A 144,179-nucleotide genomic window follows, 5' to 3' on the forward strand; every position below is an offset into this window, starting at 1 on the left:
CTTCAGGTAGGATGAGATTTCCACTGCAGCCTATATACACGCCCATATGTGTGATGTCAATATCATGTGACCTGGCTAGCTCTGAGAACAAGTAAATGTTCTCTCCAGCATAAAAGACACAACTGAGCATGTGCAGGTCGGCTACCCTGCCTGTGTTAGCTGGCCTTCCCCAGATAGACAGTGAAGGAGGGGGAGGATCTCTGCATACAGGATAAAAGAGCCTTTTTACACAAAGTAGAGGATTAACCCCTTAAGTTCCACAGTGAGTATAAAAAGCATGCTATGCTGCATATACAGATACTGATTTTACTGTTGTGGATTTAGTAACACTTTAAAAGGATACGTTCTCCTTTTGTAACATGTTACACACATATTCAGGGTGTAACATGTAAGAAGTTACAAATGCATCGGCTCCCGCATCTGGCCATGCAGTTTTGACAGCGATCGGTGGTTCTCCTCTCCACGCTCCTTGCCACAATCCATTTTTATTTGACATTTTTTTAATTACCACTGAAAGGCCCCTTTTACACGGGACGGATCAGTAATGATCCGCCCCGTGATGATCCGCTCGCTCAGCGGGGATCGCTCCGTTGTCCCCGCTGAGCCGGCGGCGGACAGGGCGGTCTCCGCACACTGTGCAGGGACCGCCCTGTCAGCTCTCCGCTCTCCTCTATGGGGATCGGATGAGCACGGACCGTCTGCCCGTGTTCATCCGATCCACTCTGCAGACGGATAGAAAAATAGGATTTTCCTCCGTCTGCAGAATCGGACAGTAGCGGAGGCGGACGATATCGGGTGTCTGCGGATGTTCCTCTGCAGACACCCGCTATCCCATAGGGATGAATGTATGGGCTTCAGGGGGCCCACTGGCAGCCCACTGGCAGCCCGCCCGCCGCCCGCCTGCCCGAGGGGCCCACCTGACTGTCCGGCCGGGGGTGTGCTTGTGTGGTGTTATTCGTTGTCGCTTGTCATGCCGTGGTGAGGGGGGGGGGGGGGGCTTCCTTCACCAGCGTGAGAGAAGTGCTCGGTTGGCTCCGCCCCGCCTATCCAGAGCGACTGTAAGGGAGGCGGGGCGGACACAAAAAAAAACAGCCAATTCAGTGAAGGCGGGGGAGGAGCTCTCTGAAGCAAGGCTTTCCTGGAGGAGCGGAGGCACGCTTCGTGGAGGAACTTTGCATCACTCTGCAGTCTGCAGGATTCTAAGGAGGGGGATTCGATCATCATCGATTGATTGGCGGTAAGTCGCCATCCCCCCTCCAGATTGTGCCAGCCCGCCACCCCCCTCCAGTGCCACCACCTGCCCTCCAGTGCCACCAGCCCACCATCGCCCCTCCAGTGCCACCACCACCCCTCTAGACTGTGCCACCCCCTGCCCTCCAGTGCCAGCAGCCCACCACCCCCCCTCCAGTGCCACCACCACCCCCCCTCCAGACTGTTCCACCCCATCCCCCCCCAGACTGTTCCACCCCATCCCCCTCCAGACTGTTCCACCCCACCCCCCCAGGCTGTTCCACCCCACCCCCCCCCCCAGACTGCTCCACCCTATCCCCCCCCAGACTGTTCCACCCCATCCCCCTCCAGACTGTTCCACCCCATCCCCCTCCAGACTGTGCCACCACCTCCCTCCAGTGCCACCACCACCCCTCCAGTGCCACCACCCCCTCTCCAGTGCCACCACCCCACCACCCCCTCCAGTGCCACCACCACCCCTCCAGACTGTGCCACCCGTCCTCCAGTGCCATCACCACCCCTCCAGACTGTTCCACCACCCCCCTCCAGACTGTTCCACCACCCCCCTCCGGACTGTTCCACCACTTCCCCTCCAGACTGCCACCACCGCCCCTCCAGTGCCACCCCTCCCTCCAATGCCACCACCACCCCTCCAGTGCCACCATAGTGCCACCAGCCCACCACCCCCCTCCTGTGCCACCACCACCCCTCCAGACTGTGCAACCCCCCCTCCAGTGCCCCCACCACCCCCTCCTCCAGTGCCACCACCATCTCCCTCTAGTGCCGCTACCCCCACCTCCCTCCAGTGCCACCACCCCTCCTCCAGACTGTGCCACCACCATCCCTCGAGTGCTACTAGCCCACCACCCCCCTCCAGTGCCACCGCCACCTCCCTCCAGTGCCACCACCCCTCCAATGCCACCACCTGCCCTCCACTGCCACCAGCCCACCACCACTCCTCCAGACTGTGCCACCACCACCACCCCTCCAGACTGTGCCACCACCACCACCCCTCCAGACTGTGCCACCACCACCACCCCTCCAGACTGTGCCACCACCACCACCCCTCCAGACTGTTCCACCACCACCTCTCCAGACTGCCACCACCTCCCTCCAGTGCCACCCCTCCCTCCAATGCCACCATCCCCCCTCCAGTGCCACCACCCCCCCCTCCAGTACCACCAGCCCACCACCACCCCTCCAGACTGTGCCACCACCCCCCGGACTGTGCCATCACCCCTCCAGTGCCACCACCACCCCCCCTCTAGTGCCTCACCACCCCTCCAGACTGTGCCACCAGCCCCCTCTAGTGCCACCACCACCCCTCGAGTGCCACTAGCATACCACCCCCCCTCCAGTGCCACCACCACCCCTCCAGTCTGTGCCCCCACCCCTCCAGACTGTGCCACCACCACCCCTCCAAACTGTGCCACCACCACCCCCCCTCCAGACTGCCACCACCCGCCCTCCATTGCCACCCCTCCCTCCAATGCCACCATCCCCCCTCCAGTGCCACCACCCCCCCTCCAAACTGTGCCACCACCACCCCCCCTCCAGACTGTGCCACCACCACCCCCCCTCCAGACTGCCACCACCACCCCCCTCCAGACTGCCACCACCGCCCTCCAGTGCCACCCCTCCCTCCAATGCCACCATCCCCTCTCCAGTGCCACCACCCCCCCTCCAGTACCACCAGCCCACCACCACCCCTCCAGACTGTGCCACCACCCCCCCGGACTGTGCCAGTGCCACCACCACCCCCCCTCTAGTGCCTTCACCACCCCTCCAGACTGTGCCACCAGCCCCCTCTAGTGCCACCACCACCCCTCGAGTGCCACTAGCCCACCACCCCCCCTCCAGTGCCACCACCACCCCTCCAGACTGTGCCACCACCCCCCTCCAGTGCCACCACCACCCCTCCAGACTGTGCCACCACCCCTCCAGTGCCACCACCCGCCCTCCAGTGCCACCAGCCCTCCACCCCCCCTCCAGACTGTGCCACCACCACCACCCCTCCAGACTGTGCCACCACCACCACCCCTCCAGACTGTGCCACCACCACCACCCCTCCAGACTGTGCCATCACCACCACCCCTCCAGCCTGTGCCACCACCACCACCCCTCCAGACTGCCACCACCCGCCCTCCAGTGCCACCCCTCCCTCCAATGCCACCATCCCCCCTCCAGTGCCACCACCCCCCCTCCAGTACCACCAGCCCACCACCCCCCTCCAGACTGCCACCACCACACCTCCAGACTGTGCCACCACCCCCCCGGACTGTGCCATCACCCCTCCAGTGCCACCACCACCCCTTCTCTAATGCCTCCACCACCCCTCCAGACTGTGCCACCACCCCCCCTCTAGTGCCACCACCACCCCCCCTCTAGTGCCACCACCACCCCCCCTCTAGTGCCACCACTACCCCCCCTCCAGTGCCGCTACCACCACCCCCCCTCCAGACTGTGCCACCACCCCCCTCCAGTACCACCACTGCATTGGGGACACAGGCTGAACTGGGGACACAGCTTGAATTGGTGACACAGGCTGCACTGGGGAAACAGGCTGCATTGGGGACACAGCTTGAATTGGTGACACCGGCCTCACTGGGGACACCGGCCGCACTGGGGACACAGCTTGCAGTGGTGAGACTGGCTGCACTGGGGACACAGGCCTCACTGGGGTCACAGCTTGCACTGGGGACACTGGCCGCACTGGGGACACTGGCCGCACTGGGGACACTGGCCGCACTGGGGACACAGCTTGCAGTGCTCAGACCGGCTGCATTGGTGAGACCGGCTGCATTGGTGAGACCGGCTGCACTGGGGACATAGGCCTCACTGGGGACATAGGCCTCACTGGGGACATAGGCCTCACTGGGGACACTGGCCGCACTGGGGACACTGGCCGCACTGGTCAAAATCATGCTTTTTTTTTGGGGGGGGGGGGCCCTTCCTGATTTCTTGCACCGGGGCCCTGAGGTTTCTAGTTACGCCACTGATTTTAGGGTTAACCAGGAGTTAATGCGTTAAATAGAACAAATTGTATTTAAAAATAAAACAACTCCTCAGGCTGCTTTAACTGACATACTGTGGAGATTGTAGCTCATCCCTTTTACAGTGACTTGAAAAAGTATTCATACCCTTTTCACATTTTCCACATTTTGTCATGTTACAACCAAAAACATAAATGTATTTAATTGGGATTTTAAGTGATAGACCAACACAAAGTGGCACAAAATTATGAAGTGAAAGAAATATGATAAATGGTTTTTGAAATTTATTACAAATAATAATGTAAAAAGTGTGGGGGGCATTTGTATGGCACCCCCTGAGTCAATACTTTGTAGAACCGCCTTTCACTTCAAGTCTTTTTGGGGATGTCTCTACCAGCTTTGCACATCTAGAGAGTGACATTTTTGCCCATTCTTCTTTGCAAAATATCTCAAGCTCTGTCAGATTGGATGGAGAGCGTTTGTGAACAGCAATTTGCAAGTCTTGCCACAGATTCTCATTTGGATTTAGGTCTGGACATTCACTGGGCCATTCTAACACATGAATATGCTTTGATCTAAACCATTCCATTGTACTGTAGCTCTGGCTGTATGTTTCGGGTCGTTGTCCTTCTAGAAGGTGAATTTCCGTCTCAGTCTCAAGTCTTTTACAGACTCTAACAGGTTTTTTTATAAGATTGCGCTGTATTTGGCTCCATCCATCTTCCCATCAACTCCGACCAGCACTGACCAGCTTCCCTGTCCCTGTGGAAGAAAAGCATCCCACAAGATTATGCTGCCACCGCCATGTTTCACGGTGTGGATGGTATGTTTAGGGTGATGTGCAGTGTTAGTTTTTTGCCAAACATAGTGTTTTGCTTTTAGGCCAAAAGTTCAATTGGGGTCTCATCTGACCAGAGTACCTTCTTCCATGTTTGCTGTGTCCCCCACATGGCTTCTTGCAAACTGCAAACTGGACTTCTTATGGATTTCTTTCAACAATGGCTTTCTTCTTGTCCCTCTTCCATAAAGGCCAGATTTGTGGAGAGCACAACTAATAGTTGTCCTGTGGACAGAAGAATAAATATCGGCCTAAACCAGTGTTTCTCAAATCCAGTCCTCAGGCCCCCCCAACAGGTCATGCTTTCAGGATTTCCCTCAGATGAAACGGCTGTGGTAATTGCTTAGGCAGTGAAACTGATCAAATCACCTGTGAAAAATAATGGAAAACCTGAAAACATGACCTGTTGGGGGGGCCTGAGGACTGGATTTGAGAAACACTGGCCTAAACTGAGAAAAAAATTAGCTTTTTAAAAAAAAAAAAAACGGGGATATTTATTATAGCAAAAAGTACAAAATATTGTGTTTTGTTTTTTTTCAAAATTGTCGCTCTTTTTTTGTTTATAGCGCAAAAAAATAAAAACTGCGGAGGCGATCAAATCAAAGAAAACTGTAATTTTGTTTGGATACAGCGTCGCACGACCACGCAATTGTCAGTTAAAGCAACGCAGTGTTGAATCGCAAAAAAAAATGGCCTGGTCATTCAGCAGCCAAATCTTCTGGGGCTGAAGTGGTTAATATACCGGACTGACAGTATGCTTCCAGGCTCAGCAATAGGCACAGTGAAACAAGGATTGATGAGACCAGTCTAATTCTGGGTAATTTTCCTGTGGATTATGATGGCAATTATAGAAATGACATCACCGTAATCAGAATAATGTCAATGGCTTCACTTGATATTTGGCAATGAAACCAAAATATTAGACGGCATATAAGCTAACAACAGATGAGAGCTCTAAGTGAAGCTCAGTGGTAAAGTTGATGGCGTCTGAACCAGATGACTATCCCTCTTAAGTAAACCTAATACAAAGTGACAATTATTGTGGGCCCCATGGACACTCAAGTAAAAGTTGATAAAAATCATCTGAAAATGAACGTTGTCTATGTGTAAAATGATTGGATGTGGTACGTTATATTGTGGCATTTTTTGATTTGACAAAACTGAAAAACCTTTGGTTCGCTCATTCATAACTAACTATCAGTTTTTTGGGCTTTTTTTCATATAGTATTGTTTTCATAATTCTTAGTGCTGCTTTTCTCCTCCTGCCATTTTCAGCCACTTGCTGTCTACATGCACTGGCCAGTTGCACATCATTGCTCTGGACCAGATTCCTGATGGTCGCAGTGATGGACCAGGCCTGTACAATTGTATTGGCATGACCACTTATAGGCTTTAGAATGGGCAGGGTGGCAATGCTGTAGCACAGCTGGGAGACAGAGTTGTTACCCCATTTCTTTCATAATAAAGTTGTCATTTCATACCACTTGCCGACCGGGCACTTATGCCCCCCTCCTGCCTAGGCCATTTTTCAGCTTTCAGCGCTGTTGCACTTTGAATGACAATTGCGCGGCCATGCTACACTGTACTGTACGGGGTCGCAGTGTGTCCTAGAAATACGCTGTGCCCCCCGGGTGCGCGAGACCGGCCATTCTGGGACGCCGTCATATGACATTGTTCCAGAATAAGAGCCGCACCGGCCCACCATAATTTGGCAACTAGTTAAGGTGGTATTAAACCCAAAACCAAAAATTTAATATATTGTAGCTTACCAATTGTTAGGCCGCGTACACACGGGCGGATTGTCTGCCCAACTAAGTTCGGCAGACAATCCGACAGACAGTCCGCTGAAAGCGTGCGTGATGATGTGCACAGCACGTACGACGGGACTAGAAAAACAACGTCCTATACACTGCAATGCAACCTTCGGCCGTGTAAATCCTTTCTGAGCATGCGCCATACTTAGTCCGTCCAACTTGCCTACACACGAGCGGACTGTCCGCTGAAACCAAGTTTGGACGGACAAAACCAAGTTTGAACGGACTGTCTTACGGAAATTCCGTAAGACTTTGTTCGTCAGATTGTCCGCTGAAAAAGTCCGCTGAAGCCCACACACGAGCGGAAGTTGATTCGCCTGTGTGTACGCGGCCTTAGACATGGTGGTTGCATCAGTTTTCTTTTCTTAGGCCTTTCCCCCTCTGTTTTCACCTGGTGATCTGACCAGTAACACATCTCCTGTATTATTGGGACACAACTCAGGAGGAATGAACACAGGAGGCACAACAGGCAGCAGCATTGTCAGTCTAGAGGGAGGGGAGATGAAGATGCACTAACAAACTAAAGCCAAACTCCAGCTAATACTTTATAATCAGTTACAACAAATGTTTTTTTTTCCTTTTAAGATAAAGGTTTCGCATGAATTAATAAAAGCAGATAATTGTATGCACTCCTGCCAATGTTAAGTGGTTTGTCTCATCTCTTGTGCAAGCTGATACATTCTACTGAAGAGCTTGTGCTTTGTAAAAACAACAGACTTGCTGGCCTACAAAAAGGAAACGAATGCAGCCACCACATCTAATGCCGAGTGCACACGATCGGAATTCCGTCCAGAAAAAGACCAATGAGAGCTTTTCATTGGAAAATGCGACCGTGTGTATGCTCCATCGGAATTTAGCTGTCCGAATTTCCACCATCCAAAAATTGATAGCACGTTCTCAATTTTTCAGACGGAAATACTTTCTATCGGAAATTCCGATCGTGTGTATGCAATTCCGACACGCCAAAAATCAGGCATGCTCAGATTCAACTAAGAGACAGAAGCTACTGGCTATTGAACTTTCTTTTTCTAGTCCCATCGTACGTGTTGTACGTCACCGCGTTATAAACAATCGGAATGTGGTGTGACCGTGTGTAGGTAAGACAGCTTGGGCCGAATTCCATTGGGAAAACCATCACAGCTTTTTCCGACGAGAATTACAATCGTGTGTACGCGGCATTAGAATTGGAAAGCTGCAATGTAATAAATGTTTGCTTTTGGGTTTAATACTACTTTAAGAGGATTGAAAACCACCTTTGGAATTATAATAATACGATAAAGCTTTTTTTGTTCAGGTAAGTAAATCATGGTGCCTCATCATTGGTGTCAGTGGGCCAAGGGTGAGCTGTAATAGTTGCAAAGGGTGGGCCAATGCAATATTGAACCCTACGGACTGAGATGCCATTAAAGTTCATGTGCGTGTAAAAGGCAGGCGTCCCAATACTTTTGGTAATATCATGTACCTTGCGCTTGACCATATAACATACAGTAGGCATGAATACACTTGGGCTTTGTTTGGGACAGAAGCTAAAGCTGTAGAATACATCCCTGCGGCTTTCTATGTGGTGATTTAAATGAATTAAACAACAAGAGAAGCTGTTGCCTTTCTAAATAATCCTGACCTTTCGAGCTGTCAGTGGGGACATTCCTTGCTGAAGAGCTATTCCTGTGTGCTGCACTGCTGTTGGGAAGCAGTTACCAGTTACTGATTGTTAACTAATTCGCTGACCGAGGTCTAGAACTGGGTGACAGATGTATTTTAAGCATGCAGGTGCAAGAGCCCAGTACCGTATACAAGAGTAAAAGTCATTTTAAAAACTAGAAAATAGAAGAAAAAATAATAATAAATAAAAAATAATACATATTATTATTATTATTATCATACAGGATTTATATAGCGCCAACAGTTTACTTAGCGCTTTACAATATAAAAAGGCAGAAAATACAATTATAATCATAGGTGTCGCCAGGGTGTGGTTATCGAGGCTGGACCCCCAAATGTGGAGCCCATAGCTCCGAGTCTTAGCGGGTTTGCAGCTGCGGTGGGCGGCATTGGAGGTGGGCGGGCAGACGAGCAGAGATGACATCATCTCTCTCCATCCATCACCACTCTTCCGCCCTCACAGCCGGGCAACTTCAACGTGGAAGTGATGTGCGGCGGGGAGCAGAGAGATGACATCATCTCTCACTGCCCGCCACACATCTGCGATCTTCTGCCCTCACTGCATGGGCCTCAGGGGCGGACTGACCATTCGGCCACTCGAGCACTGCACAAGGGCCCCCCGGGCCACTAGGGGTCCCCATCAGGGTTGCCACAGCAAAACCAGGGACAGTATGTAAAAATCTGTGTTTTATTTACATCTGTCTCTGAAATGTCCCTTACCGACATCCTTTTGGTCTAAAAATCCAGAGATTATAGCTGCCCCACCTCTCCAGTACCTACTGAGCCAATATAAACATGTCGGTGTATACTGTGAGATTGTATACTATGTATACTATGTGTGTGTGTTTGTGTATACTGTGTGGCTCCATAATCTCTGATTGCCCGGGGGACCCATGAGTTGTCAGTCCGCCCCTGGTGGGCCTTTTAAATGTCGGAGGTGCAGCGGGGAGCAGAGAGATTACATCATCTCTCACTGCCTGCCCCGCATTTCTACTCTCCTGCCCTCACTAAATGGACCAGTGCTACCAGCCTGCCACCAATGCAGCGACAATACACATTTGGTGACACTGGCTGGCATGGCAAGTGACAATCTGCAAATGGTTTTAGGTGACGTGGCAAGTGACAATCTGCAAATGGTGGCAAGTGGCAATCTGCAAATGGTGGCAGGTGACGTGGCAAGTGACAATCTGCAAATGGTGGCAAGTGATGTGGCAAGTGACAATCTGCAAATGGTGGCAGGTGACATGCCAAGTGACAATCTGAAAATGGTGGCAAGTGACAATCCACCTCTAGTGGCAAGTAAAAAGCTGCATCTGATGACAGGCGATGGTGGCAAGTGACACGCCCATGGCTCCGATTGATTCTGCATTATGATGAGTTGAACCACTTAATTATATATTACAATGTAACAATAGAAACAATGCACTTTGATCACCCTGACACCGTATCAGTCATGGTACCATGTTGATTGAAACGCCAACACCAGCCTTCCTTTGCCCTCAAAAAATTGCTTACCACCGGCGTGCCCCCCCCAACCCCCCCCCCCCCAGGTTGGTGACCGCTGCTATGGGCTCTAGCCCCAGATCTTTTGCAGACCTAGCAACGCCCCTGGTTATAATACAATAATACAATACAATATAATAAAATAAAATACAAGAGGATTAAGCGGGCCCTGCTCAGAAGAGCTTACAAGCTAATAGGGTAGAGCAGGTGGTACAAATGGTTGTAACTGTGGGGAATGAGCTGATGGAAATGGTAGAAGATTAATTGGAGACGTGATAGGCTTTCCTGAAGAGATGAGTTTTCAGGGATCGCCTGCAGGCAGCAAGAGTAGGGGATAGCCGGACAGGTGGAGGGAGCGAGTTCCAGAGGATGGGAGAGGCTCTGGAGAAATCCCGGAGATGAGCATGGGAGGAGGAGGTGAGATAATTTGAGAGTAGGAGGTCTTGAGAAGAGCGGGGAGGACGTTTTGGGTGATATTTTGGAGACAAGATTGGCGATGGAGCTCGGGGCAGAGTTGTGAATGGCTTTGTATGTTGTGGTTAGTATTTTGAATTTAATTTGCTGGGTGATTGGGAGCCAGTGTAGGGATTGGAGGAGAGGGTTGGCAGACACTGAGCGGTTGATAAGGTGGATAAGTCTGGCAGCAGCATTCATGATAGACTGAAGAGGGGGACGAGCCTATGGAGAAGCAGGCCAATGAGAAAGGAGTTGCAGTCAAGGCGAGAGATTACAAGGAGTGAATGAGGAGCTTGGAGGTTTCATTTGTTAAAAAGGGGTGAATTTTAGAGATGTTACGGAGGTAAATTCTATAAAAATATAGCATGAAAGGCTGCCATTGTATGGCCTCTATCACTTGCACCTGCTATGGATCTCTTGTAAAATAGAATACAAAATAATAAATATAAAAATAATAAAAATAACAGGCTACCCCGTATAGTCTCCTTCACCACATACACCATGGATGTCTTGTAAAATAGAGAAAATAAAAATAATAAATATAGTATGAAAGGCTGCTGTTGTATGGCTTCCTTCATCGCATACACTAGGGATCTCTTGTAAAATAGAAAAAAATGTATCAATATAAAAATAATAAATATAGCACGAAAGGCTGCTTTTGTATGGCCTCCCTTATCACATATGCTATGGATCACTTGTAAAATAGAATAGAATATTGTTCCTGTGCATGTTGAGGCTTTTGATGACCTAAAATCAACAGAGAGCTCTATATGTACAGGATCAATATACTGTATGGATCCCATTCAGCAGAATGGAGTTGCAGATTGGGCCCAGCCCAGTTTATGGGAACTTAAGTGGCTACTTTACATTCATTCTATGATTGCCTTCTTTAGCTTCTTGCTGTCTCTTGGTACTCAACAAACCAGTTAGCCTAGCATCAATAGTATGTAAACTCTTGGAGGGGATGATAGGGGACTATATACAAGATTTTAGTAATGAAAACAGTACCATTAGCAGTAATCAGCATGGATTCATGAAGAATCGTTCTTACCAAACCAATCTACTAACCTTCTATGAGGAGGGGAGTTGCTAGATAAAGGAAGGCCCGTAGACGTGGTGTATCTGGATTTTGCAAAAGCATTTGACACAGTTCCCCATAAATGTTTACTGTACAAAATAAGGTCTGTTGGCATGGACCATAGGGTGAGTACATGGATTGAAAACTGGCTACAAGTGCAAGTTCAGAGGGTGGTGATAAATGGGGAATACTCGGAATGGTCAGGGGTGGGTAGTGGGGTCCCCCAGGATTCTGTGCTGGGACCAATACTGTTTAATTTGTTCATAAACGACCTGGAGGATGGGGTAAACAGTTCAATCTCTGCATTTGCGGAGGATACTAAGCTAAGCAGGGAAATAACTTCTCCGCAGGATGTGGAAACCTTGAAAAAAGATCTGAACAATTTAATGGGGTGGGCAACTACATGGCAAATGAGGTTTAATGTACAAAAATGTTAAATAATGCATTTGGGGGGAAAAAATCTGAATGCAATCTATACACTGGGGGGAGAACCTCTGCGGGGATCTAGGATGGAAAAGGACCTGGGGGTCCTAGTAGATGATACGCTCAGCAATGGCATGCAATGCCAATCTGCTGCTAACAAAGCAAACAGAATATTGGCATACATAAAAAAGGGGATCAACTCCAGAGATAAAACGATAATTCTCCCGCTCTACAAGACTCTGGTCCGGCCACACCTGGCGTATGCTGTCCAGTTCTGGGCACCAGTCCTCAGGAAGGATGTACTGGAAATGGAGCGAGTACAAAGAAGGGCAATAAAACTAATAAAGGGTCTGGAGGATATTAGTTATGAGGAAAGGTTGCGAGCACTGAACTTATTCTCTCTGGAGAAGAGACGCTTGAGAGGGGATATGATTTCAATATACAAATACCGTACTGGTGACCCCACAATAGGGATAAAACTTTTTCCCAAAAGGGAGTTTAACAAGACACGTGGCCACTCATTCAAATTAGAAGAAAAGAGGTTTAACTGTAAACTACGTAGAGGGTTCTTTACTGTAAGAGCGGCAAGAATGTGGAATTCCCTTCCACAGGTGGTGGTCTCAGTGGGGGGGCATTGATATTTTCAAGAAACATACAGGCTGACATATATACTGACATATAACCACACACATAGGTTGGACTTGATGGACTTTTGTCTTTTTTTGGCCTCTCCTACTACGTAACTATTTAACATTCACAAGCAATTTGCCACTCAAAATCAAGAAAAAGAACAAAGAGGAACATTTTTATCAACTTTTATTGCTGGCAAAAAGTGCAAACAAGTACATAATGTCACAGGAAGAAACCAGTAAAAGGCTGCATAATGACTTATATAAAACTACATTACTCAATATGAAATGCGACAAGCTGTAAAACCATTCACATTACAAAAATAAATCTAATTTCGCTATAAAGTATTCCTCTCTTCCCATATAAAATATCGGACCCGATTGAAAAAGCAGCAATAGCTCTTAAGGTGGGCCAATACCACTTTAGTGGTCACTTTAGTCTGCCTTGATTTCAACTGCTGTTTGATGAACTGGGACCATTGAACACTCAAAAAAAAAAAATGTCATCAGTCCAATTCTTTATATTCTTATATCGGATAGCTTTTGGCATTAGCAACTAATGGCTTCCTCACCACCAAGCATAGTGCACATAGGTGTACTTCTGTCATAAGTGATACGTGTAGTCACTCAAAGTAACCAATCAGATGTCAGTTTATTGTAATGCTATGAGAGGAAGATGAACTTTGATTGGCTGCTTACACTTTGTATATTGCTTGTTGTCCTATAAAATATGGCATTTTGTGCTTGCATTAAAAAAATAAAGTAAAAGGTAAATTATAAAAGACCTAATGCAGAAAAATTGGAGGAAAGGATTATAGGGGCGTTGCCTTCAGTAACCAATCAGATTTTAGGTGTAACTATTCCGACATTCATAAAACGAAAGCTATCAAAGAGTTGTTCTCTTTAGGTAACACTGCCAACTTACTGTTTCTCATTCTTTTATATTTGAGAATGATGGGAGCCAGAGGCATAACTAGAATCTTCAGGGCTCCAGTGCAAGAAACCATGAAGGGCCCCCCTCACCTCCCCTATTAATCCCTGGGCCTTTTCCATTGGTCCCGCACCCCTTTCCTTTGGTTTGGGGCCCTTCCTTCTAATCTTGGGATCAAGGGCTCCCTTTACGGGGCCCTTGATTATGGGCCCACAGTGGAACTCTTTCACATGTTCTGCAGTGGGCCCCCTTGCTGCCATCTTGGGGGCTCCCCAATGTGATGGAATGCCAGGGCCCGGTCGCAAGTGTGACCTTTGCGACCCTGGTAGTATTGCCACTGATGGGAGTTTTGATGGAAGATATAGGTCTGATATAGGTATGTGCACATTCTCTTGCTGCTAGAATTGGAATTAAAGCACACCTGTCATTGTGGTGTTTTAATAATAGCATTCATTTATATTAACATTTTACAAGCTGTTATCAGCCTATGGGCACCTTCCTCCTTAAGGTGTATGCCACCCAACTAAAAATCAATAATAAAAATGCCAAAATAATCAAGCTATGTGCTATGTATATTCTTGTGCCCCATTTCCACCATTGTCTCTAAAAGCAGTTGTTCAGTAATAAATCTCAGCGTACTTCAACAGCTGCATAGTGTAGTTCCAAAAATATGCAAAGCCACAAGTTGCTTTGGCAGGATCAAAGACCAGGACGGCTTCGCTGACAAGCTTGGCTTTGTTATCATGGCAGTAAAACAGTATTTACCTTTCTTGTTCTCTTGCAAAGGGTCTGTTAATGTCTACATCAGTGATTCTCAACCAGGGTTCCGTGAAACCCTAGGGTTCCTCCAGAGGTTGCTAGGGGTTCCTTCAGCATTGGGCCATTTTTGCCTCTTGGATAAGTTCCCACTGACACATTGATCTTTTTAGCTCTCTGTAAGGAGATAATTCTTCCCAATGACCACAAGGGTAATGACCATTCTTCCCACTGACCATCACACTAATGTATCATGAGTTGTAGATTTCTCATTTTTAGAAGGGGTTCCCCGAGACTGGAGAACTATTTCAAAGGTTCCTCTGTGTTGAAAAGGCTGAGAAAGGCTGCTCTACATGGTCAACATAAAAAATAGAGACTGGAGACAAGTCTCCTACTAGTCTCAAAAAAACAAGGAAATGGACTATCTCCGCACCGATTGGACAAAATACATATAAAATAAAATAAAATGACATTTTTATTTATACAAAAGAATAAAAGCAGGATATCCAAATACAGAGATAGTTAGATAGTGGGTAAGGGCACTTTCCCACTGGCAGCACCCGGGCGTCGGCGGTAAAGTATTGCTCTTTACTGTTGTTTTTGCGGCGATTTCCACCCGATTGAGCTTTTAACCTCCGCTAATGGCTAAAAAAGGACTGAGACAGTCCATCTCCTTGTATTTTGGAGACTAGTAGGGGACTTGTCCCCATTCCCTTTTTTCAGTATTACTTGATGATGGTACCCCCATTTAGCTCTATTAGGCCCCTTTCACACGGGCGGATAGAATTCAGCTTTTAGCTGCGGACAGATGACGTTATCTACCGCAGCTAAATGCACACAATGCTTTCCTATGGCCCCATTCACACACTGCGTTTAGTGACGATTTTGTTACATGCAGTTTTGTGCAGATAGAAAAAATAAAGTTGACTGCGTCCAGGAACGATTTACTGCAGCTATCTGCACATAACTGCAGGTAATCACAGTGTACTATTTCTCCTGCAGATAGCAAGGAACAAGGAAAGAAAAACAATAGGAAGCACATCAGAAATGGCAAGAATTTTCCAAACGCAGCTAAACGCAGCCGCATGTAAACGCAGCTAAACGCAGCTAATCACAATGTACAACTGCAAGTGAACGCTGTGCCAGGATTCTCTGAATTTCAGAATAACAAAACATGCTTTTAACAGCGGCAGAACAGCCACCCATGTGAAAGGGACGTTAGAGGCCGTCTTTTGTTATACATGGTCAACATGTTGAATTATATTTGTTACCATATGGCAGAGGTTCCCAACCTCCTTCCTCAAGTACTCCAATAGGTCATGTTTTCAGGATTTCCTGCCTAAAGCCTAATAATTTAAGTTACCCCCAGCAAAACTGACAAGCAGAATATTAGGTATTGGCATTTATATTACGGCTTCCATCTGGGAAAATGAGTTATGTGTTATTTTAGCACCCTAGAATTCATAGGACATGGTTTTAATATATACCCGCTGTATGCACGGAGCCATCTAGTGTCAATGGAAGGAAGATTTACATTTTTAGGGAAACAATGGATGCCAAGTTTTATCTAATTTTTTACAGCCGCTTGCAGTGATGCGTAGAAGAGCAGGGGGAGCCGCACATAAAGAGAAAGGATTATTTCACTAAATTCTCTTAGCAGGACTTTGTTAAGGATGCGGTTTAGATATAAAAACCTGATTTCTGAAGCTTTTCATGCCATATAAAATAAAAACAAGATTAGTAAATGTGCTTTAAAGCATTAATTTTTACATTGCCCTGCCTTTTAAAATCAACATTCTAAGCAAAGTAAAACAGAGAGCAAAACATAGAACATGTGCAATTCTGAGTATGTTAATTAAAGCGATATTAAAACCTTGTTTTTTTTGTTTTTTTTAAATAAAAAAACATGGCCTACTTACCTGCTCTGTGCAGTTTGTTTTGAACAGAGCAGCCCGGATCCTCCTCTTCTTCTTGGGTCCCATTCTGGAGCTCCTGGCTCCTCCCTCCTGCTAGATGCCCCCACAGCACGCAGCTTGCTATAGGGGCACCTGAGTTGAGCAGCAGCTCTGTGTGTCCATTCATACACAGACCAGTGACTTGACCCCGTCCCCTTTGTCACCTGATTGGCTCACTGGCTGTGATCGACAGTCAATGTCTCCCACTGCTGCCAAAAGCAGTGCCAGTCACTGTAGAGGCAAAGCTCTCATGGACATCGCTGAATCAAGAGGGGGCTCAGGTAAGTATTGGGGGGGGGGGGCTGCTGCACACAGAAGTTTTTTTTTAACCTTCATGCATATAAAATAAAAATAAAACATCTGCCTTTACAACTCCTTTATTACTACATTTAATAAAACAAGCAAACAAAACACTTTTTATTAACTCTTGTGCATTAAGCTCCCAAATTACTATCAAGTTGGTTATATTTCCGGCATAGTAGAATATCTAGCCATGCCTGTCCTTTTCCGATCCACGTCTTTCACTTGACAATAAATTAAAAATGTTTTCCTCATTACCCAAAGTAATGCCAAAGTGTGGAATACATTTTTAATAACTTACATTGCAGCAGGTTGTTCAAATGTCAGATGTTTTTAGAGTAACTCTTCCTCTATAGTAACTTTTCTTCTTTTTCATTGCAAGTAAATTTTGGAATCCAAATAGAAGCAACGTGCCACCATTGCATACATTTTTGATGAAGGATGGGTGCAGGCTGTCCAACATCTACAGAAGGCTACAGAATGATTATGGAGATTACACCATTGACAAGAGTCACCAATGAGAAGACATTGCTCTAGCCAATAGCATCATCTTCATAAACTATCTGTAGCCTTCTATGGATGTTGAACAGCCCTCACCACTCCTTCATCAAGGACTCAATGACGGCACATTGCTTCTGCTTGGAATCCATTCTTTACCTGCAAGGAAGAACAAGAAGAGTTACTAGACAAGAGTCAACAGGGATAAGACATTGCTCTTGTCATTGCTGATAGGTAAATATACTGTGGCCTTCTGTAGATGTCAGACAGCCTGCACCCATAAGAGGAATATACCCTATAGGCTATCGTTGCCTTGGAGTTACTCTACCAACATGTAAAATTAGGACAACCTATGTTAATAAAAATGTTATGATTCCTTTTGCATCACTTTCGGTACAGTCCTCATATATGAAATCTATTATTGGTAAATAGTTATTTACATGTGGGCATTAGAAGGGAGAGACTAAAAGGCCTCATCCAGACAATACACAAAAAGAAATAGGTATGAACTGAAGCCTAGCTCCAAACCCCTAGAAAAGTGGACTATAGCGCCCAAGCATGGGAGACAAGATCAAAATAATAGATAAAATATCATCTTTATTGTACATTGTTAAAAAAAAAACATATTCATGGACCCCCATACATAACAATAGTGCCTTTGAATTAGCTATAGATTGCCCCAACAAGTAGGTACAATCACATATACCAACAAAGGTGGATACAGTCCAGTATAGATGATAATAAATATAATCTATAACCTATTTTTCAGGATGGGAAGTTTATCACCTCTGAAATGAGTCTCCCGAATGAATGCCACATCCACATGTGAGTGTCATAGATCATTTAACAGCATCTGTCTCTTTTCGGAGATATTGAGCCTCTTGGCATTTAGCGAAACTATCTCAACAGAATCCATCCCTATGAAGGGTGGGGGGGGGGGGTTTAGGGGGGAGGGGAGGGTGGAGGAGAAGGAGGTATAGGGATGGAAGGGATAGAGTAGAGATAGAAGTGGTGAGATAGAGAAATGAAAGGGAGGGGGGAGAAAATACGGAGAGGTGTAAGAACTAATAGGTAGGCCCAGCGGGGGGTGTACACAGGTGCAGTGTCCCTTGACCTACCGCTGCAAAATATTGCCAACATTGCACATCCACTGAAGAAGCACCCGTGGAGGTGCACTAGCCTAAGTGGGGGAAGGGGTAGACAGAAGCTCAACGGGGTTGGTCTCTGCCTCCCCCACTCACCCCAGTGTAAAACCAAGAAAACGGCACCCAAACATTCTTAACAATAACAATGGTACCGTAAACAGTATTAACACAATCCCCTATCTCCCACCTATCACAGACAAACATGACTGTCAGGACAGCAGGTGCACCCAGTATTACCCTGTCAGAGCGCATATAATGCTCCCATGGTAGTTAAAGCACTAGATCGACTCTCCAGTGGTATTCAGTAGTACAGTTAGTCCCACGAAGGACACCTGCACCAGCTTGACTCCAGTGACGCCAGGGCTGGGAAGCAGCCCCAGGATTTCCCACTTGTCCCCGAGAGTCATCATCTATCGGGTTCCATAAGACCTCTCCCATGATCAACGCCATGGGTGCCCCATCCTGGGCCGCCCCCCCATGACATAGGGTAAGTACCTTGTAGGAGAAGGGAAAGCCAAGAGGGGGGTCCCTCATCATCCATCATGGCCACTCGAGCAGGGAAGAACTATGTCTCGTGCGTAATCCCCCATCCCCAACACAAAAAATTACCCATCAGATTCTATAGCCACCAGGCACACTAGGTAGCATATTTCCTCCATCCCGATTGACAGTGGTTGTAGTGCTAATCACGTATAGCCAGCAGCAGAACAGCAATTATAAGACCAGCTCCATACATCTATATAATAACATTCATTACTATAGATCAGCTATGTGAAGTGTTAAACATTGAGGCACTAAGACTAGGGAGGTGGTACATGGAGGGATATAATACATAAGGGGTGGGAGTTGGTCCAGGAAGTTCAGTCTGCACCAGTAGGGAAGCCAGACAAAATCCAGGGATGCAATAAGCCCGGTAAGTGAGGTTGTCAGACCACTGTAAATACCTCCAGGATGGGGGGGGGGAAGCTAGAAGTAAAAGTAACAGTAAGGCACATCTTAAAACGTTTCACAGGGCAGCAGGTATGGGTATAATCCCGTATAGTAGGAGCAATGGGTCAGAAGCAGGTATATGTCAGTTGCATGACAATAGTGGGTGAGAGCTGCTGTCATCCGTATCACCATGGGAGCACAGCATTGTATCAGGGTGTCATCAATGCCCGTAAACTACAGAGTGGCACCAGGATATGCACAGAGAGGGGATCCATCAAGGAGCCATCAAACTCCAGGTCTCCATATTCCCATGCTTTACGCAGTACTGTTTCCATCTGGGTGTAACAATGGAGTCGGCAGATCACGTCTCTCGGTCTGGTCGGGTCAGTAGTTCGGGGACCCAGTGCTCTGTGTATCTGATCAAATTCCATCTGCTCAGGGATGGCTGACCTCGCGACCTTCTGAAATATCGTCGCTGTGGACTCTGCCAGGTCTTTTGAATCAGTTGCCTCTGGTAAGCCCCGGAGTCGTACGTTGTTGCGTCTGCTCCTGTCATCCATTTCCTCCATATGGAGTTGCAACGTTACCGTGGCATCCACGTCGGCTTCTTGGAGGGATTCCAGGGCCATCAATCTCTGAGTTAGGTACTCTGTAGAGGACTCCTCTGCCATCAGCCTGGTGGAGGGGGATTGAATCTCCTGTTTGATCTCCTGGATGTCCCTGCAGTGCTGTTCCTTGTGGCAGGTAATTAGAGCCTCTATGTCCGTCCTTGTCGGTAGGGCTTGAAGGAGGGTCCGTAGCTCCAGGATCATTTGAAGAGAGAAGGGGTGTAGTGGGGAACCCTGCAGGTCTGCCCGCAGATCAGGCGGAGTGTCTGAGTAAGCGTTGGAGGCTGAGGAAACAGTAGGAGAGACAGGCTGGGGGTGCTGGCCTGAGCCCTCGTGGGAGAAGCTCCGCAGTTCCGCCATCTTGGGATCTGGGGCGGCCGTTGGGAGTGTTCTGGAGAAAGTGGTCTAAAGTTCCACCCACTGCCTTGGATTTAGAAGTCTGCTTCCCTTTGTCTTTTGCTTCTTGGCTGAGGGCCCTTCGGGGTGAGTGGCGAAAGGGCCAGAAGCTCAAGCTACATGTGACTACCTGCAGCCATGTCCAAACCACACCCTATAGTCCACTTTTCTAGGGGATCAGAGCTAGACTCCGGTTCGTACCTATTTATTTTTATATGTGTGGGCAATATTTTGAGTGTACTCATTATAGAGAATGAAAGCACATTATCAACTGGCTGAGTTAATAACTGAGTCTTTCAGCAGCTACTAGCACTAATTTTCCTAAATGATCCCATGTGAGTTAGCATGTTTATGTCTGGAAGTCTCTCTTGACCTTTGCATTTATATCATACATGCGATGCTAAGTAGAGAGTCTTCTCATTTTACCTTAAATGTCACAGACAAGCGGTCTTTAGGATCTGCATTGTTGGTATGCTTTATGACCTGGCAGCAGCAATAACTTCATACCTCAGGCTCATTTATTTATAGAAATATGCACTGCGTTGTTCAAGCAAGTCCATTAACATGACTTGGCTGTGCTCAGGAAACAGCAACTGCCTACAGAACATAATGGGTACTTAAAGATGCCCGCATGTTGCAGTAATTAGGCTCCAGAGTACCCTGGGAACTCCAAAACTTATCACGAAGAGGTAAATATTGACTATAGGCGATGCTGCTCAATTTTGATTCCTTAAAGCCCAACTCCACTCTGGCGGCAGTGGATAGATTCATGCTATGCATGAATCTATCCATTGCATATAGGGGGATGGACATGCCCATTGAAAATGTTTAACCTTCACGCATAGAAGGTAAAAAAAACCTTCAATATGTAAAAAACCTTCAACCTTCAGAACCACTTTAGCTTCTGGAACATGAAGGCAGCTCTAAGTGCGTACTCTCACAGTTTTAGTGTTTCTTCTAAGCGCAAGTTTAGATTATGAGTTGTTTAATAGATGACCTTAACCACTTCAGCCCCGGATGATTTTACCCCCTTCCTGTGCTGAAGTTGTTAAAGGGACACAGAAAGCATGTTTACCCTCTGTACATGATTCAGTTACACAATTCTCTTCTCCATACCAGAGCAACTCGGATCGCTGCTAAAAACTTTAAATGTAAAATTAATTGACAACAGAGGCTTCCGTATGAGACACAAAAATACTTTATTTTCCAATCTGCTGTTTTTAGCAAAAACTCGAATTCTACTGCGTACATCTGCGACTAGTGTCAATCTAAAAAACTATTGTCATTGTACCATACGCACTCACACCGCATACCAACTGTGTTTTTAGAAGTTTGAAGGTAATGACAGTGGGGACATAATGATGAGTCTTCCTAATCACACTTTGTTACATTAGATTAATTTTGTTTTTAAAAGCCGCTTGGGGCATTTTGTGAGATAAAAGGTGCCTCATTGGAATCACAGGTGGGCATCTGCTGAAAACTGTTTTTTTCAAAGTTGAAAACCCAATGTTCCAAAAACACTTTTCCAACAGTAGCCTAACATTTGGGAAATTGGCTGTCACTTTTCATTGACAGTGACGGTGGGATCTGTTTACTTTACTTCCCGACTGATTGTATGTGCTAGCTAAGCTTGGCAAGATCATTCTACTGCTAAGCCACTCTTTCACACAAACAGAAACCTTATGGTGTTCATCTACTGAATGACTCTATTACTCATCAAAGCTAGGTGAACACATTACTGCAGCACAGAAAAAAAAGCAATAGGTATACAATAAGTATACAGCACATCAGGTACAGGCTTTCAGATACACAGGATGATGCTGGGCGCATATAAACCTACTATAAACAATAATAACGTGAACAGCAACCATAATACACACATGGAAAAAGTGTTATTAAAAAAAAAAGTCTGATATATTAAGACACCTCCACACACACCCCAACACTTCACTATGACCAGAGTTTAAAGGGGGTAGCTTAAAATGTATCTAAGCCCAAAACCAAAAATTTAATATGAGGGCTGTACCAAAAGTAATGCAAATTTGGGGCATAACTTTTTTATTAACTTGCAGAGGTTCGTTTGGAGACACTTTAATTATGATCAAATTGTGACCTCGGCCAACTGGTTCAGCAGAAATTACAGCATTTTGGTACAAGGAAAATGTGTTACTAGTGAGGTGGTTTTATGATACATGGAAATTAGTTTGGTACATAAAACCACTATCACCACTAACTGACAGATGTACTTTAACTGACAAGTGATTATAAGTTTAGTATTGCCCGAAACAGATAATGAATGCTGTTGCAGGAACAAGATGGGTTAGGTCAGCTCTTAAGAGTAGATTGTTGCAAAAGGTGTGAGATAGGTGCAGTACTCAATTAAATTCTTTAGCAAATAAAATTTCAGTGCATTACGGCAATTTCTAATTTATACAGATACTTAAAAATTCATGCCATTGGGCCACGCCTTGTGTGGTTGTGCTATCATGCTAGTAAAAGTTTTTTTGTATATACACTTTTTTTGTTTGGTTAAATATTATAATGGATTTCAGAACGAGCGCCTAAGATAATCTTGATCTGCTTCCTCTTCCTCTTCTTCCACTTCCTCTTCTTCATCAAGATAAACAATGGCCACTCTTTTCTCACCAGAGACCATATGACTCTGATGTATCATTCTTTGCATTTGAACAGTTTTTTCAAGCTGTGATGTTTCAGTGATGTTCTGGCTCTGGGGCAGGATTTCGTAAGCAAACTGAGAGACGCCAGCAACTTCTTCCTCACCATATCCACTTTCTGCCACCTCTGGGTCATCCATTAATTCAGTACTTGACTGACTATATCTTGGCTGACCTTCAGACTTACTGGAAGTAATCACCACTCCACTATCTTCAGCTTCTTTTCCTTCTGAATGCTTTGTGGCAAATTTGGTTATGTCCATCTGAAAAGTGAATGTCTTCTCTTTTGGACCCAGTTTGATATGCTTGATCGATCTTTCACTCTCAGTAGAATCTCCAGATGGTGAAGAAACAAAAAAATCAGAAGATTCATAAGATTCTGTAGTTGGTCCTTCAGAGATTACAAATTCTGACATAGGTGCTTCTGGGGAGCCAAGTCGAATGTGTCTAATAGGTCTGTTTGTATCTTCCACATATGTTTTGTCTTCTCCACTAATGTGGAAATTTGCAGAGATGGGGCCTCCAAAAACAATATGTTCTTTGCTTGGACTCAGTTTTATGTGGTGGATAGAAGTATTGACATTGGTTTGGTCATTTCTCTCTGTGATGTCGCCATGATCTTCCGAAGTATGTTGTTCAGAAACATAACCTTGATACTTAACTTGTTTTGACAGATGAATTTTCTGAGTAGCGGAACTATGTTCGATTGGTTTTATGTCATCTTTTGAAGTATCAGTTTCTAGTCTGCTAGGTCTGCTGAAGTCATCAGTTGTGGGAATTCTGCCCTCAAACATAACTTGTGTACTGAGAGATTCACTTGGGTTCACCTTAAAATGTGATGTTGCCTTACTGGATCCTGCAGTAAACTCAGTGCTATGACTTGTAGTTTCCTGACTACCAACTTGAAAGCTCTCAAAGAATGAGCTTTTAGTTGCCCGACTAACACGTTCTACATATTTTTCTTGAGCTGCTAGTTCTCCTGCAGCTCCTACGCCAAAAGTTTTGAATAGAGGTCCCTGAAATATGATCTGCTCTGTGGGAACATTTTCAGTTGGACTTATTTTTATATGTTTTATAGATCTGTTCTGTTCGGATGTTTCTTCTGTGTTTTTCACAATATCCAGTTTAAGGTTTTCAGAGATAGGGCCCTCAAAGATGATTTGTTTGTTGTACAATGGTTCCTTGGATGCAAGCTTAATATGATGCTCAGATCTGTTTGTTTCTGTTGGGGAAGGGGAGGCAGCTGAACTCTGAGAACTTGCAGGCTCCACTTGAAATATCTGCTCAAGGTCATCCAACTCTATACGTTTTATGAATCTGCTAGCATCAGTGGAGCTTTGCCCATAGGAGACTTCCTGTGTAGGACTAAAATGGACACTTGCAGTTGTTGGGCTTTTCAGAACATTTTCTTCAAATATGTAACGCTGTTCTCTATTATTCATTCCCAGTGTAACAAAATTGTACGAGTCTTCACTTCTATTCATTTTGTTTCCAGCAGTGCTCTCTTCTTTTTGCGGTACATCTTCAGAGGACATTGTCTGAGATTTGTGAATAGTCCTCTCTTCGCTTTCAATGATTTTATTTAAATCAAGATCATTTACATCATCTGCGTCTAAGGTTTTTGATAAGTTTATTTCTGCCACAATGGTCACAAGGCCACTTTTATCTGCTTGGTCAAGCTTTTTAATATCCACCGCCAAGCTGCTGGTTTGTGTTTGCTCTTCCCCAGCAAGTGTTGACAGCTCTTCAACTAGCTCCTTAGGAAGGCTTCCTTGCAAACATTCTAGCGTCCCTTTTAATTTTTCATGGGAATCTTTGAGGTCTTTTGAAAGAAAGTCAATTAATGATAACTGCATTTCAGGAGAAGCTTTAATTGTTTTCTCGATTACAACAGTTTCAACAGGGGACTCTCCTCCATGTTCCTCAGTGTCAAAACTTCTGCTGCTGTACATTGAGGACCCATAGCTGTCTGCTTTCTCAATACCAATAGTTTTTACATGTAATTGTCTGTCTTCTTTTGTCATGTCAGAGCTATCACCACTATCCACTGATGACCCATAGGTGGCTGCTTTCGCAATCCAGATAGCCTCAACAGGTGCGTCTTCATTTTGTTGTTGTGTTTGCAGTTCATTATCTCTATCCACTGAGGACTCATAGGTGTTTGCTTTCTCAATCACAACAGTTTTCACATGAGATGTTTCCTTTTGTTCTTCTTCGCCTAGTGTATCACTGTAATCCACTGTGGTTCTGTAGTTTGTGGAGCTTTGTTCAGTTATCGCAGCTTGTTTTAACATCTCACTCAAACTTTTACGACCTTGGGAGCCCTGTAAGAATTCATCCTGCCAAGAATATGTACCATGGGACTCTTCCTCTGTGTAAATTTTTCCTCGTATGGTCTCCTCTTCCTCTTCCTGTACATATGGATTATCATCTGGAATGGAAACAAAGTAATCAATTTCTTCATCAACGTGCTCACCCTCTATTAGTTCCTCAACTCGAGCTGGACTTTCACTGGGTTGAATGTTATCTTGTGTTTGATCCGATCTTGCAGAAGCAGGCATTTCTTCAGGATTTACTGATTCTTCTTTATAATAGCTATCCTCTGCTTCTTCTACATGGAATGGTATAGAGTACTCCCCTTTTTCATATGCAAATGTGCCAATGGATTCTTCAACTATCTCCACATTAACAGATTTTCCTGGAGACCCCTTTAGTCCAGTGTGAATGACATTTCCAATCCATTCTTCTGCTTCTGCTCCTGTAATATCTTCTTGTGTTTGATCTGTTCTTATAGAAGCAGGCATTTCTTCAGTATTTACCGATTCTTCTTCATTATAGTTATCCTTTGTTTCTTCTACATGGAATGGTGGAGAATACTCTCCTTTTTCATAAGCAAATGTGCCAATGGATTCCTGAATTATCTCAACATTAACGGATTTTCCTGGAGATCCCTTTAGTCCAGTGTGAACAACGTTTCCTATCCATTCTTCTGCTTCTGCTCCTGTTATATCTTCCAATATTGTTTTCTTGAATTTCCTGCTGTGAATTTCTTCAACTGGGATATTAGCTGTCTCTGTCTTCTGAGATGATGAAATGGATGCTGTGTTCCACAAATCGGTTAGGTCTGGTTCATCAAACAAATCCAGCTCTTCTTCTACTTTAGACTCTACCAATATTTCTGTTTTCATGGATCCATCACTGCACTTTTGTTTTCGTTCTAAATAGGTAACATTGGTATCATCCAAGTCAGAAGGATGACCTAATTGTTTAAGTATATCGGTGACTAAGACTTTGTTTTCAAAGGTCTCTGATGAAATACTTGAAGATTCTTCTGCTCTGCTAAACTCATCGTTTTCAAAGCTTGCATGCAATTTGTTCTTTTCATCAATTCCAACTCTTTCTTTTTCACCGATAAAAATTCTATTTACATTTTCTGAAACTCTGCTTTGCACTGAATTCTCAACATTTTCTTTGTATGAACCAGTTTCTTTTCTGTTACCTTCAAGTTGTATTGGTATTTCCATGACTACTTGCTTATCTTTTGGCTTTTCTCCAGGAACAAAGGTTTTTATAAACTTGCTGCCCCGATTGTTTTCTTCCAATAAGGTATTAGCCTCATTCTTTTCAAATACAGAAGACTGTCCTAACTGTTTAAGATAATCGTCAACCAAAATCTTTTCCTCTCTGTGTTCTAGGTTAGTTTTGCCAGATTCCCCAATTTTCCTTTGAGAAGTAGTATCTTGATTCACATAGGTTTGACTAACGTTTCTTGCTATGTTTTCTTCAACGTCTTCCTGTTTTCTTTCCTCAAATTTTATTGGTATTTCATATAAAATTGGCTGATCAGCTGCCTTATCACCAAGGACATATGTTTTCTTCACCTGGGTGGTTTCATTTACATCCACCGTTGAACCTCCTGCCACATTCGTGTTACCTATCGCAACATTCTCCTGCTCTTCTTTTCTTTTTTTAGCTAGTTCTCTTTTTTTTCTCTCCTTTTTCACAGGCAGCTCTTGTGTTTTAGGCTCTTGAATTGTCTCTTTCTGCACTGTTTCTGTTACACTTACTGTTTCATCATAATTCTTTCTATTCTCGTTTGCGCCCATGTTTTCCTTGCCCGCCACAACATGCTTTGTTTCTCTTACAGATTGCAATTCTAATTTCCTGTCTTTAACAACTTCTGTTGCAAATACTTTTTGAGAATCAGTTTCTTGTTGCTTGTTTTCTACCTTAATGTCAACCTGACCTATGCTAGCCTCTTTGGAACGAGATCTTGGGCGAGCTACTGGCTTCTGATCTGTAATTTGCTCTTGTTGGCTTGTTTGACTAATTATTGTTGATTGCGTGGATGAATATGGCGCCATGGTTATTGGTTGTACTGTCTGATACAGCACAGTTGGTGTGGCTTCTGACTTACGTGAAGAGTCATATCTTGGGGACAAGCTTGTGTCCCACCTGCCATGTCTTTGTTGAGATGTAGTTTCATAAATACGTGAGCCAAAGGAACTGCTCGTGTTTCCTAAATTTGTATATCTTGGTGAAATCTGTGTTTGTGGTGTAGTCCGAGTCTGGAATCTGCCTGAATCAGCTGTCTGAACTTTCCATTGTGTCCTGCCTTGGCTTTTAGTACTTGGATATTGAAATGTCTCTCGTCCTATGTTAGAAAATCGTGTGGTCTCCTCCAATGTTGATGTCACATACCCTAGACAAAACAAAGTATTGTTAGTATATGTCTAGATTTATTTTATTTTTTACATCCTTTGGTATGAAACAGTAGAAATAAAGACACTAAGGGGTTGATTTACTAAAACTGGAGAGTGCAAAATCTGTTGCAGCTCTGCATAGAAACCAATCAGCTTCCTGTTTTCTTTTTTTGTCAAAGCTTAATTGAACAAACTGAAGTTAGAAGCTGATTGGCTACCATGCACAGCTGCACCAGATTTTGCACTCTTCAGTTTTAGTAAATCAACCCTAAGGATTTTTTTCTTCATTTACCTGTTTTGTTGTATGTTCTAATAAAAAGAAAAAAGAAAAACTGAGCTTATTAATAAAATGTACCCAATAATACACCAATTACTCAAGCAGAAACTCTCCTGTGAGATATAAACACAGTACCATAATATTCAAAAGCATCCACAATGTAGTTGGCACCCACATATAACAAACAGTAAGTGACATCCAAATGAAATAAGTGGTATCTAGTGTAATTTTTGTCCACTAGATGCCACTCTAACTATACGTAGTGTCGTGACTCCATATGACCAATTGTGACACTTCCTGTTGTCCAGTTTGTCCTTTAGTACACATTGGGGTTTTTGTGGGCACCACAGCAGTGTTTGCTCATACTAGTTTCTAAACATATTAGCTAGTAACTTTTTAGGTTCGGTTTTCTACCACATTGATTATTTAACTTATTTGTTTTTACATGGCCCTATTCTGGATATAGATCGAGGTCTGGTTTCTTGTCCAGTGATATGATTGGTGGCCTGAGACTCATCTAGCACTACCCAGGAAGGAGCCGCTTAAGTATAATTGGTTCTGCACTCTGCCTCTCAACCCCAAGAACAGCCTCAGCCCCTCTGGCACACCAGGCAATAGTGTAAGTGCAAGAACCAACGAAAACACACGTTATGACAAAACACAGAAATGTCTTTACTATAAAGGTTTCTGTGGAAAAGTAACAGACAGTAACAGTATATTCTTAAATTAATTAGCCGAAGAACAATACCTGAGATCAAGAGCAATATAACTCAATGTATTATATCAGGCTGTTTTCAGGGGATTTCAAAATGGCAAACAACCCCAAATAATTCCAAGGGCAGAGGCAAACACTTCAATAACAGCAAATCACAAGATGGCAACTTTATACTGGATTGATTACCGCTACTTAAATTGGCTCTATGAGTCCAGGCAGGAGGAGAGCAGAAGAATGACTCTCTCTTATGTCAGACTTCTCTCTTCTGTCCCCTGACACCACAGACCCAACTACAAACATTGTACCTAGCTCAGTGTTCAGTGGCGTAACTTCCAGGTCAGACTATCCCAAACATACACTTCATATACAGAGCCCTGAGTATGTGTGTGCATGTCCATATCGCACCAGTAACTTCAGTCCCTTGGAAGAAAGATGAGGTTGTGTATCTTCGGCTAGCCACTTTAGTTGGTGCACTTAGAACTCCTGTTTGGCAAAGTGTAGCTGTGGTATGTGAACATTGCAAAAGTCTGGAATCGAATAGCCAAACCCATTGAAGTCTATGGGATCCGAATGTGAAAAATGTAATCAAAAGTGCCCATTTTGAGGGCTTATATGCAAGTAATTGGCCATATAATGGTTATGGGGTCCGGGTACTGCCCTGGGCGACATGTATCAATGAAAAAAAAGTTTTAAAATACGTCATATTTAAATGAGCAGTGATTTATTGATGCTTAAAGTGAAAGTATAAAAATGAAAAATTCCTTTCAATATAGTGCCTGGGGGGTCTCCTTAGGGCACCTATAAAGTGGCACATCTGTACTGTGTATATAAGCTGCTGCAGCAATAATTGCATTTATAAAGGCCACAAAATGAAATTTTCCCTGCAAGCTTTCTTTATTTTGTAAGCAATGACTTGGGGAGCCAGTCTGTATGATGAGACCACAATGTAGTGCATTGGGAACAAGATTAGCCATTTTTGGGATAAATTCTGGTGTTTCTACCATAGACTTTGGATTTCTACTTCTGTTATGGGATTGTTCTTTGGGTGTCGATGGCACCTTCACACTGTGACTGCATTGAGGTACTCCTGATGAAAGCAAGAATTGGCCATGCTGTCAAAAATTCTAATGATATACTCCTGTCAAACAGGTGCAAAAAAATAGTTCTTTGGGTGTTGGTGGTGCCTTCACACCGCAACCCTATAGAGGTACTCCTGATGAAAGCAAGAATTGGCCTTGCTGTAAAAAATTGTAGTGATATGTACCTGTCAAACAGGTGCAGAAAAAAAGTGGTCTTTGGGTGTTAATTGTGCCCATTTACCCTACACCAAAAACATTCTTCCACATGAAATCAGCACCCATAACACTAGGCAGCCTAGAAGTCCTGCAGTGATTACACATCCCAACACTTAATCGCCAACATCAGTATCAGGGGCTTCATAGCTGCTGGTAATCCAGGACTGATTCATTTTTATAAAAGTCAGATGGTCCACGGAGTCTGTGGACAGACGCATTCTATGATAAGCAACAAAATCTCCAGTAGCACTGAATGCCCTTTCAGAAAGCACGCAACCCAGCAGCTCAATAGCATACTGGGCGAATTCTGGCCAGTGGTCTATTCTCAACTGGAAAGCTCTCCATCTCTGTTTTCACCCCTAGATAATGGTCAAACATGTGATGCAGACGCTGCCGATGGGATGTGGAAGCTGACAGTCCTGGGCAGTGGGGACTAAAAAAATTCAGCCTCAAAACTATGTTTTCCCTGACACTATAACCTACCAGAGTCAGGAAAAGCGTTCGATATTGGAAGCATCATCTGGATGGTCTTCACCTATGGCTTTGAGAACATCTTTAGATGGCATCAAAAGGCCCTGACTAGGTGTGTAGCAACAAGTGTTTTTGACCTTCCATTATAGGAGGATGTGAGCTGGTAAGCAAGCATTTTGTCCGAATAGGTGGTGGTGCTCCAGACGAGATCACACTCTGGCTGACGGATGGTGGAGTTGTTGCAGATACACTGACAATAATTCCATATTAATTTTCTCACCTTTTTGGAATTATTTCACTTTTTTGCACTATATTTAATTTGGATGTCACTTAGGCCGCGTACACACGGGCGGATTGTCTGTCCAACTTAGTCCGCTGAACAGTGTTTCAGCGGACAATCCGCTCGTGTGTGGGCTTCAGCGGACTTTTTCAGAGGACAGTCTGACGAACAAAGTCTTACGGAATTTCCGTAAGACAGTCCGTTCAAACTTGGTTTTGTCCGTCCAAACTTGGTTTCAGCGGACAGTCCGCTCGTATGTAGGCAAGTTGGACGGACTAAGTATGGCGCATGCTCAGAAAGGGTTTACACGGCCGAAGGTTGCATTGCAGTGTATAGGACGTCGTTTTTCTAGTCCCGTCGTACGTGCTGTACACGTCATCACGCACGCTTTCAGCGGACTGTCTGCTCATCGTGTGTGGTCAAGTCCGTTCATGCAAATTTTGAACGGACTGTCTGTCGGATTGTCTGCCGAACTTAGTTGGGCAGACAATCCGCCCGTGAGTACGCAGCCTTACTGTTTATTATTTTACGTTCTATTCTCTGTTTAAAGTTTTGAAAGTTGTGCTCTGAGATTTGGGGTAAACATCTAAAAAAATACCAAAAATATGTACTTTGGTTTTAAGTTGTAGATAACAATTCACCATATAAGGAAAACTGTATTATACAAAGTAATTCAAGTAATTTTAAAGGATAGGAACCGTGGTTGTTTTAAGAAAATATTTGTTTTATTAAAGGAAGATGGCCAGAAGTATTCCATATTTGGAGCTTTTCACAATTTTTTCGGTATAATAGTCTTTATAAAATATCAGCAGGTGTATTTTTTTAGGTTTCTAAGCTTTTTAAAGACAATCGCAAACTAATAATATGTCACAGGTCATGACCTAATTGTATTTATATTGCTGTGCTATTTACTAATGAGAAATTCATGTATAACAAAACTAAAAATGTAACATACAACGAAAAAAAGAATGTGTTAGAACTCGTTCACACTAATGTATTTTTCATTTGCTTTTTTTTTTTAAATTGGTCCTATACATAAATATTAACTTGCAACTTTGTTAACGGTCCTGCTGGCCGATGAATAAAGAGTAATAGAAAAGCTGCAATTCGGAGAAAACACCATTCCTGGTTCTGGCTAGTGCTATCTACATGTCTGGATTTAGGATGATTGGAAACACTGGGGTAATTAACAAAGACTGGTGCACGCCAAAAAATGCACAATTTTCTGTAAGTATGCTTAAAGTGACACTAAATAAATATCCCTATTCTCTAAAAATAATTATGGCGTGCGTGGTACAATCTATAGGAGATTTCTCTCACTTCCTCGTGAATGGCAGGTAAACTCAGAAAAATAGATTAAGAGGGACCGCCATAGTGTAGTATTTAAAGCATAGAAGTTTTATTAAACAGGTTTAAAAACTACTCACAAACGAAGCTGATAAAAGCACATCTGACAGACAGCATTAAAGTAAGACCGGATATGGACGTCACTTCCGGGTTCCTACGCGTTACGTCTTGGAGACTTCAACTGAAGTCCCAGTTGAAGTCTCCAAGACGTAACGCGTAGGAACCCGGAAGTGACGTCCATATCCGGTCTTACTTTAATGCTGTCTGTCAGATGTGCTTTTATCAGCTTCGTTTGTGAGTAGTTTTTAAACCTGTTTAATAAAACTTCTATGCTTTAAATACTACACTATGGCGGTCCCTCTTAATCTATTTTTCTGAGTTTACCTGCCATTCACGAGGAAGTGAGAGAAGTCTCCCATAGATTGTGTTACACAGCCGTTTTTTGCAATCATCCTGGTGTTCATCATCTATACTGCTGTTCACTCACAGCAGTGAGGTAATTGCATAATATTTGCTTTTTTGCACGGATCATCACGGATGGATTAATTGCCCAGCACGCTGCACGTTTTACTTAGTGTATTCACCGGATTGCATGATCTGACTGTGTATGGGACATTTACCTTCAATCACGCTGGCCACTTGAATTGAATATTTTATATTTTTTCTTTCTTTACCTGTTTGTGCTCCATTTTACACACTTTTTGATAAGTAACATTCACTTTTTAAATTTTTTGGTTTGTATGACAAACTTGCGTGTTTTTTTGCACATACAGTCACTTTATGGTCTTTGCACCAGTTATCACTTTAACGTATATCCAGTTATAACTTATATCCAGAATCTGTCTTTGCTTCACTATATACATTTTGTAATTAAGTTTACACACTTCATATATGTATTTTGGTCTATATGACAAATCTGCGTTTGTTTGCACATAGAGTCACCTTATGGTTTTATGCACTAGTTATTACTGTTATATATGCACAGAAGCATCACTTGATTAATTTATGCACAGTTGCACTTTATTTGATAATCGCATACCTGTGGCCTATTGCGATCACTGTATGGTTGGAAATCAGCGCATCACATCCTTTATTTCAATTTCTTAGTGGTGAGAGACAACTCATTTAGTGATTGCAGCTTTTTTCCATTAGTTACTTTTCTATTTCCCATAGAGCGCAGAAGTTTCCAAATATATACAGTGCGTGGTACAAGGTACAAAGTGTCTTTTTGTATTTTTAGGAAGGAGCACTATATAACAAATAAGGAGGTTGGTTATGGGTGGCAGAAGGGGGGGGGGGGTATAAGTTAGGATCAGTGACAATAGATGGTATTCAGGGGGAAGAAGTAGGATTGTTAACAGGCATGTTCACCCCCCTATAAAGGTAGGGGATCTTGGTCAAGCCACACAGGGATATAGCAAGAAGGTATAGAGAAATGTCTCCATTTTATCATTAGGCTTATCTTCTATCTTTTCATGCAGGAAGACAGAGTTTATCCTGGATTTTGTTTCATTCAGAGAGAGGGTGGGCATTTTCCGGCCTTGACGATTTTCTGTTTTTGCCGCAGAAAGGACATGTAAAAATAGTTGAAAGCTACGTTTGGTAATACCAGAAGGTTTGAAAATCAAGAAGCATGCTGGGCTATAAAAAGGTACTGGGGCATCTGAAAGTTCAGAGATCACCCAAAATTGGTGTATTACAGAACAGGTCAACCACATGTGAAAAAAAGTTTCCACCTTTACCGTATCTCTGGAAGCACTGGGTTGGGCATCCTGTAACACAGTAAATGATTCTGGAGGGAACTAGATACCATCTTGTTAAGATCGTGTAATTAGTATTGATGGTTAATACATTGGTTGAAGAGGATTTAGTTGTTTCCCAAATTTGGGACCAATCATGTGCGTCCTACTCTGATGCTGACCATTTTTGTGTGTACACAGGAGGGTGTTGGGTGGAAGAGGACAAGAGTAAAGAATAGATAAGTGAGATTGGCACATGGGGCAAGTGTTACATTTGGATTCAAAAGAAGTAAGCATCCTAGGTCCTTCTGGAAAATCAATATTAGAATGTAAGAAATTGTATTTGTAGGCAACAAAAACAATCTTGATGTGACAACTCTTTCTCTTGTGTTAAAAGTGTACAGCATTTGACCCCATCTTTGGTGACCAGGTACCTCACATTTGTGACATCCCCATAATCTATTCTTTAACCACTTACGGACCGCCCGCAGTAAAATTTTACAGGCAAGTAACTGTACACCGCTCCCTTCTTCCGGGTTCCAGTATACTGTATATGCCATAGTTTGTAGACGCTAAAGGTTCGCACAAACCAATCAATATACACTTTTTGGGATTTTTTTTTAACCAAAGACACGCAGCAGAATACATTTTGGCCTAAATTTATAAAGAAATTCGATTTTTTAAATTTGTTTTTTATTGGGTATGTTTTATAGCAGAAAGTAAAATATATTGTTTTTTTCCCCACCATTTTCAGTCTTTTTTTTTGGGTTTTTAAAATAAAAAATAAAAACCCCAGTGGCTATCAAATTCCACCAAAATAAATCTTCTGGAGCTCAAGTGGTTAAAGACCTAAGGGAAATTAAGGATTATACGTAAAGGTCATGAGAGGCTTGTGAGGGGATTGGAGATTAGCAAAATATTTGATCGCTTCCTAGAATTTTAAAGTAAGTTTCGTGATGGGATTAGTGAGATGGCGTCTGTCGGAAGGGTGGAACCAAACCTTGATAGGGTCACAGTGCTTCTAAGGCCACCCAGATAGGTGTTTCAAATTTGGCATGAAATATAGGTATTTGGGTCCTGTAGTATATTTTTAATTAATGCAGTTTTCTGCCTCCGTTTACATTTTTTTTAAAACAGAGTCTAGTTGTCAATTTAAACATAACTTCCTGCCACAAATTAATAAAAAATAATAAAAGTGGTGCACGACAATTTGTTAATTTGTTGCTTGGTAGTGGTTCTGCGCCAGATTCAAGCATGCTTACTCCGCACGTGCCAAAATTTTGGCACAAAGCCAAATTTATGTTTACACCCTTCTAGCAATAGTAATTGTTTTAGAACTGTTTTTAAGTTAGAACATTGACGCAAGTTAATTATTTTGAAGCACGCGACCTGACATTTATAGAAACTGTTGCAAACACTTTTAATGTGATTTGGAGTAGGTGGTGTGACACCAGATATAACTTGACTCTACTATTGTTAAAAAATAGAAAACTACCACATCTTTTCCACACCCCTTTCGCACATCACTTCCACACAATATTTTTCATTATCATTACAATTTTGTAGATTCATTACATTCACCCAAAAAAATTTACAACTATCTTTTAGTTGACCAACATTTCCCTATTATTCCTCTTCACACCCAGGCATTTTTTCACTATATCCGCTGCTGCTCAAACATGCCGCCTCAGCTCCCGGGTGGGTGATTTGTGCCTCCGACTCACCATGGGCCAGTTGCCGTTTGCTGCGTTGCTGCCGGGGATGGTAGATATGCTTGGTTATTTTCCTTTAAAAGCACTTTTTGTACTGTATCTATTCCCCTCTATACAGAGTGTGGTTTATTATATCTATACATTTTACAGGAATCTGTTGCATCTGCTCCTGATGAGTGGAGATGCATCCACGAAACGCGTCAAGCTACATTGGATGCTACAGTGATATCTATTACGCCCTGATGTTAATATCTACATTAATTCAGTACATTTACGCCATTATAGACATAGGTACCGGATATGTCGCCCTGAGGCACCTGTAGGCTATGCTGTTGCTCTACATACTATTTATTGTTTATATATGCTTCTTGATTTGATGTGTTTTTACATACACCTTGATGTTCTCATAAATATATATTGTGCCAAATAATTGCACATGTATGTATGTATATATATGAATTTACTCCGTATTATACATCATTATGGATTCAATTAAATTATTATTTTTTACTCTGACCTCCACACTCCAGCCGCTTCATTCAAAGTCCCAACTTCCTTTCTATTTTTTGCCAAATAACGGGATGGATGCGCTAACCCGTGCCTCATTTAAAGTCCCAAACTGTCTATTGTTCATTGTTTGACTCTACTATTGTTAACCCCTTTTGGACAGCCCACCATTGTTATACGTCGGTACTTTGAAGAGGAGTATTGTTGTTATGGCAGCAGCTAGCTGCCATAACCCCGGTATCCTCTTCTTCAGTGATCGGTCCGGTTTCAGATAAAAGTGGTCTCTGAGACGTATACGCTGCAAGATCACTTTTATTGTCGGTGGGAGAGGGGCCCCCCCAGTCCCGCCAAGCTCCGTGCCCTGCACCCTGTCCCGACGAGCTTGCGCGCAGAAGCGAATGTATACACGAGTAGCGCCCGCATATGAAAACGGTGTTCAAACCACACATGTGAGGGAGCGCCGTGATGAGTAGAGCGAGAGCAATAATTCTAGCCCTAGACCTCTGTAACTCAAAACATGCAACCTACAGAATTTTTTAAACGTCGCCAGTGGAGATTTTTAAGGGTAAATGTTTGTCGCCATTCTACAATTTTGAAGTGTGACATGTTGGGTATCAATTTACTCGGTGTAACATTATCTTTTACAATATAAAATAAAATTGGGCTAACTTTACTGTCTTATGTTTAATTCAAAAAAGTGTATTTTTTCCAAAAAAAGTGCGCTTGTAAGACCTCTACGCAAATACGGCGTGACAGAAAGTATTGCAACGACTGCCATTTTATTCTCGAGGGTGTTAGAAAAAAATGTATAATGTTTGGGGTTTCTAAGTGAAAAAACCTGTTTTTAACTTGTAAACAACAAATCTCAGAAAGAGGCTCGGTCCTTAACTGGTTTGGCACACGGGAAAAGCCAATCTAATCATCACCAAGTGACAAACTTTTCAGTTACTACCCTATTACTCTTTTTTATTTTGTTCCAGTAAGGCCCCTTGCAGAAGGGGTGGACTCCGCCAAGTGGATCCACCTGCACGGCGAGGGATCTGTCCGCTGATCCCAGCTGGGTAGGTGAATGACAGGTCCGTGTCTGCTCCGCTATGTAGGGTGGACATAGACACAGCCAGATATTCCCTAAGGGGCGGTCAGATGGAAATGGAGTGCCTGTTAATTTCCATCCAACCCACCGGACAGATGGAGAACCCCATCCATCTGCTTTTAGCAGACCAGATCGGTTTGGATGCCGGTGGGTGTAAGTGGACACACTTACCGCTGACATCCGCCGCACCATAGAGAGCTATGGAGGTTCCGATCTGCCTGAAAAACTGTCAGGCGGACCCAATCAGTCTGTCAATATAAAAGGGGCCTTAGACTGATGTAGCACTGACCCCCGAAGGAGCTGCTGATTTTGTTGGGCTTACCGTTACCTTCTTGACCTTGTGTATGTCTAGAGGTTTCTCGAGGTAGATGGCCCAAAGAATTGTAGAAACTGACACTGGATCCGCTTTTGGGATTTTTATTTGCAAAAAAGAGTAGACAAAACACAGTCTCTCAATGAGGGTTAGAGGGTTTAGGTAGAAAGTTCAGGTACTCTTGGAACTGCTCAACATAGAAAGTCTCTCACTCGCAGGAATCCAGAGAATAGCCACTCACAACTGGATTCTCACAGCTACCGGATAGACCTCCTCTCACTAGGCCTAGCAGCTGATAGAGTGTTCAGATAAAGCAAAGTCTCTGCCTCTGTTGTAGAATGTTTGTGAATAAAGTCTCTGCCACAGACTTGTAGAACACTTGTAAATAAAGTCTCTGCCACAGACTTGTTGTAGAACACTTGTAGATAAATTCTCTGCCACAGACTTGTTGTAGAACACTTGTTGAATAAAGTCTCTGCCACAGACTTGTTGTAGAACACTTGTAGATAAAGTCTATGCCACAGACTTGTTGTAGAACACTTGTAATAACTGAAGGATGTAGACAAATTTAGAGAGCCCTCATACGGTACCAGTATCTTGCAGCCGGTCCGGCGATACCATACGAGTGTAGATTCACTTGGTGTCTTTCAACTAAGCCTCCAGACTCTTTCTGAGAAGCCTGCCTTCAGCGTGGCCTTCTCCCGAAGAGTCCTCCCCTGGTTGCTTCCTCAGTTGCTGGGCCTCTCCTCAGACGAGACAGCACGGGACCACCTTTGAATCCTCCTTCCAGTTACTTTGCCTCGGGCTAGCCAGCCCCGAGACTTTGAATTGGATGGATCCACACCCCAGGCCATGAGAGCCATGGGGGCTGGTCAGGAGGACCAGGACCAAACAGACAGAAAGATCTTCTGGACTGGAACCCAGAAGCATGTGATGTCAGTACCTTAAGTACCCTCTCCCAGAATGCACAGCAGGAAGACACTCCCACTGGGCTGGTTCTGAGAGAAAGTGGCACTCAATGCGCCCAGCACAACTGCATTCTCCGACCTGCCAGTGATGACAGCGCCACCCGTGGCCAAGCAGAACACAGTGCAATCCATCTAGACTGGTACTGAAACCGTAATTTGGTACAATTAAGCCCAAAACCAAACTGTCGTTTTAGGAACTTTAAATAGAGAAAAACACATAGCACGTGCTCTTCAGGAGCCGGCGCTACACTGATAACATAGTTTTATGTCAATAATGTAAGTTAATGTGATGTATACATTTTAGTCGCTGTGATATGAATAAAAAATCAGCATCAAGAATGATTCTCACCGGCAGGCCTGTCTCTGATAGTGTGTTCTGTGATGATTACTGATCCCTTTTTGCTCTCTGCTTCCAGCAATGCCCTGCAAACACAAAGCCAAAGAATACTTCAGTGTAAATAGTAAAGAGGGGATGTCATCGTAAGCAAATGCATGTGTAACAAAGATGATGAAATCAATCATACACTGAAGGTCAGTTTGGAAGTCCGATCTCCTAAGAGGCATGTAGCAAACACTGCATTATATATTTAAACCTTTTATAGCGTATTTATTAAAGTAGAACTAAACTCTCTATCGGCATTAATTATTTTTAATCCTTATACTGCTAGCATTAGTAAATAGATAGGAAGGTATATTATATTTACGTGTTTAAAATTTTTATTTATTTTTTACATTTTTTCAGTTGCTTTCTGATTTCTATGACAAAATGATGTCATACATCCTAGGAGCTACATAGTAGGGGAGGTTGAAAAAAGACACAAGTCCATCAAGTCGTGTGCGATTATATGTCAGTATTACATTGTATAGCCCTGTATGTTGCGATCGTTCGGTTGCTTATCTAAAGCCCCATACACACTTTCAGATTTTCTGCTGAGTTTTTCCTTCAGATTTACCAAAACCATATAATATAAGGTCAAACCTTAGAAGTTTCAACGTGTATACAATCAGGCAGGCCCTTTAACTACATAGCTTTGATAAATCTGAAGACAAAACTCAGCAGAAAATCTGATAGTGTGTATGAGGCTTAATAGTTTTTTGAAACTATCGATGCGCCCCGCTGAGACCACCGCCTGTGAAAGGGAATTCCACATCCTTGCCGCCTAATTGCCTTATTGCCCTAACAGTAAAGAACCCTCTACTCAGTTTAAAGTTAAACCTATTTCTTCTAATTTTAATGAGTGGCCACGTGTTTTATTAAACTCCCTTTCACAAAAAAGTTTTATGTGGGGTGGGGTCACCAGTATGGTATTTGTAAATTGAAATTATATCCCTTCTCAAGCGTCTCTTCTCCACAGAGAATAAGTTCAGTGCTCACAACCCTTCCTCATAACTAATATCCTCCAGACCCTTTATTAGCTTTGTTGCCCTTCTTTGTACTCGCTCCATTTCCAGTATATCCTTCCTGAGGACTGGTGCCCAGAACTGGACAGCATACGCCAGGTGCGGCCGGACCAGAGTCTTGTAGAGCGGGAGAATTATCATTTTATCTCTGGAGTTGATCCCTTTTTAATGCCAATATTCAGTTTGCTTAGTTAGCAACAGCTTGGCATTGCATGCCATTGATGAGCCTATCATCTACTAGGACCCCCAGGTCCTTTTCCATCCTACATTCCCCCAGAGGTTCACCCCCCAGTGAGAAGATTGCATTCATATTTTTGCCACCCAAAAGCCTTATTTTACATTTTTCTACATTGAACCCCATTTACCATGTAGTTGCCCACCCCATTAATTTGTTCAGATCTTCTTGCAAGGTTTCCACATGCTGTGGAGAAGTTATTGCCCTGCTTAGCTTAGTATTGTCTGCAAATACAGAGATTGAACTGAACTCACCCTTGTAGCTGGTTTTCAACCCATGTACTCACCATATGGTCCATGCCAACGGACTGTACTTTGTACAGTAAACGTTTATGGGGAACTGTGTAAAATGCTTTTGCAAAATCCAGATACACCACATCTACAGGCCTTCCTTTATCTAGATGGCAACTCACCTACTCATAGAAGGTTAATAGATTGGTTTGGCAAGAACTATTCTTCATGAATCCATGCTGACTACTTCTAAAGATATTGTTTTCACTACTAAAATCTTTTATATAGTCCCTTATCATCCCCTCCAAGAGCTTGCATACTATTGATGTTAGGCTAACTGGTCTGTAATTCCCAGGGATGTATTTTGGTCCTTTTTTAAATATTGATGCTACATTGGCTTTTCTCCAATCAGCTGGTACCATTCCAGTCAGTAGACTGTCAGTAAAAATTAGGAACAATGGCCTGGCAATTACGTGACTGAGTTCCCTGAGTACCCTCGGGTGCAAGCCAGCTGGTGCTGGTGATTTATTAATGGTAAGTTTCCCAAGTCTATTTCTAATTCTGTCCTCTGTTAGCCATAAGAGTGCTTCCTGTGATGTGTCACAAGGACAAACACTGCAGTTTTGGTTACTGAAGCCCCCGATTCCCTCGTGAAGACTGAGAGGAATACATTCAATACCTTCACCATCTCCCCATCCTTTGTAACCAGATGTCCTTCCTCATTATTAATGGGGTCAATATGGTCTGTCCTCCCTTTTTTACTGTTGATATACTTAGAGAATTTCTTGGGATTTTTTTTGCTTTCCTCCGCTATGTGTCTTTTGTGTTCTACCTTAGCCTCCCTAATTGCTCCCTTACATATCTTGTTGCATTCTTTGTAAAGTCTGAATGCTGATGATGATCTCTCAGCCCTGTATTTTTTGAAGGCCTTTTCCTTTGCTTTTATATGCATTTTTAAATTGGAGTTAAGCTATCCAGGACTTTTGTTCGCTCTTTTAAATGTATTTCCCAATGAGATGCACTGGCTAATACCGTTATTTAATATGCTCTTAAAGCAAACCCATCTCTCTTCCGTGTTCTTTGTTTCTAAGATTTTATCCAAATTTATATCTTATAGCAAGGTTTGTAGTTTAGGGAAGTTGGCTCTTTTGAAATTCAATGTCTTTGTGTTCCCCTTATGTTTCCTATTTGTGTGATTTATACTGAAGCCAATTGACCTGTGATCGCTGTTTCCTAAATTGCCCCATATTTCCACATCCATGGTCAGGTCTGTATTGTTGGTAATCAGTAGATCTAGTAACACCTTGTTTCTAGTTGGTGCATCTACCATCTGACCCATGAAATTGTCCTGCAAGACATTTGGGAACTGGTGAGACTTCAGGGCATTTTTTTTATCTGGAGGAGGGGCTTTTTCAGCTAACCATACCCTCCCGCCTGTGTGAGCTAAGGGCAGATGGATTCCAGGAAGTAAATGCTACATGAATCATCTACCCTTACTTAAAAAGGAAGTAAACCCTGATGGGTTTTACTTCCTCTTTATTTCCCTGCAAAGGTAAAGCATAATGGACTACTATGGATCGCATAGTAGCCCATTATATCTCACTTACCTGAATACAAAGCCTGCAATGTCACCACTGTCTCCACTAGCTGGAAGCATCCATCTTCACCCCTCTTTCTTCTGGGGCCATGGACTCCGTCTCTGTGACTGATCGGAGTCGCGTGACATCACTACCGCATATGATGCCTTTAGAAAGGGCATGATCGTGCCCTTTCTAAAGTGCGTATGCATCGATGACGTTGGCGCACGCGTATATAGTAAATATCTCCTAAACCATGCAGGTTTGTCACACAGAGGTAGCTAAAGGTTCCTGAGAAGTAGGGATAGTGCAGGTACTATGTCTACCTCTCTTCAGGAAGCCTCCCCTTTGGGTGTGAAACAGCCAGGTTGCATTCTGCTCCTCGTTGCAGAAGCTATTGGCATCTTCAAGTCTTCAGACACAGTTCGTAAGTGGCTTGAATAAGTTGTGTTGAACCTTTCTACAATATCATTTTATTGCCTAACTTGGACTTGGACTGTGTGTTTACTGCCTACAACACCATGATGCATGTTGCTTATAAACTGTCAATATCCAGATGGGTAGATTTTGACAATATTGGTGTGGCTCTGCCCCTTCAGCTGATAGCGGGGGGTAACAGCACAACAAAAGTAAGTATACTCTTGTGATCTAGAAGAGAACTATGGCCAAAAATGGTTCTCTTTTAATGAGTCCTGGAGACTGGGTGAGGAATCAACAGAAGCTATAAGCGCTCATGTGTTCATAAGGTCTAGGGAAAATTTGATAATGAAGACAAGTGTGTGTTTGTCTTCTTTGTATAGCTAATGTATATGTTTTGCCCTTCCTTATCTAGCATACAAATTATGGTGTGCAATGTAGAAAGCTGTTCCTCAACCTGGAAGCCGCCAACATCCTATCACAATATATTAAGTGATTTCACAGATGGCCCCAGAAATCTGGCTTCTATTGCTGTTAGTTTGTGCAGCAATAGAAACGTCTAAATATACTATCCAGTGGGACACCCCACATGTAGCAGCTGAAAACACAGGCTCTGTATTAATCTGATGCTCTAAGCCGTGAGAATGTAGCCGACCTAAAATAAAAAGCAAACTCATATCTGACTCCACCCTGACGGATTCGGAAACTGACTCACTACTTCTCCGTTACGGGTGATAATTTTCTTTCAGCATGTTACGTGAAAGTTTAAATGATATCCAACATGACAACCACACCCTGTAGGAAAGCGAGCCGCGGTGTAGAAATGTGACCATGCACAGGTGGTCGTCCAAGTTGAACGGCTTGGTTTACAGGAGCCACTTTGACAACTGTTAAAGGATATAGTGAAAGCTACTAAAGAGGAGCCACTCCAAATAAACAGTAGCAGCCAAGAATGGATACAAAGACAAGAGATGCAGACAGATAAAAAGGAGGAAAAAAGAAAAGCAAGATCCTGTAGCCTGTTATTATTTAATTAATGGTATATGAGTTCTCTACTATACAGCGCTAATCTGTTAATTTAAAAGTGAATAAAGATAAATTAAATACACATTAAACAAGATTGTTCGCATACACTATATTACCTAAAGTATTGGGACACCTGCCTTTACACGCACATGAACTTTAATAGCATCCCAGTCTTAGTCCGTAAGGTTCAATATTGAGTTGGCCCCCCCTTTGCAGCGATAACAGCTTCAACTCTTCTGGGAAGGCTGTCCACAAGGTTTAGGAGTATACTTTTGATAATATAGTGTATATCTGTAAACACCAATAAAATTGGACCGTACCAATAAAAAGTCTCTGAAATGATTCACAATGTTATCCACTGTGCCAAAAAAAAAAACTGTGCTCTTCAAAAAAGTGCTGTTGTGTTCCACCACCCTCTTGATAACATTGGCGTGACAAAACACATTGGGGCATAACTGGAAGTGACATCATTACGCGGAGTACACCCGGAAGTGAAGCAGTTGTACACCCCACTTGCTATGCTTGTATGAAGGAGGAGATGGGATAGCAATGATAGACCACTAATGTTTTTAATTCGGACTTTCGTATCTGCGTGAAGGGAGGACAGAACGAAAACATTCTGTGAGTCCCTCCACTTCACTGCTAACAAATTATTACTAAAAAGTGGCACGCTTGTGTAATAATTGTACGCATGCAAGTGGTACTCCTTTCTGAATAAGGGTGACACCAAGTCCCACACAATCTTACCAGCGCTCCCTACAGTGCCTTGACAAAGTATTCATACCCCTTAAATTTTTCACATTTTGTAATGGTACAAACAAAAATGTAAATTTTTTTTTTTTTTGGGGATTTCATGTGATAGACCAACACAAAGTGGCACATAATTGTGAAGTGGAAGGAAAATTATAAATGGTTTTCAAAATTTTTTATAAGTAAATATCTGAAAAGTGTGGCATGCATTTGTATTCAGCCCCCATTACTCTTTTACCCGGAACTAAAATCTAGTGGAACCAATTACCTTCAGAAGTAACATAATTAGTAAATAAAGTCCACCTTGTGTAATTTATCCTCAGTATAAATACAGCTGTTCTGTGAAGCCCTCAAAGGTTTGTTAGAGAACCTCAGGGAACAAACAGCATCATGAAGGCCAAGGAACACACCAAACAGGTCAAGGATAAGGTTGTGGAGAAGTTTAAGGCAGGGTTAGGTTATAAAAAAATATCCCAAGCTTTGAACATCTCACGGAGCTCTGTTCAATTCATCACCTGAAAATGGAAAGAGTATGACACAACTGCAAACCTACCAAGACATGGCCGTCCACCTAAACTGACAGGCCGGGCAAGGAGAGCATTCATCAGAGAAGCAACCAAGAGGTCCATGGTAACTCTGGAGGAGCTGCAGAGATCCACAGCTCTGGTGGGAGAATCTGTCCACAGGACAACTATTAGTCGTGCTCTCCACAAATCTGCACTTTATGGAAGAGTAGCAAGAAGAAAGCCATTGCTGAAATAAAGCCATATGAAGTCCCATGTGCAGTTTGCGAGAAGCCATGTAGGAGACACAGCAAACATGTGAAAGGAGATGCTCTGGTCAGATGAGACCAAAATTTAACTTTTTGGCCTAAAAGCATAACTCTATGTGTGGCAGAAAACTAAAAATGCACATCACCTTAAACACACCATCCCCATCGTGAAATATGGTAGCGGCAGCATCCTGTTGTGGAAATGCTTTTCTTCAGCAGGGAAGCTGGTCAGAGTTGATGGGAAGATGGATGGAGCCAAATACAGGGCAATCTAAGGCCGCGTACACACGAGCGGACTGTATGGCCTACTTAGTCCGTCATACAATCCGACGGACAGTCCGTCATACTTTCGAATGAACAGACTTGACCACACACGGATGCACAAACAGTCCGTCGAAAGCTTGCACGATGACATGTACAGCACGTACGACGGGACTAGAAATAGGAAGTTTAATACACAGCAATGCACCCTTCCGCCGTGTAAATCCTTTCTGAGCATGCGCCATTCTTAGTCCGTCGAACTAGCCTTCTGACGAGCGGATTGTCCGCTGAAACCAAAGTATGACGGACAGAATTTCGAAAAATCCGAAATACTTAGTACGCCAGACTGCACGCTGAAAAAGTCCGCTGAAGCCCACACACGAGCGGACTGTCCGCTGAAATGTGTTTCGACGGACTAAGTAGGCCATACAGTCCGCCCGTGTGTACGCGGCCTTAGAAGAAAACCTGTTATACCATGTACACATGACCAGACTTTTCAACAGACTGAATTCCGTCTGACTTTCTGACTGACTTTTGACTGGCTTGTCTACACACAATCACACCAAAGTCCGATGGATTTGACCGTGATGACGTACGACCGGACTAGAATAAGGAAGTTCATAGCCAGTAACCAATAGCTGCCCTAGCGTCGGTTTTCGTCCGTCAGACTAGCATATAGACGAATGGATTTGAGTCTGTACTCGAGTCCGTCGGAAAGATTTGAAACATGTTCTAGATCTAAAGTCTGTCTGATTTTTCGACAGCAAAGGTCCACTGAAGTCCACACATGGTCGAATTGTCCAACGGATTCATTCCGTCTGACCTTTGCTGTCGAAAAGTCTGGCCATGTGTACACGCCATTAGAATTTGTAAAATACTTGAGACTGGGGCGGAGGTTCACCTTCCAACAGGACAACGACCCTAAACATACAGCAAAAGCTACAATGGAATGGCTTAAATCAAAGCATATTCATGTGTTACAATGGCCCAGTCAAAGTCCAGACCTAAATCCAATTGAGAATCTGTTGCAAGACTTGAAAATTGCTGTTCACAAAAGCTCTTCATCCAAGGTATTGACTCAGGGGGGCAGAATACAAATGCACACCACACATTTCAGATATTTATTTGTAAAACATTTTGAAAACCATTTATCATTTTCTTTCCACTTCACAATAAAATAAATATACATTTTTGTTTGTAACATGACCAAATGTGGAAAATTTCTAGGGTTATGAATACTTTTTTTAAGGCACTGTATGAAGTCTGGGCAGTTCTCGGGCTCTTATCTCTTGCCTCTTAAACCCTAAAACTATATGTATAGCCTGTTGCCCTGTCACAGAGCTTATACATCTTGACCCCATATCTGGCATGTTTGCTGGGAAGATACTGTTTGATAGACAAGCGGCCAGAAAACTTAATCAGGGACTCATCAACGCAGACAACTTGATTGGGTGTAAATAAGGCTGCAAACTGTTGGTTGAAGGGGCTGAATTTTGTGGAACAGATCATATCCAGGGTCACCCCGAGGACGACAGAGTTCATTATCATTGAAATGCATGAACCACAAGATATGCTCGTATTGTGTCCTGGTCATGGAGGCAGAGAACACGGGCATATGGTGAATTGGGTCAGTGAAACAATATGACCGCAACTCACTTTTTTTAACTATACCCATGAGTAGGGATAGGCCCCGGAAGGTCTTAAATTCGGAAACCATAATAGGTATCCAATCTCTGGCAAGGGCCCAACTGGGGATTAGAGGTGATGAATTGACCAGCATACAAATTGTTTTGGTCCACAACAGATCTATAGAGATCTTCCATGAAAAACAGCGAATTAAAATCAAATGACATAAAATCAACTGTTTCTACTTGAATTCCTGGTTGGCCAGTGAATGGGGGATGTACGGGTGCTGCAGAAGTGGTGGGTCCCCAATTCGGATTGGCAAATGCAGCAGGAAGGGCACTTTGGGATCGACGGGCCTGTCTTTGTCTTCTTGGTGGGTGCAGGACTCTACTTGTGCTAACCACCTCACCAGCTTAAACTGCAGTTATGGGACTCGCAACGTCACCAAGTGTTACTGCAGTGCTGGATGTACGATCAAGGTGTACTAGGCTGCTGGTGCTTGCCAGTTCACCAGGAGGATGAGCGGCACTAGTACTGGTTCTCTGCTCCATACGAGAGCCCTGCGGTTCCTGCACCTCAACAACATCAAAAGAACAGGGTCGATACGCCTGACCTTGGCAGGGACCACTACTCCGTCGTCAGAGCTATCTGTCATGGTGCTGCTGCTGTCTACTGGTTCATATTCTGAGCCAGAATCGGACAGATGGGTGACTTCCTCTTCATTCTCATCTGTCAGGCTCAGAAATGCGTAGGCCTCTTCACTAGTGTACCTTCGATTGGACATTTTGGCCTCTAAATTTACTGGTACTCTAGTGAGACTCACAGGAGAAAAGAGCACCTGACTGTCAGCTACTGATTCAAACGCTACCAAAAAAACTGTTAGCGTTCGCAGGGATCAGGCCTGACTCTGCGAATGCTGCAGTTATGTGTTTTGTAAGTGACAGTGATCGATTGATACTGTACTTGGGTGGGCTGGGCAGGGCTGGGCGGAGGGGCTAAACAAAGGTGCTAGCAGGTATCTGGGCTGATCTCGCTAATGCTGCATTTTTGGGAACCCCAAACGATCGAGGACGCTAATATAGTTCTGATCAGATCAAAGATATCGATCCGTTTAGACACTATACTACTAAGGGAGGTGTATGGTGCGTGTGTGGGTGTTAACACTACTGGCACTAATCTGACACTGCCTGGGGAGACGCAGACCCTAACTGACGCTAAAACCTGACTGATGTCACCCGCCGGGTGATCAGGGGGTTAAACCTTTTATTAGGTAATAATCGGCGGGTGCCCTGACGCTATAAAAAATAACTATCCAGCATCACCCGTGACACTAATATTGTGATCACTGGTGGCGGGGTGATCAAGGGGTTAAACCTTTATTAGGTGGGTCCCTAGACCTATCTGGGGCTACTACTAAATAACCTAAAGCTGATTAGTGTCACAGATGACACCAGTACAGTGATCAAAGAAAAATACGAACACTGCACTGGGTGACACAGTGACAGGGAGTGAATGGGTGAACTGGGGGGCAATCGGGGGGGTGATGGGGGGGTGAAATGTATGCCTATGTGTACTGTGTCAGTGTAGTGTTGGTACAACTTACTCTGAGATGTCTTCTCTCCTCTCTCTGGAACGAGGGGAGATGGCATCACTTCCCCTGCCTGTGTTTACACTTACACAGGCAGGGGAAGGATTATATTCGCCAGAACCTATAACCAGGTCCAGGCCAAAAATCACTGGCCTGGGGACTGATCGGTTCTGAAGCGAATCTGATCGTGGCGGCTGCCGAAAGGTACCGTCGCTTCACCCAGCCGAGCCAACCTGCCACAGTAAAACTGCGGTGGCTGGTCCGGAACTGGTTAAACCAGAGGATTCACCATCTACAGTCAGCCTGGGGCATCCACCTTTTATCTCATCAATGTTGGAGTGCAGTCACAGGTAAGGTATATGGACGACACAGGAAATTTTGCCATAGTGTAAAACCATTTCACTTGATTAAAAACCCAAAAAAATGCAATATATTTACTCACATTTAACAGTGATATTCCTTGCACCAAGGTCATATCACAAATCATAAAACCTTAGTGGTCCATCATTGCTATCCCATCTCCTCCTTCACACAGGCATAGCAAGTTACCACTGTTGATCGTCCCTGGGTGTACAGCGTCTTTGTTTCCGGGTGTACTCTACGCAATGATGTCAATTCTGCTTAAACACCAACGCATTTCGTCACTCTGACATCATCAAGAGGCGGTGGTGGATCACAACATCACAGTTTAATCAGCACCTCTTTGGCGCAGTGAATAACATTGTGAGTCAGCTAAAAAAAAAACTTTTTATTGGCACATAGACACTTTGTTGGTGCTTACAGATATTTAGCAGGTAAAATAAGTATTAAACATGTCACTAATTTTCTAGGTAAATATATTTCTAAAGGTGCTATTGACATGACATTTTTACCACATGTTGTCACGATCATCCTGGCGTCTCGTTTGCGCACGAGAGACTTACCCACAGAAGCTTGTTGTCAAGGACCCGTCGTGCTCCGTTAACGCGCGCTAGAGCGATCGGACGCACTCGCGTCGGCTTGAACGAACGCACGCGTGCACGTGGGGGCACGAACGGGCGCACGTCCACTCGCGCACGCTGACTCGTCGTGCGACCGTTTGGCGCCCTACAGTCTTCTTAAGGCACTTGCTCCCTTCCACTCGTGCTGACCAGTCTACAGCGCGTTTGGAGATCCTGCTATCCTATACCTGTATCTGTTACCTTGGTTCCTGTTACCCGGCTTGACCTTGACCCTGATCCGTTGCTGCCTGCCTACGACCTCCTGCTTGTCTGACTACGCCTCTGCCTCATCCCTCTTGTACCACGTTGACCGCTACCTGCTGACCCGGCCTGTACCCGACTCTGCTGTTTCTACCTACCTGTTGGATATCCTGTGACTGCTGTACCCGCTGACGTCCGTCTGCCAGCCAGTCTACCACTTGTGCCTGCCTACACCAGTCTCTTGTCTTCAGCTTCATCTGCTCGCTGTTGGCTTCCTGCTGCCCATCCGGACCAGCATCTACCTGCCAGGCACTTGTGCCCCCTGAACTTTTGAGCTTCTGTTACCATCTCCAGGGGTTCTTTAGCCAGGGGCTACGAGGGGCCGCTTCCTGCATTCCGGGCTCGCCTACTAGGTACGTGACACATGCCCATAACAACCCATAAAATCCATACATACAAAGACACCAAAACAAATAAGTTCAGAAATTAAGTTCTGTGTATTAAAATGGAATGACACAGGGAAAAAGTATTGAACATGCTAATTGAAATCTATTTAAATACTCGGTACAAAATCCTTTGTTGGTAATGACAGCTTCAAGACACCTCCTGTATGGAGACACTAGTTGCATGCATTGGTTAGGTGTGATTTTGGCCCATTCTTCCACACAACCCGTCTTCACATCTTGAAGGTTCTGTGGGTCTCTTCTATGAACTCTGATCTTTAGTTCTTTCCATAAATTTTCTATTGGATTCAAGACAGGTGATTGGCTGAGCTATTCGAGGAGCTTTATTTTCTTTCTTTGAAACCAATTGAGAGTTTCCTTGGCTTTGTGTTTGGGATCATCGTCTTGCTGAAATGTCCGCCCTCGTTTTCATCTTCATCATCCTGGTAGATTTCAGTAGGTTGTTATCAAGAACATCTTGGTACATTTTTCCATTCATCCTTCCTTCAATATGAAGTTTGTGAGTACCGTATGTTGAAAAACAGCCCCACACCATGATGTTCCCACCTCCAAACTTCACTGTTGCTATGGGGGGTGTTTTTGGGGGGATGTGCCATGTGACCTCCGAACATGGTGTGTATTATGACATCCAAAGGGTTTCACGTTTGGTCTCGTCTAACCAGACTATATTCTCTCAGTATTTCACAGGCGTGTCTTAATGTTTTGCAACAAACTTTAAACAAGCTTCAACTTGCTTTTTCTTCAGCAATGGAGTCTTGCATGGTTAGTGTGTATACAGGCCATGGCGGTTGAGTGCATTATTTTTTGTACCTGGTAATTCCAGGTCTTTCTGAAGCTCTTCACAAGTGGTCCTTGGCTCTTGAGACAACTCTTCTGATAATTCTTTTCACGCTGTCAGCCCCAATGTTTGTGAAGGTCTTGAGAGAGCTCTTTGCTTTTACTCATCATGAGATGTTTCCTGTGTGACGCCTCGGTAATGAGACACCTTTTTATAGGCCATCAGTTGAGACTGAACCAGCTGATATTAATTTGCACTGACAAGGGGCAGAATTGCTTTTTAATTACTGATAGATTTCAGTTGGTGGCTTTTTCCCTGTCTCATTCCATTTTATTACACATAACTTAATTTCTGAACAAATTTGTTGTGGTGTCTTTGTATGTATGGAATGCATGGGTTGATATCGAAATGTGGTAACGATTTCATGTCAATAACACCTTTAGGAATATATTTACCTAGAAAAATGATGATGTGTTCAATACCTATTTTACCCACTGTATATGCACAATCTTGTGGAATGTTTATTAAATTTATCTTTACTCACTTTAAAATGAACAGATTAGGGCTGTATAGTAGACAATGCACATACACATATATAGCTGCTGTATCTGTAGTATGTCAGCTCTGGTGATATTATTGAATTGTTGTGGCTTCATTATATTAATAGGTCAGTTGTGGAGCCTGCCCAACGATTTCCTCCAAACCCCCTAACCACTGCCAAGTGCTATTGTTCTTCAATGGACCAAAAATAAGTCATTATTAAAACAGAGACAAGTATTAATAACAATGTGAGAAATGGAAATTATCATTGGGTTTATCTATCCTCTCATCAAGTACAGTGCACCATGAAGAATAGAAAAGTGTAAAAAAAAATTGCCGTTGCTTGGACACCATTAAAGTTAACCTGTTGCTTTATCCTACATAGACAAATCATAGGTTCACTTTAAAGTGATATTAAAGGCAAGTTTTTTTTTTCTTAAATACTTACCTGCTCTGTGCAGTGGTTTTGCACAGAGCATCCCCGATCCTCCTCTACTTGGGTCCCTCGTCGGCGCTCCTTGCCCCTCCCTCCTGCCAACTGCCCCCAGAACAAACAGATTGCTATGGGGGCACCCGAGAAGGCTCCTCCTCAGCTGCTGCTTTGCATGTCCATTCATACACAGAGCTGTGGCTTGGCCCCACCCCCTCTCTCACGGCGTCTTCCACTGTGCGGCTCCTCCCTCTTCCTCCTAGGCATCCAATAGGATTGCCTTTCCTTTCAGCCAATCGGGGTGACAGGTCTCAAGACCCACATCTTGATTGGCCCGGAGGAGGATCAGTGTGTCGACAGTGAATATTCATTCGCTTTTGTCACACACCTGGGAGGGATCGGGGTGCAGTGCTCTATGCCCCAAGCCCACCCTTTTTTGAAGCCTGGTAGAGCCTCTGGCTCTAATCACATGCTTCAAAAAAACACACCCCCTCCATTGAAACCCATGCATTCGGCATCTGGTATGTAGATTAGGGGTCTGGACACATTGATGGGGGGGGGGGGGGGCGCCCGTGTGCTCCTAATGGATGGTTGTGTGTGAAAATCCCAGTAGACCAGCAGTCTTTGAAATACTCAGACCAGCCCGTCTGGAACCAACGACCATGACACGTTCAAAGTCACTTAAATCCCCTTTCTTTCCCATTCTGATGCTCGGTTTGAACTTTAGCAAGTGACACCTTCACCACATCTAGATGCCTAAATGCATTGAGTTGCTGCCATGTGATTGGCTGATTAGCAATTTGTGTTACCAAGCAATGGAACAGGCAGGGTTTTTTTTTTTCAGGGGGAACTTGGTGGAACTCAGTTCCACCACCTCTGGCTCAGACCCTTTGGTGCCTGCTCACCACAGTCACTTGTAAACACAGAAGTCTGGTTTCTGTGTTTACAAGAGACAGCTCTGCACTCTGTATGTAATGCAATACTGGTATTTAATACCACTTTAAGACCCTCCTAATGTTTTCGGGGGAAATTTGACTGAACACACCCACTATTTTATGTGATTTGGAGGGTGTGTGTAAGGGGAGGGGTTTTGTGGGGACGTGGTTAAGTTGCAGCACATATTGTTTGAGAAAAAAAGCCCTGGGAACAGGTGTACCTAAAAAAGTGGCCGGTTAGCGTATATTATATAGAACCTGTCCATTGGGCAGCACATCACCATTTATCTTAGAAATTTTACCTTAACCAGTTCCCGACCAGCGCACACTGATGTACGACGGCAGAATGGCACGGGCAGGCATATTGGCGTACAGGTACGTCCAATCTTTAATGCCGCCCTGCCATGCTGGTCGGGACCCCCGTGAGTCCGGTCGCGGGTCCCGCGGACTCGATTTCCGCGGGGCGGCTGAACGGAGAAATGCCGTTGTAAACAGCATCTCCCCATTCTGCCTAGCAACAAGTGATACTGATCTCTGCTCCATGTGATTGGAGCAGAGATCAGTGTTCACTAAAAGAAAGCCCAGCCCCCCACAGTTAGTAACACACCCCTAGGAACACTTAACCCCTACACTGCCACCCACTGGTTAACCCCTTCACTGCCAGTGTCATTTACACAGGAATCACTGCATTTGTATAGCAGTGATTGCTGTATAAATGACAATGGTCCCAAAAATGTGTCAAAAATGTCCGATGTGTCTGCCATAATGTCGCAGTCACAATAAAAATTGCTGATCGCCGCTATTACTAGTAAAAAAAAAATATTACTAAAAATGCCATAAAACGATCCCCTATTTTGTAAACGCTATAACTTTTGCGCAAACCAATTAATAATCGCTTATTGCGATTTTTTTTTACCAAAAATATGTAGAAGAATACGTATCGGCCTAAACTGAGTGAAAAATCGTTTTTTTATATATTTTTGGGGGATCTTTATTATAAAAAAAAGTAAAAAATAATGCGTTTTTTTCAAAATTGTCGCTCTATTTTTGTTTATAGTGCAAAAAATAAAAACCGCAGAGGTGATCAAATACCACCAAAAGAAAGCTCTATTTGTAGGAAAAAAAGGACGTCAATTTTGTTTGGGAGCCACGTCGCACGACCGCACAATTGTCAGTTAAAGCGACGCAGTGCCGAGTCACAAAAAGTGGTCTGGTCTTTGGCCAGCAAAATGGTCCGGGGCTGAAGTGGTTAATAAGCCCCATGAATATTTAGGTCAAGTAAAAAAAAAAAAAAAAAAAGGACTGGTAGGCAGGGGCGTTGCTAGGTCTACATAAGATCTGGGGCTAGAGCCCATAGCAGCGTAGTAAAGAAAGTCATACGCTTGGGCGGGCATACACATGTATATACAGTAATATACGTGTGTGTGTACATATATCCCCAGAGAGCCCCCCACTTACATCAGGGTCCCCAGAGAGACCCCCCTTACATCAGGGTCCCCAGAGAGCCCCCCTTACATCAGGGTCCCCAGAGAGCCTCCCCTTGCATCAGGGTCCCCAGAGAGCCTCTCACTTACATCAGGGTTCGCAGAAAGCCCCCTTAAATCTGGGTCCCTAGAGAGCCTTCCCCTTAAAATCAGGGTCCCTAGAGAGCACCCCAATTACATCAGGGTCCTCAGAGAGCCTCCCCTCCCCTTGGGGACCCCTGCAGAGATTCAGGGCTATGAGCCCCAGATTTGGGGCTATAGCCCCAAAAGCCACCCCCTAGCGACGCCACTGCTGGTAGGTACTGAGAGAACTATGGAGGATGTGATCACTGGCCTCCTTTATTAAGCATACCATGTTTATCATTTCCAAAAAAAAATTATGCTTACTTTGCCTGCATCATGAATTCAAATTTAATGAATTCACTCTTACCTCTATTATAAGCTGGATTTATTTTAGGTCTGATATTCAGTTACTGAGAAAAAAAAAAACTCCTCCATCTGTTCTGTCCTGGCTTGGCGGTAGCTGACTGCCAACGACGCTCGCACGCTACGTATTGTAAATAGTGTAGAGTGCCCTCCGCCATACTTTACAGGATATCATAATTCATCACAGTTCTGTGACCATATAAAGACACTGACATGGAAGACCTACATTCTACACAATGTATAACACAAACATCCCCTCACATGAAAAGGTTGTAGTGGGTGAAGACACGTGGGACAATGTTCTTTGTGTTTCAATTAACTCCTCCGCATAGTTTCCTTTCCTTATAGTCATGTTCTCCATCATCATAGCAGAACAGCTCCCGCACACCTCCCAACATTTTGAGATGGGAATGAGGGACACCTACTAGCAAACGTATGTAGACATAGGACACACCCCCTGCCACACCCCCTTAAAGGAGACTTAACTAAAAAAAAGCTTAATTAAATACACAAGGGCTTTTTTTTTTTTTTACCACTAATATTCCTTTATATTGGCTTTTAAAATTAATAAATGCAGCGATTTAGAATTTGGATGAAAGGTTTAGCACTGGGAAACACGTTTTGAAAGACAAACCGTACATTTTATCAGTGGCGGCCCGTCCATAGGGGGTGCCTGGGCGCCGCCCCCCCTCCTATAGTCTCAGAAAAAAAAAACGGACCCTTTAAGACATTAAAAAAAAGTAATTTAAAATAGTGCACTGGGGCGCCGGTCACTGCACTATGGGAAGCGCCACATCGATGCAATCACAAGATTACATCCATGGCGCTTCATTTTGTTTGCGGGTATTTAACCCGCCTTGTGGTGCAATGCAGAAGGCCGACTGGCTTCCGCCCATAAAATCACTGTGCTTCTACAGGCGGGAGCATTGTCGTTCAAACACCTAAAAAAAAAAAGGGCCCTTTAAGACATAAAAAAAAAAAGTAATTTAAAATAGTGCACTGGGGCACCGGTCACAGTGCATTATGGGAAGCGCCACATCAATGCAATCACAAGATTGCATCCATGGCGCTTCATTTCATTTGCGGGTATTTAACCCGCCTTGCGGCGCAATGCAGAACGCCGACTGGCTTCCGCCCATAAAATCACTGTGCTTCTACAGGCGGGAGCATTGTCGTTCAAACACAGGCAGGTCACTTCCGGGTTTCGTGAAGCAGCCGAAAGCCGGAAGTGACATCAGCAGCTCCGTTCCTCAGCCCGAGCGGAGCTGCAGTGAGGTGAGGTGGTCCTGAATGTTCTCTCTCTGCAAGGAAAAAAAGATTTTTATGCCAAATCTATTTAAATGCACCCCGGCCTTTACAAAAAAAGAGTCTGTAGTAGTACTAGTCACACTGTGCAGGAATGTGAGCCATTTTTAAAAGAATATAAAATTGAGAAGAAAAATAACATAATGCTTGCAGTTGCAGGAGGAGATAATGTACATGCCATGCAGTGTTCTTATTCAGCAAAGTGCAAACAAAAGTAAATGGTCTGCTCTGCTGCTTGTTACTCACAGTAATTTGCTGGCAAAGACATTTTTACAAACCTTTTTTGCATTTTAGTGTAAATATGAGATCTGAGGACTTTTTGGCCCCACATCTCATATTTAAGAGGACCTGTCATGCTTTTTTCTATTACAAGGGATGTTTACATTCCTTGTAATAGGAATAAAAGTGACACCATTTATTTTTTTTAAAAACTCAGAAAAAATAAATATAATAAATAAGAATTTTTTTTTTTTTTAAAGCACCCAGTCCAGACGAGCTCGCGTGCAGAAGCGAACGCATACGTGAGTACTGCGCCGTCTCCTGACACTATGAGTGGAAGGAAGTGGAATACAGGGGACGGATTAGGTGGATTATATAAGGGGCGTGTTTTATGAGAAGTGGGAGGGCCCAAAAATGATGGGCGGACTCTGGCGCCCCCCCATCCAAAAACTTCACCAGCCGCCACTGCATTTTATATACATCTATATAGATCAGACCAAAATGAGGGACAGATGAGGAGGAAAGAGGGACAGAAGGACATTGCTCTAAATCAGGGACACTCCCTCCAAATCAGGGACAGTTGGGAGTCATGATGATCGGTGCTCAGGAGGCCTCAGGAAATTGACGTAATAGGAGTTTTTGCCTTGTGTATTGAAAAAGCCAGCTTAACCACTTCAATACTGGGAATTTTCACCCCCTTCCTGCCCAGGCCAATTTTCAGCTTTCAGTGCTGTCGCACTTTGCAATGCGTGGTCATGCAGTACTGTATCCAAATGAAATCTGTATATTTTTTTAGATAGAGCTTACTTTTGGTGGCATTTAATCACCACTGGGTTTTTTGCTAAACAAACAAAAAAAAGGACCAAAAATTGTGAAAAAAGTTTTTTCTTTTCTGTTTAGTAAATAAGTAATTTTACTTCTTCACATATGAGTGCTGATGAGGCTGCACTGGTGGGCACTGATGAGGCTGCACTGATGGGCACTGATGAGGCAGCACTGATGGGCAGTGATGAGACAGCACTGATGGGCAGTGATGAGACAGCACTGATAGGCACTGATGAGGCAGCACTGATGGGCACTGATGAGGCTGCACTGATGGGCACTGATGAGGCAGCACTGATGGGCACGGATGAGGCAGCACTGATTGGCACTGATGAGCCAGCACTGATGGGCACTAATGGGCACTGATGAGACAGCACTGATTGGTACTGATGAGCCAGCACTGATGGGCACTAATGGGCACAGATGAGGCAGAACTGATTGGCACTGATGAGGCAACACTAATGGGCACTAATGAGGCTACACTAATGGGCACAGATGAGGCTGCATTGATGGCCACCAATGAGGCTACACTGATGGGCACAGATGAGGCAGCACTGATGGGCACTGCTGAGGCTGTACTGAATTACACTGATGAGGCTGCCCTGATGGGCACCAATGAGGCTACACTGATCCGCACTGATGAGGCAGAACTGATGGGCACTGCTGAGGCTGTACTGATTTACACCGATGAGGCTGTACTGATGGGCACTGATGAGGTAGCACTAATGGGCACTGATGAGGCAGCAGTGATGAGGCTGCACTGATAGGCACTGATGAGGCAGCAATGATGAACACTGATAAGCTGCACTGATGGGCACTGATAAGTGGCAATGATGAGGCGGCACTGATGGACACGGATAAAGCTGCACTGATGGGCACTGATAACCTGCATTGACACTGATGCGGCTGCCCTGATTATCAGTGTAAACAATATTTTCAGTGTACCCCGTCAGACTTGTGCCAGTTATTGGCTCTTCTTTCTTCACATATAGACAGCATGTGTGGAAAAGCATGCCAATAATGGGAAATTCTGTCTACATGTGACCAGCTGTGACTGTACACAGCTGATTACATGATAAATGGCCGATGTGATTGGTTCTTTACTGTGATCTGCGTTCAGCTGTGTCCAAAGGACACATCATTCACAGACCGCGCCCCAGGGGGCGTGTATGTGGGAAGGCGCCATAGATGTCCTCCTAGAACTGGAGAGCAGAACTGGAGCAATCTTTCGGCTATAGCGTGGGCTGAAAGGGGTTTATTCATTTTTAATATTCAAAGCAAACCCCTCCCATCCATCTATGTCTACATGCTTTATTTTGTTAAGAAATCACATTGAAAACACCTCCCCAGCATTTCTATCTGTGGCCATCTTGAGTAAGGCCATTTACCTGTCACAGCAGCCCTGCTGCCCTAAGGCACAGCCTATGTTTGGCTATGCAGACTAAAAAACTATTCACAATGTATTTTTTTAGTATAAAAAATTAATGTTATACATTTGTGAAAAAAAGCATACATGTTGATCACTCTGAAATTTTCTTCGTATATGCTCTTTACCTGGCCGGTCTTGGCTGTAACTCTATGGGGAGTATTTATAGCAAACTCCCAGAGTTATTCTTTCAGAAAAATCAAATGTTACTAGGCTATTTTCTCTCTAGGTTGGATGTTCTACATTTACAAGAATAGCATGAATCAGGGGAAAATGCCGCATTATGGCCATTAGATGGAGCAGACGATAATACAAAAAAAGTTGACAGGACTTGGATAATCTTCTGGTGGCATTGTGGTTCCCAGAGTGGAAGGTTGTAGTTCCGGTGTCCACCAGCAGGTGTCTCCTAGAAGCCAGCAAATCCCTGTAATCAGTCTCCATCTGATGCTGGCTGCTGGGAGGGTATTTAGTCCCTCCTCTACTATTCCCTTGTGCTTTAGTATTTTGCTCTGCTAGCCAGATATTGCTTGTCATTAATCCTGAGCATGATTCCTGCCTGAGCATGCTCTTGGCTTGTACCTATACCATGTACCCTGTTGTCTTGTACCTGCTCTCCTTGTTCCTGATCCCATTCTTTGTTCTCCCTTCCTGTTCCTTACACCTCCAGTTGATCAGTGTACCTAATTTTGTATATATTGTATATAGATAGTTTGCTAGTTAGGCTTTTTGTTACTTAGTTAGGTTGTTGGTTAGAAGTTTTGTCATTTGGTTATATGGTTCACTTGTATCTTCAGGTTTGCTGTGTATCCTGTTTGCTGGTGTTTGAATGTGTTTTTTTTCACTGTTTACATTTTTCTTAAATCATATATAGTCTGGTCTCTGTTTTCTAACTGTAGCTACGCAGATCTAGCCACCCCTGCTGCTGATTCCTAATTATTTGTTGCATGTGATCATCAGCTCCACCTAGTGGCCATAATGTGGTCTTTTCCTAATTTTACATTATTTTTATGAATTAAGAACATCCGAACTGGAGAAAAAATATCCTAATAACATTGGATTTTGCCAAAATTCCCATGTAATTTAGCAGGACAAATAGCTCTGCTTTTTTTTTATATATCATTACTATAAATACTCCCTATGTATATCCCTATTATATAATAAAAAATAAAAAAAAATTAAAAGGGCATTTGAGAGATGGGTTCAAAATCAAGGCAGCTTGATAGCAATTTTTAAAAATATTTTCCACGGTACAATACCTGTATGCTGCCACTTCAAGGCTGAGTCCGGTCTTTACTTGCATGAGGTCATGATAATCCTTTAGTCGTTCTGTAATGTTCACAGTAATCATTTTCTTTTCATTCTCCAGCTCCTCTATTATGATCTGTAGGGGGAAAAATTTAAATGAACAAAACAATCAGGAGGTGGTGTGCCCATTATAGGGTGACTCCATGTTTATGAACGGATGTCTACATCATATGGTATTTGTGTTATGCTGAACTGGATCAGTCGTATATATACTGTATAATGAAGAATAAATAATATAACCAATATGAAACAATATAATCCTAATTACAATAATTATTTATCGATACTCAGAGATGATGCACACTAAAAAGTGTCTAGATACACAAATAAATATAAATACAAAAATGAGGTGAGTTTTATTAACGTAGACGTCCTCGGGGAATAGCGATTGAATCCTGATTTTCCGAGGATTTCTACGAAACGCGTATGGGGTGAGCCTTTGGGTGCTGAGGTCATCGTGCAGGCACGCTTGATCGAGTGGGGGGCTTTTTAATATAAGCTATATATCGATATCTCTTATGAGTGTCAGGAAGCTCTGTCAGAAGACAAAATAATAGCTGCAGAAGAATCCCTGTTCCCCCGAATGCCTGGAAGAAAAGAAGCGTTAGCACGTGCTAATGCGCAAACGCATATGCGCATGCGCAGAGATGCGTACATACGCACTGTGACAGATAAGGGCGGCAAATGGGCTACTTAAGCTGGATCAGCACTCAGTACTGTCTCGTCTACAGCGTTCTCCGAGTATTTTGTTTCCTGTTGCCTGTATCTGCTCTTGAAGTATTGACCCGGCTTGTTTCTGACCATTCCTGTTTTCCACCTGCAATGACCCCGGCTTGTCCTTTGATCATTCTCCTGCCTCCATATCTGTACTTGATATGTTCATTTTGTGTATGACCCTGATTGTCTGACTTTGCTTAAGTTCCAGCCCCTCCAGAGCTACCAAGTTGGTATCACCTGTCCAGCTACCTTTGGGACCTGCTCTTCAGCTAAGTACCAGCCTGTCCTGCCCACAACGACCCGCTGCCATCTAGAAAAGTACTGGATCAGCAGCCCAACAGCAAGCACTTTTAACCGACACACGTGCGACTCTGCACTCCTGCGATACCTGTATACACTACCAGGGGCCCCTAGTCAGAGGTGCAAGAGAGGCCTTCCTCTGCATAACCAGGCTCTACCCACCAGGTACGTGACAATGAGTATGACTTTATCTAATAAAATATAGATTTTAAGCTGTAATGTACTATTTCTGAGTCCTTTTGTTCTTCTTATGGGAGTCGGTACCTTGACTGGAGCCATTACTGATGAGGGCTGGATGTAATCTTGGGCCATGTAACCAGGGCTGTCTTTAATATTGATTGGACCCTGGGAAAAAAAATTCTTGGGCCCCCCTCCCCCCATGCAATTTCACTCTCCACCTCCTCTGAGACATACAATAAATAGCAGCTAGACTTAAAATCAGTTTACTGTATCAGATCAGGCAGCAATTGCGATTGGTTGCCAGAGGTTACAGTATATCATTACTACTTACTGACTGGTTGCTAGAGGTTACAGCACACATTACGGTTCACTGATTAGTTGCTAGAGGTTACAGCAAATTATTTCTGGTTGTTAATTGGTTGCTAGAGATTACTGTACAGTATTACTGCTCACTGATTGGTTGCTCGAGGTTACAGCACATCATGTGCTCACTGCAGGGGGGCATGATCTACATATGAATGCCGCCTTTATTTACATATCAATACCGCCAGCCACAGCTATTTACTTATGAATGCCGGTTATTTACATGTAAACACAGGGTCTGCAGGTAAGCCATCTGTACACAACAATAAGGCAGAGCTGGGCAGCATTAGTAGCAGCACTTCACACTGAGATATCAGGACACAGCACAGGACTAAAACTCCAAAGGTCAAGGGAATTTAAACCGGCATAGTTGGCAAGTATGAGGCAGCTGCTTTGGGCCCCAAAACAATGACAGGGCCCAGGGCAGCTGCCCCTTTTTCCCTGCCTTAAAGACGGCCCTGCATGTAGCATTTGGATCTACTGCTATAGAGCTGGAAGGTGATGAGCAGGGGATCTGACGGCCTCCATTTGGAAGCTATTTGGCAGTTGACAGGCTATGTCCTGTTTTGAAGCACTAGTGATCTCTGGAATCTGGGGTCAATATCTCCGGTAAGCAGGTGGAGAGTGCTTATGGTGGTGAAGCACTGGTTTTACATTTTAAATTGCTGGCACTCACTGTAGACATGTGCAATTCGTTTAGTTCTAAATTTGTTTTTTAACGAATTTAGACAAATTAATTAATTCCGAATTTCCGAATTTTTCAATTTCCGAAATTTCCGAATTTCAAAATTTGCAAAACTATGAATTTCTGAAACTTCAGAATTTAGAATTTTCAGGTTTCCGTATTTCCGTATTTGCGAATTTCGGATTTTCTGTTTTCTGATTTTCGCATTTCCGAATTTCCGAATTTCGGATTTTCAGATTACAGATTTCCGAATTTCGGATTTTCGGAATTCCGAATTTTCGGAAATTCGAAAATTTGAAAAAAAGAAAGAAAATCTGTTTTATTTTAAATAATAACTAAGTATTAAATTATAGGTATTGGAATTCCCTTTCAAATTTGTCTGTTAGTGAACGTAACGAGTACGAATTTTCCGAAGTTACGAATTATCTGAAATAACGAATGCCACATCTAAACAAATGGAACGTAACAATCTAATAATAATAAAACCTTTTTATTATTATTAATTATTTATTATTAATTATTTATTATTCATTTGTTCCCTTCCATTTGTTTAGATGGAACATTTGTTATTTCAGATAATTCGTAACTTAGGATAAATTCGTACTCGTTAATTTAATACTTAGTTATTAATTTAACTGATTTTCTTTCTTTTTTTCAGATTATCAAATTTTTTAGACTTTCAAATCTTTGAATTCCTAATTTCCAAAAAATTCTGAAATTCGGAGTTCCGAAGATTCGGAAATTCGGAAATCTGAAATTCGGAAATTCAGAAAACCGAAAATTTGGAAATTCGAAAATTCGGAAATTGGGAAATCCAAAAATTCGAAATTCAGAAATTCGGAAATCCGAAATCCGGAACCATGGAAAATCTAAAATTCGTAAATCTGAAAATTCGAAATTCGGAAAATCGAAGATTTCCGAATTTTCTATTTTCCGATTTTCTGAAAAAAATCTAACAAACTAATGAAACGAAAACGCAAATGAACTAATTTCTTGTCAGTGCACATGTCAAGCACTGATAAAGCAGTACAGCCAGCCCTCCTGTACTGGGCTAAGGCCCCATCAGTGCACCTGCTAAGCAGAAGGGCTGGCTGTGCTGTCTTATTGCAGACACCAATCCTCTTCTGCCTCCCCCTGCAGCACTGCCAGCTTCTCCTCCTCTTTCTCCTTCCGGCTGCACTGCAGTGGGAGAAGTTCTACCACATGTGTCCCTTCCATCTGCTGTCCGAGCCCCCCTGTGTACCCCTTTCTCCCGCAGCGCTGTCAGCTTTCCTCTTCTGCTGCTGCCGGCACACAGGGAGATGTTTCAGGATGGGGAGAAGACATGTGCGGTTCGTTTCATTCTGAATCAATTGGACTAATTATTTGTTATTCGGAACTGATTTGTTATTCGAACCGGTTTCAAATTCGAGTCAAATCCTTTTTGAAGTTAAAATCAATTAAAATTTACGAATACTATAAAATAAAATAGAAAATAAAGGAATAGAATACAAAAGAATATAACAGAATAAAATAGAATAGAATATAAAGGAATAGAACAGAAAATAAGGGAATAAAATAGAAAATGAAAGAATAGAGTAAAACAGAATAAAAGAGAATATAAACTAAAATAATAAAATATAAAAGAATAGAATAGAAAAGATTTGTTGCACAAGAAACCATGTGCGTTTGTTGATGCATGGGGGGGGCGTCATTAACCCCTTGACCTCCAGAACATTTACCCTCCCCCCCCCCCTTCATGACTAGGCATTTTTTTTTTGCGATAAGGCACTGTGTTACTTTAAATGACAATAGCGCAGTCATGTGACGTTATACATAAATAAAATTTATGTCATTTTTTCCCACAAATAGAGATTTTTTTTGGTGGTATTTGATCACCTCCGCATTTTTTTATTTTTGGTGCTATGAACAAAAAAAGGCCGACAATTATGAAAAAAAAAAAAAACAAACACATTTTTGTACTTTCTGCTATAAAACTATTTCAAAACATCCAATAAAAAAAATCGCATTTCTGCATCGGTTGTATTCTGCTACATATTTTTGGTTAAAAAAAAAAAATCCCAATAAGTTTATATTGATTGGTTTGCGCAATTATTATTATTATTATTATTATTATTATTATTATTATTATACAGGACTTATATAGCACCATAAGTTTATGCTTTACAATATAAAAGGAGACAATACAGTTAGAATACAATAAAATGCAAGAGGATTGCAATCTAATAGGGTGGGGCAGGTGGTACAAAAGGTTGTAACTATGGGGAATGATCTGATGAGGTGGTAGGAGATTAGTTGGAGACGTGATGAGCTTTCCTGAAGAGATGAGTTTTCAGGGATCGCCTGAAGGTTGCAAGACTAGGGCAATAATAGTAGTGTTTAAAAACTATGGGATAGATTTATGGAATTTTTTTTTCTAGTACTGGCAGCAGAGGTGACTGTAATAAAAAAATAGATACTGAGCCTGGGTTCACACTATAACCAGCTGCGGAATGCACAGGAACGATGTGCATCCCTGTTCCCCGTTCCAGGGATTCTACGCCCGAATTCGGCCCTGAAATGGAGGCAAAGACGCACGCGTATTTTTCTGCAGTGCGCTCCGCAGCCGCCCTGGAGATATGTGAACCGGCTCCATAGGGAGCCAGTCACATTCACCTACTATGCGAATTAGATGCGGGGGAAACGCACATCTAATTTGCATAGGTGTGAATGGGGGCTTACACTTTGTGGGAACCAGTGGACACTAATACAGTGATGATCAGTGCTAAAAAATATGCACTGTCACTGTACTAATGACACTGGCTGGGAAGGGGTTAACATCAGGGGCAATCAAAGGGTTAAATGTGTGCCTAGCCAGTGCTTTACTGTAGTGGGGGAGGTGCTTTTACTTGAGGAAGGCATGGATCCTAGTCCCTGAACGGCGATCTTCCTGTGCACAGAATGATCAGCGGGTGCCCCGGCAGAAATTGGATTCTGCGGGACCCGCTCCTGCTGTGTATAATCACAATGGGAGCAAGCCTCCGGGGGGCGTGCGCTCGCTCTCGACACCCGGCAACGTATATATACGCGATCATGCGCAGCGCGGCTATCCTGTAGCAGTTAAATGTGCTATAAGGCGGTTGGCAACTGGTTAAGAATTAATGGCACCACCTTGCGTCTGCTAAGGAGCATTGCGTTTCTGTGCATGTTCGGGAAAACGTTGTGTGAGTTTTCAAAAGGCATATAGCTGTGAAGCAGACCTTACTTATTACAAATGAACTCTTATGTGACAATATTTCATGGCTGGCTGCCCAGATGATCACTATGCCCGGGACGCCCTGGCACACCGAACACTGAACTCCATACATCTTCATTATGTTCTTCGCCCACAACTGCCCTTTGCTAATGTTATCTTCCAGTGCGTTGTGCTGACATCACCGTAGACACAGTTGCTTGTTGAACATCAACAAACTATTCACTGAACAGCCACTCATCTTTCTAATTATAATCGTCTTACTCAGCTTAGTATCTGTTGCTTGAACCTAAAAACATTATGTTACATGCGTTTAATGCAATATACAAAACGTATTTGTTATCCATCACTTTCGGGTGTATTTATAGAAAAAAAAAAAAAACTGCATAGCCATGCGTCCAGCAAATCTAAACGTACATTCATTCTGTGGGAACTGGACAAGAAAAAAAAAACAAACAAACGTTCTTTAGGCTTTTTTTCTCTTCTGAACAAATGTTCTTTTATTATGGGCAGTAGTAAAATACCGCACTGCGGCCACTAGATGGAGCTGAGGGACATAAGAAGTACATACGTCTTTGTAACAAGAAACACAATGTAACATTTCTAGCCTCTTTTTGAGATTTGTTGTTTACAAGTTAAAAACATTTTTTTTTTTTGCCAGAAAATTACTTAGAACCCCCAAACATTATACATTTTTTTTTTACACCCTAGAGAATAAAATGGTGGTCGTTGCGTTACTTTCTGTAACACCGTATTTGCGCAGCGGTCTTACAAGCACACTTTTTTGGGGAAAAAATACACTTTTTTGAAATAAAAAATAAGACATCAGTAAAGTTTGCGTAATTTTTTTTCATATTGTGAAAGATAATATTAAGCCGAGTAAATTGATACCCAACATGTCATGCTTCAAAATTGCGCCCGCTCGTGGAATGGCGACAAGCGTTTAGCCTTAAAAATCTCCATAGGCGACGTTTAAAAAATTCTACAGGTTGCATGTTTTGAGTCACAGAGGAGGTCTAGGGCTATAATTATAGCTCCCGCTCTACCGATCGCAGCGATACCTCACATGTGTGGTTTGAACAATGTTTTCATATGCGGGTGCTACTCAAGTATGCGGACGCTTCTGCACGCGAGCTCGGCGGGACGAAACGCGTTTAAAAAAGAAATCTTGTTTATTTTACCTTTTATTTTTTATGTTTACTCTGTTCTTTAAAAAAAAAAAAAAAACATGGCGTCCCTTTTATTCCTATTACAAGGAATGTAAAAATGTTACCCTTGTAATAGAAAAAAAGCATGACCTCTTAAATATGAGATCTGGGGTCAAAAAGACCTCTGATCTCATATTTACACTAAAATGCAATAAAAAAATTAAAAAAATGTGTCATTTAACATTTTTTTTTTTAAATGGCCCTTTAAGATCTATGGGTGGAAGTGAAGTTTTGACGTCGCTTCCGTCCTGCAATGGTATGGAGATGGGTGCAGGCCATCTTCCCCTCACTCGTCTCCATACCCAGCAAGGGCCAAGATCCGATCGCCTCCGCCACTGCTGACTGCTCCGGTAAGTGGCGGAGGGGACCGGAGCACTGCGGGAGGGGGGGAGGCCCTCTCCCACCATCGATAAAAGTGTTCTCACAGTGAATCCGCCGCAGAGACCACCATTATCGGAAACCAGACCGCCGACCGAAGAAGAGGATACCGGGGCTATGGCAGCTAGCTGCTGCCGTAACAACAATATTCCTCTTCAAAGTTAGAATGTATATCGATAAAACACGCTGCAATAGCGCCAAACCCGCATCGCGGTGCGCATGTCACCCCAGATTAGCCCCTGAACTATTTTTGGGACGACATGCGTCCCGCGATGCGGGTTGCCGCGATTGCAGCGCGTTTTATCGCGAGACAATCGCGGCAGACCCGCACCGAGTTCCGCGTTTTTGTCATTCGCACATAAGCGCTGTCAATTTCAAAACTCTGTAGTGGGAATGCAGCCTTAGATGTACGGCAGCAGAGGGGCTCTTCTGTGCCAGATGACGTACCTAGCATGTTATCTGACACCTCCGGGTAGGGGGCGCACATGCCTGCCACCGGCAACCTGGCTGTGCTGTGCTTATATAAAGCAGAAGAAGATCAGCCTGTGTCAGCCTATGGATGTCCACCGCCACCTGCCGATTGGTGAGGAGAGAGACGGGGCGGAGCTCTGCTTATGTAAACAAGGCAGAGCCCTATCCTGTCAGCGGGGAAGTGATGGATTTTGATTCCCTGCAAAGCAGGGAATAAAATCCACCACTTCCCTTAGTACAACCCCAACACTGTACACACATAAACACTGGCTAGGCACACAGTTAACCCTTTGATCGCCCCTCATGTTTAACCCCTTCCCGGCCAGTGTCATTAGTACAGTGACAGTGTATATTTTTAGCACTGATCACTGTATTAGTGTTACTGGCTCCTACAAAGCTGTCAAAGTGTTAGAATGTCTGCTGCAATATTGTAGTCCCACTAAAATTCACATTACTAGTATTACATTAAAAAAAAAATTGCATTATATATACACCATAGTTTTTAGACGCTCTAATGTTTACATAAAATCAATATACACTTATTGTGAATTTTTTTTTTTTTTACCAAACAAATGTAGCAGAATACCTTATTGCCTAAAATTGTGAAGAAATTACATTTTTTACATTTAATTGGATATGTTTTATAGCAGAAAGTAAAAAATATTGCCTTTTTTTCTTTTCTAAATTGTCGGTCTATAAACGCAAAAAAACTAAGTGGTGATCAAATACCGCCAAAAGAAAGCTCTATTTGTGGGGGGAGGGCAGGAATTACATTCATTTTATTTGTGTACAGCGTTGCATGATCGCGCAATTACAGGTTTATCGTTTTTTTTGCAAGATTATTGCAAAAAAAAAAAAACGCAGAGGTGATCAAATACCGCCAAAAGAAAGCTCTATTTGTGGGGAAAAAAAATTATAATAATTTTGTTTTGGGTACAGCATTTCATGACCACGCAATTGTTAGAATAACGCATTGCCATATCGCAAACAATGGCCTGTTCATGAATGGGGGGTAAATCTTCCAGAGGTCATTGGTTAACATTTAGCACACTGACCTCTTCAGAATACCTTTCTCCTGGCAGGCAAAATCAATGTTAAAAAAACGCACCTAAAGTGTTTAGTCGCATTTAGGCGTGTCAAGCGTTTGGATGTTCAGTCGTTTCATTGGCCACAATAATTATTCTGGCCATTGAAATGAATGAACACTCAAGCTCTAAAGGTGCTTAGCGTTTAGGCATGTTTACACATGTATAGGCACGTCAGAGTTTTTTGTTTTGCCCAAACACTCCTCTCCTGAATGCGATTTTGATGCGCTGAGATTTCTGCCCCTAAACACTCCTGCCTCTAAACGATTAGAGTCAGGAGAAAAACAAACGCCTGCAAAACGGGCATTTTTTTTTTATCTGCAGTGTGTATGAGGCCTGACAGCAGGGGTGGACTGACCATTGGGCCACTCGGGCACTGCCCGAGGGCCCCATGCCACTAGGGGGCCCCATCAGGGTTGCCAGCCTCAGTAAAACCAGGGACAGTATGTAAAAATGTGTGTTTTTTTTTTACATCTGTCTCTGAAATGTCCCTTACCGACATTCATTTGGTCTAAAAATCCAGAGATTATAGCTGCCCCACCTCTCCAGTACCTTCTCAGCCAATAGAAACATGTCTGTGTATACTAAGTGATTGTATATTGTGTGTGTGTGTGTTTGTGTATACTGTGTGGCCCCATAATGTCTGACTGCCTGGGGGCCCCATAATCTCCTATTGCCCGGGGGCCCCATGAGTTGTCAGTCCGCCCCTGCCTGACAGTATTTGCCAATTTCCTCTAGCGTTCTTTAGAATTTTTATACTGTATCTCTTGTTACAAAGAAGTACAGTTGCACCCATTGCACAACAGCGCCATCTAGTGGCAGTAATGTGGTATTTTCCTATTGCTCATAATAAAAGAATATTCAGAGAAAAAAGCCTAAGAGCCGGTTCACACAGGGGCGACTCAGATCCGACTTCAGGTCGCCCCTAGTCGCCTTAAGTCGCGCTACATGTAAAACTCAATGTAAGTGAATGAAAGCCGTCTAAATGCACACTACTGAAGTCGCTCCGACTTCAGAAAAGGTTCCTGTACTACTTCAATCCGACTTGTAGGAGACCGGTACCCATTGATTTCAATGGAGGTCGCCTCCAAGTTGGAATTCCGTCTATAAAATAGTTTATTGCACAGCTCCGAGGGTCTTCTTCCGTCTTCGGGGGTCTTCTCGCCGGACTCCTCCGCTATCTTCTGCTAGCTCTTTTACTAGCGGAGGAGTTCCCTCTTGAGAGCTGATAATTCTGTCAGAGTCGCCTCCGTATAGACGGAGATCCGACTTGGAGGTGACCTCCATTGAAATCAATGGGTACCGGTCGCCTACAAGTCGGATTGAAGTAGTACAGGAACCTTTTCTGAAGTCGTAGCGACTTCAGTAGTGTGCATTTAGACGGCTTTCATTCACTTACATTGATTTTTACATGTAGCGCGACTTAAGGCGACTAGGGGCGACCTGAAGTGGGATCTGAGTCGCCCCTGTGTGAACCGGCTCTTAAGAACATGTTTTATAAACAGAGTTTGGTAACTCTCTTTTTAAAAAGTAAATATTATTCACTTTTTTTGAAGCATAGGGAGCACTGGTACATTGTGCGTTATTTTTAGTTGACATAAAATCAGTGTGGTATTTTTAGCCACTTTGAATTTGGCACCACTAAAAGTCACATCCTGAGTTTATTTATTACAAATATCTAAATAGCACCCACAATATACACAGCACTTTATCATCACATCAGTCCCTGTACTCAAGGATCTTACAATCTAGGGTCCCTATCTCACATACTAGGGCCAATTAACCTGCCAGCCTGTTTTTGGAAAATAGGAGGAAACCCAATCAAGCACAGAGAGAACATGCAAACTCCATGCAGCTTATGTCTTGACCAGGATATAAACCAGGGACTCCAATGCTGCAAGGTGGAAGATCTAACCATCAAGCAACCGTGCTTGTGGTATGACACAAAATAAATTGACTAATCGCATTTGAAAAATCGTACTTTTAATTTACTACTTCCATGTACCTACCTCCCAGCTGTTGATCCCAAATTTACCCATCTACAGTACCTCGGCCTAACTCCGAACCTGAACACAACCACTAACTCTAAAATCTAACCTAACGTGTATGCCCAGCATAAACAGTTTTCTTAGTTTTGGAGGGGTGTGCCGGAGAGTATGATGTGAAGTGTTGGGTATGCTGGAGGGTATGATGTGGAGTGTTGGGTGTGCTGGAGGGTATGATATGAAGTGTTGGGTGTGCTGGAGGGTATGATGTGAAGTGTTGGGTGTGCTGGAGGGTATGATGTGGAGTGTTGGGTGTGCTGGAGGGTATGATGTGGAGTGTTGGGTGTGCTGGAGGGTATGATGTGGAGTGTTGAGTGTGCTGGAGGGTATGATGTGGAGTGTTGGGTGTGCTGGAGGGTATGATGTGGAGTGTTGGGTGTGCTGGAGGGTATGATGTGAAGTGTTGGGTGTGCTGGAGGGTATGATGTGAAGTGTTGGGTGTGCTGGAGGGTATGATGTGAAGTGTTGGGTGTGCTGGAGGGTATGATGTTGAGTGTTGGGTGTGCTGGAGGTATGAAGTAGAGTGTTAGGTGTGTTGGAGGGTATGTAGTGGAGTGTTGGGTGTACTGGAAGGTATGAAGTAGAGTGTTAGGTGTGTTGGAGGGTATGAAGTAGAGTTAGGGGGGAATGGTAGGTATGAAGTAGAGTGTTAGGTGTGTTGGAGGGTATGAAGTAGAGTGTTAGGTGTGTTGGTGGGTATGAAGTAGAGTGTTAGGTGTGTTGGTGGGTATGAAGTAGAATGTTGGGTGTACGGGAAGGTATGAAGTAGAATGTTAGTTGTGTTGGAGGGTATGAAGTGGAGTGTTATGCTGCTCCTTACATTTGTGGTCATTAAGAAGAATTACCCCCTTACAGATAGCAAAAGACCGATCAATGGTGTCATTGGGAAATTATCTGAGAGGCAGAAATTGCTCATTGCTCAAGGAACCCCTAGCAACCTCTGGAGGAACCCTAGAGTTCCATGGAACCCTAGGTGAGAAACTCTGTGTTAAGGCCCGTGCACGTGATACGAAAATCGGATAGAAAAAAAATCGTACAACGAGCTGTCTTCCGATTTTCGGATCGTTAGTATGGTGCTCAGAAACTAAAGAACGAATAGAAAAGTAGTCAACACATTATGTTGCTTCTGAAGTTGTATTCCGTCGTAAGCGAAAACTAGCTTTCAACAAAAAACGGACATTCGGTCGTACGAAAATCTAAGCGTGTGTACTGAGGCTTTAGATGTTGGCCATGATTGTTAGGAAGAGTCTCAGCAGTGAAACCATGACCATGTAATGATATTATGTATTTATGAACACAAACTCAGATTTCACCAAACTGTTGAAAATGATGTCTCTTCTCACCAGGCATAGAAATCTGGGAATACCGCGACCTTTCCGAGTCATCCAGCCATTTCCTCCCAGAAAGATAAGCATTGCTTTCATTAACACTTGGGATATTTTCGAGGACATTTACTCCCATACTTGATTTCTATTAATACGAATTTACTGGGATAGAAAGACATAGATGGTGATAACAACTCCAGATTTTATTTCCTCTCCATTGCTAGATTGTAAATTCTAAAGAGCAAGGCCCTTCCGATTCCTCCTGTATTGAATTGTATTGTAACTGTACTGTCTGCCCTCATGTTGTAAAGCGCTGCGCAAACTGTTGGCGCTATATAAATCCTTTATAATAATAATTTTAGTTAAAAAGAAGTGTTTTTGCTGAAGTCTGTGCATGACTTTAAGAGATTTCCAATTAATTAGGGGTGTATATATAAAAAAAAACAATCGCAGAGCTATTTGTCCTGGGAAACTGCAAGTACATTCATTCTTTGCAAAATCGAATGTTGCTAGGCTATTTTCTCTCCTGGTCGAATGTTATTTATTAATAAGAATAGGGTGAATCAGGAGAATTTTGCATTATGGCCACTAGGTAGAGCTGTTAACCCTGATGACATTTGCTATGCTTGTCAGCGCTATCTAGTGGCCATAATGTGGTATTTTTCCTGATTCACTCTATTCTTATAAATGAAGGCCATCCAACCTAGAGAGAAAATAGCCTAATATCATTACATTTTACAAATGTACAAGCAGTTTTACATTAGGAAAAGCTCTGTATTTCTACTGTCCTGATGGGAAATGAGGGGATTAATCCCTCCAATGGGTCTTAAGACTGCAGTGAAAATTTGGCAGGGTTTCTGTTCCTGCATATGTACAGTGGTGTGAAAAAGTGTTTGCCCCCTTCCTCATTTCCTGTTCCTTTGCATGTTTGTCACACTTAAGTGTTTCGGAACATCAAACCAATTTAAACAATAGTCAAGGACAACACAAGTAAACACAAAATGCAATTTGTAAATGAAGGTGTTTATTATTAAAGGTGAAAAAAAATCCAAACCATCATGGCCCTGTGTGAAAAAGTGATTGCCCCCTAAACCTAATAACTGGTTGGGCCACCCTTAGCAGCAACAACTGCAACCAAGCGTTTGCGATAACGTGCAATGAGGCTTTTACAGCGTCCTGGAGGAATTTTGGCCCACTCATCTTTGCAGAATTGTCCTAATTCAGTTACATTAGAGGGTTTTCGAGCATGAACGGCCTTTTTAAGGTCATACCACAACATCTCAATAGGATTCAGGTCAGGACTTTGGCTAGGCCACTCCAAAGTCTTCATTTTGTTTTTCTTCAGCCATTCGGTGGTGGACTTGCTGGTGTGTTTAGGATCATTGTCCTGCTGCAGAACCCAAGTTCGTTTCAGCTTGAGTACACGAACAGATGGTCGGACATTCTCCTTCAGGATCTCTTGGTAGACAGCAGAATTCATAGTTCCTTTTATCACGGCAAGTCTTCCAGGTCCTGAAGCAGCAAAACAGCCCCAGACCATCACACTACCACCACCATATTTTACTGTTGGTATAATGTTCTTTTTATGAAATGCAGTGTTCCTTCTACGCCAGATATACTTGGACACACACCTTCCAAAGAGTTCCACTTTTGTCTCATCGGTCCACAGAATGTTGTCCCAAAAGTCTTGGGGATCATCAAGATGTGTTGTGGAGAAATTGAGACGAGCTTTGATGTTCTTTTTGCTCAGCAGTGGTTTTCTCCTTGGAACTCTGCCATGCAGGCCATTTTTGCCCAGTCTTTTCCTGATGGTGGAGGCATGAACGCTGACCTTAACTGAGGCAAGTGAGGCCTGCAGTTCCTTGGACGTTGTTGTGGGGTCTTTTGTGACCTCTTGGATGAGTCATCGCTGCGCTCTTGGGGTAATTTTGGGCGGCCGGCCACTGCTGGGAAGGTTCACCACTGTTCCATGTCTTCGCCATTTGTGGATAATGGCTCTCACTGTGGTTCGCTGGATTCCCAAAGCTTTGGAAATGGCTTTATAACCCTTTCCAGACTGATAGATCTCAATTACTTTCTTTCTGAATTGTTCCTGAATTTCTTTGGGTCTCGGCATGATGTGTAGCTTTTAAGGATCTTCTGGTGGACCTTACTGTGTCAAGCAGCTCCTATTTAAGTGATGCCTTGATTGTGAACAGGTGTGGCAATAATCAGGCCTGGGTGTGGCTAGAGAAATTGAACTCAGGTGTGGACAACCACAGTTATAGTATGTTTTAACAAGGGGGGCAATCACTTTTTCACACAGGGCCATGATGGTTTGGATTTTTTTTCACCTTTAATAATAAACACCTTCATTTACAAATTGCATTTTGTGTTTACTTGTGTTTTCCTTGACTATTGTTTAAATTGGTTTGATGTTCGGAAACACTTAAGTGTGACAAACATGCAAAGGAACAGGAAATGAGGAAGGGGGCAAACACTTTTTCACACCACTGTATATACAGTGAGGGAAAATAATTATTTGATCCCTTGCAGATTTTGAAAGTTTGCCCACTTACAAAGAAATGAGGGGTCTATGATTTTTTTTTATCATAGGTGTATTTCAAACGACAGAGACAGAATATCAACCAAAAATCCAGAAAAAACACATGATACAAATGTTATAAATTGCAGTCCAGTTGAGTAAAATAAGTATTTGATCTGCTACCAACCAACAATAATTTTGGCTCCCACAGACTGGCTACAGTAGGTGCTCATGTAGATTAGTCCTGTCAATGTAAGAAATTGCTCCTAATGACAACTCCTTATGTGTATAGAAGAAACCTGTCCACAGAATCTCTTTCTTCCATTCAAACCTCACCATCATGGGCAAGACAAAAGAGCTGTCATGTGGGACATCAGGGACAAGATTGTAGACCTGCACAAGGCTGGAATGGGCTACAAGACCATCAGCAAGAAGCTTGGACAGAAGAAAACTGTTGGAGAGAATTTTTGGCAAAGAAATACAAAATAACCATCAATAGCCCTCGGTCTGGAGCTCCATGCGGGATTTCGCCTCATGGGGTGAGGATGTTCATGAAAAAAGTGAGGGATCAGTCCAGAACTACACGGGAGGAGCTTGTGAATGATCTCAAGGCAGTTGGGACCACAGTCACCAAATAAACCATTGGCAACACAATACACAACCATAAATTGCATTCCTGCAGCCTCCGCAAGGTCCCCCTCCTCAAGAAGGCACATTTACAGACCCATCTGAGGTTTGCCAATGGACATTTAAATGATTCAGAGAAGGAATGGGAGAAAGTGCTGTGGTCAGATGAGACCAAGTTTGAGCTCTTTGGCATTAACTCGACTCGCCATGTTTGGAGGAAGAAAAATGCTGACTATGACCCTAAGAACACCATCCCTACTGTCAAGCACGGATTTGGAAACATTATGCTTTGGGGCTGTTTCCGTATTAAAGGTACAGACTGACTTTGCCACATTGAGAGGCCAATGTACGGGGCCATGTATTGTAAAATCTTGGATGAGAACCTTCTTCCCTCAGCCTGAACACTGATGATGGGTCGTGGATGGGTCTTCCAGCATGACAATGACCCAAAACATACCGCCAAGGCAACAAAGGAGTGGCTCAAGAAGAAGAAGCACATTAAGGTCATGGAGTGGCCTAGCCAGTGTCGAAACCTTAATCCTATAGAAAATTTATGAAGGGAGCTGAAACTTCGAGTTGCCAAGAGACAGCAAAGAAACCTTAAAGCGGAGTTCCACCCATATAAAAAGTCAGCAGCTACAAAAAGTGTAGCTGTTGACTTTTAATAATCGGACACTTACCTGTCCCATGGTCCAGCGACGAGGGTGAATGAAGCCCCACTTCCCTCTGCGGCGCTGGCATCACTACTTGTGCGCACAGCTGGGCATGCACTGCACATGCAAGAGCCATGCTGGCCGGGCAATCTTCTGGGACCTGTGATGTGTCCCAGAAGATTGCACGGAGGGGGGGGGGGAGAGGTGATCTTCCTTCCAGTGCCGAGGTGCCCCCGGGAGGAAATGGGAGCTGGAACCCTCAAAAAAAATGGGTATCTGCCCCCCCCCAAATGTGGCACGTCGGGGGGGTCACCTACACTTAAAGCAGAAGTTCAATTTTTGGGTGGAATTACGATTTAAGGATTTAGAGAAGATCTGTAAAGAAGAGTGGACCAAAATCCCTCCTGAGATGTGTTCAAACCTGGTCACCAACCACAAGAAACGTCTGACCTCTGTGCTTCCCAACAAAGGTTTCTCCACCAACTACTAAGTCATGTTTTGCTTCGGGAATAAATACCTAATTCTACTCACTGAACTGCAACTCCATTTATAACATTTGTATTGTGTGTTTTTTCTGGATTTTTGGTTGATATTCTGTCTCTATCAGTTAAAATACACCTATGATAAAATTATAGACCCTTCATTTCTTTGTAAGTGGGCAAAATCTGTAGGGTATCAAATAAATATTTTCCCCTTCTGTATGATGTCTATTTGTCTACAGCCTTAAAAGATAATATTCCGCACCCACGTGTCTTGCCATCTGCAGCAAAAATTTACTGAAACTAGGAATTACATTGCAAAAATGACAGCTGGATTAAGTCACCTTCCTAGATATGATGCTGCAGTATCTGCCTTCACCAGCATTTTAATTTCTTGATCTCGTACCGTCATGATGGATTATAATCAGAAGACTCCCAGCCCCATACTATACAGTGAAGGTCTTATCAGCATGTTGCAGACAGTATCGGTCAGAAATAAATATTTATTTTTGGTAAACAAGGTTTTTATGTCACTTTAACCACTTGCCTACCGGGGCAATTTTTTATTTCTTTTTTTTTTTTGTTAAAATTTGCATTTTGTGCTAGAAATTACCAAAAATTATATATTTTCTGAAAGCAGAGACCCCGGAGAATAAAATGGTAGTAGTTGCTGTTTTTTTGTTTGTCGCACGATATTTGTCAAATATGGAAGAGCCCTGGGGCCATCAAAAAAATAAATAAATACAGAATTATGTTTTTGAAAAAAAAAAGTCAGAATTCTGAGTTTTAATCTCAGAGTTCTGACTTTGAAAGTCAGAATTCTGACTTTTAATCTCAGAGTTCTGACTTTGAAAGTCAGAATTCTGACTTTTAACCTCGGAATGCTGTAGAATTGTATTTTTTATTTTTTTAAACCTACAATTCTGACTTTCAATCTCAGAATTCTGGCTTTCAAACTCAGAATTCTGACATTTAATTTCAGAATTCTGACTTTCAAACTCAGAATTCTGACTTTCAAGCTCAGAATTCTGTAAGAATTTTTTTTTTATGATGGCCCCAGGGCTCTTCCATAACAGCATTCCGAGATTAAAAGTCAGAATTCTGTATTTCAAAGTCAGAACTCTGAGATTAAAACTCAGAACTCTGACTTTTTTTTTTATAAAAACATAATTCTGTATTTATTTATTTTTTTGATGGCCCCAGGGCTCTTCCATATGCTGTAGAATTTTATTTTTTATTTTTTTAAACCTACAATTCTGACTTTCAATCTCAGAATTCTGGCTTTCAAACTCAGAATTCTGACATTTAATTTCAGAATTCTGACTTTCAAACTCAGAATTCTGACTTTCAAGTTCAGAATTCTGTAAGAATTTTTTTTTTTTATGATGGCCCCAGGGCTCTTCCATAGTCAAACGCATATTTTTCAGGAAAAAAAAGTACACTAAAGTGGAATTTTATTGCAAACAAAAACACAATATTATACCCATTTTTGTTTTGTAAAATATAAAAGATGAGGTTTGCGTTGGGTAGATAGATACCAAACATGTCGAAGCTAAAAATTGTGGAATTGCAAGAATATATGGAACCCAAAATTCTCCATTGGTGACACTTTAAAAATCTTTAGAGGTTATCAATTTAGAATTAATGAATTATGGCCCCAGAATTATTGCTCTCACTCCAACGTTCGTGTCTATACCTCACGAGTATGGTGCAATTGATGTTTACATAAAGATGTTCGCCCTACGATGCACATTTTAGATGGTATGTGTGTGAGTGGAGAGGGGGGGGGGGGGGGTAACGGGGCGGTTCTTCATTTTTTTAAAAATATTTTTATTTTATATTATATATATATATATATATATATATATATATATATATGTATATATATATATATATAAATATATATATATAAAATATATTTTAACTGTATTGCTATCACAAGGGTTCCAAGAAGCCCTATATGTTTCAGCATTGGCAGGTGACATGTCCTCTTCATAGAAACATGAAGGGTCTATTAGACAGCTCATGTCTCCCCTGCCCTCCAATACAGCTAATCAAGCACAGATCTTGCTTAGTTAGCAGCACCCTTGGCTACACTAGCTGTGGTCCCGCTAGTGACATAATATATGTTGCTTCTGTGGTCCTTAGTTGCAGGATTGGGGAACAAAATCTCTCCTCTCTGGAGGTTGTTTCCCATGGTTCTGAGCTCCTTGGAGGAACGGAAGAACCCAGGAGCCACTATAGATGCTGCCGGAAGGGGATTAGGTGCACTTTGAAAGCCCCATAAAATTAATGGGGTGGCTCTAGAGCTGCCTGGATTACTTTTATCAGAAAGCCCTTTGATGGCTATTAAAGCCGATACGAAGCTATTTGTCTACAATGCCATTGATAAATGTACCTAGGTAGACGAGTGGTTAAGATGAGTAAATGACATCCTGTTGTTAAAGACTTTTAATATATACAGTATAGTACACTGTATATGCAAGGGGTTCACTTTTCCTTTTAAAATATTTTATTGTTTTGAGTTAAATATAGTTCAGGTTTACAAAGAAACATAATAACATTTTTGTATATATAAGGTAACAGGCAATTGTAATGCATCACATAGTCCAGGGGTGCCAAACCAGTGGCCTGGGGACCACATGTGGCCCGCGGAGCCCTCTGATGTGGCCCGAGACCTCCTGCTCTGGGATAGAATAGAAAGAATACTGTTATTAAAGATCAGTTTATTACTAAAATCACAGAGTATATATGGGCATATCTTTTCTGCAGTGGTTACTGGGCTGCTTTCAAACTGATCCGCAGGTGCAGAGCAATTTACCTATGGGTTACCTGCACTGAGCCATAGACTTGTATTATTACCTGAGAGTTTGGTGAGCTTTCTGAAAGTACACCAAACCTGCAGAATATAATAGAAGTCTATTGCAAACTGCAGGAAAGCCAAAGGTACACTGCGTTGCACACGTGGTGCGGGTAAACCGCAGTGCATCAGTGTGAAAGCAGCCTTGGACCCCTTTCACACGGTCAGTCCAACAGTCCGACCAAATGGACCCTCCATTCACCTCTAAGTAGTGGCAGACATAAACTGACTTGTGTTCTACCTCCAATACGATCCTCTAAAAAGTATCGTGGGCTGCATCCGTGTCCGCTCTGCAAATGCAGAGCGGACACGGACATGCCATCCACCCGCTCCACTCATTGTGGCCCGCGACCGGTTACCAAGTCGCTTAAGTGGCCCTCGCTCTACAAAAGGTTGGGCACCCCAGACAAAAGTAACACACAATATATCTTAAACGTTTATATCATAGGGGGTATGGGGGGTGGAAGGGGTTCACTTTTCAATATTGTCATAGGTTCCCTTAACCACTTGCCTACTTGGGCACTTAAAGCCCAGACCAATTTTCAGCTCTCAGCGTTGTCACACTTTGAATGACAATCACGCAGTCATACAACACTGTACATATATGACATTTTTGTCATTTTTATCACACAAATAGAGCTTTCTTTTGGTGGTATTTAATCACTGCTGGGTTTTTTATTTAAATAAAAAAAAGACCAAAAATGTTGAAAAAAAGTTTGTTAGAAAATTTTGAAAACAGGTAATTTTTCTCCTTCATTGATATGTGCTGAGGAGGCTGCACTGATGGGCACTGATAGGTGGCACTGATAAGGCGGCATTAATGGGCACTGACAGGTGGCACTGATAAGCACTTATGTGGTGGCACTGATGGGTGACACTGAAGGGCACTGATAGGTGGCACTGGAAGGCACTGATAGGTGGCACTAAAGGGCACTGATAGGTAGTACTTATAAGCTGCACTGAGAGGTGGCACTGATGGGTGGCACTGAAGGGCACTGATAGGTGGCACTGGAAGGCACTGATAGGTGGCACTAAAGGGCACTGATAGGTAGTACTTATAAGCTGCACTGAGAGGTGGCACTGATGGGCACTGATGGGTGGCACTGATGGGCAGAACTGATCGGTGGCACTGATGGGCATTGATTGGCATCACTGATGGGCATTGATTGGCATCACTGGTGGGCATTGATGGGTGTCACTGGTGGGCAAAGGTAGGTGGCACTGTGGGCACTGGTAGGTGGCACTGATGAGGCAGACATGGCTCTCTGTGTGGGGGACTGATGTCCCTCTGACAGAAGGCAGAGATCGGCTTTCCCCCCCCCCCCCCTCACGCTGACAGCCTGCGGGAAAAAGAAGTACTGATTACGGAACTTCTGTTTACATCATGTGATTAGCTGTCATTGGCTGACAGCTGATCACGTGGTAAGGGGCCGGGATCTTATGGACTCCATGGACGCCCTCCCAGCAATTAAGGCCCGTGCTGTAGCCGTCTTTCAGCTATAGCGTGGGCGGCAAGCAGTTATAGAGTAACTCCACTTTTGTTGAGAAAAAAAATTCCCCTCTGGGTGATCTCTGTACACTGCAGGGATTTAAAAAAACTTTGTTGTAGATTCCTACTTTTTGTTATTCTGAAAAAAATCCCTGTGTGTTTGTCTGTGTCCAGGTAGAAAGTGAGTCTAATCTTTCATAATTATCAACGAGCTGCTTCACTTGCTGGGCTCTAATGAGGAAAGTGGCAGAGTCTGCATCCCTTTAGACAAGATTTCCTATTGAGAGTATCTCACCAAAAATTGCATTTGTGTTGCAGGGGATGCCTGATGTCCGACTTGTGTCTTAGTGCAGACTTCTGGGAAAATCAGTGAGCCAATCACACAAGCAGGAAATTACATACCTGGGGCTAATCTGTATACATTCTGTGTAGAAAACACCCCCTAGTGGCCATATTGCACTTGTGACTGCAGATTGAAAGGGAAAGGTAATTTTTTAAATAACATTCAATCACAATATGACTTGTGTAGCAATTGTATATGTTATATTATTATCATTTGCAATTTTTGTTTCCAATGAAAGTGGAGTTACCTGTTAATAAACACTCGATGGACACTGAGTTAGAAAATATCTCAAGGCGTAGTGTGCACCACCTTTGTAGGTTTGCCTGGACTTCTCCTGTGGATCATAGGAGTGCAGTTTGATCAGCACTCCTGTGATTTGTTCTCAGCAGACAGCGGGCTGAAGCTCGCTGTTGGCTGATGTCACAGAGCCGGTCCAGGCTCGGGCAACATCGCAACAATTAGGTTAGCATCGGCCCGCATCATAGCTCCCAACTGTCATTGATTTCGAGGGACTGTCCCTGATTTGGAACAAAGCCCCCTTCTTCCTCTTTCCTCCTCATTTGTCCCTCATTTTGGTCTGATCTATATAGTTGTATATAAAATGCACTTTTTTATCTTTCAAAAAGTGTTTCCCAGCGCTGAACCTTTCATCCAATTTCTAAATTTCTGCATTTATAAATTTAAAAAGCCAATATAAAAATTGTTATGGTAAAAAAAAAGCACTTTTTGGTTCAATTAATCATTTTTTGTATAATTCTCCTTGGGGGGCGTGGCGGGGGTGTGTCCTCTGCCTACACACTTTTGCTAATAGGTGTCCCTCGTTCCCATCTCAAAAAGCTGGGAGGTGAGGCCCACATGCCTGGACGGGCACCCAGCTCAGCCACTCAGCGAGCCGCTCCCGTCCCCTCCACAGCCCAGCGCTACAGTGAGCGGAGCAGAGAGCCCTGAGAACCGAGCGACCGGTGGTGTATGATCGCTCAGTTCTGTCTTAGAGCGGGGGGGGGGGGGGGCAGGTCCAGCAGGGCTGATCCACCTAGGTAAGTATGGATCTGCAAAAAAAAAAATCCTTACATCTCTTCTAAGCCTTCATATGGATGCAGTGTATGTAGGTGTAGGACCTTCTGGTATAATTCCCAATGGTCGATATAATGGGACACCAAGTTGTTGTTGTAAATGCTATTTTCCAGGAAGATCTAGGGTGTGAGATACCTGTAATTCCGATTCCCAATTATTCATGGAATTGGATTGGAAAGGTGTGCTGTCCCTTTTAGCAGATAACAGAAAATCGAGATACTCTTTGAGTCAGAGAGGAATGAGCAGGTGTGGGCATCTATTTCAATATGGAAAGTTAAAGGATGTTTAACAAGAGGGTGGAGTATAGGTATACAGTGAAACCTTGGATTACGAGCATAATCCGTTCCAGGAGAATGCTTGTAATCCAAAGCACTCACATATCAAAGCGAGTTTCCCCATAGTAGTCAATGGAAATGAAGATAATTCGTTCCACATTGACTTCTATTACATGCAATACCGCATGTAAGAGGTGAGGGGGGGGGGGGGGGGTACGGAGAACCTCGGAAATACTCGGGGACAGCTCCGAAACACTCGAGAACTGAGTATTTCCGAGTGTTTACGAGTATTTCCGAACGGCTCCTAACAGCTCTGAACCGTTCCGAGTGTCCGCGGAGCGCCCCCGCACCTCTGGCCAAATGCAGCACTGTACACCCCATTAGCTTGAATTCTGCTCGTTTTGCGAGACAACACTCATAAACCAAGTCAGAATTAAAAAAAAAAAGTTGCTCGTCTTTCATAACGCTCATGAACCACAGCGCTCGTAAACCAAGGTTCCACTGTATAAGAGAAGTGGTTCGAAGGTGGTAAATTAACCACCTCAGCCCCGGCCTATAGTCATATGACGCCCACAGATGGGATCTCCCATCCTGGGTGGGCGTCATATGACGTCCTCTGATTCCCGGCCGCCTAGGGGGCGCAGGCATCGCTTGGGACCCGATGCGTGTGCCCGGCTGCCGCGATGTCCGCTGGGCACCCGTGATTGCCCGGGAACACAGCAGGACTGTGGATCTGTGTGTCTAAACACACAGATCCACGTCCTGTCAGTGGAGAGGACACCGATGGTGTGTTCCCAGTACAGAGGAACACCGATCGGTCTCCTCCCCTTGTGAGTCCCCTCCCCCCCGCCATAATGTCGCAGTCACGAAAAAAATCGCAGATCGCCGCCATTACTAGTAAAAAAAAAAAAAGCCATAAATCTATCCCTTATTTTGTAGATGCTATAACTTTTGCGCAAACCAATCAATAATCGCTAATTGCAATTTTTTTTACCAAAAATATGTAGAAGAATACGTATCGGCCTAAACTGAGGAAAAAAATATATATTTTTTTAAAAATTGGATATTTACTATAGCAAAAAGTAAAAAATATTGTGTTTTTTTTTTCAAAATTGTCACTCTTTTTTTGTTTATAGCGCAAAAAATAAAAACCGCAGAGGTGATCAAATACCACCAAAATAAAGCTCTATTTGTGGGAAAAAAAGGACGTCAATTTTGTTTGGGTGCAGTGTCGTATGACCGCGCAATTGTCAGTTAAAACGACGCAGTGCCAAACCGCAAAAAGTGCTCTGGTAAGGAAGGGGGTAAAATCCTCCGGGCTGAAGTGGTTAAAGTACAACGAAAGGCAAAACTTTTTTTAGTTTTGAATAGAGTAGAGAGGGATTAGAGGCCCTGTCAGGTTTTATTGCTGTCTGTGCCCCTGTTAAGGAGATTCACCCTCTTTATTTGTCCTGTTTACCATTATCATAGATAGTGAAAGTAATAGAAAATCCCAAATTTTGAGTTGTCCACAGAAAAGTAATATAATGGAAATTGTCCAACTATCAGCCGAAAATAGGGTAATTTTGCTGGTAGAAAATAAAAGTGCAGATAATAGACTTCAATGCAAAATGGCGTCTCATAGACTTCAATGTAAAAAAACACCCCCTAGTGACTTCAATGCAAAGTCGTGTCCTATAGACCTCAATGCAACATCGTGCCCCATAGACTGCATTGCAAAGTTGCGCCCCTTTAGAATTAAAAAATTATGCCTCCATAGACTGCAATGAAAAATGGCGCCACATTAACTTCAATGCAAAATGGCATCCTATTAAGCACCTTCTGCCCCCACTATAGCCAAAAGTTGGCTACAGCGCTGAGCTTAATTGCCGACTGCGCTCCCCCTGAGGTGCCCGTGCTCTGTGATAAATGAGTCAATGAGACCCGGCTGATCACAGATCGGGGTAAGGGGCCGATCCCAGCCCCTGCTGACAGCTGGACAAAAAAAAGAAGCTGATTGCGGGCTTCTGTTAGAGGGACATCGGTCCCGATCATAGAGAGCCACTGCTGCTATGCAGTGCCCACCAGTGCCACCTACCACTGCATATAAGTGCTGCCTATCAGTGCCCACCTGAGCCACCTACCAGTGCCCAACAGTGGCACCCACCAGTACATATAAGGGCTGCCTATCAGTGCCCACCAGTGCCACCTACCATTGCCCACCAGTGGCACCTATCAATGCCCACCAGTGCCACCAATTAGTGCCCTTCAGTGTCACCTACCAGTGCCCATCAGTTCCACCTATCAGTGCTCTTCAGTGCTGCACATCAGTGCCATCTACCAGTGCCCACCAATGCCACCAATCAATGCCCGTCAGTGCTGCCAATCAGTGCCTCATCATCAGTGCCACCTATCAGTGCCACCTACCAGTGCTGCCTTTTCAGTGCCCATCAGTTCAGCCTATCAATGCTCATCAGTGAAGGAGAAAAATTACCTGTTTTCAAAATTTGATAAAAAACTATGAAAGTTTTTTTTTTTTTTCAATGTTTTCGGTCTTTTGTTTTTTTTTAGCAAAAAATAAAAACCTGGAAGTGATTAAATACCACCAAAAGAAAGCTCTATTTGTGTGAAAAAATTATAATAATTTAATTTGGGTACAGTGCGTTGAAAGCCGAAAACTGGCCTGGGCAGGAAGGGGGTTTAAGTGCCCAGTAAGCAACCAAGTGGTTAAAGAGGAAGTAAACCCTGATGAGTTTACTTCCTCTTTCATTCCCTGCAAAGGTAAAGCATAATGGACTACTATGCATCGCATCGTATAGTAGCCCATTATGTGTCACTTACCTGACACAGGAGCCAGCGAAGTCACCGCTGTCCCCTGTAGTTCCGAGCGTCCATCTTCTTGGTGGGTCTCGCTGTCATTCGGCGAAGCCGCGATGATGTCACTCCCGCGCATGCGCACAGGGTGCCGCCACTCGCGGCATATCGCCATTTGCAGCGCCGTAGACAGCGGTGCCTGTCTTTCGGCAAATATCTCCTAAACCGTGTAGGTTTAAGAGATATTTCTTGGACCTACAGGTAAGCCTTAATCTAGGCTTACCTGTAGGTCAAAGTTGGTTGTAAGGGTTTATAACCACTTTAACTTCAATGCAAAATCGCATCCTATTGACTTCAATGTAAATCGCCAGCCACATTAATTCTAATTTTTTTTTTTTAAACTGTCTATTTTGTTTTTTGGCCAAGTGCATCCCGTGCCCGGTTTCGGGCATGGGAATTTGTCATTTCGATGCACCACTAATTATAATAACAATTTCCTCTCACTTCCTGTTTTGGTTATGGGACAGGAAGTGAAGGTAAATCTCCCCATTGGGACAACGAGGGCAAAAATAAACCTGACAGGGTTTATAACCCTCCATTACTCTATGCAAAATTAAAAAAAAAAAGTTCTGTCTATAGTTCTACTCAGTGCCGTCTTTAATATTGATTGGACCCTGGGCAAAAATTTTCTTAGGGCCCCCCTCCCCCCATGCAATTTCGCTCTCCACCTTCTCTGAGACATACATAATAAATAGCAGCTAGACTTAAAATCAGTTTACTGTATCAGATCAGGCAGCGATTGTGATTGGTTGCCAGAGGTTACAGTATATCATTACTGCTTGCTGACTGGTTGCTAGAGGTTACAGCACTCCTTAAGGCTCACTGACTAGTTGCTAGAGGTTACAGCACATTTCTGCTTGTTGATTGGCTGCTAGAGATTGCTGTACAGTAATACTTCTCACTGGTTGCTATAGGTTACAGCACATCTTCTCCTCGCTGCAGGGGGGCATGATATACCTATGAATGCTGCCTTTATTTACATATCAATGCAGTTGGCCTCAGCTATTTACATATGCATGTCACTGCTATTTACATATGAATGCCAGCATTTACATGTAAACACAGGGTCTGCAGGTGAGTCATCTGTACACAACAATAGTGCAGAGCTGGGCAGCATTAGTAGCAGCACTTCACACTGAGATATCAGGACACAGCACAGGACTAAAACTTCAAGGGACAAGGGAATGTAAACTGGCATAGTTGGCAAGTATGAGGCAGCTGCTTTGGGCCCCACAACAATGACAGGGCCCAGGGCAGCTGCCCCTTTTGCCCTGCCTTAAAGACGGCCCTGGTTCTACTTTAAATCTAACAGTAAGGAGATACTTACCTTTAAATACATTACAGTACATGTTACAAATACTTACCTCCCTGTACTTCCTAAGGAAGCGGATTGCCATACCTAAACTTCAGCTTTAAATATTTGTTGGTTTTTTTGCACTTCATAATCTCTTCTGTACCCAAATAGTCTCACTTTTGCAAATATCCAGTAAAGGACTGGAAAGGAAATTCGAACATGCAGGCGATGTCTGTTTTGTACATTTTCCACACTCTCTCTTGTTAAGTCTAAAGAAATATAAAAATTCCATGTCGCAGGAAATTACACCATCAACTACTTATCCAGGTGATGTAATTCCCCCCGGACATTTTGTCAGATTACCACTTTAGCTATGAGTGCATATTAACTATACTAGAAGTGTTTAAATCATGACTGCTGAGGAACCTTGGAGTACGACCCATAGAGAACCTTTCATTCCTTTATTTGGCTTCTGCTTTGTGGGGATGTAGAGACAGTCATGGGTTCCCTCCATACTCTGAAATTCTTGTTTTTTCCGAGGGCTTTGGTGGCATATTGGTTGATGGGGGAGCATGGATAAGGGATGGAAATGCTCCTAGGAGCTCCTACTGTAAAGTGAACCCATTACTTTGACCAGGATGGGTAAAATGTAGGTTCACTTTAATTTTGGCCAGTCCAAGCCAACTATCTTACTTATCCTTTGAGAAGCATCATCTACTATTACTCTTCAACTCGTGGTTTGCACAATCTAACAAGAACCGAACATACCAGAGTAAGCTATGGGTTGGGACCCAAATTGGGTCATGGACGTGTAGTGCACCCCCATAGGAGCCGTTGGTGAATACAGTCCTATTTTCCCACCAAGTTAGTGTTAGGTACCACAGATACCAGGGTGGGTTGGCGAGGCTCTGTGGGCAACGCATGCATTTGCAAATGTGTGCACTGTGCAGACTAAACCCCTGCTTTTAACGCATATTGTTATATAGGTTTACTTGGTTATCTGCGGGCTGGTCGGTAAGTTAAAGTGGGGTGCCCCTAAAAAAAAAAAAATTTAAACTCAGCAGCTACAAATACTGCAGCTGCTGACTTTTAATAATCGGACACTTACCTGTCCCAGGGTCCAGCGATGCGGGGGAACGAAGCCCCCCCTCGTTCCCCGCTCTGCTCGCGGCGCCGTCATTCATACTGTCGGCACCCGGCTGTGGCTTCACAGCCGGGCACCCACTGCGCATGCGCGAGCAGCGCAGGGCGCTGTGATACGCCGCACAGTCATCTGGGACACGTGACAGGTCCCAGATGACTGTGCGGTGCGAGGGGAAGTGATGTCACCAGCCCAGGCAAGGAAGAAGGCAGACTACGAGGGACCCCCTAGCAACAGGTATTTAGAGGTGAGTAAAAAAATTTTTTTTTTTTTTTTTTTTAAGAATTTTAAACACTTTTTTATTTTTTGGTGGCAACACCTCTTTAAGCTTGTTTTTTTCCTTGAATTTATCCTTGGCCTTGTTCATATCTGTTAATAAACTAGATAAATTGAGGACTTCTCAATTACTGGCTGCACTGCTCAAACCACTGAATGTCCCACAGGATCTCTATGCTGTTGGTGACCTGTATGCCTTCCAGAGTTAAAATGACACAGTCACTTTCCTTCAACACTGTGGGTCATCTACTCACTCAGCCACAGGGTCATCGGTTGCCTCCTGTCATTATCCACTAGTCTCTTTGTAGTGATGCAGATGTAGACTCACATCACAAAAGGACAGCTGGACTCCCACCAACTTCATCCTAGTTCTCTCCAGTGAGCTTCTCCAGGCCCAACTTGATCCCTGGACACGGATCTGCGAATAGGCCCACCAGCTAAGCCTAGCTGAGACCTCTGTGTCTTCCTCGTGGCTTCCTCTAGGGCAGTGATGGCGAACCTTGACACTCCAGATGTTTTGGAACTACATTTCTCATGATGCTCATGCACTCTGCAGTGTAGTGAAGCAGCATGGGAAATGTAGTTCCAAAACATCTTGGGTGCCAAGCTTCGCCATCACTGCTCTAGGGTCATGCACCAGGGAGCAAAGCCCCCTCACAGGGGTCTCCTCATGCAGGACTGGACCCAGCACTTGCTGCTCAGGCCTCAGACTATTTATGGGGTCTCTTCCCACCTTCTGGACATAACCCCCCCCCCCCCCCAGGGATTGGCTGGAGTGCCATAAATATTCAGCTTGCTGGCTCTGTCCTTACTATACTTCTAGAACCCTCTAGAGCAGTGATGGCGAACCTTGGCACCCCAGGTGTTTTGGAACTACATTTCCCATGATGCTCGGCTACACTACAGAGTGCATGAGCATCATGGGAAATGTAGTTCCAAAACATCTGGAGTGCCAAGGTTTGCCATCACTGCTCTAGAGGATAGGGGGAAGTAACAGAGCAGCATTCTGTGAAACACTGAGCAGCCCTAACTAATCAACCTGTTGTGAGTTCACCATTTCATTGTTTGTGGACTGAGTTGCATGCCATCTTTCTGAAAAAAGGGAAGTATTAATTTCCTCTCATTTTATTTTCTAACTAGCAAATGGTAACAGTTTCCATAGTTTGAAGTGTTCCTTATCACCCCATAGGATTGCCTTGAATAGCTTAATCCTACCACAAGCATCAGATTCAGGGCAGAATTGGGTCAGAATTGTCCCCCACCTACTTAAACCATCAAGTTTAGAAGAACCTGGGAAAGAAAATTGTACCATTCACTGACTTCATGGGGTACTCCAGGGTGAGCAAAAATTATTTAGAAATCTGTAGTTATCTTTTAGCACATTAAAGCCAGCATTTTATTCTCCTAATCTCATTTGGCAGTAGGTCTTGCTGCCTGTCCTTATCTTGGTTTTCAGCTCACATATGTCTGCATTTCTCCGCCCTATCTAACCCTATCTTACATTATGCAAATACCAATAAATGCCCCATGTGGTAAACAAGTCACGGTGACTGGTTGTTGAAAAAACAAATACCTGGAATGCATAAAGAGAGTTGCAAATACTCTTTAGAATTGTGCTGGTGCCGGTGCCAATGTCGGTGACAGGTTCAATTACCTTTTGGAAACAAGTACCATATATGAATTTATAACATGGACACATGGTGGGTAGCAGCATGAAGGGCCTCATGCCCTGTACACACTGTCAGATTTTCCGACTGAAAATGTGTGATCGGATCATGTTGTCGGAAAATCCAACGGTGTGTGGGCTTTTTCCATCGGATTTTCCGAGGCACAAAGTTTGAGAGCAGGATCTAAATTTTTCCGACAGCAAAATCTGATCGCATAAATTCCGATCATCTGTAGACAATTCCGACGGACAAAGTGCCACACAAACTAAGAAACGAAAGCTATTGGCTACTGGTCCGATTATAGTCCCGATGTATGTGTTTGACGTCACCTCGCTCAGAACAATCGGATTTTCCTTCAACTTTGTGCGACCGTGTGTATGCAACACAAGTTTCGGCCAAAGTCCGTCAGAAAAAATCAGACAGATTTTGTGGTCGGAATGTCCGGGGCATTAATGTTTTTGCAGGGCCCAGGACGCATCGTGTCACTGGGATGCTGTCAGCTACACAGTGTCACTGGCTGCTAGGATGCTGTTGGCTGTGTAGCCATAAACATTCTAGGAACCAGTGAAGCTGTGTAGCCGACAGCATCCTAGCAACCGGTGAAAATGTGTAGCCAACATCATCCTAGCAACCGATGAAGCTATGTAGCCAACAGCATCCTAGCAACCAGTGAAGCTGTGTAGCCAACAGCATCCCAGCAACCACTGAAGTAGAGTAGCCGACAGCATCCTAGCGCATGTGTGTGCGCCACCTCCCTGTTTGCCCTGACCTTTATGGCACATGTGCAGATGTGACCAGCCTTCAGATCCTGGCACCGCATATGTACAAATGATTTTTTGCGCACGTGCTAAGATGGGGAAGAGAAATACTGAAGCCACAGCCGTGCGTCCACAGTCACAATGCTGGCACCGCAGAGAGGACCGTGGGACAGGTAAGGGTCCGATTATTAAAAGTCAGCAGCTACACTTTTTGTAGCTGCTGACTTTTATATGGGTGGAACTCCGCTTAACAAAATTGTTAAACATATTTTATGAATTAGGCGCAGGACTTTTTTAAATAGCACCATAACACCAGAAAAGTGTCACAAATGGTTTCTTGAATCGCACCCAATGGGTTTCAAGGAATTGTTTGAAGGATCGCTATAGGACCCTCTAGTCCAGGTGTAGGCTCACAGTACAGTGTGCAGAAAAATGTTTTCAAAGAAATTGAGAGTGCAGATTTTATAACAAAAAATTGTTAACTTCACATTCTCAATCAAGAAAAGGATTTCTTTAATAAAGTAAATGCTGTAAACTACTTGAGTAGTGAGAAATTAACATCCTGCACTCTCATGCCTTAGATCAGCCCCAATTCCTGCACCTTCATACCTCAGATCACTGTACCCCCTGCTCTTCTGCCCCATCTCTGTACCCCCTGCTCTTCTGCCCCACCTCTGTACCCCTCTGCTCTTCTGCCCCACCTCTGTACCCCTCTGCTCTTCTGCCCCATCTCTGTACCCCCTGCTCTTCTGCCCCATCTCTGTACCCCCTGCTCTTCTGCCCCACCTCTGTACCCCTCTGCTCTTCTGCCCCACCTCTGTACCCCTCTGCTCTTCTGCCCCACCTTTGTACCCCTCTGCTCTTCTGCCCCACCTCTGTACACCATGCTCTTTTGCCCCACTAATGCACCTCCCTTTCACATATGCCCCAACACTGAGCCCCCCCACTTATCTTTTTCACCACTATAATTCCCTGCTCATCTGCCCCATCACTATAACCCCCTGATCATCTGCCCCATCAATTTAACCCCCTGCACATCTCTACTGTACTCTTCTATGTCACCCCCTTCTCATCGCTCCCACCACTGTACCTCCTGCACTTCTGCCCAACCACTGTACCCTTGTTCTTCTGTCCCACCACTGTAACCCCCTTTCTCATCTGCCCCGCCACTTTACCTCCTGCACATCTGTCTCACCTCTGTACCCCTTGCTCTTCTGCCCCACCAATGTACCTCTTTTTCCCCTCTGTGCTGCCACTGTACCCCCCTGCACAACTGCCCCACCTCTGTACCCCCCTGCTCTTCTGTCCCATCAGTGTAATCCCCTTCTCATCTGGCCCATCACTAAACCCCCCCCCCCCCGCTCCTCTGTCCTATCACTGTAACCCCCTGCTCATTTGCCCCCATCACTGTAACCCCATTACCATATCTTCCACTACTGTACCCCTGCATATCTGCCCCACCGTTGTACCCTCCTGCTCATCTGCCCCACCGCTGTACCCTCTTCTCATCTATGATATGCGTGATATGCAGAGTGGTGAAAGGAAGCAGAGATGAGACACATCTACCTGTCCTGGCACACTCATCCTGCTGCTGAACCACCTCTCACATCCAGCCCACGTGCTTGTATGGGATGTATGTAATGTATGGGATGTATGTAATGTATGGGATGTATGTGATGTATGGGATGTATGTGATGTGAGTGATGTATCTAATGTATGTGATGTATGGGATGTATGTAATGTATGGGATGTATGTTATGTATGGGATGTATGTGATGTATGGGGTGTATGTGATGTGAGTGATGTATCTAATGTATGTGATGTATGGGATGTATGTAATGTATGGGATGTATGTTATGTATGGGATGTATGTGATGTATGGGGTGTATGGGATGTATGTGATGTCACATACAACATCACATACTGGAATGGATACACAATGATGAGCTCAGGTCAGGGGTATTTTCTGAAAGCAGTGGGCCTGTATACAAGATCAGGCCCCCCGCTGTTGAGAAAAATTGGGTGCGATTTTCATTGCGCTGAATACTGGCTGTGGCTTAAAGGGACACAAAGTGCCGGGGTTCAGTAGTAAGTGACGCAGAGCCCAGAGGTTGGGAGTAGGTGATGTAGAGGTTGGTAATAGTAGAGAGAGAGAGAGAGAGAGAGAGAGAGAGAGAGAGAGAGAGAGAGAGAGAGAGAGAGAGAGAGAGAGAGAGAGAGAGAGAGAGAGAGAGAGAGAGAGAGAGAGAGAGAGAGAGAGAGAGAGAGAGAGAGAGAGAGAGAGAGAGAGAGAGAGAGAGAGAGAGAGAGAGAGAGAGAGAGAGAGAGAGAGAGAGAGAGAGAGAGAGAGAGAGAGAGAGAGAGAGAGAGAGAGAGAGAGAGAGAGAGAGAGAGATTGTAGAGAGAGAGATGTATGTAGCGCCGGCTCCTGAAGAGCAAGCGCTATGTTTTTGAAATTTAAAATGGGTTAAATTTAAAATGGTTGTAAACCCTTACAAACCAAGATTAAGGCTTACCTGTAGGTCCAAGAAATATCTCCTAAAAAAGACAGCCACCGCTGTCTACGGCGCATGCGCCATAGACAGCGGAGCGCAGGCGCACTGGGCAGGCCGCAGATTGCGGCGATATGCCGCGAGTGTCGGCTCCCATGCGCGGGAGTGACATCATCTCTGCTCCGGCGAATCACAGCGCCGGAGCAGCGAGACCCAGAAGTCACTCCGGGATCCATGGCAGAAGCAGACATGAAGACGGAGGACCGCTTCGGGGGCTTCGTTCTCAGGTGAGTGATTCATACATGCATACTAGCTCATTATGCCTTTGCCTTGCAGGGTGCTCCCCCCCCCCCCCTCCCCATGGGTTTACAACCACTTTAATGTTACACCTGAACTGCAGTTTGGTTTTGGTATAATTACTCAAAATTTTGACCTCAGCATCAGTCTGACTGGACTATAGGGTGTTCAGCCTGGCCATAGGGGGCACTGTCTCTTTTAGCAGGCATGGAAACACAGTCTGGTTGGGTGCTTTAAGGTTACTTTCTCTCAGAGCCAGCCCAGTGCTGTGCTGTCTGGGAGAGGGTACTTAAGATGCGGATGTCACGTGGTTCGGGGTTCCGGTCCAGAAGTATGTTCTGACTCCATGGTCCTGGTCCTCCCGGTGCGGATCCACCCGACTTTATGTCTCGGGGCTGGCTAGCCCGAGGCAAGGGAACTAAAGAAAGGATTCAGAGGTAGTCCGGTGCCGTCTTCGGTTGTGGAGAGGCCCAGCAGCTATCCAGGGGAGGACTCTTCAGAAGAAGGCCATGCACAGGTTGGCTTCTTAGTAAGAGCCTGTTAAGGCTTAAGGACCTAAGTGAATCCAGTCTCGTTGGTATTGCCGAACCGGCTGAAAGATACTGGTACCACACGAGTGTTCTACAAGTCCTAGTTTCCTACGTGTTCTACAACAACGTCTGTGGCAGAGACTTATTCCTGATTTAAGCACCCTGTTGGCCTTGTGAGAGGGACTATCCAACTAGAGTGAACATCCAGCTGTGAATGGCTATTCTCTGGATTTAATAAAAGCAAGAAAGTTCTTTATTGTTGACTTTGATACTAAGAGTACCTGGACTTTTCTCCTAACCCTCTGATCCTATACTGAGAGACTGTTCATTAACTAAGTTTTTGCAAATAAAAATCCCTTTAAGCGGATCTGTCGTCAGTCTCTAAAGTTTCTGGGCCATCTACCATGGGAAACCCCAAGACGTAAATCGAGGTGAAGAAGGTAACGGTAAGCCCAATCAAACCAGCAGCTCCTTCGGGGGTCAGTGCTACATATATATATATATAGGAACAGAGCTACCAAATTTGGACACAGCATATGCCAGCTGATTAAAAAAGCGGGCAAAAGCTATTAGTACTGATCCAACCCACCCAGGTTACAGTGTGTTTGTCGCATTGCCACCTGGGAAAAGATATAGGAAACTTAAAACGCACACTAATCGCTTAAAGCATATTTTTTTCCCTAGGGCTGTATTGTCCATAATCCCATCAGGTACAGTGTATTAGGAATTCTATGTGGAATTCTAAAAAAACATTTAAATGTATTTATTTTTATAATTGTATTTTTAAATAACATTTTATATTTTGATATATTTAAATACCGTATTTATTGGTGTATAACACGCACCCTAACTTTAGGAGGGAATTTTAAAGAAAAAAACTTTTAGGAGGGAAGTTTAAGGAAAAAAACGTACATTTAAATACCCATCAATGCAGCCTTGTCAGTGTCATTTGCAGCCTTACATGTCATTAGCAGCCTTCCCAGTCATTTGCAGCCTTCCATTGCAGCCTTCCCAGTCATTTGCAGCCTTCCATTGCAGCCTTGTCAGTTTCTTTTGCAGTTTTTCCATTTAAAAATGGTGCCGCCGAGGTACTGAGCAGATGTCCTGTGTATCTCGGCGGCGATCGGTAGCTCTCGGCCATTCTCGGCTATTTTCGGCCGCACTCGGCCATTCTCGCCGGCTTTCGGCTGTTCTCGGCAGCTTCCGAAAGCCGCCGAAAATAGCCGAGAACGGCCGAAAATAGCCGAAAGTGGCCGGAAATAGCCAAAAATAGCGGAAAGCTGCTGAGAACAGCATAAAAGGCAGAAGAGCTCGCAATCGGCGGGTGATCGGCGTATAACACGCACCCACGATTTTCCCCCGATTTTGAGGGGAAAAAAGTGCGTGTTATACGCCGATAAATACGGTAGATATGTGGGCATGTGCTAGGAGTATGTATGTGTGGTTTTGTTGAGAAGTGTTTTTATTGCTGCTGTAAAGAGGACTTGCAAAAATGTTGTTGTATGTATGCAATGACAATAAAGTATATCTATATATCTATATCAGTGATGGCGAACCTTGGCACCCCAGATGTTTTGGAACTACATTTCCCATGATGCTTACCTACACTGCAGAGTGCAGGAGCATCATGGGAAATGTAGTTCCAAAACATCTGGGGTGCCAAGGTTCGCCATCACTGATCTATATATATATATATATATATTTATGCTTTTTTTTTTTTTTTTTCAGAAGCTCAACAGTAATTCGACAAACTGTCACCTGATTGTAGTTTTCTCATGGAAAGTGAAGTCCCTTCTTTGAGATTGGTAGTGGCAACAAGGTGAGTTATCTTCCTCCCAGATGGTGGACGGGGCTAGCAGGACAACGACTCCTGGAAACAGGGACTGCCCCCCCCCCCCCTTCCTAGCAGAACTGCACCCAATCTCTTCCCCATCACAAAAGCTGACGATCGCAGCTACAGCAAGGTTAAAGAACCAATCAGTTTCCCATCCTTTACCATGTATGTACCCCAGTCTAGGTACAGTGTGGTGAATCGTGAGATTGGAATGCATTATTAGTGCTTCACTGACACTTCCCTGCGCTGCTCTGCTGATGGGGAGGGAGCCGAGTGTCATTTAAAGAGGATTCATGTGCCGGGGGGTTGCCTACCCCTGCTCTAGTCTAGTGTTTGTATTACTAAACTGGCTACAAAAAGTAAAAAAAAAAAAAAAAAGTATCCATGTAATCCAAATATTACACAGCAAATCAAGCCTTCCATCAGTACAAACATCCAGAAGCGGGTGATGAGGGACATGTGGGTAATGCACCGTGTCTCTGGTTACATTGGCTCAATCTGATGATCTTATGTGTATAGCAGGTGTACGAGCTCGCGGCTTATTACCAGAAGCAGCACACAATAGACTTTGGAAGGATTATGATTTATAGGATACTATTATTATCTCGCATAGCTATGATGTTGTTTGTTTGTTTTTTTGCTTTTTTTAAAATATTTTAGGCATCTTAAAGTTCCAAACAAGAAAATGTTTTTCAAATACATGATAAAAGCTGAACGCCAGGTAACGGGAGACATTCAGACATGCATGGATGATCTGACCACACCTCCCTACTTTCTGAGATGGGAATGTGGGACACCTACTAGTAAACATATGTAGGTATAGGACACACCCCCTGCCACGCCCCCTTAATAGAAAATTATCCAAAAAAAAAAATGATTAGGTAAACCTCCAAGTCCTTTTTTATTTTTTATTTTTTTATTTTTTACCACTACTATTCCTTTATATTGGCTTTTGACATTTACAAATGCAGCAATTTAGACATTGGATAAAAGGTTTAGTGCTGGGAAACACTTTTTGAAAGATAAAAAGTGCATTTTATATAAAACTATATAGATCAGACCAAAATGAGAGGCAGATGAGGAGGAATGAGGGACATTGTTCCAAATCAGGGACAGTCCCTCGAAATCAGGGACAGTTGGGAGCTATGATCTGACCACTCTCCGCCAAAGAGGGGGAACAAAAAGGGGCGGGGTCAGGGGCGCAGCACATATTTGGAAGCTTGGCTTGATTGCACTTGCAACTTAAAGCTGAACTCCGGTAAAAGTAAACGTTTTCCTAAGCAGTGGGGCTGTGTCCACAGTGCACAGTGCAAAGGGTAACTACTCATTTATATCTAGGCCTAGTGCACACCTCCCAATTTTTTGAGATGGGAATGAGGGACACCTATTAGCAAAAGTATGCAGGCATAGGACACACACCCCCGCCACACCCCTTAAAGGAGAATTATACAAAAAAAAACTGATTAGTTAAACCCACAAGTGCTTTTTTTTTTTTTTTTACCACTACTATTCCTTTATATCAGCTTTTGAAATTTACAGATGCAGCAATTTAGAAATCGTATGAAAGATTTAGCCCGGGAAACACTTTTTGACAGATAGAAAGTCCATTTTATATACAACTATATGGATCAGGCCAAAATGAGGGACAAGTGAGGAGGAAAGAGGGACAGAGGGACTTTGCTCCAAATCAGGGAAAGTCCCTCCAAATCAGGGACAGATGGGAGCTATGCTTGGGGAAAAGCGATTTTACTCACGCGGTCCTACACAGACGCAGGCTTCTCCATACTGTGGACATGTGCCTGTGACATCATCAAGACTGATGCAGGGTCCATAGCTTGGGGAGTGCAGTCTGCCAGGTGAGTGGAGGGTCAGGTAGTAAAAGTGATTTTACCATCCCCCCAGACCGAGGTTCTCAAAAATTTTCAGTACAAGGGCCGTATAGTATATTTTATAAATATTTGCAGGCACAAAAATCAGTTTTATACATCAAACTCCCTATCAGAGTCTTGCTTACATCAGGGACCCCATAAGAGTACATGCATCAGGATCCCCATTAGAGTCCACCCTTACATCAGGGACCCTATCAGAGCCTTCCTTACATCAGGGTCCTCATTAGAGTCCCTCTATACATCAATGTCCGTATCACAGCCTTCCTTTACCTCAGGATCCACATTAAGGTACCTCTATACATCAGGGTCCCTATCAGAGCCTTCCTTACATCAGGGTCCCCAGTAGAGTCCCCCCTTACATCAGGGTCCTCGTTAGAGTCCCTCTATACATGAATGTCCATATCACAGCCTTCCTTTACCTCAGGATCCACATTAAGGTCCCACTATACATCAGGGTCCCTATCAGAGCCTTCCTTACATCAGGGTCCCCAGTAAAGTCCCCCCCCTTACATCAGGGTCCTCATTAGAGTCCCAGTTACATCAGTGCCTCTCCTTACATCAGGTCAAAGCAGAGCCCATAGACAGCTTTTACTGACCTGAATCCTCAATATGCACACATTGAGGCTATGGCATTGACCTTTCCCACAGACCTGTAGCAGGCTGGATCTGGCCCGGGCCACAGTGTGGAGACCCCTGCCCTAGACTAAAAGAGCAGTTAACCCTTTGTACTGTCAGTAGTTGGGCTTTAATGTTATAAAGGAGGACAGAGCCATGATATGACGTAATAGGGCAGCTCTTGTACCAGTCTATCTGCAGGGGAACAATAAGACCCCTTTCACACTGGGGCATTTTTCAGGCGTTTTTCGTGCGCTTTAGCGTTAAAAAAAGTTCTGTTGGGTTTTTCAAATTGGACCTTTTCATATGAATCTATGATCCTACTCCACCTACCTGATATTCCTCCACCTCCAACCTGTACTTCGCCTTCATCCTAAGCAGTTCATCTTCAAGCCTAGTTTTGAGGGCCAGAAGTTCCTCGTATTCCTTGCGAACTTTCTCGAACTCCAGCCTGTGTATTGTGACTTCATCTTCTGCTCCACACCGGTCCTCCTCGCTCAGCCTCAGGATGCTTTCTAGATCCTCAATCTTCTTCTGATAGAAGACGAAAGCATCCCTCCATGAGTCGGACAGCTCCAGCGAGAAGCTCTGGACCTCGGTTAAGCTGAGTTTGGGTCGTAGAACCTCCTGCATGGTAATTTGCAATGGCATCTGGAAAGCCTGATCTCTCAGGGCTATCATTTCTTCTTCATGGGAACCTTGAAGCATCTGACACTCTTGCTGCAACTGAACGTACAGATTTTCCAAGGCGGCTTGACTGTTCTGCGCTTGTTGCAGATCGTGCTTGTGTTGGGCCAGCTGTTGGTCAATCTTGAGTCTCATGCTCCTCACCTGTTCCCATAATTCCTGTAATTCTTGCAGCTCTTGAAAAAGGTTGTCTCTCTGTAGCTCAGCTTCGCCTTTCTGTACGGTGAGGTCTTCTATTCTCCTCCTCAGTTCGAACATCTCGGAATGGTAGACCTTTGACCACTCTGCCCCTCGCTCCGAGCGAAGACTGAGGACTTCTTCCATCAGGTGATGGTTCTCTGTCTCTAGTTGCCTTACCCTGGACAAATACTGGTCCAGGCGCTTGTTCAGTTCATTTAACTGGGATTTCTCATCCCCAAATCCTCCTCGTACGTACAGCATCTTCACAAATGACTTGGACCCTACCTTACTCCTCTTTTTGTTTGTCTGTTGAAATGGTCCTTCTTCTAGGAGTCTTCTCTCATCAGCCTTTCCTCATCGGAGCCCCTTGGTGCAGTGACAGGGAATGAGCTCTGATGCAGTAGGGAGTGACAGTATAAGGAGGAGTTCACTGGCACTGGACTTCTGAGCAGGACTTTCCAAAAAGAGTTACAACAGAAAGGGAACAAATATGCTGAGTTCTGGGTGGTAATCTATCGCCATCTACAGGAGGCTACAGGATACTACATCTACAGGATACAAACTTACATCAAAGATAAAGTAACACTAAAGCTTCGTACACACGATTAGATTTTTCGACTGGAAATGTGTGATGACAGGCTATTGGCAGAAAATCCGACCGTGTGTACGCTCCATCGGACAATTGTTGTCGGATTTTCCGCGAGATAAATGTTGGATTGTAGGTGTTAACATTTTCCGCGGACAAATGTCTGTTTTTCTCGGGTTGTACACAAGTCCGTCGGACAAAAGTCCAAAGTATGTTCCAAAAGTTCCAAGCATGCTCGGAAGAAGGACGAGCCAGAAGCGGTCGGTCTTGTAAACTAGAATGTAGAATTAACATTCGTGACGCGGCAAATTATGAAATCTGGAAATGCAGCGCACAATTCTCTTCTTCTTTAAAGGGATTGTAAAGTACATTTTTTTATTTTTTTTAAATAACAAACATGTTATACTTACCTCCACTGTGCAGCTCGTTCTGCACAGAGTGGCCCCGAACCTGCTCTTCTGGGGTCCCTCGGCGGCTGTCTCTGCTTCCTCCCGCAGGTACTTCTCACGTTCATGCGAGCTCCCTCGCATGGCAAGAAGCACCTGCGGGCGCGCTCCCGTGATACAGCCAGTGGGTATAGCCGCTCGCTGTATCACACGGCCCTGCCCCCCGGTGCGCTGCGTCATTGGATGTGAATGACAGCAGCGTGAGCCAATGGCTGTGCTGCTTTCAATCCATCCACTCCAGCCAATCAGCGGCCAGGCTGAGCGGCGAAGAGGACGGCGGGGGCGAGCGTGGGATTTTCGAGGGGTCAGGTAAGTAAAACGGGGGGACTGGGGGCGCCGGCAGACTGAGATGTTTTTTCACCTTAATGCATAGAATGCATTAAAGTGAAAAAACATTTACATTTACAACCCCTTTAACCACTTTCAGACCGGACCATTTTGCTGGTCAAAGACCAGACCACTTTTTGCGATTCGGCACTGCGTCGCTTTAACTGACAATTGCGCGGTCGTGCAACGTGGCTCCCAAACAAAATTGACGTCCTTTTTTCCCCCACAAATAGAGCTTTCTTTTGGTGGTATTTGATCACCCCTGCGGTTTTTATTTTTTGCGCTATAAACAAAAATAGAGCGACAATTTTGAAAAAAACTCATTATTTTTTACTTTTTGTTATAATAAATATCCCCCAAAAATATATAAAAAAACATTTTTTTCCCTCAGTTTAGGCCGATACGTATTCTTCTACATATTTTTGGTAAAAAAATCGCAATAAGCGATTATTGATTGGTTTGCGCAAAAGTTATAGCGTTTACAAAATAGGGATAGTTTTATAGCATTTTTATTAATAATTTTTTATTATTTTTTTTTACTAGTAATGGCGGCGATCAGCGATTTTTATTGTGACTGCGACATTGTGGGGGACCCATCGGACATTTTTGACACATTTTTGGGACCATTGTCATTTATACAGTAATCACTGCTATATAAATGCAGTGATTCCTGTGTAAATGACACTGGCAGTGAAGGGGTTAATCAGTGGGTGGCAGTGTAGGGGTTAAGTGTTCCTAGGGGTGTGTTACTAACTGTGGGGGGGGTTGGGCTTTCATTTAGTGAACACCGATCTCTGCTCCAATCACATGGAGTAGAGATCAGCGTCACTAGTTGCTAGGCAGAATGGAGAAATGCTGTTTACCATTGGCATTTCTTCATTCGGCCGCTCCGTGAGACGATCGCGGGTATGCCCGCGGCGATCGGGTCCCGCGACCGGACTCACGGGGGGTCCTGACCAGCACGGGCGGCAAATTTAAAGGGACGTACATGTACGCCCATTTGCCTGCCCGTGCCATTCTGTCGACGTACATCGGCGTGCGCTGGTCGGCAAGTGGTTAATGGGATAATAATGAAGTTGCTTTGCTGGTGATACCGATGGAGTTATTGCAAACTAATTTTCAAAAGCTTTTTTTTCTAGTGATATGAAGAATAATATTATTATGCTTTTTCTTTTTTTTTTTTTTTTATTTGGGCAAGTTACCACAACACCATTATCCCGTAGCTTTTAAGATCAAAGATACAACTATGTTGGTGTCCCTTGTCAATTTTACATTGTTTTTTAAATGTAACTGCCGACTCCCAAACTGTCATTTGAAGTAAAACAAATAGCCAAGTATTATTCTACACAATTGTTTTTATTGAGCATTAAAAAAAAGAAAACAAATAAAATTAGACATGCTATCTGCCAATAGAACTTAACCAAAAAGTGCAAAAATATAGAAAATATACCAAATCAAATCATTATTATTCAACCAAAAAAATAATGTCAAAGCAATAACTCCAAGGCCAATAATAAATAACACGTTATCTCCTCCGATTCCGCAACATGTCTGGTTGACAAACGGCCGTTCAGAAATGAACTGAAAAGCACTAAATGAAAAGCGCGAATCAACACTCACCAAACTTCTACTAGCACAAAAAGCAGAAGGAACCCAAAAGGTGGCGCTAAAGAGCTGAAAAAACACATAGTACAGCACTACGTTTGTGTTTGTTGGGCAATAATTGTGTGGGCATGTGTGTGGAAGACAAGTTTGGGCCAACGCCCTTCGGACAAAATTCAACGGTTTTGTTGGCCAACAATCCGATCCTGTGTACGAGGCTTAAGGCTACATTTTCACTATTGTGACCCTATAGTCGCACGATTCAGAGTGCCACTTTGGAGTGTGACTTTGAGTGCAGCTTTGACCCAACTTTACACTCTCTGGATCAAAGTAGTGCAGGAACCTTTTCAATGTTGTTGATTTTCAATGTCGTATAGATGAGAACAGGTGCCAATCTAAATCAATGGGCTGTGATTGTCATGCGACTTAATGTGTTCAAAGTCGCTTCAATTAAAGAGAGCAGGAAATGTTCAAAGTAGAATTAAAGGCAAAGCTGCCCATAGATGCAATGATTTTTTTTTTTTTTTTCGATCAGCTGAACGGATTTCCCCATCCATACGAGCGAGATGGACGGAGAAATCCTCCCTGCTGTGCCATTGTATTCTGACAGCGGGATTCATTGATTGACAAAAGTTTTCCAACACTCCCGTTCAACAGAAGTTAAACGTTAGACCGGCTTCTGTTGAGCGGAAATGGTCATAGATGGATTGACATTTGATTAATCTATGGCCAGTGCAACGTGTGCTCAGGCCATAGATGCAAGTTGCATCACATGGGGACTTTTTGTCCCTCAATGTAATAAAAAAAATTACGTTTACAAAAAAATAATAATAATTTTACACTAAAGCACCTAAAGTGGTAGTAATCAACAGAAAAAAAAGAAAAAAAGTTTAAGTTTAACCTTTTCACTGCCAGAGCCGTTTTTGTGTTTTTTGCACACATGTTTAAAAAAATCATTTTCGGCCTGAAGATTACACAAAAGCCCCACAAAATGATATATTTTCTGAAAGCAGACACCCTAGAGAATAAAATAGTGGTAGTTCCAATTTTGTATGTCACACGCTATTATCGCAAAGGTCTAGGTAACGCAAAATCTCAGTAAAAAACACACTAAAGTGAATTATAGGGCAATTAAACGCAATAAACTACCCACATTTTTTGGTAAAATCTAAAAGACGAAGTAAATGATACCCAATATTCCCAACCTTAAAGCGGGATTCCACCCTAGAGTGGAACCTCCGCTGATTGGATCCCTCCCCCCCCTCCGGTGTCACAATTGACACCTTTCAGGGGGGAGAGGGGGTGGAGATACCTGTCAAAGACAGGTATTTACACCCACTTCCGGGCATAGACTCCCGTGGGAGTCTACGCCATTTCCTGCCCTGCCGCGCTGTCTGCTGGGACACACACGGGTCCCAGAGACAGCGCGGACAATTCCTATTGCGCTGCGTGACTCGCGCATGCGCAGTAGGGAACCGGGAAGTGAAGCCGATTCGCTTCACTTCCTGATTCCCTCACCTAGAATGGTGGCGGCAGCAGCCGAGAGCCGAGCGATCGATCGGCCTCGGCATCGCTGGAACCCGGGACAGGTGAGTGTCCATTTATTAAAAGTCAGCAGCTGTAGTATTTATAGCTGCTGGCTTTTAATATTTTTTTTTTTGGTGGAATCCCTCTTTAAGTTTTTGTGCGCCTGTGAAATGGCGAAAAACTTAGTACTAGACGTGTGCACTGTCAATAAATTTGTTTTGTTTGGTTCCATTCTCTTTTGCATTAGCCGTCAATTTGGAATCGTACGAAATACGAATTTTCGTTATGATGCATTTAAAAAGCAAAAAATACCTTTCTCAATATGGCAGTCGTCGACTAATTATGCTCATTATGAGGGGCTCCCACTATCCCTGTGCTGTGATGACTTCCTCCTGGGGCTGTACCTCTGCTGTGCTCATTATGAGGGGCTCCCACCATCCCTGTGCTGTGCTCATTATGAGGGGCTCCCACCATCCCCGTGCTGTGCTCATTATGAGGGGCTCCCACCATCCCCGTGCTGTGCTCATTATGAGGGGCTCCCACCATCCCTGTGCTGTGCTCATTATGAGGGGCTCCCACCATGCCTGTGCCATGCTCATTATGAGGGGCTCCCACCATCCCCGTGCTGTGCTCATTATGAGGGGCTCCCACCATCCCTGTGCTGTGCTCATTATGAGGGGCTCCCACCATCCCTGTGCTGTGCTCATTATGAGGGGCTCCCACCATGCCTGTGCCATGCTCATTATGAGGGGCTCCCACCATCCCTGTGAGGTGCTCATTATGAGCGGCTCCCACTATCCCTGTGCTGTGTTGACTTCCTGGGTTTTTAACTTCATCATAACGAATAATCATAATTATTATGACAATAATAAAAACGATATTAATGAACCAGTCTCTCCCACTCCCATATTAAACAAGGTCATTTTCCCAACCCTCACTCAGCAGCAGAAGAAAACCTCTGATTGGTCAACAAAACCACAGTCACGTTTTCATTGTAATGGAATTTGGATCCGAAATTCGTCAAAGAAATTTCGTATTTCGTATACAAATCGGAAGCATAGAAATTCGTATTTCGGATCCTCCCGAATGTACGAATTTTCGGAAATTCGTACAAAATGACCCGCACATGTCTAATATCCTATATTTTCTATGGTTGACTCTTCAAAAGCCCCCTGTAGGTATCAGTTTAGTGTTATGGAGAAAGTCTTGTGTTAGAATTATTGCTCTCATTCCAGCATGTGCGGCCATATGCAACATGTGTATCGCAATCAATGTTTTCACACATAGGCTCCCCCGATGCATGCGTTTACATTCATATGTGCATATATGTGGGGGTGCCGGGCCTCAAACATTTTTTGGTGGATTTTATGTGCTTTATCTCTTTTTTTTTTTTACTTACCCGCTTAAGGACCAACCGCCATCATTATACTGAGGCAGGTTGACTCTCCTGTGCGAATCGCCGTAGGTGTATTTTGGACGCTTTAAGAGTGATAGGGGGCACTGGCCTGCAGCATGACACCGGGGTCAATACGCATGACCAGCAGCCGTGATGTCCGCCAGCCGCTCACGATCGCTCCACGGAGAGCCAGAATGGGGATCTGTCAATGTAAATAGACAGATCCCCGTTCTGACAGTGGAGTCGAGAGGGATCTGCTATTCCTGGTGTCTCCTCCTCTAGTCAGTCCCACCCCCCCACAGTTAGAAACACCTCCCAGGGAACACATTTAACCTCTCGATCGTCCCCTAGTGTTAACCCCTTCTCTGCCAGTGATATTTATACAGTAATCGGTGCATTTTTATAGCACTGATCACTGTATAAATATCAATGGTCCCAAAAATGTATCACAAGTGTCCGATTTGTCCGCCGCAATGCCGCAATCCTGCTACAAAATTGCAGATCATCGCCATTACTAGTAAAAAAAATAAAAAAATAAATACAAATGCCATAAATCTATTTTGTAGATGCTTTAACGGTTGCGCAAACCAATCAATAAACGCTTATTGTGATTTTTTTTTTTTTTTACCAAAAATATGTAGAAGAATACGTATCAGCCTAAACTGAGGAAAAAAATTATTATAATTTTTTTTTAAATGGGATATTTATTATAGCAAAAAGTAAAAAATATTGTGTTTTTTTTTTCAAAATTGGCGCTCTTCTTTTGTTTATAGCGCAAAAAATAAAAACCGCAGAGGTGATCAAATACCACCAAAATAAAGTTCTATTTGTGGGGGAAAAAAGGACGTCAATTTTGTTTGGGTGGCACATCACATGACCGCGCAATTGTCAGTTAAAGCGACGCAGTGCCAAATCGCAAAAAGTGCTCTGGCAAGGAAGGGGGTAAAATCCTCTGGGGCTGAAGTGGTTAAAGCAGCTGACGTACAATCACGGCGATTTGCCCAGGAGAGCTGCACACTCCCGTCACAGTTGCCGACAAACGTCCCTTCCGTCCAATGGTCTTAAAGGGGAAATTATTATTTTTTTGCAAAAAAATAAAAAATTACATTTCATTTTTTATTTATTTATTTTAATATTATTTATTGCGTTTTAGTGTAAATATGAGATGTGAGGTCTTTTTGACTCCAGATTTCGCATATAAGAGATCCTGAAATGCTTTTTTTCTATTACAAGGGATGATTACATTCAAGTTTTTTTTTTAAAAAGAACAGCATCAAAATTAAAAATAAAAGTCCTGCCGTGCTTGCGAAGAAGCGAACGCATTGGCCAAACATGCACTGTGACCCCGCATGCTATGCCAATCACAGCGCCGGCAGCGAGGAGAGCCATAATTGGCCACAGGCAGGATGCCTGTGGCCAATTATAACTCAAGGGGTTTAGTACACGCCTCACACTATATAAGGTTGCCAGCGCGGCGGCCTTGTGTAGTGTTCCGGCGTGCAGGGAAAGAGCTAGATAGGCAGGGACAGTGTGTTCTTTTCTCAGGCATCTGCAGGAGTTAGTGGGTGTTGTGTGCCTCCAGCACAGTATACACTTGTAGCTATTCTTTATTGCTGGTGTTCTCTCATACAAGCATCTGCAGGAGTTAGTGGGTGTTGTGTGCCTCCAGCACAGCACAGTATACACCTGTATCTACCCTTTATTGCTGGTGTTCTCAAATACAGGCATCTGCAGGAGTTAAAGTGGGTGTTGTGTGCCTCCAGCACAGTATACACCTGAAGATACCCCTTATTGCTGGTGATGTCTGTTGGATATCTTGCATATTAGCCTTTAAAATTAGCACTTTTGACTTCGAACATTCGAGTCCCATAGACTTTAATAGAGTTCTAAAGTTTTTACGAATTTTTCGTCCGTTCGAAGGTTCTGGTGCGAACAGAACCGGGGGGTGTTCGGCTCATCCCTACTCTAAAGTGTCTAAAATATATCTATATCTATCTATATATATAGATATTTATTTATATATAGATATATATCTATATATATCTATCTATATCTATATATATATATATATATATATGTATATATATATATATATATATATAATGTTTGGTGTTCTAAGTAATTTTCTAGCAAAAAAATTTTTTTTTAACTTGCAAACAAGTTTGAAAAATAGGTCCTTAATGGTTAAACAGCTAAAGGCATCCCAAATGCAATGTGTTTCCACCCGGGATCGGACCGGGGACCTTTCGCGTGTGAGGCAAACGTGATAACCACTACACTACGGAAACTACCAATGTTAAGCAATCATAGAGTTAATGAGTAGAGAGACTGCTAGACTCAACCATTGCAGCAGCTGGGAGAGGGGGGAGCACAGTGATCATTCCTATGAGTTTTTCATCATTTTACTGAAACTATTAATAACTAATCAACAACTGACAAATACAATTCCAGCAATGATCTCCTTGGGCTCACTCACTTGTCTTTTGCTTAATAGGATGACACTTTTCAATGACTGTGTTCCAATCATAGCACCCCTATGCTGGAATGGTATGATCAAACACCTGCAGATTTTTACTTGTTACTTTCACTTTCTGTATTCTTTTAACCACTTCAGCTCTGGAAGGTTTTGCCTGATCAGGCCATTTATTGCGCTATTTGAACTGTTAATTGCACGGGCGTGCAACGCGGTACCCAAACTAAATTCATATAATTCTTTTCACACAAATAGAGCTTTCTTTTGGTGGTATTAGATCGCCTCTGTGTTTTTTATTTTTTATAATATAAATGAAAGAAGACCGACAATTTAAAAAAAACTAAAAACTTTTTTTTACTATCTGCTATAAGACATATGTAATACAAAATAAATAAATAAATAAAATCAAACCTCTGAGGCCGGTTCACACCACAAGCAGTTCAGTGCGTTATTTTTCTGCATCAAAAACGCATGGAAAGTAGGTTATATGGTTTCCAATAGCATAGTTCACATAAGTGAAGTCAGTTCCAGGGCATTCCAGTTCCAGAAAAATAAAAATAGAACATGCTGCATTTTTGCTGCAGCGGGCTGTACTGCAACGTATTAAAACACATCTGAAACGCACTGGAATGCATCAAAAATGCAATGGGCCCTAGTATAGTGGGGAAATAACAGGGAAAAAGAAAAAAAGTCCCTGAAATGCATTCGGAAACGCTTCAATGATGCATCAAAAACGCACAAAAAAATCACTGGAACGTGCCAAAAACGCACTAAAAACGCACATGCAGAAAACGCATCCGGAACCGATCTGGAGCGCGTTTTTGTGGTGTGAACCTGCCCTTAATACATTTTGGCCAAAATGTATTCTGCTACATGTCCCCAAAAAAATGTATATTGATGGTTTGCGTGAACGTTACAGTCCCTACAAACTATGGCATATATATTGGAATTTATATTTATTTTATTTTTTTACTAGTAATTGAGCCAATCAGCGACTTAAAACTGAACTGCGATATTGCGGCGGACAATCGGACACTGAGGCTGGGTTCACACTAGTTTGCGAATTGGATGCGGGAAATTGTGACCCGCTCTCTATGGAGCCGGTTCACATATCTCCGCAGCGGCTCCGGTGCGATTTGCACAGGAACGCTGTGCATCTCTTGATCCAATTCAGGTCCAAATTAAGCCTAAAATTTGCCTAAAATCGGACCTGAAACGGTGAACGAGGACGCACCGGACTCCTGCTGTGAGCCGCTGCGTGCTCATTATGTGAACCCAGCCTAACTGACACCTTTGACACTGTGAGAACCAGTGACACTAATACAGTGATCAGTGCTAAAAATGTGCACTGTCACTGTACTAGTGTCATTGGCTGTGAAGACGACGGATAACGGGACTGCGATTGTGTGGCGGCCAATCTGCCACTAACTGATGCTGGGAGGAACTAACTAACTGTCACTGTGACATTAATACAGCGATCAGTGCTAATAATATGCACTGTCACTGTACTAGTGATACTGGACAGGAAGGGGTTAACATCTGGGGCAGGGGTCTCCAAACTGTGGCTCGGGGGCCAAAAAAAAAATTCCTGCACAATTTATTTTTTTCTTACGACTAATTCAGGTGCGACTTGCAATTGACATCTTTGCACGAAGTCACACATATGTCAGCCAAGTCGCACCTGAAGTCGCACTGTCCCGAGGCTTTGAAATTGTGTGATTTCAAGGGAAGTCGCACGGGAAGTCGAACTGAGCGTGATCCGGGGTTTACTGGGGATTCTAGCTGTTTTCATTCCCTGCTAAGCTAACAGCGAGATCCCCTGTCTGCGATTACAGCTTCTGTGTGGTTTACACTCAAAGAGCTGTGTTCGGGGGAAGATCTAAACTGGTCAGCGGGTGCCGGCGTCTCAATCATTGGCTGGGACCCGGGTGATCAGCATGTGCTGTAACGAATCACAGTGTAGCCGGATGGGCGTGTGTGCGCACGCACGTGCCCCTCTAAGCGGAATTATCATAGGTGTGTGCAGCCTATTGCCTATTGCATTAGGGTGTGCACCCCAAAGTTCAAAAACATATACCGTATATACTCGAGTATAAGCCGAGATTTTCAGCCTCTTTTTTGAGGCTGAAAGTGCCCCCCTCGGCTTATACTCGAGTCATCGCTGTCTGCCTGCTCGATCAGCGTGTCGAGCAGACAGACAGCGGCCATTCTATTCTAATTCAAAAGCCGCGCCTCCGGCTCCGCCTTCGCCTGTGATAGGCGGAACACTGAATTTCCCAGCAGCCTGTGTTCCGCCTATCACGGACATCCGCTCATCCTCGTACTACGGACGAGGATGAAAGGATGGCCGTGATAGGCGGAACACAGACTGCTGGGAAATTGTGTTCCGCCTATCACAGACAGGGAGGCGCGGCATTTGAACAGGAAAATGGGCGCCGACGAAGAGCGGTGATCCTGGGACGGGACCGGACGGAGGCTCGGCTCGGCTCGGGACGGGACGGGACCGGACCGGACGGAGGCTCGGCTCGGGACGGGACGGGACCGGACGGAGGCTCGGGACCGGACGGAGGCTGGGGACACAGGTAGGCTGGACACACAAGGCCTCTCACACACACACACACACACACACACACACACACACACACACACACACACACACACACACACACACACACACACACACACACACACACACACACACACACACACACACACACACACACACACACACACACACACACACGGATGGACACACACACAGGGATGGATGGATGGATGGACACACACACAGGGATGGACAGGCATATCTCACCCTCGGCTTATACACGAGTCAATAGGTTTCCCAGTTTTTTGGGGGTAAATTGGGGGCCTCGGCTTATACTCGGGTCGGCCTATACTCGAGTATATACGGTATGTGTGTGTATATATATAATTTTTATTTATTTTTTCCCAGACACCTTAGACCAGTGACGGTGAACCTTGGCACCCCAGATGTTTTGAAACTACATTTCCCATGATGCTCCACTACACTGCAGAGTGCATAAGCATTATGGGAAATGTAGTTCCAAAACATCTGGGGTGCCAAGGTTCGCTATCACTGCCCTAGACCTAGAGAATAAAATGGCGGTTGTTGCAATACTTTATGTCACACCATATTTGTGCAGCGGTCTTACAAACACAATTTTTTTGGAACAAATACACACACACATATATATATATATATATATATTTTATATAATTTTGTGAATTTGTGAAAAAAAGGGGAGCTGTGTGAGATGTGCTGAATCGGCACCACACTGCCCCCTACTGCAGCCAGAAATAATGCTCTCCAGCAGCTGTCCCCAGCCCTAGATTTGTGGTTGGGGGTGGGTAGTTAAAAACATATGGGTCTGTTACGACAGGCGCTATGATTGGACACTTATCAGGAGGAGAGTACGGGAGGAGACCCATGGAGGAGACCCATGGAGGACACAGGCAGCAAGCGGGCGGGGGGTGGCAGCCTTTTGATGGCACAGTGGCTGCATTTGATGGGCACAGTGGTTGCATTTGATGGGCACAGGGGCACAGTGGCAGCGTTTTTGATGGGCACAATGGCAGCATTTGATGGGCACAGTGGCAGCGTTTGATGGGCACAGTGGCTGCATTTGATAGGCACAGAGGCTGCATTTGATAGACACAGAGGCTGCGTTTGATAGGCACAGTGAAGCTGCAATTGATGGCATGTTTTCTGAATTTTCCAGTTTTTTTTGCACCCTTCCAAAAATTTTGAGCACCAGCAGCCACTGGTATTATTGGTGGTGGCCCATCCATAGGGGGCACACAAGCGGCGCCCCCCCCCCCCACCCAGCAGTCACAATATATATATATATATATATAAAAAAAGGCCTCTTTAACCGCTTCAGCCCAACAAGGTTTTACCCCCTTCCTGACCAGAGCACTTTTTGCGATTTGGCACTGCGTCGCTTTAACTGACAATTGCGCGGTCGTGCGACGTTGTACCCAAACAAAATTGACGTCCTTTTTTTCCCACAAATAGAGCTTTTTTTTGGTGGTATTTGATCACTTCTGTGTTTTTTATTTTTTGCGCTATAAACAAAAAATAGAGCAACAATTTTGAAAAATATACATATATATTTTTTACTTTTTGCTATAATAAATATCCCCCAAAAATATATAAAAAAAACTATTTTTTTCCTCAGTTTAGGCCGATACGTATTCTTCTACATATTTTTGGTAAAAAAAAACGCAATAAGTGTATATTGATTAGTTTGCGCAAAAGTTATAGCGTCTACAAAATAGGGGATAGTTTTATGGCGTTTTTATTATTTTTTTTGTTTACTAGTAATGGCGGCGATCTGCGACACTACTGACACATTTTTGGGACCATTGGCATTTATACAGCGATCAGTGCTATAAAAATGCAGTGATTACGATAAAAATGTCACTGGCAGGGAAGGGGTTAACACTAGGGGGTGATCAAGGGGTTAACTGTGTTCCCTAGTGTGTGTTCTAACGGAAGGGGGGAGGGGACTGTGTAGGGGAGATGACAGATCGCTGTTCATACTCTGCATAAACAGACGATCAGTCTCTTCTCCCCTCAGAGAACCGGAAACACACAGATCCCAGTTCTCTGTGTGTCAGCAGCAATCGCGGGAGACCGGCAGTGATTGTGACCGCCGGGCACTCGCATCTGCTCTGGGGGCGAGCAGCGAGCACGTGTGTGTGCCTCCGGTGGCGCACACCCCTAGTGGCCACAGGTCAAAGCAACGTAACATAACGTCATTTCGCCTAGCCGTGCCATTCCACTTCAGTAAAACTGCGGTGGCTGGTCAGCAAAGTGGTTAAAAAAAATAGAAAAAAATGTTCTTTAAGTGTTCGGGCGCTGGACACAGTGCACTATGGGAAGCGCCACGTTCAATGCTATCACAAGATTGCAGACGAGACGCTTCATTTGCAGGCTTTTGACCTACTTTGCGGCGACCAGCAGCTTCCCCCCGTAGTATTAATATGGGCAGAATCTTTGTTGTTCAAGTAAAGAGGTTACTTCTGGTCTCCCTGTTCCGGCCTGAAGCCAGAAGTGACATCAGCAGCTCCGTGTAACGCACGGTCCGAGCGGAACTGCCTGTAAGGTAAGTGAGGCTGCATGTGATGAGGCACGGTGAGGCTGCATATGATGGGCACAGTGGCTGCATTTGATGGGGCACAGTGGCTGCATAAGATGGGCACAGTAGCTGTATTTGATGGGGCACAGTGGCAGCATTTGATGGCACAATGGGAGCATTTGATGTGGCACAGTTTCTGGGTTTGATGGCACAGTGGTGGCAATTGATGGGCACAGTGGCTGCGTTTGATGGCACAGTTGTGGCAATTGATTGGCACAATAGCTGCGTTTGATGGCACAGTGGCTGTGTTTGATGGTAAAGTGGCGGCAATTGATGGTCACAGTGGCTGCGTTTGATGGCACAGTGGCTGTGTTTGATGGTAAAGTGGCGGCACTTGATGGTCACAGTGGCTGCATTTGATGGCACAGTGGCTGTGTTTGATGGTAAAGTGGCGGCAATTGATGGTCACAGTGGCTGCATTTGATGGTACAGTGGCGGCAAGTGATGGGCACAGTGGCGGCAAGTGATGGGCACAGTGGCGGCAAGTGATGGGCACAGTGGCGGCAATTGATGGGCACAGTGGCCGCATTTAATGGCACAGTAGCTGTCTTTGATGGCACAGTGACTGCGATTGATGGTATAGTGAGGCTGCAATTGATGCTTTTTTTTCAGAATTTTTCAGTTTGTTTGCGCCCCCCAAAAAGTTTGAGCACCAGCCACCACTGGGCCCTATATAATGTGCTCTGCACCCCTCCCCATGTAATTTGCCCTGCTGACCTCCTGTACACTGCCCTATTGAGACCCCTGTTGATTTTGGTAAGGAATGGGTTTGAGATTTTTTTTTAAGAGCTTTTCCAGACCCTACATGTACCACCCGCTGCCATACACTCCGCACCCCTCTTCTACATGTACCACCCACCACCATACACTCCGCACCCCTCTACTACATGTATCACCCACTGCCATACACTCCGCACCCCTCTACCACATGTACCACCCACCACCATACACTCTGCACCCCTCTACCACATGTACCACCCACCACCATACACTCTGCACCCCTCTACTACATGTACCACCCGCTGCCATACACTCCACACGCCTCTCCTACATGTACCACCCACCACTATACACTCTGCACCCCTCTACTACATGTATCACCCACTGCCATACACTCCACACCCCTCTACCACATGTACCACCCACCACCATACACTCTGCACCCCTCTCCTACATGTACCACCCACCACCATACACTCCGCACCCCTCTACTACATGTATCACCCAATGCCATACACTCCGCACCCCTCTACCACATGTACCACCCACCACCATACATTCCACACTCCTCTCCTACATGTACCACCCACCACCATACACTGAACCCCTCTCCTACATGTACCACCCACCACCATACACTCCGCACCCCTCTCCTACATGTACCACCCACTACCATAAACTCCACACCCCTCTCCTACATTTACCACCCACTACCATAAACTCCACACCCCTCTCCTACATGTACCACCCACTACCATAAACTCCACACCTCTCTCCTACATGTACCACCCACCACCATACACTCCACACCCCTCTCCTACATGTACCACCCACCACCATACACTCCGCACCCCTCTACTACATGTACCACCCACCAACATACACTCTGCACCCCTCTACTACATGTACCACCCACCACCATACACTCTGCGCCCCTCTACCACATGTACCACCCACCACCATACACTCCACATTCCCTGGAGGCGTGCAGGAGTGCGATTCTGGGAGAATGTTATAGTACGCCCTCCCAGAGTTATCTGACCGCACTATAGCCGCGTTTTCAGCTATGGCCCGGTCGTCAATCAGTTAACGTTCATAGAGTAATTGTGGGGTGAAGTTCCACTTTAATGCTGTGCAGGTATAGTATACTGTATGTCTCAGTAAGCACGTTGCAGAAGTCTTTGGCAGTTGGAGACTTGTCGGTTGAACCCCAATGGTCATATGTGTGCTTTACTTCACACCACCCCTGCTGAACTTCGATGTTCCTGTGAAATGTAATATTGTTACCTCCTCTCGTTTCCAGGCGGATTCGATGTGTGAGACCCGAGGAGCTTCAGAGAGCAGGAGGTGAGAAAGCACGATCGCACCTTCCCCCCCACTGCCTATACATAAAAGGTGTTGATTTTTTTAAAGGAAGATCTTCTCCGTATACCGTAGAAGGAGGACACTGTTTATATGCAAGCCTCAGACAACTGCCATTTTCAATCTACATGGCCGCCGGCCTCCTGGGATTCAAAGAACTGAATCTGTACTCTGTTGACCTCAGCAGGTTTCCAGGAAGGACACTTTGCCACGACCAGCTCGGCCCTTTTTTTGGAAGCGTGCATTAATGGAAGTGCATGTGGCACAGATAGATACTGAGGGATTTCAGCATAAATGCTTAGGCTATCATGTTCCTGAAGCTTTGTCCCTCAGAAAAAAAATCGCTCCAGCAGCATTTTCCATCCTCTGTGCTATTCTATAGGCTGGGGATGCATGTGAGATTTCGGTCATTTGGGAAAGACATTTAACCCAATGTTGACTATTGCCTCAGTTGAAGTCAGTGTTAACCACTTCAATACCGGGCATTTTCACCCCCTTCTGGCCCAAGCCAGTTTTTAGTTTTTAGCGCTGTCGCAATTTGAATGACAATTGCGCGGCCATGCAACACTGTACCCAAATGACATTTTTATCATTTATTCCCCACAAATAGCGCTTTCTTTTGGTGGCATTTGATCGCCTCTGCGGTTTTTCTTTTTTGCGCTATAAACAAAAGAAGAGCGACAAGTTTGAAAAAAAAAAAAACACAATGGGGGTTATTTACAAAAGGAGAATCCACTCTGCACTGCAAGTGCACTTGGAAGTAAAGTCACTCTAATGCCGCGTACACACGATCGAATTGTCCGGCGGAATTGGTCTGGCAAACAACCCGCCGGACTTTATAACGAACAGACTTGGCCACACACGGACACTGTGAAAGTCCGGCGATTTCTAACGCAATGATGTACAGCACGTACGACGGGACTAGAAAAGGGAAGTCCAATAGCCAGTAGGCAATAGCTTCCTTCTTGTACTTGCTTCAGAGCGTTAAGTCATTCTTAGTCCACCGGACTAGCACACAACGGATTGTCCGCTGAAAGCCAAGTCCGGCGGACAAATTTTGAGTCAAAACTACTTTCTAAGTCCGCCGGACTTTACGATGAAAAAGTCCACTGGAGCCCACACACGATCGAATTGTCTGGCGTACTGTGGTCCAGCGGACCTAGTCCACCGGACAATTCGATCATGTGTACGCGGCATAAGGGGGTTATTTACTAAAGTGCACTTGAATGTGCACTGAAAGTAAAGTAAAGTCGCTGTAGGTCCGAGGGGGACATGCAAGGAAAATAAAAACAGCATTTTAGCTTGCACATCATTGGTTAAAAATCAGCAGAGCTTCCACTCATTTCAGATCTCGCCCTTAGATTTAGAGCGACTGCACTTCCAAGTGCACTTGCAGTGCAAAGTGGATTTGCCTTTCGTAAATAACCCCCATTGTGTGTTTTTAGGTTTTGGCAAAATAAATGTAGAGAACTACACACATTTTAGGCATTCGATCATGGGACCAATAAGAATGTTAAGGCCCAATTTGGGGGCACCTTCAAATTTTGGGTTTTAGATTACAATTTACATTAGTTAGGGCAGTGTTTCACAACTCTCCTCCTCAAGATACAAACCCAGGTCATGTTTTCGAGATTTGGGACAGGTGATGTTGTCATTTTCACTGTTAGTAATTTCTCGTTTTCAGAGGAAAATCTAGAAAACAGGACCTGGTGGTGCAACTAGAGGAGTGGAGTGGAGAAACACAGGGTTCTGTCCCAAAACTTTCACATTAAAAGTCATAAAAACATGGTAATTAGTAAAAGGGAAAACAGGAGCCAACCAGTGGAACAATAAACTTCAGAACAGGCAAGAGGAAATTAAAATCTGGCATGCATGTCCAGAAAATCTCTTATTCTTTACTGTAAAGCAGTGGCAGCCTCCTTGATTTGCTCCAGTTCCTTCAAACAATTCAACATATCTGCACTCATTCTGCCAATAGTGCATCGTGGAAGATCATGACCTAGTAAGAAGAGTAAAAAGTATTAAGGGAGCGATGGTCAAGTGGCTGAGGCCCTACATAGTGAGTTAAGTAAGTCAAGTTACTAGTCAAATTCAGGAAATACTTACCTACCCAGCCAATTGTTACTTGCAACCTGCTTGCACTTCAGACCAGTGCTGGCACAAGGTCATCCAGCGCCCAGGGCAAAGATGTCAAACTGCGCCCCCCTTTCCCTTAGGGTTAGGGTCAGGGTACCCCCCACACCTGCAATAAACCATTGCGCCAGGGGCAGCCGCCCCTCCTGCCCACCCCTTGTCCCGGCCCTGCTTCAGACACCTATACTACTAGAAATGTACACGCTGCAACTACTCTGTAATCTTAGCCCTGGTGCCTGGGTCTCCAAAACTCGGGTACCTAGCAACACTGCCAGCTCCTTCCACCTCTTCCTTATCCATGCTAATATTAAGGCACTGAATACTTTGCTAATGTGCGGAGTGGGTGTTTGGTTTGGATGTCTAAACACTCAACATGTATACACAATTGAAGCAAGATTCCAAGAATAATTATTTGCGCAAACAAGAGGCTCCGGAATACTTTCTTCCTCTTCTGGGTCGCTTGGACGTCCACAATGCCAATGTCTGTGCTGGGTCCAGGAGTCAGATCCCATGGCTGCAAAGAAACATCCTGGGTGAGCTGATCATACTCACTTTCCTCTGTAGCGGCCATAACCAGCTGCAGGGCGGCCTTGACTGAATGGGCTTACCGGTTACCTTCTCCTGGCCTGCTCTTCCACGTCCATGGTTCATACCCAACGACGTGTACACTGACACAGATAAAGTCCTTTCAAAAGGTTTTATTTTGCAGTAGAACTCTCAGAAAACATAGTCTCTTAGGGAACAGAGGGCACGGGTGAAGAACTCGGGTACCTTGAACTGCAGGTTTAACAAAGTCTCTATTTCCACCAAGAGAGTAGCCATTTGCAGCTGGGTACTTCAAGGCTGAACAAACCTCTAGCCAGAGATCATAGCAGTCAGCACGTTGACTCAAAACTTGAACAATCAACCGAAGATAAACAGGAACCTTTTTCCGACTGTACCTGGAACGTTTCCTGCTTCTTTGGAGGTACTGGAAAAGTGTGGACTCGTCAATGTCTTTCCCAACTCAGTAACCAGGCACTTCCCAGGATGCCACTCACCGGCCCTCCTCTGAAGAGTCCTCCCCCGGTCACTTGCAGGAGCTGTGGTGCCCCTCCAAGCTGAGAGCACACCCGGACATTCTGAATCCTCCCTCAGTTACAGCGCCTCGGACCGGCAGGTTCCGAGACTCGGGAACAGACGGATCCCTACCCCAGACCAGACAGGTCTATCAGGGGCCACCGACAGGAACATGCTGCGGAATGTCAAACACCCCGTGACCGGGACCCCTCACGGGGCTACCCTGGTCCTGGAACCAGAACAGACCACGCGGGTCTCACGAACAACTCCGGAACCCCGAACACGTGACCCACACCTGTTTAAATATCCCCTCTCAGACTCCTCAGCGGGCCCGGCAGTCCCGCTGATTGGCTCCGAGAGGGCCATACCAAAACATCCAACCAAGCCTGGTTCTCGCCTGTCATGTGCACCACACCATTCACATGACCAGGCAGAACATCAATCATGGCCTGGCCAGACTGGTGTTAAGTCTTACCTACACAATTAACCCTCAGTACTGTAAGGTCCCAAGGCAAAAATACATTTACAAAGTGTGTGACATTTGGTCCCAAATGTCATCTGCTACACCTTTAAAAAGAAACAATACACCATTCATTAAGCCACCCGAGGTCACATCTGTTTCTAGCATCAATTTTGCTACATAAGTTGACCAATCTTGCACTTGGTCTGATGTCAATGTTTGCTCCTGACCAGTGGACTCTACCATGCTGCACTCTGGTTTTTGTTCTGTGAAAAATGCATAGAAAAGGGAAGGTGATGTCATTTTCCAGAGGGCAAACACTTGACAAGTGCCAACATAAAAAAGTCCTGCAGTTGCCCCCCACCCCTCTTGTCTCCTATGGGGTACGGGATATATAATGACCATCCGAGTAAGGCGTGACTCTGTGTGACTGGGCGCACCGGGGTATCTCCTCTACCCATGTATACACAGGCAAGGCTGCATTTATGGGCACTGATGAGCTAGGCAGCAACCAGTAAGTGTTATTTACCCTTTAAGTTATGCCCTAAGCCCATGGCCCTTGGCCCACCTAGAAACACCCCTGTCTGTGGCTAAATTAGTGTGTTTGAAGAGGGCACTTACTTTTTTGGGGGGAAAGATGGCCTTGTTGCCTCCCCTGTTGGGGCCCAAGCAAGGGTAGCCTCCCTTTGTCCTTTGTGGTGGCTTGGCTGGAGCCTCCTTCTTTTTTTTGTGCCTCCCTGTCGAAAGAAGAAAAAAAAAAAGGTCCAAAAAAGGGAATGTCCAAAAACATGACCAAATAAGAATGTTCATATATGCTTTATATTTACCTTTATCTTTGGAATTCCAATTCATACAAAGATTTAAGAAAAGCTTATATAGAAATCTCTAAAGCTACGTGTTTAAAGAACATATACAGACAGCTAATTTACACATACACATTGTTTAGATTAAAAAAATATATATTTTTTTCAAAATTGTCACTCTTTTTTTGTTTATAGCGCGTAAAAAATCGCAGAGGTGATCAAATACCACCAATACCACTTTTTGTGGGAAAAAATTACATATATCTCATTTGTGTACAGAGTCGCATGACCGCGAAATTGTCAGTTAACCACTTAGTGCAAATCACCGCCATTGTACCGCCATTGTACGTTGGTACTTTGATGCTAAATACCATTGATATGGCAGCAGACAGCTGCCATAACGCCGGTATTTTTAACAATGGCGAGCGGCGCTCTTTCAGATAAAAGCAATTCACCGCAAGATCACGTTTATCGGGGGAGGCCCCATCCCGCTGCGTTCCGGTCATCTCCGCTGCTTATCGGAGCCGTCGGTAGCAGCAGAGACGATCGCGTCCTTCCCCCTGACAGACATGGAGCCGAGTGAGCGAAAGATGGCCCCCGCTCCGCTCAATAACATTAAATGGCGGAAGCAGCGTCAAACTTTACTTCCGCCCAATGGTCTTAAAGGGGAATTTTTTTTAAAAGGACAGTGTAAAAGATAACAGGCGCACTTAGCCGGCCGCAGATCACTGCGATATGCCGCTCGTGACGGCTCCCGTGCGCATGCGCAGGACCTGGAAGTCACTCCGGGATACATGGCAGCGGCGAAGATGAAGACGGAGGACTGCTTCGGGGGCTTCGTTCTCAGGTAAGTTATTCATAATGAGCTAGTATGCTATGCATACTAGCTCATTATGCCTTTGCCTTGCAGGTTGCTTTTTTTTTTTTTTTTTTTTAATAGCCTTTACTTCCTCTTTAACTGTATTTTGCAAAACGTTTTTTCTTGCATCGCCTCGGATGAGACTGTTTTGTTCCTGTGATCACCACTAGAGGTCAGTAACTGTTAACATTTGGCAGCTTTCTAGGGCGCAGAATGAGTAACCATAATCAGCGTTTCCCATGCTGATCTTTGAAAAGCCCTGGGATTTCCAGTTCTCTTCACAGATTCCAAGGTGGTCTTCTTTTAAGAGTTACTATTTAAAGTGGACCTATAACTAACCCTGAAAGCCTTCAGGAATACATGCCTGACATGCAACGATTTAATGAAAAAAAAAAAAAAAACACCCTTTTTTTATTAATAAAAAGCATCTCTTGAGCTTTGAAAAAGTGACTATGCCTAGGCCAAGAGAAGGAACCAAAGAAAATGATGTCATCAGTCTGCTGCAGTCATGAGAAAGCATTTCCCAGGTCTTTCTTCCTCCTGTGATCGCTTACTCTGTTGCCACAAATCTAACTTTTTGGCAGCTTAGGCTACGCTCACACTTCTGCATTGCAGGAACAAGGGCACAATCGCACGCTTTCCTGCAATGCACAGAAACACACTGCTCTTTTGCAGACATTCGCAGTGTCATTAATTCCTAATGACACCCCCACGTATCTGGGAACATGAGCATTTTTGTGCCGCCAAAATTCATGGTGCTACAGCACCATGCTTTTTTTAGAGTGGCAAGATTTCTCAAAAATGTCAAGGACGTCTTTTGAGCATTTCTTGCATGTGTGGCAGCCCATTAAAATGAATTGGCTGACCTACACAAAAGCTGTGCAGAGCCTCACACGTGCTCTAATGGTGTGAATGGAGCTCAATAAGGAGAGCTGCAGTAGAAGCAAATTTTAAGACTAGGGATGAGCTTAGAGTTCCAGTCAAACTCATGTTCGACTCGAACATTGCCTGTTTGCCTGTTCACCGAACAGCAAACAATTTGGGGTGTCCGCGGGAAATTCGAAAAGCCGGAAACACCCTGTACAAGTCTATGGGAGAAATTTAAAGTGCTAATTTTAAAGGCTAATATGCAAGTTATTGTCCTAAAAAGTGTTTGGGGACCTGGGTCCTGTCCCAGGGGACATGGATCAATGCCAAAAAAAGTTTTTAAAACTGAAGTTTTTTCAGGAGCAGTGATTTTAATAATGCTTAAAGTGAAACAATAAAAGTGTAATATTCCTTAAAATTTTGTACCTGGGGGGTGTCTATAGTATGCCTGTAAAGGGGCGCATGTTTTCCGTGCTTAGAACTGTCCCTGCACAAAGTGTCATTTCTGCAGGAAAAAAAGTCATTTAAAAGCACTCACGGCTATAATGAATTGTCCGCTCCCCGTACTACAGATAACAGTCATTGAAAGTCATTGATAAAAAAAAAAAAAAGTGTGGGGTTCCCCCAAATTCAATTACCAGGCCCTTCAGGTCTGGCATGGATATTAAGGGGAACCCCGCATCAAATAAAAAAAAATGACGTGGGGTTCCCCCCAAATACCCATACCAGACCCTTCAGGTCTGGTATGGATATTTGGGGGAAACCCCATGTCATTTAAAAAAAAAAATGGCGTGGAGTTCCCCCCAAAAATCCATACCAGACCCTTTATCCGAGTACGCAACCTGGCAAGCCGCAGGAAAAGAGGGGGGGATGAGAGAGCGCCCTACCCTTTCTGAACATTATCAGGCCACATGCCCTCAACATTGGAAGGATGCTTTGGGGTCCCCCCCAAAGCACCTTGTCCCCAAGTTGATGAGGACAAGGGCCTCATCCCCACAACCCTGGCCGGTGGTTGTGGGGGTCTGCGGGCGGGGGGCTTATCAGAATCTGGAAGCCCCCTTTAACAAGGGGACCCCCAGATCCCGGCCCTTCCCCTGTACAAAAGTACCCCTACCATTTCACAAAGAAAGTGTAAAAAAAGTTACAAAACAAACACCGTTGGGAAAAGTCCTTTATTTAAAAAAATAAAAATAAAAAAAAGGTTCCAGTGGTGGTAATCCACTCTTGCTATCCAGCGATGGATGATCATCTCTCCGGGGTCCAGCGATGGGTGATCTGATCCAGCGATGAGTGATCTCTCCCTCCAGCGCAGCGCATCCATCCTGTATCCACCGGAGACACTGCGGGAATCCCCGGCAGCCTGACACTTCTTAGCTGAGGAGGGCAGGGCCACCCGTCACCTGACCCCGCCCCCCTCTGACGCAAGTGGAAAGCCGGGTTTCCCCAGTGAAGTGCGGGTGACCCCGCCCCCCTCTAATGTAACAGAAACCGCCCTCCTCAGCTTTGTCAGGCTGCCGGGATTCCCACAGTGTCTCCAGTGGAGACAGGATGGATGCGCTGCACTGGAGGGAGAGATCACCCATCGCTGTATCAGATCACCCATCGCTGGACCCCGGAGAGATGATCATCCATCGCTGGATAGCAAGAGTGGATTACCACCGCTGGAATCCTCCTCCCTCCTATTCCTTCTCCCTCCCTCTTCTTCCTTCTTCTTCTTCCTCCCTCTTCTTTCTTCTTCTTCCTCCCTCTTCTTTCTTCTTCATTCTCCTTCTTCACAGTTACATAGTTACATAGTAGGTGAAGTTGAAAAAAGTCACAAGTCCAACAAGTCCAACCTATGTGTGAGATTATATGTCAGTATTACCTGTATGTTGTGGTCGTTCAGGTAATTATCTAATAGTTTCTTGAAACTATCAATGCCCCTCGTTGAGACCACCGCCTGTGGAGGGGAATTCCACATCCTTGCCGCTCTTACAGTAAAGAACCCTCTACGTAGTTTAAGGTTACACCTCATTTCTTCTCATTTTAATGAGTGGCCACGAGTCTTGTTAAACTCCCTTTTTCAAAAAAGTTTTATCCCTATTGTGGGGTCACCAGTACGGTATTTGTATATTGAAATCATATCCCCTCTCAAGCATCTCTTCTCCAGAGAGAATAAGTTCAGTGCTCCCAACCTTTCCTCATAACAAATACCCTCCAGACCCTTTATCAGCTTTGTTGTACTCGCTCCATTTCCAGTAAATCCTGAGGACTAGTGCCCAGAACTGGACAGCATATTCCAGGTGCGGCCTCTCTCTCTCTGGAGTTGATCTCCTTTTTAATGCATGCCAATATTCTGTTTACTTTGTTAGCAGCAGCTTGGCATTGCATGCCATTACTGAGCCTATCATCTACTAGGACCCCCAGGTCCTTTTCCATCCTAGATTCCCCCCAGAGGTTCCCACCAATGTATAGATTGCATTCATATTTTTGCCACCCAAATGCATTATTTTACATTTTTCTACATTGAACCTCATTTGCCATGTAGTTGCCCACCCCATTAATTTGTTCAGATCTTTTTGCAAGGTTTCCACATCCTGCGGAGAAGTTATTTCCCTGCTTAGCTTAGTGTTGTCCACAAATACAGAGATTGAACTGTTTACCCCATCCTCCAGGTCGTTTATGAACAAATTAAATAGAATTGGTCCCAGCACAGAACCCTGGGGGACCCCACTACCCACCCCTGACCATTCCGAGTATTCCCCATTTATCACCACCCTCTGAACTCGCCCTTGTAGCCAGTTTCAATCCATGTACTCACCTTATGGTCCATGCCAAGGGACCTTATTTTGTACAGTATACATTTATGGGGTACTGTGTCAGATGTTTTTGCAAAATCCAGATACACCACATCTACGGGCCTTCCTTTATCTAGATGGCAACTCACCTCCTCATAGAAGGTTAGTAGATTGGTTTGGCAAGAACGATTCTTCATGAATCCATGCTGGTTACTGCTAATGATACCATTCTCATTACTAAAATCTTGTATATAGTCTCTTATTATCCCCTCCAAGATTTTACATACTATTGATGTTAGGCTAACTGGTCTGTAATTCCCAGGGATGTATTTTAGTCCCTTTTTAAATATTGGTGCTACATTGGCTTTTCTCCAATCACCTGGTACCATTCCAGTCAGTAGACTGTCAGTAAAAATTAGGAACAATGGTCTGGCAATTACTTGATTGAGTTCCCTAAGTACCCTCAGGTGCAAGCCATCTGGCCCCAGTGATTTATTATTCCTTCTTCCTCACTCTTCTTCCTTCCTCTTCTTCTTATTCCCCCTTCTTCTTCCCCTCTCTTCTTCCTTCTTCTTCTTCATCCCTCTTCTTTTATCTACCTCCCTCTGCCTCAAAACACCCACCCCCCCATGTTGAGGGCATGTGGCCTGGTATGGTTCGTGGTGGGGGGGCTCCCTCCTTTCTTGCACGGCTGCATGCTTTCATAAGAGTCTGGTATGATTTGGGGGGGGGGCTGGGGGCACACGCGGGTTTTTTATTTTGTATTGCTGGCAATTATTATTTTTTCTTTCAGCTGTCAGCAGTGACTCATAACTCATTCCTGGCCCTGCTCCTTAACAACATACCCAAAAGGGAATGTTCGGGCCTAACTTTTGCTCAGCCCAAACCATTCTCCCAACACTACTCGCTGTAGAGGTGTGTGGCCCAGAAAAACAGAAAGTAGAATATATTGTTTTGTTTTTATAAATTTACGCTCCTTTTTTCGCTTATATCGTCAAAAAATAAAAAAAGGATTTGTGAATAAATACCACCAAAAGAAAGCTCTATTTGTGTGAACAAAATGATAAAAATTAAATTTGGGTACAGTGTTGTACGACCGCATTATTGAAAGTGCAAGAGCGCTAAAAGCTGAAAATTGGTCTGGGAAGGAAAGGGGCGGAAGTGCCCAGTATTGAAGTGGTTAAAAAAAAAATATACACAAAAATGAATTATCCTAAAATCAAAAGTTGATAGTCATACTGTAGGATGGTATATTACAGCTAGGTTCAGAAAAACACAATTGATCTCATTGTGGGAGGACAAACGAAGTGCATGTACACAGAAGTCCCAACATGTTTCGGAATGTATGCTTAGATACTTAATTCCTTCTTCAAGGGCTGATTTAGAACAAGCTCTATTATGTGGTGATGCAACAAAAAAATAAATCAGGAAAAATGTATACACAGTACAGTTTAAAAATGTATAAATATATAAACACAGTAGGTGACAGCATGGCATAAAGATAGGGCAGGCATTTTGAATCTGACAATACTCACATAGTGACTATCTTCGGTGAATCGTAGTACACATCAGGATTCACAGTTTGTCAGGATTTGCATCTCCATACTGTTCCATTGCATACTGGAATACTGTAGAGCAGGGGCGGACTGACAACTCATGGGGCCCCCAGGCACTAGCAGAAGATTATGGGGCCCCCGGGCAATAAGAAATTATGGGGCCCCCAGGCAATAGGAGATTATGGTGCCCCCAGGCAATAGATTATGGAGCCACACAGTCTACACACACACACATACATTATACACACACAGACACACAATATACACACACAGAATACACATACACACACTGAGAAAGGTACTGGAGAGGCGGGGCAGCTATAATCTTGGGATTTTTAAAAAAACACAGATTTTTACATACTGTCCTTGGTTTTATTGAGGCTGGCAACCCTGATGGGGCCCCTTGGTGGCATGGGGCCCTCGGGCAGTGCCTGAGTGCCCCAATGGTCAGTCCGCCCCTGCTCTAGAGCAGTGATGGCGAACCTTGGCACCCCAGATGGTTTGGAACTACATTTCCCATGATGCTCATGCACTCTGCAGTGTACTTGAGCATCATGGCAAATGTAGTTCCAAAACATCTGGGGTGCCAAGGTTCGTCATCACTGCTCTAGAGCATAAATGGGGGGTATGTATATGTCCCCAAAGACAGGTGATACAAAGTTCACCGTGCTAGGTAGTATTTTATATATGATGTAAGATGAATCAGACGCAGGATACCTCTGCCTCAAAGACACTGGATCCCACGGGGGTCGACATAAATGGAGACGGACCTGGCACAGAAGGTATATATATGTAAGAGGGATGGCATGATCTCCAACCAAGCATATAAGATGTAAGGGACAAGAGACAGTATATGCATCAATATATCGTGCATGTGCATGCATATAAATGTTTTGGGCTTTTCTGTTTACAAGAAAGCTCATTCAACATGATGTGTCTTGTGCATATATACCCCATGTCATGATTTTTTTGTCTGTGAAATACCGTATATACTCGAGTATAGGTCGATCCGAATATAAGCCGAGGCCCCTAATTTACCACAAAAAAAATGGGAAAACTTATTGACTCGTGTATAAGCCGAGGGTGAGACATGCCTGTCCATCCCTGTGTGTCCGTCCATCCCTGTGTGTCCGTCCATCCCTATGTGTCCGTCCATCCCTGTGTGTCCAGCCCTGTGTGTCCGTCCATCCCTGTGTGTCCGTCCATCCCTGTGTGTGCAGCCTTGTGTGTCCAGCCTACCTGTGTCCCGAGCCTGTGTCCCGAGCCTGTGTCCCGAGCCTGTGTGCTTCTGCACATACGGCGGCCATGCCAGGATCGCCGCACCTCTTCTCGTCTGACAGACGGCGGCCATTCCACTGTTCAAAAGCCGCGCCTCCGTCTGTGATAGGCGGAACACTCAATTTCACAGCAGTCTGTGTTCCGCCTATCACGGACATCCTCTCATCCTCGTCCGTAGTATGAGGATGAGCGGATGTCCGTGATAGGCGGACCACTGACTGCTGGGAAATTGAGTGTTCCGCCTATCACAGACAGGGAGGCGCGGCTTTTGAATAGTTGAATGGCTGCCGTCTGTCTGCTCGACACGCTGATCGGGTAGACAGACGGCGGTGACTCGAGTATAAGCCGAGGGGGGCACTTTCAGCCTAAAAAAAGAGGCTGAAAATCTCGGCTTATACTCGAGTATATACGGTAAATGCATCAATACCCTTTTATTATTTTTTGATACCTGCCTGATTTAAAGTCCCAAAACCCAAATTTTTATTCCAATAGATTCTGATGGTTGATGCATGCTTCTGCAATGTTCAACATGGTTGGTCAGGAAGCACAAACATAGCTGGTCTTTCCTTCCAGACACCAGCTCTCTGTATCATGCAGCACATGGCTGTCTTATCTCATTTCCCTCCTCCCCCATTTCCTGCCAGCATCACTTCCTGATTAACTAGCCTTTTCCACTAGCTAAACAAGTTAACCAGTTCCCGACCAGTGCACGTCGATGTACGTCGGCAGAATGGCACGGGCAGGCAAATGGGCGTACCTGTACGTCCCTTTAAATTTGCCGCCCTGCCATCGGGAGCGCGCCGCCGGCTCCTGTGCTGGTCGGGACCCCCGTGAGTCCGGTCACGGGACCCGCGGACTCGATCGCCGCAGGCATACCCACGATCGTCTCACGGGGCGGCCGAATGAAGAAATGCCGTTGTAAACAGCATTTCTCCGTTCTGCCTAGCAACTAGTGACGCTGATCTCTGCTCCATGTGATTGGAGCAGAGATCAGTGTTCACTAAATGAAAGCCCAGCCCCCAACAGTTAGTAACACACCCGAAGGAACACTTAACCCCTACACTGCCACCTCCTGGTTAACCGCTTCACTACCAGTGTCATTTACACAGGAATCACTGCATTTATATAGCAGTGATTGCGGTATAAATGACAATGGTCCCAAAAATGTGTCAAAAATGTCCGCCATAATGTCGCAGTCACAATAAAAATCGCTGATCGCCGCCATTACTAGTAAAAAAAAATTATTAATAAAAATGCCATAATACTATCCCCTATTTTGTAAACTCTATAACTTTTGCGCAAACCAAAAAAAATGTTTTTTTTATATATTTCTGGGGGATATTTATTATAACAAAAAGTAAAAAACAATCTTTTTTTTTCAAAATTGTCGCTCTATTTTTGTTTATAGCGCAAAAAATAAAAACCGCAGAGGTGATCAAATACCACCAAAAGAAAGCTCTATTTGTGGGGAAAAAAGGAAGTCAATTTTGTTTGGGAGCCACGTCGCAGCGGTAATCCCGAGTCTGGCTCGGGGTAGGAATATACTGATAGGAGCGGTAACCCCGAGCCAGACTCGGGATGGCTTCGCTCGATGCAGGGGAGAACACAGGGAGAGTTACTCACCTTGTCCCCTGGATCCAGCGATGTCCGCCGCGCTGTGTGATCGAGCCGTCCTGCGCTCGATTCACAGTGCCGAATGCCGCCGAGCTCCGTTCTCTGCGGCGTTACGGCGCACGGGAGCGGAGAACGGCGGCAAATTCAAAAAGGGAAAAACACATAAAACACACACAGCACTGTAATCTTACAGATTACAGTGCTGTATTAAAAATGACACACCCCCTTTGTCCCTAGTGGCCTGTGCAGTGCCCTGCATGCACTTTTATATTATAAATATTGTTTTTTACTGCCTGGAATTTGGAGATTGTCCATAGCAACCAAAAAGTGTCAATTTTTCAGTGTTTTTGGATTTGATTACATTATTGAATAATTTTTATTATTCTTTATTATATTATAAACTTTATCATACCCGGGATGTCTGCTAGACTCTGGTTTGAACAGATTTAAGAGCGTTATTCCTAAGAATTACAGGACTACAAAATAAAAGCCAGATTTCCGTGCAAAATAATTGTACCGCTTTCAGCACCTAATTCCAGACTGAATCATACCGCCAGGGAGGTTAATGCCCACTGACTGGCTGCTAGGGGTTACAGCACACATTATGGCTCACTGTTAATTTCTAGAGGTTACAGTACATGACTTCTGCTTGTTGATTGGTTGCTAGAGATTACTGTGCATCAATACTGCTCACTGATTGAATGCTAGAGGTTACTGAACATCTATACCACTCACTAATTGGTTGTTAGAGGTTACTGCACATTATTACTGCTCACTGATTGGTTGCAAGAGGTTAGTGCACAGCATTACTGCTCACTGATTGGTTGCTAAAGGATACAGCACATTATCTGCTTACTGCCTGTCTGCATATTCACATGCATCAAAATTCAGGGTGCTGTGGCACCATGTTATTTTGAAGAAGGGCTCCACCTCCAATTTGCTTACTTTTGCAGAACATGATGTTAGGCTTAATGACCCCAATTGTAGGCAGGACTTTCAAGCATGCTCCTTTACCTCCCCAGTGGGCAGCATTCAGCAGAAGTGATGGTGGATGTGACCTCAGGGGGACATGATATACTAAGGAATTCAGCCTCTATTTAAATATCAATGCCGCGGTCCATGAGTATTAACATATTAACCTCCCTAACGTTGATCCTGAGTCTGGCTCAGGTTGGGATTTTAGTTCCACAAGCGGTAACCCCGAGCCAGACTCGGGATCGCATCGCTGGATACAGGGAGGACATGGAGAAGTTACTTACCTTGTCCCCTGGATCCAGCGATGTCATCGGCGCTGTGTGATCGAGCTGTCCTCCGCTCGATTCACACAGTGCCCGAATGCCGCCAAGCTCCATTCCCTGCGACGTTAGGGTGCACGGGAGCGGAGATCGGCGCCAAATTAAAAAATGTAAAAGTACACAAAACACACACAGTACTGTAATCTTACAGATTCTTACAAATTATACAGATTACAGTACTGTATAAAAAAATACACACCCCCTTTGTCCCTAGTGGTCTGTGCAGTGCCCTGCATGCACTTTTATATTATAAATACTGTTTTTTATGGCTGGAGTTTGGAGATTGTCCATAGCAACCAGAAAGTGTCCCTTTTTCAATGTTTTAGGATTTGATTACATTATTGAATAATTTTTATTATTATTTATTATATTATTTTTTTGTAAATTTATTTTTATTAACAGTTTTTCAACACAAACAACACATATAACATATGACCCAGAACCCCCCCCCCTCCCACCCATACCCCTGTGCAGCCCCCCAGTCAAATACAAATCACAGAACATATACATCAGCCGTATCCCTCAGAGAAAAACTGGCTCCCCAAAAAGTAATGATGCACCCTGACTCCGAATGCACAACAGAAAGACCCATAGGTCTCATAGCATCAACCTGCCCCGTGCACCCATTGGCTATCCAGGAGTCCTCTCCCCACTCAGCAAACTAATTCAAAGTATCTTTGGCGTCCAGCCAGCCCTGCCACACTTTCTCAAATTTTTTGGAGCATCCCCTACTAAGGTACGTGGCCCTGTATAGTGGAAGTGCTTTGTTAATCAGGCTTTTCCAATAGGACACAGTAGGTGGTTCAGGCTTTTTCCAATATAGCAGGATGGCTTTACGCGCATAGAACAAAGACAGAGATATCATAGTCCTTTGTGCCCTTCTAGGAGCCAACTCCTCCACCAGCCCCAGCAAACAAACCGCGACCGTAAGAGGAATCGGCACCAAGAGGACTGTTTGTATGGTGTCCGTCACTCCCCTCCAAAAGTCCCTAATCTGTGGGCACTGCCAGAATATATGATCAAAACCAGCTCGGTCCTCCGTACACCTCCAGCACTCCGCCGCACCCGTACCATACATTCCAGCTAGCCTTGCAGGCGTGTAGTGTACCCTGTATAGAATTTTATATTGAATAAGTCTATCTCTGGCCGACACCAGAGTCTGGAAAGGATAGGCCCACATGTCGTCCCAGTCCTCCCCCCCAAAGTCCAGCACCAAAGCGCTCCATGTGTCCCTACATTTTTGTACCACACTGGGTCTATCAACGAACAGCTCTTTGTAGACCGCGGACAAGGGCTTCAAAAGGTCCCCCGTCCGCATCACTCTCTCCAGGGGAGACACACCCAGCTCCAAAGCATCAGAACCGAACTGGGTGAGGAAGGCGTGTCTCAACTGGAGGTAGCGAAAAAAATACCAGTTCGGTAGATTGTATTTCGTTTTCAGTTGATCAAAAGTGTATAGCCTAGTTCCCCCCACTATGTGCATGAGTTGTTTTATGCCCACCCTGGCCCATATCACCGGGTCAGGGATCGCACCAAAATGCGGCAGCCTGGGATTGAACCAGAGAGGGGCGTCCGGCAACCAGCACCCCCCTCCGTGCTTCATCAAGACCTGCGCCCTGTCCCAAGCTCGCATCGTTACTCGCATGGAGACTGTCAGGGAAGGAGAGGCCCCTGGACCCCTATACACCAGGTATGATAAGCTCTCATACGAGCCCATAAGGGCTGCCTCTAGTATTATTTATTATATTATAAACTTTATCATACCTGGGATGTCTGCTAGACTCTGGTTTGAACAGATTTAAGTGAGTTATTCCTAAGAATTACAGGACTACAATATAAAACGCCAAATTTCCATGCAAAATAATTGTACCGCTTTCAGCACCTAAAACCAGAACAAATCATAACGCCAGGGAGGTTAATGCTGCCACTATTTACATATCAATGCAGGTTATTTACATGTAAACACAGGGTCTGCAGGTGAGTCATCTGTACATGGCAATAGGGCAGAGCTGGGCAGCAGCAGCAGCAGCAGCAGAAGTTTACACTGAGATATCGGGACACAGCACGGGACTAAAACTTCAAGGGTTAAGGGAATTTAAACTGGGATAGTTGGCAAGTATGAGGCAGCTGTTTTGGGCCCTGCTACAATGATGGGGCCCATGACAGCTGCCCCTTTTGACCTGCCTTAAAAACGGTCCTGGACGTCGCAAAGGGGGGGGGGGGGGTAGAGAGCAGCAGAATCAACCTTTTTTTTTTTTTTTTTGCAGAATACAGTAAACAAATCTCATTGTGACTGAGTGAGTATGAGCAGCATGTAATACACCATTTATTGATAGTTTTTAATGATGTATGTTTAGTGATACTTTAAGTAGAGGATTTAAATATATTTAAATGGGAGACTCCTTAGCGCACATCAGTGAAATGGATTTTCATTGATTGTACCATTCATGAGGTCAGAATCCCCTGCATTCCCTTAATAGACTGTGGGGGTTATTTACGACAGGCAAATCCACTTTGCACTGCAAGTGCACTTGGAAGTGCAGTCGCTCTAAATCTAAGGGGTAGATCTGAAATGAGGGGAAGCTCTGCTGATTTTATCATCTAATCATGTGCAAGCTTAAATGCTGTATTTCTTTTCCTTGCATGTCCCCCCTCAAATCTACAGCAACTTTACTTCCAAGTGCACTTGCAGTGCAAAGTGGATTTGCCTTTCGTAAATAACCCCCTGTATGTCTTAGAAAGAGTGGTCCCAGACCAGTGGCATCAGAAACAAGATCCAAGTACTTCCTTTGACGCCAGTGAGACTCTAGTGCAGTTTACTAGCAGATGCTGGATACCTCTTACAAGCTATTAAAAGTTAAGGATCTTTGCTGTAGAAGATAACAGGATCAAAACATGATAGTTGCACTGGTAAATATACATTGCGTGTTACTAGGAGGAGTCATTTTGGTGATAATTAGATGCACCTGTTCCTACTAGATAAAGCCTGTCTTATTTTTCATATCACTGAAAGCATTAATGCCTAGCCAGGAATAAGAAGCCATGGGGGTTGATTTACTAAAGGAAAATAGACTGTGCACTTTTCAAAGTGAAGTTGCACTCTGCAAGTACAGTTGCTCCAGAGCTTAGTAAATGAGCAGAAGCTCCGCTGACTTTCATCACCCAATCATGTGTAAGCAAAAACACTGTTTTTTTTTAAAATTTTCCTTGCACGTGATTGGGTATTCTTTGCAAAGTGAAGCTTTATCTCATTTACTAAGCTCTGGAGCAACTTCACATGAAGAGTGCAACTGCACTTTGCAAAGTGCATAGCCTTTAGTAAATCAACCGCCATGTTTACTTGTTAACTAACACAGGGGGTTATTTACTAAAGGAAAATCCACTTTGCACTGCAAGTGCACTTGGAAGTAAAGTCGCTGTAGATCCGAGGGGAACCACATCGTTACCAGCGGTGAGGGAGAAGAAGTTGCCACATAGGGTGACCACTCCTTTTATAAGAGGCAAGTGAGGATCAAGGTCAGAGATAAAGGAGACACATTTGCCATTAAGGGACAACCACTCCTGTTATCAGAGGCCAGTTATGGAAGTCTGAAGAAGTACCAGAGTAGCCTTATTCACTAGCCGGGGACGTTGAACAAGTGGGAAAGCGTCAGCAGTGTGCCAAGCCAAGGACCCATCAGGCCTTTGGAGGCCAGGGATGCCGCTACACATGATATATGATGGATTCCAATCAGAAGCAATTTGCTATCATTGAGTTCTTGATGAAGGAGGGGTACAGGTTGTCCAACATCCACAGAAGGCTACCGAATGTTTACAGAGAGGACACCATTGACGAGAGCAATGTCTTCTCATTGGTGACTCTTGTCAATGTTGTTATCTCTGTAAACATTTTGTAGCCTTCTGTGGATGTCGGGCAGCCCGCACCCCTCCTTCATCAAGAACTCAATGATGGCAAATTGCTTCTGCTTGGAATCAATTATTTACCTTCAATGAAAAAAAAGCGTTACTATAGAGGAAGAGTTAAAGAAAGAGGAAGAGTTATAACCTATGTAAGCTAATAAAAAAGTTATGTGCTCTTTTGCACTGGTATGGCACTTAGAGGCATGGACTCCACTAGACCTCTGAAGGTATGTGGTATCTGGCACCAAACTGTCAACAGCAGATCCTTTAAGTCCTGTAAATTGTGAGGTGGGGACTCTGTGGATTGGACTTTATTTTCCAGCACATCCCACAGATGCTCAACTGGATTGAGATCTGGGGAATGTGGAAGCCTGAAGAATGTGGAAGTCAACACCTCAAACTCATTGTTGTGTTCCTCAAACCATTCTTGAATTCATCATAGAAGCTCACCTTCTTCATTGCTCCATGCTCCGGTTCTGATGCTCATGTGCCCATTGTAGATGCTTTTTGCTGTGGAGATGGGTCACCATGGGCTCGTTGATCGGTCTGCGGCTACACAGCACAACAAACTGCGATTTTCTGTGTGATCTGACACCTTTCTATCAGAACCAGCATTGACTTTTTCAGCAATTTGAGCTCTGGTAACTCTTCTATTGGCTCTGACTACACAGGTCAGCCTTCGCTTCCCCCGTGCATCAATGAGCCTTGGCCGCTCATGACCCTTTTACCGGTCCTGATCTCTGCAAACTGGGAACATCCCACAAGAGCTGCAGTTCTGGAGTTGATCTGACCGAGTTGTCTAACCATTACAGCTTGGCTCTTGTCAAAGTCACTCAGATCTTTACACTTGCTAATTTTTCCTGCTGTCAACACATCAACTTCAGGGATAAAAATGTTTTTTTTTCAAATATTAAAAAATAAAATAAATCAACACAAATAAATTACTGACAAGATCCACTACTCTACTGACGCCCTCAGTATATATAAACAAGCATACACGCATATGTGTTTAAGCTTTGGGCTGCACATCCTAATGCAGTAGGCTGCACACACCTATGCTTACTTCCCTTCGAAAGATGTCCAGGAGTGCCATCAGCAAAGAACTGGTGGAAACCAGTAGGACCTAGGTACACCCATCTACTAAAGTCTCGCAAGAAGTGGTCTTCATGGAAGAATTGTGGCCAAAAAGCCATACCTCCGATGTGGAAACAAGGCTAAGCGACTCAACTATGCATGAAAAGATAGGAACTGGGGTGCAGAAATATGGCAGCAGATGCTCTGGACTGATGAGTTAAAATGTGAAATATTGGCTGTAGCAGGAGACAATTTGTTGGTGAAGAGCTGGACAGCGGTACAGTAATGAGTGTCTGCAGGCAACAGTGAAGCATGGTGGTGGTTCCTTGCAAGTTTGGGGGCTGCATTTCTGCAAATGGAGTTGGAGATTTGGTCATGATCAGTGATGTCCTCAGTGCTGACAAATACACTTGTCCTGACTCAAAAAGAGAAGATAAGTTGGGACTTTATATGAGACAATGGCTATTGAATACTATTGTCTCCATCCCTGTTACTTGCAACGAAAAAAGGGAATAAGGGAGAGGGGGGAATTTGGGACTTTGTATGAAACACACCTCTGGAATCAAATGAATAAATTAATAAGTTTGACTTAACATTTATTGGATACAAACGGGCATGGTGGACAAATAAAAAATTCATCATAGTACATCATGTCAACTATGTTTTCAGATAACTCCATTTTATTATGTCACTATTTGGATACAGTGAGGCATATTATGTAATTATGTAATTATTATAATTTTATGATTTAGCAAATTTTATCATGTGATTTACCAATCATGTTCATTATAGGGGTTATTTACTAAAGGAAAATCCACTTTGCACTGCAAGTGCACTTAAAAGTCCACTGAAAGTGCACTTGGAAGTAAAGTCGCTGTAGATCCGAGGGGGAAATGTAAGGAAAATAAAAAACAGCACATGATTGGATGATAAAATCAGCAGAGCTTCCTCTCATTTCAGATCTACCCTTTAGTTTTAGAGCGACTGCACTTCCAAGTGCACTTGCAGTGCAAAGTGGATTTGTCTTTCGTAAATAACCCCCTATATGGTGTATGCTATGTACTATGATGCTTTTTTTATTTGTCCAGCATGCTCGTTTGTATCCAATAAATGCTAAGTCAAACTTATTCATTTGATTCCAGTGTGTTTCATACAAAGTCCCAAATCCCCCCCCCTCTGCCTTATTCCCTTTTTTCATTACAAATACAATTATCCATCATGCCTTACCATCAGGGAGGCGTGTGATTGGCCCCAAATATATTCTGCAGCAGGACAACGACCCAAAACATACAGCCAATGTTATTAAGAAATATCTTCATTCAATGTAAAGAAGACCAAGCCCTTGTACACACGGTCGGAGATTCCGATGGAATGTGTCCTATCGGACGGATTTGTTGGATTTTCCGACTGTGTGTGGTATGCATCGGAATGTTTCCGTCGGAATATCCGTCGGACCCAATTTTCCAACTTGTTGGAAATATTTTCCGACAAACTGGTCCGATAGGACATACTCCGATCATGTGTAGAGAATTTCGATCGGACAAAGTGCCACGCATACTCAGATCAAATTCCTACATCAAAGCTATTGGCTACTAGCCTGAATGTAGTCCCATCGTAACGAAATTACGTCATCACGTTCTGAAAGATCGGATTTTTCGACAACTTAGTCCGATCGTGTGTATGCAACAGTTTTGGACAAGATCCGACAGACAAAATCCGACGGACAAAATCCGACGGATTTGGTTGTCGAAATCTCCGACCGTGTGTACAGGGGCCAAGGAGTCTTGGACGTGATGGTTTGGCCACCACAGTGCCCTGATCTCACCATCATGGGGTCTGTCTGGGATTACATGAAGAGACAGAAGGATTTATAGCAGCCGATATCCACAGAAGATCTGTGCTTAGTTCTCCAAGATGTTTGGAAAAACCTACCTACTGAGTTCCTTCAAAAACCGTGTGCAAGCCTACATAGAAGAATTGATGCTGTTATGGAGGCAAAGGGTGGTCACACCAAATATTGATTTGATTTGGATTTCTCGTTTGTTCATTTACTTTCCAGTTTGTTAAGAGATAAGCAGAAAATATTAACACTTCTAGTTCTGAAATTATTCTTCATTTACAGCATTTCTTTACACCTGCCTAAAACTTTTGCACAGTAGTGTACACACATGTAGTAAGAAATGTGTGTGTTTAAAAGTTAAATGTCCTGTCATTTAAAGATAAAAGCACATCCTGGGTGTGAGCCATCATTGTGTTGACTTGTTCGCCTTTATTATATTCTGTGTTTGCTTACATGAGTGCAAACAGGGTTATACTGCTTCTCTTATCTATCTAAATCTACAAATGTCAAAGCTCTCTGATTTATTGCACTTGTGGGTATATGACTTTACACGTGTTATGTTTACGGTATATTCTTTTTCTTCACTTGAAGATGTAACATTTCCTGTTGCAATAATAATGAACACACAAAATGTTATTTATTGAGGCAAAATACAGTGCGTAAAGTGTTGTCACCTACAGTGACCCGTCGGCAATCGTATTTTAGAACCCCGACAGATTTCAAATGATGAAAGGAGAATTTAGAATGATTGCTTTCAACTTTTGCACAGCCAACTTAAAGCAGTATGAAACCTAAAAAACTAAAATGTAATATATTGGCGTTTATCCTTAAAGTGATTGTAAAGTCTCGTTTTTTTTCCTATTAAAATAACAAACGTGCAGGGGCGGACTGACCATTCGGCCACTCGGGCACTGCCCGAGGGCCCCAGGCCACTAGGGGGCCTCATCAGGGTTGCCAACCTCAGTAAAACCAGGGACAGTATGTAAAAATCTGTGTTTTTTTTTATATCTGTCTCTGAAATGTCCCTTACCGACATCCTTTTGGACTAAAAATCCAGAGATTATAGCTGCTCCACCTCTCCAGTACCTTCTCAGTCAATAGAAACATGTCTGTGTATACTGTGTGATTGTATACTGTGTGTGTGTGTGTGTATTGTGTGGCCCCATAATCTCTGATTGCCTGGGGGCCCCATAATCTCCTTTGCACGGGGGCCCCATGAGTTTTCAGTCCGCCCCTGCAAACGTGTTATACTTACCTGCTCTGTTGCAGTGGATTTGCTCAGAGCAGCCCCGATCTTCCTCTTCTCGCGTCCCTCTTTGCTGCTCCTGGCCCCTCCCTCCTGTTCTGTGACCCCACTTACTTTTTAAACATTTGGCACTGCAGGGGGCAGGTGGGCACTGGCAGGGGGCAGGTGGGCACTGGCAGGGCTGGCCGTGATCGGGACTGATGTCCCGATCACGGCCGCCGGTGATCGGCTTTTTTTTTTCTCCTCGCGCTGTCAGCGCGAGGAGGAATAATAGCCGATTACCGGCTCCGTTATATCACATGATCAGCTGTCATTGGCTGACAGCTGATCACGTGATAAGGGGTCGGGATCAACCCCTTGCACGGATCGGTGATCAGGCGAGTCTCATGGACTCGCCGATCACAGAGTGCGCCGCGCACGCCCCTCTGGGGGCGCGCAGGCCGCTCGTGCACGGGACGACGTCAATAGACGTAGTCCCGGCAAAGGAGATCCGCGCTGTAGCCGTCATTTGGCTATAGCGCGGATCTCAAGTGGTTAAATATTGGTGCTACATTGGCTTTTCTCCAATCACCTAGTACCATTCCAGTCAGTAGACTGTCAGTAAAAATGAGGAACAATGGACATTTTTCTACGTTTAACCTCATTTGCCATGTAGTTGCCCACCCCATTAATTTGTTCCGATCTTTTTGCATGGTTTCCACAGAAGTTATTGCCCTGCTTAGCTTAGTATCATCCGCAAATACAGAGATTGAGCTGTTTACCCCATCCTCCAGGTCGTTTATGAACAAATTAAATAGAATTGGTCCCAGCACAGAACCCTGGGGGACCCCACTACCCACCCCTGACCATTCCGAGTATTCCCCATTTATCACCACCCTCCGAACTCGCCCTTGTAGCCAGTTTTCAATCCATGTACTCATCCTATGGTCCATGCCAGCAGACCTTATTTTGTACAATAAACCTTTATGGGGAACTGTGTCAAATGCTTTTGCAAAATCCAGATACACCACGTCTACGGACCTTCCTTTATCTAGATGGCAACTCACCTCCTCAGAGAAGGTTAGTAGATTAGTTTGGCAAGAACGATTCTTCATAAATCCATGCTGATTACCGCTAATGATACCGTTCTCATTACTAAAATCAAAGCTGCTAGGAATAAACTCCTGGGAGAGAGTATTGAAGAAAACACACTCCTCAACCTTGTGGACGGCCTTCCCAGAAGAGTTGAGGCTGTTATAGCTGCAAAAGGTGGGCCAACTCAATATGGAACCCTATGGATTAAGAATGGGATGCCATTAAATTTAAAGGCAGGCGTCCCAATAATTTTGGAAATATAGTGTGCGTAAGTATGTATATATATATATATATATATATATATATATATATATATATATATATATATATATCAGCACGGCCCCTGTGTTTTTGTGCTTCCTTTCAGACCACACACTTGACAGTCAAAGACAAGAACAAAGGAAGGGAAGGAGTATGCATGAAATAAACCACCTGGTTGTAACCTTAAAATCCCCTGCTTGCCTCTTGAGTTTCACTACTGGTACATGAAACAAAGATTATGAAGCATGGTCCTGAGGGGGTTGTAGACAGGCAGTTGTCTGCCACATAGTTCATTAACAATAAATGACTTCTAGCATAAGCAAAACTGAAATACTTCAAATAAGCTGTGTGATGTATATTTGTAATTTTTATTTTTTTTCAAGACATAGGAAGCGCTGTCCATGTAAGGAAATTGCGTGTTTTTTCTGTCTCGCTCTTATACTATATATATATATATATATATATATATATATATATATATATATATATATATATATATAAAAAAAACATAATTGATGTATCCTTTCAAAAATTGGTGTCCCACAGACCTTTCCAGAGATGAGCATATTAGGCCTATTAACCCTTTCATGACTAAGCCTTTTTTTGGCATTTGGTGTTTACAAGTTAAAATCCATATTTTTTGCTAGAAAATTACTTGGAACCCCCAAACATTATATATATATATATATTTTTTGGCAGAGACTCTAGAGAATAACACGGCGATTGTTGCAATATTTTATGTCACACGGTATTTGCGCAGCTGTGTTTTAAACTCAACTTTTTGGGAAAAGGGACACTTTCATGAATTAAAAAAAACGAAACAGTAAAATTAGCCCAATTTTTTTGCATAATGTGAAAGATAATGTTATGCCGAGTAAATAGATACCAAACATGTTACACATGTCACACTTTATAATTGCACGCACTATTGACGACAAATCTCAATAGGCGAGGCTTTAAATTTTTTTTATGGTTACCAGGTTAGTTACAGAGGAGGTCTAGTGCTAGAATTATTGCTCTCGCTCTGACGATCGCGGCGATACCTCTCATGTGTGATTTGAACACCGTTTACATATGCGGGCGTGACTTCCGTATACGTTTTCTTTGCTTCGGGAGCTCGCGGGGACGGCGGGCGCTTTAAAAAATTTTTTTGGGTTTTCATTTATTTTATTTATATTAAAATGACTAAATTGTTTTTAAAAAAAATAAATAAAAATTTGATCACTTTTATTGCTGTCACAAGGAATGTAAACATCCCTTGTGACAGTAATAGGTGGTGACAGGTACTCTTTATGGAGGGATGGGGGGTCTAAAAGACCCCCCACCCCTCCTTTACACTTCAATGTATTCAGATCGCCGAAAACGGCGATTCTGAATACCGTATATCTTTTTAAAACCGGCGCCATTGGCAGCCGAGTAAACGGGAAGTGACGTCATAAAGTCGCTTCCGTGTTTACTATGAGGAGACTGGAACTAAGCTGATTACGGCTTCATTCTAGTTCCTCCCCAGCAGCCGGAGGCATCGGATCGCGAATCGGTGCTCCCGCTCCTCCGGCATAACAGCCGAGCGGCTTTTAGCCGCTTCGGTTGTTATGGCTGGATAGCCAATCGCCCGCTGGAAAAAACGGTACTGGGATGATGCCTGCAGGTGCGGGCATCATCCCGGTATACCCCCCGGAAGCCGAGTACGCAGATCTGCGTACGCTCGGCGGGAAGGGGTTAATAAATAGACATATCGTTTCTAATATGGGGGTGTCCAAATGGAAACCACCCTGATCCCTTTGTTAGTAGTTCCTGTCCACCTTAATAGTCAAAGTATTAAATGTGGCTCGCTAAACCTTTTAGACAAGCAAAATATATAATATATACCGATTTACCCGGATTTTCTGGGAATTTTGTGCTTTTATATTAAAGTGTTACTAAACCCACAACAGCAAAATCAGTCTGTATATGCAGTAAAGTATACTTGTTATACTCACTGTGGAACCTAAGGGTTTTATCCTCCACACTGTGGAAAAAGGCTGTTTGATCCTGTCTCCTCCGATCCTCCCTTTCTTCCACTGACTCCAGAAAAGGTCCGGATAGTACAGAGCCTTTGGAGTCAGGCTGCACATGCTCAGTTTTTTGGTGTGTTATCACTAGTAGACATGGGCGCCGTCAATAAATTTGTTTCGTTCCGTTACGGTTCGTATTAGAATTAATTCGTACTTCGTATTTCGTTGTCGTTAGGTTCGTTAACTTGTACGAATGTTCTTTACGATGAGTTTAAAGGCAAAAATATACCTCAATATGACAGTCGATGCAGATGGAAGTTTGGTTTTTATCCGAAATACGAAATTCCGTTGAAGAATTTCCTATCCGAAATACGAATTTTCATTAGATGAGGGGCTCCCACTATCCCTGTGCTGTGCTGACTTCCTCCTGGGGATTCGTAAAGAAAAGTTTGTGTTTCGTACAAAATTTGGACGCATGGCAATTCGTATTTCGGATCCTCCCGAACGTACGAATTTAGGGAAATTCGTACTAATTTGAGATTCGTACGAAACTAATCGCACATGTCTAACCACTAGAGAGGTTTTTTTTTTTTACTTGGGAGAGTGCATGTAATCATCACAGAGCCAATCAGCTCTGTCCAGACAGATGGTCAGGGGTCATGGACAGTGCTGACAGCTCAGTGCAGTATTAAAACTTCTCCTACAAACTTTACCAGGAACTGATAGAAGCCACCAGACTGCTATACACTGCTGATAAGAAAGGGTATTTATCAGTTTATATTTACTAAAACGATTGCATTTCCATGTTCTGTGTACTGTGGGAGACCAGATAAAGTGAATGCAGGCTCTTGGGTTTAGTAACACTTTAATTTATCCCATGACCGTTGTATCCCAAGAACTTTAGTAATCTGACTGTCACTGCCTCTGCCCAGCAGCCCTGTCCTTTTACGTTGTGCTCACAGCTAATTTATATGCAAATCTCATGGCTCATTCATATGCAAGTTTTGTGTGGACCCCATTCCCTGGCAACTACTACAGTCACCTTCTAACTCTATTCTACACTCTCTAACTCATATATTCAATCTCTCCCTCTCTACTGGTGTTTTCCCTAACCCTCTAAAACATGCACTGGTCACCCACATACCTAAAAAAATCCTCGCTGGGCCCACCAACCTAAGACCCATCTCCTTGTTCTCTTTTACCTGTCCCCTGAAGATGCCCCTTGGCAACAAAATGTGTCGGGAGGAGCCTAGTTGTGACATCATCACACTCGTTGTCCTTGATGCAGTTTGTACTTGTCTCCCAGCCTTTTGGCTAAGATGAAGTGTAGTATCTGCTCTTATCAGTTTTCGGGAGATAGAAGGATGATGCCTCTTGTTGAGTGGGGGTGCTGGCAAGTATCTCTTCTGATGTCATAAGGTAAGAAATGGTAGGGGGGATGGGAGGGCCTTTTTCCTCCAGAGTTGATTCTGGCCTGGTGCTAGAGTTGCCACCTCATCCCTTTAAACCCAAACACATATTAATAACAAAGGTTCTGTGGCTGATTAAAGTGGTAATTAAACTCACTTGGTGCCTTATCTGCATTAAATTAGCCTCAAACCCATGTAATTCATATGTGTTCTGGTTTAAAGGGATGAGGTGGCAACCTGACCTGGAGCACCAGGCTTGTCCCTGTTTGTAGGCAAGGCTCTCCTTAAAGTGGTTGTAAACCCTTACAAACCACTTTGACCTACAGGTAAGCCTAGATTAAGGCTTACCTGTAGGTCCAAGAAATATCTCCTAAACCTATTTGGTTTAGGAGATATTTGCCCGAAAACAGGCACCGCTGTCTACGGCGCATGCGCCGTAGACAGCGGCGCGCAGGGGCACTGAGCGCGGCATTCTCAGCGACGGAGCTGCCATGCGTGTTGGCTCCCGTGCGCATGCGCGGGAGTGACGTCATCGCGGCTTTGCCGAATGACAGCGGCGGAGCTGCGAGACCCCACCAAGAAGATGGATGCGCCGGACTACAGGGGACAGCGGCGACTTCGCTGGCTCCTGTGTCAGGTAAGTGACACATAATGGACTACTATGCGATGCATAGTAGTCCATTATGCTTTGCCTTTGCAGGGAATGAAAGAGGAAGTAAACTCATCAGACAAAAAGTTTGTATTGTATCATACAAATTTCAGTGTAGCTATAATAGGACCAATGCGTATAAAATAACAGTAAACCATAGTGCAGACTATAGGAAGTCATATCTGTCTCCACATAACAGTTATTGGCTATCAAATAGCGTCCGTTATAGACTTCAGCAGAGTCTATGAAAGTAAAAGAAAAATAAATAAAATAATAGAGAGAAGAGAGATAGGGAGGGGTGGGGGGGGAGATAGTAGGGCTTGTCCATCAGCTCAGAGCGGATCCTCTTGACTGTGCCAGTCCCCCCAGATTTGGTTGTGTGATTCTAATTTATCCTGTAACCTAGTTTCCCTAAGTTCTGATGCCTTTCTGGTGAGGATGGGGCAGCACTGGTCCGGCCAAGGGTCGGGTTGTGAAAGAAGCCTGTGGTGTATGTGCCCATGGAGTGATGCCGTAATTCTCATGGTGGGGGAGCTCACCTTGGGTTTTTGGCGCCATGGTCACTACGTGATTTTTTTGCACCTGCCTCTAGGGCTGGGTCTTTTGGCTAGGACCAGAAGAATGTTATAGGGCAGAAGGCCCACCATGGTATTGCACTATGGCACCCCAAGCACTTATCCACTTCCCTTTTCCTTTGTTTTTATGTGTGTTTGTCACTTGCACTTTTTTGCACAGCATTACGCACTCCCCAATTAGTAGGGTGTAAGTCCTCTGGACTGCTCTGAAAGACTTGGGGGAAGGACACGTCACCTGTTGGTCAGGTTCTCCCCCCCATTGGGTCTCCTTTGGGGGAGTCCCAGCTGCGGTCTGCCTCATGAAGAAAGGGGTCTGTCTTGTTTCTGCCGAATGGACTAGTCAGTACCCTAGTCCCTGTCAGGAGCCTTGTGCCCCGGGGGCTCAGGTCTAGGACTCTTCCTCTTTGGAGGAGGGCCAAGCGAACACCCTGTGCACTTTTTTGTGTGCTAGTTTTATGAGTGTATTTCACTGCACAGCGGAAAAACAAAAAACAGAATGCAGATTGTGCTTGTCTCTATGGTATAACATTGTGAGTACCTTGGTGTGAATTTAATGAACTTAACTGTATGGAGGTATTATTAGATGTGGTTTGCTTTTTCTTCATGGTGGTAATATTGGATCGACCTTATGGGAATGGGTGGGGTATCCCTGGATGTACTGGAGCGCAAAGTGGTGGAAATCACTGACTTGTATATCATAAACTGGGATGACCTCCTATAATCTTGAGGTCTATTGTCTCTGGTAAGAAGCCTGTGCACTTAGTGGTGTGGGAGCAATCGGAGGGTCCCAGGATTTGCAGTATTTTTTCACAACACTGTGACATGGACTCTTTGGTATGACTTTGGCATAATTTTTTATATATAATATTTAATATTTATACACTATTAATTAATATATGTATTTATTTAATGAGGATGCATTTTATTTATGGATTGGAATATGAAAATTATATTTATTATGCACATGGTTTATAACATATTTATTGTGCTGGCGTTGAGCATTTAAAGGGACAACGCACCATTTTTGGACTTTTCTTTTGCTATCTTTGTCCTGGATGTAGCGAGCTCTTAGTTAGGTGGCTAGGTAAATTTGGTTCTTTTTGGCTCTTCTGTAATTATTGAAGCAGCTTTTAATTTCTTTGGGGTCTTCTGGATCTCACAGGTTGCAGGTTTGCTATTTCACCCTGCCTTCTAGAGGTTTCTAGAAACCTAGGGGCTGGGAGAGTCAAATAGGCAGCATGAATATTTATTGTGCTTCGGCCAATCCCTGGGGATGTGTGGTCAGTAGGTGGTGGGGTGAACATAAATAATTTGGGGTCTGAAGCAGGCACGTTCTTGTCCTGCTGGAAAATGTCCACATCCTCAGGGACGGCTGCCCTTTTGAGGCACTTCTGATGGAGTTTACTGATGTTCATTGAGGTCTCAGCTATAGCAGAGCTGGGGGCCCTCTTCCTTAATATCTCTGGAGCTAATAATTGACTTCATCTAAGGATCTGATCTGGAGAACTCACTGAAGAGTGTTTGGTGGAAGCTGGAAAGTGGATAGCTGTTCAGTGGCATTGTGAGCATTAACCTCTCCTTCACTGAAGAG

At 44.0% G+C, this 144,179-nt stretch overlaps 1 protein-coding gene across 1 annotated transcript; it reads right to left on the minus strand.

Moving 5' to 3' along the window:
- Positions 1–21,325: 21,325 nt before the first annotated feature.
- On the minus strand, positions 21,326–98,681 carry LOC143959305 (synemin-like). Its single transcript, XM_077467996.1, has 4 exons — positions 97,731–98,681; positions 59,390–59,514; positions 38,590–38,663; positions 21,326–27,522 (listed from the first exon to the last, which is right to left on the minus strand). Exons 1-4 carry the CDS (start codon positions 98,523–98,525, stop codon positions 22,694–22,696), a joined length of 5,823 nt encoding a protein of 1,940 aa, XP_077324122.1. The 5' UTR covers positions 98,526–98,681; the 3' UTR covers positions 21,326–22,693.
- Between the last annotated feature and the right edge of the window lie 45,498 nt (positions 98,682–144,179).

This window comes from Lithobates pipiens, unplaced genomic scaffold, assembly GCF_037356315.1.
Source record: "Lithobates pipiens isolate NorthernLeopardFrog02 unplaced genomic scaffold, aLitPip1_a1.2 Scaffold_7, whole genome shotgun sequence".
Taxonomy (NCBI): Eukaryota; Metazoa; Chordata; class Amphibia; order Anura; family Ranidae; genus Lithobates; species Lithobates pipiens.

Bases quoted from the DNA above. Each gene is read 5' to 3' on its own strand.
- LOC143959305 (XM_077467996.1), bottom strand. From the start codon at position 98,525: ATGCTGTACGTACGAGGAGGATTTGGGGATGAGAAATCCCAGTTAAAT. The intron at 59,515-97,730 runs GTAGGTGGAGTA...TTCCCCCTACAG, and splicing joins TGGAGGTGGAGGAATATCAG to ATCATAATAGAGGAGCTGGA. The intron at 27,523-38,589 runs GTGAGAATCATT...TGTTTTGTCTAG, and splicing joins TATCAGAGACAGGCCTGCCG to GGTATGTGACATCAACATTG.